The 144,179-nt window shown below is 38.1% G+C and overlaps 7 protein-coding genes across 9 annotated transcripts; 4 read left to right on the top strand and 3 right to left on the bottom strand.

The window, feature by feature from the left end:
• Positions 1-36,903: 36,903 nt before the first annotated feature.
• On the top strand, positions 36,904-39,226 carry ddx28 (DEAD (Asp-Glu-Ala-Asp) box polypeptide 28). Its single transcript, XM_058382308.1, has one exon. It carries the CDS (start codon positions 37,146-37,148, stop codon positions 38,844-38,846), a length of 1,701 nt encoding a protein of 566 aa, XP_058238291.1. The 5' UTR covers positions 36,904-37,145; the 3' UTR covers positions 38,847-39,226.
• Positions 39,227-39,237: 11 nt separating this feature from the next.
• galr1b (galanin receptor 1b) lies at positions 39,238-71,016 on the bottom strand. Its single transcript, XM_058382310.1, has 3 exons — positions 69,989-71,016; positions 66,454-66,519; positions 39,238-43,504 (listed from the first exon to the last, which is right to left on the bottom strand). The coding sequence occupies exons 1-3, from the start codon at positions 70,643-70,645 to the stop codon at positions 43,187-43,189; spliced, it is 1,041 nt and encodes a 346-aa protein (XP_058238293.1). The 5' UTR covers positions 70,646-71,016; the 3' UTR covers positions 39,238-43,186.
• Positions 71,017-82,591: 11,575 nt separating this feature from the next.
• Positions 82,592-86,438, top strand: LOC131347851 (chymotrypsin A-like). Its single transcript, XM_058382277.1, has 7 exons — positions 82,592-82,774; positions 83,020-83,123; positions 83,932-84,011; positions 84,220-84,298; positions 85,373-85,553; positions 85,634-85,767; positions 85,866-86,438. The coding sequence occupies exons 1-7, from the start codon at positions 82,723-82,725 to the stop codon at positions 86,025-86,027; spliced, it is 792 nt and encodes a 263-aa protein (XP_058238260.1). The 5' UTR covers positions 82,592-82,722; the 3' UTR covers positions 86,028-86,438.
• A 1,492-nt stretch (positions 86,439-87,930) lies between these two features.
• On the top strand, positions 87,931-90,596 carry LOC131347850 (chymotrypsin A-like). Its single transcript, XM_058382276.1, has 7 exons — positions 87,931-88,087; positions 88,180-88,283; positions 88,404-88,483; positions 88,823-88,901; positions 89,039-89,219; positions 90,179-90,312; positions 90,398-90,596. The coding sequence occupies exons 1-7, from the start codon at positions 88,036-88,038 to the stop codon at positions 90,557-90,559; spliced, it is 792 nt and encodes a 263-aa protein (XP_058238259.1). The 5' UTR covers positions 87,931-88,035; the 3' UTR covers positions 90,560-90,596.
• A 1,143-nt stretch (positions 90,597-91,739) lies between these two features.
• Positions 91,740-94,917, bottom strand: agrp (agouti related neuropeptide). 2 transcript variants are annotated; one of them, XM_058382278.1, is made up of 4 exons: positions 94,823-94,917; positions 94,212-94,404; positions 93,935-94,029; positions 91,740-92,643 (listed from the first exon to the last, which is right to left on the bottom strand). In XM_058382278.1, exons 2-4 carry the CDS (start codon positions 94,345-94,347, stop codon positions 92,443-92,445), a joined length of 432 nt encoding a protein of 143 aa, XP_058238261.1. In that variant the 5' UTR covers positions 94,348-94,404; positions 94,823-94,917; the 3' UTR covers positions 91,740-92,442. The 2 variants fall into 2 exon arrangements, with proteins under 2 accessions (XP_058238261.1, XP_058238263.1); XM_058382280.1 differs by having other exon boundaries at positions 91,744-92,634.
• A 3,889-nt stretch (positions 94,918-98,806) lies between these two features.
• On the top strand, positions 98,807-105,792 carry atp6v0d1 (ATPase H+ transporting V0 subunit d1). The gene is made up of 8 exons (XM_058382168.1): positions 98,807-99,045; positions 101,294-101,465; positions 102,438-102,616; positions 102,764-102,843; positions 102,944-103,021; positions 103,693-103,869; positions 104,249-104,326; positions 104,600-105,792. Exons 1-8 carry the CDS (start codon positions 98,919-98,921, stop codon positions 104,759-104,761), a joined length of 1,053 nt encoding a protein of 350 aa, XP_058238151.1. The 5' UTR covers positions 98,807-98,918; the 3' UTR covers positions 104,762-105,792.
• Positions 105,793-118,341: 12,549 nt separating this feature from the next.
• Positions 118,342-134,696, bottom strand: hsd11b2 (hydroxysteroid (11-beta) dehydrogenase 2). 2 transcript variants are annotated; one of them, XM_058382115.1, is made up of 5 exons: positions 134,129-134,694; positions 126,123-126,335; positions 122,942-123,127; positions 120,146-120,283; positions 118,342-118,772 (listed from the first exon to the last, which is right to left on the bottom strand). In XM_058382115.1, the coding sequence occupies exons 1-5, from the start codon at positions 134,400-134,402 to the stop codon at positions 118,360-118,362; spliced, it is 1,224 nt and encodes a 407-aa protein (XP_058238098.1). In that variant the 5' UTR covers positions 134,403-134,694; the 3' UTR covers positions 118,342-118,359. The 2 variants fall into 2 exon arrangements, with proteins under 2 accessions (XP_058238098.1, XP_058238099.1); XM_058382116.1 differs by lacking the exon at positions 120,146-120,283 and having other exon boundaries at positions 134,129-134,696.
• Positions 134,697-144,179: the final 9,483 nt, after the last annotated feature.

Raw genomic sequence — 144,179 nt, 5'->3', positions numbered from 1 at the left:
TGCACTCAGGTGCCATCTGTCCACACACATTGCCCCAAATTTCCCAAATGTTACTAGCAAAGGTTGTTGCCTTATTGTGTGAAAACTAGATTTTTGCATCACTACATGTTGATTAACAGAATATTAAAGTAAAATTCACTGCTGTTACTTTTAAGAAACAAAAATAAAGTGCATTGTGTGCAAGACAGCACAAGCAGACAATACAAAACAGCACAGGACACATACACAAAATAGCACTGAGCAGTAAACATTCTGTATATTATACAGTCCAAAAACAAGAAGACTGAAACAAGAGGGTTCTTGTAAACATACTGTATATACACTTATGTAATAGGCTTCAATACCCTTGTCTCAATGTACAGAACTGTACTTGCATTATGTCACACAGCATCACGTGGACATCAACCCACAAAAGTGGATTCACACAATTACCGCGATACAGACTTGTGAATTATCAAAACATGTGGCACAACGACGAGAACTGCATTATGAGTATTCTAATCACATCATGTGCTCAACACGTACACGTCATTTACACGTGTCCCCTAAAATTAAATCTGTAAAATTATCATTAAAATATGCTCAAAGTATGCTTTACAGTTGAACTTTCATTTCTCGCACCCCTTGGTGTTTCACACAGGTGAGACGAAGCGTGGTGTAACAAATTTGTGAGCATCCTGCTTAGAGAACACAGCAGATCTCAGTCAAGCTTCGAACATGACCTTTCATTTACACATCCAGCAAGACTGAAAGAATGAAGAGAAAATGTCCTAGTCTCTCTCTCTCTCTCTCACACACACACACACACAAACACACACTGTTCTAGTGAGAAATGGAACAAAGACACATAAATATATGTTGGAATACAATGCAGGAGTGTCACATTATTTGTTATGGCTCATCCATGAAGCCCTCTGAACCCCCCTGTCATGGTGCAGACCCACATTACGTAAACACAAGGTTAGACATTTGCAGGCATGTCCTATAATCCTAAAAGCAAGTTTTATTGTCCTGCGACAACGAGCTGTGTTTTTGTGTCTGGCTTCACATGTCTTTCAGGAAGAAGAAACATTACAACCAATAATCCTACCAGGTTAAAGTTGCCCACTAAAGGGAAATGAAACATAATCTAACGGGTTATACCACAGAACATAGAACATAGTGAGCATAGAACCTTGTAACGTACAGTATAATATACATTATTGTTTAGCACATCTGACAGGGTTTCATCAATGAGATAGAAGCCTTTATTTGTAACATATACATCACAGTGAAATTTTATTCTTTGCAAATATAAGCATGTTAGGCAGTTAGGGTCAAAGCACAGGGTCAGATAAGGGCTTTGATTAAGGACCCAGTGCTGGGGTTTGATTCCCTCACCTTCTGTTCAGCAACCCAGAGCCTTTCCTGTTGAAACACCACTGCCACAAAGGCATGGTTGTGCAGCAGGAATAATTTCTGCCTCAATGCTCCAGAGTCTCAGGACCTATCCTGACCACAGGTTACTATCTACCTGGAGCGTCTGTGCTGGTTTGCATCCATCTCCCAAAAACTAGGATCAGATTGTCTCTGCCAATAGATTGTCCCTGGTTGTGAATGAGTGTGTGAATGTGTGTGCGTTGTATCCTGCAGTGTTGTACTAGTGTACCATTCACAGTGTTCCCCAGGATCCACTACGATCCAAGCCAGGATAGAGTATTTACTGAAGACTTCACCCACACCACTTACTCCAACCAGGTAAGCACTTCTGTAGTCTGGTGGCTAAAACAGAGAGGCTCAAGAGGCTTCGTCCATCATACATATCCCTTAGGATGATATAAAGACTCATTTACTCCATTGTCATTGTGCACACTGCACTTTTACTGTTACTACATGTAACTCACCTGTGTGTTTAACACGCCATGTAGTACATATTGCATGTCATATTCTATTATTACTTCTTCTTATGTCTATTCATTTTTTGTATACTGTATATAACTGTGGATGTGACAAATAAAGTCTTGAATCTTGAGTGAATGAATGAATGTATGCAGGTTTCTAAGGTTAAAGTAAAGCGTTTTTATGTGAATATATAAAGTCAAGATTGATGAGTTTCAAAAGCATATTCAAGGCAAATGAATAGAAAAGTGTGTCACAGGCTGGTTATAATCTAAAATAATATATCAAAGGCTTAAACATTAGATTTTTTCCCTAGTAAACTGAAATATAGCACCGAAGAAAGAGGATGTCTGATACTCCATTGTCCAACAGGGGGCAGCCAAGAGCCAAGGAAACATATAGAAAAGCCTGTGAAAGCTCTGCTCATGGACACGTGAAGCTCAGACACATTTCACCAAAACCACAAATATAAACAGGCCATTTTCAGTGAATAACAAGATGTCATCAATGCACAATACAACCCAGCCAAGTATCTGTGGCTTTCCGGAATATAATAACGCCACATGAAAGAGTGCACAACAGACCTGGAGAGAGATCCACGCACAGATCAGTTCGGGGTTCTTCTTATAGTCAGCGTGATGCTAGGAAATGAGGGGTCATAATCACACAGGGGAAATGAAAAGGTAGTAATAGCTGCATGTGACAGTGGAGTGGGTGGACTAAAAAGGAAAAAAATAAAAAATAATATAAAATATATATACACACTGACCAGGCATAACATTATGACCGCCTGCTTAATATTGTGTTGGTCCCCCTTTTGCTGCCAAAACAGCCCTGACCCATCATGCATTGTGTATTCTGACCCCTTTCTATCAGAACCAGCATTAACTTCTGCAGCAATTTGAGCAACAGTAGGATCTGTCTGTTGGATCGGATCACACGGGCCAACCTTCACTCCCCACATGCATCACTGAGCCTTGGCTGCCCATGACCCTGTCGCCGGTTCACCACTGTTCCTTCCTTGGACCATGTTTGATAGATACTGACCACTGCAGACCGGGAACACCCCACAAGAGCTGCAGTTTTGGAGATGCTCTGATCCAGTGGTCTAGTCATCACAATTTGTCCCTTCGTCAAACTCGCTCAAATCCTTACGCTTGTCCATTTTTCCTGCTTCTAACACATCAACTTTAAGGACAAAATGTTCACTTGCTGCCTAATATATCCCACCCACTAACAGGTGCCATGATGAGGAGATAATCAGTCTTATTCACTTCACTTGTCAGTGCTCATAATGTTATGCCTGATCAGTGTGTATATTTGTTACACAGGACACTGAACTATACTTGGGGTATTTTATACACTCACAGTAGAAAATCTTTTATTTAAGGTAAGTATAAAACATTACTCTGTATTAAATATGCCATAGGAGCAAAAAACTACTCTTGAATATCAGAACTGAAGAGAAATATAATATAAAAGTGAAATAATAAAGAGTCATTATTTTATAATGGAATTGCTAGTACTATTGATTACGCTGGAAAGCTTAAGTAAACCCATTAAAATACAGACACGACGACGTATCATTTAAAGCTATGTATGTGCGTAGGTTTGTGTGTGTGTGTGAGAGAGAGAAGTGAGAGACAGAGAGAGAGTGAAATTAGAATTGGCTGCTAAATTATCTGAGCTCCACACAGGAATACACACGCTTCACACACCCACAGAGTGCAGAAGCCAGAGTTAATCAGGCAGCTCAAAGTCCCAGTGTGCTCCTGCTGAGAGCTAATGTAACATGGACAACACCATGGGCATGACTAGAGCCGTGTAAAATGTATTAATTATATGGGTATGGATCATGCTGAGTAAGCAGAAATAGTGTGATCAAGCAGAATATTTGATATTTGTTTATTCGGATGCTTCAGTGTGCAACACCTTTATTTCCCTTCAGTCTTATTCCACTCTTTAAGTGCTTAGTTTTTTGCCATAAACAGTGGCTCATTTTCAGGAAGGGGATCACAGCAAGCAAGCATATACCCTACCAGATGGGTGTAGTGCAATTTATTTATTTTTCTTACATATGAACCCTTCTACTTTGTACATTGAACCACTGGAAAATAGTGGAAATTAACTTCAGGTAGTTTTCCAACCTCAGTAACAGTTCATTTTGTCCATCATTTACAAGAGTGTTTTCTGGAAGTTGAGAAGTCTTCTTTCTAGTTAGATCGAAACGTTTCACTACTCACTACTTCTTCAGCTTCTTCTACAGCTTCTTCAGTCTGAGGGATGTTGGTAGGATTCCACAACTTTGTATCCTCCAGGAGCAAGGATCCTCCCTTCCCTGGATGAAGGATTTTCTATCTGGACATAGATAGCCTCCTTCAGGTCCAGGTGGAAAAGTTTACATTTACAGCACACCTTTATCCAGAGCAATTTACAATTTAGCTAATTTCCTTGCTCAGGGGCCCAGCAGTGGCAGCTTGGTGGAGCTGGGATTAAAACTCACCACCTTCCAATCAGTAAGCCAACACCTTAACCCTAAGCTACCACATCCCGATAATCCCTAAACGCATTCTCTCAACAGAGGTGGAGGTACCTTGTCTCCTATTTTTCTTTCATCCATCCCCAAGAAGATCAAGACCTCTTCACAGGTCCACCAGGAAAGCCATACCCTCACATTCTCTGATCGTGACCTCTAATACTCTCATTACATCCTAAAGACTCCCCCACTCTCATCTTCTCCTTGTTCCTGTAACAAGGCTATCCAGGGAGGGGTCTATCCTTAAAAAACTTGGAGGATACAAATTCGTGGAATCCTCCCAATGAGGATTAGTCTCAGATGAGTAGTGAAACGTTTCCATCTAACTCGAAAGAAGTCCAGTTGACATTACTCAACTACCAGATAACCAAACATAGATGAATGAGAATCTTCACAGACATAAGAGTGTTATGTTTAAATGTCCCTGTTGCTGCCTGAGAATTTTGTCAGATTGTGTACAATGACAATACCTTACCTTACCTTACCTTATCTCCCTAAGCAGTCCTCATGCATAGAAGAGCACACAGATGCCCATGATTGGCTCACAAATCAAATTTTCAGAAATTTCAGAATAAAAACGGTGTCAACTTCAAAATCAACAACTTCCGGTGTGTGAGAAAGAAGAAAAGATCTCACCCCTTTTTCTCCTGGGGTTATAGAGAATGTGTGAAAGAAGAGGAATATCGGAAGAAAAATCAAGCTATGATTCCAATCTATACTATAGTGCGTCTGGACCTGTCTCACCTGTCAGTGAGCTCCTCACTCACAATGTGTCTGTGTCACACTGGACTGGGTTATTATATTTTTAGTGATGTCCTGGAGCCACATCAATCAATCATTGGGCGAACAGATACAGCACATGAGCCTATTAGAGGATCACACACACACACAGAAAGAGTTTGAGACTGATTACAAGCTGTGGCCACAAAAAAAACCCCCAAAAACAACACAATGTGATGTGAGCTAGAAAGAAAGAGTTGCCTTTCACTGATAATTAGAAGAAGAGCACACAGTTTTCACTAATGATCCACCTAGAGCTAGAAGAGAGAATAAAGGAATGGAACAAATCCTTAACCTTAGGGCTGTTGTTCGAATCACACGTCCTTTGTGCATTCCAAAAAAATCAACCAATTTACCCAATTTTAATCATTAAGCTGTATTCAGTGACTCTGGGCTCTAACAAAACGTCTCCAGATGAGGCTTATTATATTAATAAATAAATAAATAAATAAATAAATAAATAAATAAATAAATAAATAAATAAATAAATAAACATACTAACTAATAGATGAAAAAGAAAAAAAAAAATACAAAAACACTTGATGGATGAGACGGAAAAAAGAAAACATGACAAAAGTGTGTTGTTGTAGGAAAAGTTTCTTCACAAAAAAACTTTATTTAACTTAAAACTTCTAAAAAATTGGCAATGATTACACATTTTACCTTCTTTTTACCCATTTGTGGAACAATTGTAATAAAAACCGCAATGTAACGACTACATGAACAAGCCTCAGTTAGAAAAAGAGTTGAAAATCCGGCCTTTCTTTCTTTCTTTCTTTCTTTCTTTCTTTCTTTCTTTCTTTCTTTCTTTCTTTCTTTCTTTCTTTCTTTCTTTCTTTCTTTCTTTCTTTCCTTTCCTTTCCTTTCCTTTTCTTGAAGTCAATAAGACGAAACCTGCCACAGGAAAGTCTTCAGGACAGAGGAATTAGTGCCATCCAGTTTCCCAGCAACATGAAACGCTGCTTTTTTTGATCAACTTCAAGAGAGAGGAAAATTTTACTACAGATATGTCAGCAGATGAAAAAGAAAGACGGGAGACCAATTCCACCGGATACTCCTCTAACAGGAATGTCAGATCGTCCGGCTGTGAGCTAGCTCGAGAGCTAGTTTGTATTATAACAAGCACATGAATATAAACCTATGATTTTTTCTTGTAGCTGGAACTTTTATCAAAGCTCCTGTTACTGGAAATGACTTCACATCTTCTGACCAGTCCTAATCCAGAATACAGCCAGTGGTATAAAGTTTAATATACAGTAAATGTAACAGTTAGCTCTTGAATAGTATTCTGCCTTGTTCTGCAAAAAACATTTCATACATAATACAAAAGTAGAAGCTTCTGTTTAAGCTCTGCTCATCTTAATGGGGTAGCTTAGTGGTTAATGCATTGGGCTACTGGTCAGAAGGTTGTGAGTGTGAATCCCAGGTCCACCAAGCTGCCATTGCTGGGCTTCTGAGCAAACCCACAGTTGTATAAAATGAGTTGCTCTGGATATTTTACCACGTAATAACCACAAATGATCATTTATAGGAATAGAACAATTAAACCCAGAGTTGTTGGACTAATCTGGTTCACGGTCCCACTACTCCCACAATCCAACACTAATTCTCCCCAATGTCATCTCCTGCTATTACTGCGCCAGCACATTACTGCTTCCTGCTTTATACTCTCTTTATACGGTCTTATGTCTTTCTGCTCCACCGGTAGTGAAAACATGCAGTCCAGTAATAGAAATTGGATCATCAATCATTCATTCTAAGGGTTCAATTCCACGGCCGGGTGCTAACCCAGCCACTGAAGGGTTAACTCTCAGAGCAGGCCCCAAGCCTGAATAAAAGGGGAGGGTTGCATCAGGAAGGGCATCCAGCTTTAAACCTGTGCTAAATCAGAATACGTGGACCAAATGATCCGCTGTGGAGACCCTGAACAGGGAGAAGCCGAAAGAACAACATACATATACACGAGCCGATTGGATAATTAGCATGCCTCTCGAATATCCTTTGCCTCTTTCTGTGTTCCTTTTCACTTTTCATATTCTTGGATTGTGTAGGTGAAATTAGAGAGTTTCAATTCCTTCCAAAAATTTAAATAACATCTAAAATAACACAGTAAATAGCTATTGAGCCTAAAAACAACATGAGTGCTTGGTTTCTTTGAATTATCATTCAGACTAACTGAATTTTACTTCCCTCGAAAGGAGCTCTAAGTCTTTCTTTCTTCCGCAGACTCTATCGATTTCTCCAAAAGACAAACAGAAGACGATTCGTCATCGAAATTCGTTATGCACTCGAGGCTTTACCGAAGCGATACGTGATAGCGCAATCCATTAACGATAATGATGACATATTATTGCTATTATGATGAATATTGAGTATTTTTTTAGGATAGAAGAATAGTAATAGTCTATGCTGGGCTCTGAGCTTCGGGACACTGGCTTTGAATTGGAAGTGTGTGCGCTAGCAATCGAAAGAAAGTAATCGAGGAGAAGACAAAGCCATGCAATCAAAGCATGAGAGGAACAAGAGCAGCTCCAGATGTTTAACATTGTAGATACATGAGAGAAAGAGATGACAAAAAGACAAGGAGTGTTAGAGAGGATGAGAAAAAGAGAGAGAGTGAGAGAAGAAGAAGCCAAACTCGAGTTTAGATTCACAAAAACAGAGCTTGTCTTATTGTCTACAATCTGTTTGGATCGAAGATCCTTGATTCTGATTTCAGGACTCCGTGCAACTTTGCTGTGGTTGTAATCACATTTTCTTTTCTTTTCTATTTTCTTTTCATTTTTTTATCACTGAAAGGCTTTGTTACAGACGTTAAAAGTAAAATGTCATGTGTAAAAAGTCATTTTTAGTAAAAAGTAGTCAATTTTCCCAAAATGGTGCCCTGATGCCTGTGTTCCTTCCTTTAAAGGCCAGGGATTCAAACCCACAACCTCCCAATCTGTAATCTAACATCTTAACCACTAAGCTACCACATCCCCCACATCCCCAAGCTGAAGTTCAGGGGTTCAATCCATCCTAAAAATAAAAAATTTCACAAAATGCATCAGATTAATGAACTAAATGGTATCTGTTTTAATTCTAATACAGGGGCAGGGGCACAGTGGCTTTGTTGCCTTGCATCCTTGTGGTTTAGGATTTAATTCAATGTGTGTGAGGAGTTCTCAGGTTCTCCCCACTGCTTTAGACATGACACTGACATTCCTAAATTGTGAATGTGTGTGTGGTTGTGCTGATACTCAGATCAGGCATAAGATTATGACAGGTGAAGTGAATAACACTGATGATCTCCTCATCATGGCTCCTGTTAGTGGGTGGGATATATTAGGCAGCAAGTCAACATTTTATCCTCAAAAGTTGATGTTAGAAGCAGGAAAAATGAGCAAGTGTAAGGATTTGAGCGAGTTTGACAAGGGCTAAATTGTGATGGCTAGACCACTGGATCAGAGCATCTCCAAAACTGCAGCTCTTGTGGGGTGTTCCCGGTCTGCTGTGGTCAGTATCTATCAGCGACAGGGTCATGGATCCAACAGACGAGCTACTGTTGCTCACATTCCTGAAGTAGTTAATGCTGGTTCTGATAGAAAAGTGACAGAATACACAGTGCATGACGAGTCAGGGCTGGTTTGGCAGGGACCAACACAATATTAGGCATGTGGTCATAATGTTATGCCTGATCGGTGTAGGTTGGCACCCTGTCCTTGGTGTACTCAGCCTTGAGTCCTGAGTCTCCTGAGATTTCTACTCTCTAGTCTTCCTGTGACCCTTGTGTACGATGCCACATGCTAGTCTTTTAATACTACTCCCATTAGTTATAAATACTTTCCACTGAAATTCCTTTTTAAAGTTAAAGTTGCAGAATCGTGTAAACCTCTGTCTTAGTTTAAAATGTATTTAATACTTTAATATATTTTTCAGTAATGCATGTTGCTCTGGGTGGTTATGGAAATCGCAGGAACACTGGACACAAGTCTGTATTGAATTTTCATGGTACTAATTAATTCCAGTGTATTGTATAGTGCTGTTTTCATGGTCAGAAGGTGTTTGTTCATTTTCTATAACTGCACAGCTGTGACTCTAATGCAACCGCAAGGCAAATTACAGGCTTTTATATACTGTATATATATATATAATATATTAGCATTTTTATAGTAACAGCCAACTCAAAGGGACAGACGTTCCACATGAACTGATTCAAAACATTAGAATTGTTGATACGGTGAAGTTTTCTGTGAGGACTCGTGTTTCTTCATGATAAAGAAGCTTTGCACTGTAGTTTCTTGGTAACCTGTCAAACTGCTTTCATTTTTTTTGTCTTATAAACTGCAAGAGAGAGAAAAAAGAAAGGTAACTAGCTCATTTTGTGGATTTTAATTATATCTCTAAACTGAATTTAGAATAAAATAAAAGCCTTTATATTGTCACATACACGTTACAGCAGATCCCAACTTTGGAGGTTGGGGTCAGAGCACAGGGTCGGCCGTGATATAGCACCCCTGGAACTGTGAGGATTGAAGGCCTTGCTCAAGGGTCGAACAGTGGCAGCTTGGCAGTGCTTGGGCTTGAACTCTGACCCTCCTATGTGGCTCTGCACTGACCAGAAAGTCAATGGCTTAATACTACATGTTACCTGTTACTTATCTTTGACTGTCTGTGCTGAAAAGTTATTCTCTCCGTCATCATTTCTGTCTTAAATTCTGGTAATAATTTTCATCAGCATTAAAATTATCATATTAACATATGCAAATGATGACATTAAGGGTCCTGCTGCTAGTTTAATACAGTCACGTCATAACGCGATATAAAAAGTTAAGCTGTGTTCTAATTAGGTTTGCTCTAATGTGGTGTTCTAATTAGGATTAGAAAGAGTATTACTGAGCGACAGAGGGATAAAATCTAGCGAGGAGAGAGAAAAAAAGGGAACAAATCGGCCTTCCTCATGGGACGTAGTGAGAGACTAACGTATTTTTAATGAGATTATCTGTTCTAATCGTGGCTTATGAAACAAGCGGCAAGGATGTTTCTTGAAATTTTAGACACAGTCCACAATCCAAAGACGTAATCCAAAATGGGCAGCGAGTCAGAAACACGCTGTTTTAGATATCCAGATTGCATAAATGGGAAAACAGGCCAAAAAATAAATAAAAAAAATCAATAATGACAGAGCAAACAAGCATAGAAAATGCTTTCTAGGCAAATTTCACACCTGGGAACGTAACAATGAATGCAGCTGTTAAATCCATTTAGGAAAGACAGGGAACAGGACCCAGCTGAAAAGAACCTGGAATGAACCAATAACAGAACAAGGACGGATATAAACAAAACAAAACGAGAGCTTAAAACCAAACTGAGACACAGGGCAGGTCCAGGGTAGTTATTTGTAAGGTTAATTATAAATAAGAGTGGGTGATTATGGCAGAAGAATCATATCTTAATGCTAGAAGACATCTTCACAATTTCTTGATCTATGCTGATCATGATTTTGCTGAGGTTTTGTGGATACACTACCGTTATGGTTTTGAGATTTGAGAAAAAGTATTTCATGAGGGAAAATTTGTAAAATTTTAAAATGTCTTTTATTCTCATTTATTGAACTAGATATTGAAAGAAAAATTGTTCACAGGAGCATTTACACAAGAAATGAGGTATTCATGACAATCCAAGTAGTTAAAAAATAAAATAAAATAAAAATAAAATAAAAACAAATAAAAAAATTCTAGCTCTTGACTTTTTATTATTTATATATTATATTTAATTTAAATTTAAAATGAGTTAAATATTGCTTTTGTTTCTATTGCTCTATTTGTGAAACTCAATTGTTTAATATTAGTGACTTGAAAGAAAGCAATCCAGAAGAAATCCATAAATAAGGACATATAAGGCTAGATATTCATTTAGGACAATAACAGCAGGAGGAGTTTGTTTGTGTATATGGATACTGACTTGCTGCTATGGCTGAGCTCATCCATCCATCCATCCATCCATCCATTTTCTGTAATGCTTATCCTACACAGACTCGTGGGTAGCCTGAAGCCTCTCCCAGTGGACTCAGGACACTAGATAGAGCACACCCTGGAAGGGTGCCAACCCATCACAGGGCACAATCACACACACACACACATTGACACACTACAGAGAATTTATAAATGTCAATCAGCCTACAGCGCATGTCTTTGGACTGCGGAAAGAAACCCAAGTACCCAGAGAAACTCCTAAAGCACAGGGAGGAAAAGGGAATCTAACAACCAAGCCACCATGGCCCCAGTGAACTTCACACAACTTATCAAAACCGCGAGGAACCCTCAGATGAACAGTTTGCATAGTTAGCTAATTAAAGTTTAATTTTCAGTCAACGTTTTATCCAGCTAGTGCTTAGTAAATAGGAAAGAATATTTATTCCGTAATTATGTTCAAGCCACACTACACAAGTAACCTTAATTATACGGGGTGAACTGTGCGAAAAATAAATTCCTATAGCAGTTCCATTTTAATTACACGGCTAAGCAGACAAGCTAATTCACAAAACTCCAAAATACTTGTGCTTCCCTTCTCAATGTTTTTTTTTTCTTTGGAGGGGTTAAGTCTTTTTTTCTGGGTCAGATACTACCAAACCCTTGTAATTTGCACCCTGCCATTTAAGTTCTCCTTTTGAAGGCTGAAACCTTTATAATGTGTGAAGCGAGTAGGGCATAGTCATTATCACTTCAGACCTTGTGTAGAGAGCAGTTTTTCCTCAGTTCTCAGTGGAAGAGGTTCCCATTTCTGAAACACAACCTCCGATTTTCTTTTGCGTGGCTTTCTACAGCTGCACGGGTGGCAAATCCTCGTCTGGTAAAAGCCTTACGGAGAAGTTGCTGAGACAAAATGAGCATCCAGAATCGAGAAGTCAGGTTTGGTATTGACTCCTGTGCAAAAAGGCATTGATTTATAATCCATCTATAGACTTTAGAGGCAAAAACGAGATAATAAGGCTGCTTCATCTGTTTCCAGCCAATACTAATTATGCAAATAAACAACCCTTCACTAAACAGAATCAGATTGACTCTCGAGAGGATTGACTCCAGTAAGCGAAAAATAGCACTGGTGTAATAAAATTCACCAAATAATAGCAACACACTTGTGGAATTTTTGCATGTGATATTGAAACACTCCATGGCTGATAATAGCAAAAACAAATGACAGAAATAATTAAAAATGGAGTTATTATACTTATTCATTATAAAAAAACCCACAATAGACAGGTTAGTTAAATGAATGTACATGACAATACAGTGTGTAATTGGTAAATTTTGACGTCCTGCTTGATAAACTGAGCGTTGGTGTTGATGAATAAAAACGAGCTAACCAACATAAATTGTTCTGCTTAACCAGTAAACATCATTTTAATCACATAAGCCCCCAAATAAAAAAATGCATTAATCCGTTCTATTAAAACTGGCCTGTTAAACTGAAAATGCAAGACTCAGGGCTAGCTGATATAAATAATTTTCTTTTTGTCCTGCACTGTTTGCACTAGGTTGCACCCGATGCACTTTATGTGGCTAAAACAACTTACTTTCAGTCCTCAGCTCTGTGTTTTATGTAGCTCTATGTAGCACCAGGGTCCTGGAGAAACGCTGTTTCATTCCTCTGTGTACTGCGTCAGCTATATATGGTTGAAATGACAATAAAAGCTTCCTGACTTGATTTGACTTGAATGGTGATATCTGAACAGGCTTTGGCTTTGGAAGTTGTATACCTACGTGATTTGATACGACTGGCTGTAAGATATCTGCATATCTATCTGATAGACATACATCAGAGTGACTGAGTGCTCGTTCCTTCTCTAGCAATGAACTTTGATTCCAAAAGCTGGATTCTTTTCATTAACAAAATCAACAATGTTGGTAATTATTATCAGTGTCTTTTCCAGTAGGTGGTCCTGCAGCTCATTCTTCGCAAATGTCACACACTAATACAGTCTGTAGAGCTGCATATATTAACTAGATTTCATAACAAGCTTATTATTACACCTATTACAAGACCTGCCATATGTACAATACATGAAAGCACGGTTGTTGGAAAGTGTTACGGACTACAACAAACAAGTGCAGCTTAATATAAAAATTAATAGACCTGAAAAAGTTGAAGTTGAACCAAATGGTTAAAGCTATTGGTTTTTGAATGGAAGGATGCAAGATTCAAGCTCTAGTGCTGCCAAGCTGAAACTGTTGGGCCCTTGAACAAGGCTCTCTGCCCCAGAGGTGCTGTATCATAGCTGCCCCTGTGCTCTGACACCGACTTCCTAAGCTGGGATATGTGAGAACAGAATTTCACTTTGCTGTAATATCATTTTGTAATGTGACAAATAAAGGCTATTTCTACTATTTTAGGTGCAGCTTTTATTTTGTCAGATTTATTGACTTGTCCGTTCATTCACTTAAATTTCACCTTCTAGCTTTGCTCTCATTAAGGGGAAAAGCAGAGAGCAGGTCGGGGGTGATATGGGTTTCGACACTGACATTTTTCTTCCTTCAATAAACTTTAAAGCACAGTGCCCTAACTGCCCCAGTCATTATCAATAAAAGTGACAGAGAAGCAAGACATTTGTTAAAAGAAATATTGACATGGGACACTTCAGTTTGCTGGAGAAACTGAATAGCAGATATGTAAGGAAATTTTTAACTGATAGTGAAGCTACTACTGTACATAATGAATAAACACATTGTAGGGCAAAAATCATTGAATCATTGAAAACAATTCAATGATTGTTGGTGTGACGTGAAGATAAAACTGTTTTAGTCCTCTTATAAAGGACAACAGTGTCTCTCTATGTTTCTTTGGATGTCTTAAATTCTTTTTAATCGCGACTCAAATATTTACACTCATTTTTAATTTAGGTTCCAGAAAAAGTCCATGAAATTACCAGAAGATAGCTGTATCTGAATCCAGCCAAATAGTAAAAACATTCTGTTCAATATGATTTGTGTTGTAGAGGAAGCCTTTTAGATCAAAAATGTCACCATGGGCCCATTGATTTGATAAAACGCATTTGTAGACATTTAGTCTGAAATTTATCTTAAATATAAAGGCACTCACCATGCCCGAAAAAGAGCATCTGTTCTATATCGCAAGCATCAACTATAGGACGTTGGAGGTAAGTGGAACTTTGTCTAGATTTTTAAAGAGAACGCATTTATCCACAGATCTTTGTCAGTTTAATTGCTCCCTATTGTAACACTGCCAGATGTTCAGCCACCAGTAGACTCTGTCACACTGACGGGACTGATGAACCACACAAAATATCTTAAAAAACATATTTATTCTATTTCACTAAAGTGAGTCATATTTCCCCCTCGGGTTAAAGACTTAGAAAAAGAAATTGTCCAAAAGTAACCTCTGCAGTAGACTAATTCAATTCGAATCAATTGCTTCACTTCACATCGCTTCCCAGCAGCTAGGCATTAGGCATGCATGCATGGTGATGATGGCCTAAATATCATTTTTAATAAGGTTCATCAGAAATTACACTGTAATTTTATTTACTAGCGATTGTACCCACTGGTGAATGATTAGCATTTAATTTCATTATCCTTAAGCTCATTTCTTGAGCCTGACTTTCCAATATTTGAGCTATCTAATTCCAGGCAATGTTTCTGCGGAATATTATTCTCAAAATTGCATTTGCAATGCAGAAATTTGATAACTGTTTTTATAATGGTTTAAATACAGCTTTGGTTCAAAAGAAATGATATACCCTCACCATCCACCTTATTAGGAAGTCTTGTATTCATGCAGTTCTCTAATCAGCCAATCGTGAATGCATAAAACGTCAGAATGGGGAAAAAGTATGATCCCAGTCACTTTAACCGTGGCATTGTTGTTGGTGCCTGATGCCAGACGAGTAGGTTTGACTCTTTCAAGAAGTGATGATCCCCAGGGATTTTCACTCACAATAGTTGCTCGGGTTTACACATTTGTGAGAAATGCAAAAATCATCCTTCAGGCTGAAACACCTTGTTGATGAGAGAGATCAGAGGAGAATGACAAGACTGGAAGCCTGTAGTAACTCCATTAATGACTCTTTACAACTGTGGTGAACGGAAAAAGCATCTCAGAATGGACAAAACATTAAAACTTGAGGTTTGATGTGATTATTTACAACAGCTGAAGACCACGTAAGGTTTCACTCCTGTCAGCCAAGGGCTAGAATCTGAGGATATCGGACTCGAACTGGAGAGTCGAAGACAAAAAAAATAGGTGAATTTTCCCTCTAATCTTCAGTTGGTCTTGTGTTGCTGTAGCTCATCCACTTTGATCTGTTTCTGATAATTTTATGCATTGCACTGCTGCCATGTGATTGGCTGATTCGATACCTGTATGAATGTGCATTCATTAGGAACACCTCTACCCATTACATTTACATTTCTGGCATTTGACAGACACCCATATCCAGAGCAACTTACATTTATTTCATTGATTGAGGGTTAAGGGCCTTGCTCTGGGGCCCAGCAGTGGCAGCTTGGTGTACTCGATACTTCTGATCAGTAGTCCAACACCTTAACCTCTAAGCAACCACATCCAGCCTCATCCCATGCTCATACATGTAGTTATCCAATCAGCCAGAACATGGCAATACAGGTCAAGAGACTGACTTAATATTCGCTTTAGACATCAGAATGCGATCTCAGTTACACTGACTGTGGCATGGCTGTCGGTGTCGGCCAGGCAAGCAACAGTCTCTATACAGAATGCTGCAGAAAAAACACTTCATCAATTCTGCAGGTTAGAGAAGAATGGTCAAGTGGTAGCTCAGTGGTTAAGATGTTGGACTACTGATCAAAAGATTCATAGACCAAGACTACCAAACTACCACTGCTGAGCCCTTGAGCAAGGGCCTTAACCCTCAGCTGCTCAATTGTATCAACGAGATAAATGTAAATCGCTCTGGATAAGAGCGTCTGTGAAATGCTGAAAGGTAAATGTCAACAGTCTGAGCTGACAGGAATGCAACGGTATCTCAAATAACAGCACTTCACAGCCATGGTGAGCAGCATCTTATGTAAAAGGTTTAAATTTGGCACATGCTGAGGCGAATGCTTCCACTGCTGTCACAGACTCACAGAAGGGGTTGAACTGTCCAGTTTTGTTTAGTCTGTGCCAGTCTTGGTCCAGTTTGATTTTAAACTGAACCATAATTAAAGCTTACCGGATGATTGGACTTGGTTAATGAATGTCTAAATAAGTAAATTACCAAAATTGTCATTAAATAAGCGGCAACACAAATAACATTGGGATGTAGTTTAACAGATAGTGTAGCCCCAAGAAGAATGACTTCTATGTGACCCTGTAGGAGGAAGAGCAGAAAAAAAATGGATGCATTGGATGTTTTTGGATTAACGAGTACAGGTCAGCAGATATATCTGTCATAACAAGCTCAAATCCATGCATGGACCCTCATTAGTGTAGTGCAGCAAGAGGCTGAGAGTGACCGGTTTAGGTTTGGCTCTATCACCTTGACAGACAAATTTGTGTAACATAAACAGCAGATGTTATAAAGATTCAGCCTGTCATATGCATTAGGTAGAGTATGCATCGAAATACATCCTAGGTTTTGCTGGAAGACATACTGGAGCATCACGACCCTGCATTTAAACTTCCGGTGACACTTCTGGTGTCCAAGGTTGTGTCCAATTAGTTACGACCTCCCAATGTGTGGATGACCCACAGACTGCTGAGATAAAGCCGTTACTCCTATGTTTAGTACACGGGTAAGTGGCAGGTTTAGTGAGTATTAGTTTTAGACCTGTTTCTTTCGTTTTGCCATTTTAGACTATTGACTAAATTCCTTCTAGACTCTTTTCTTCTTCAATTCTATGAAGCATAATATTAAGTCTTGATAACTACTACATTGAAAATTTTTACCTTTAATTCAGAGTAAAGTCACATTTTAAGTGCTCTCTGCTGCAGTGCTCTCACTCAGAGCTTCATCCTTCGTTCCCTATTCAGCTAAAGAGCTGAAAGAAAGCAAGGCAAGGAGGAAATAAAAGGGTGTGATGTTAGAGGAAATGGTGGCATGATTCTATCCTGAAATCAATTATTTTCCAATGAAAGTGTTTTATGTCTTTAATACCACAGCATTGATTACAATTATTAATATAACATTACATATGTTAATATATTAATAAAACAATTTATCAGTCGCTCCAATATTCCGTGGAATTTTTATTTGGGATTGTCATGGACCAAAAATGCCTGATTTTGCTTGATTTTTCCGAAGCTGTGATGCAACTTCACTGTAAGACAATTCAAAATGCTTTAACTCAAAAACGAAAGTTTACCTGCTGCCTTAAAATCAACTCAACTTAAATATAAACTTTGTTAACTTACAAGCAGTCAAGACACTGGAAATACTCGAAGTTTTCGTTTTGGAAATGTATAAATATCTTATAAATAAATATAGACTTAGATGTAAATATCCGAAACTTTTCATGACAAGAAATATGTTTGCATAACTTAATTGGGCTCTCAGTTTTGTGTTTTTCTTTGCGGAAAACTTCTTTAATTGGCAGAATTGCAAGCATAAGATTCTTCTTTTAAGCTCCAGCCAGTGAAAAAACATACATAATTACATTCTATGATCTGCCAAGATCTCTAAGATACTTGCTATTACTTTATATATAATATAATTACCCTATGATAATTATAATTACTTTCCATGATATCATGATCTCTAATAACGGATGTTGTGATGATGTCACATGACGAGCCAGCCCAAATCTGAAGACAACCTGTGGAAATTTGGAAAAAAATGCTCTAAATATTGCACAGTTTGTTTTATTTTGCGTTAAGTGATTGCAGAATCATGAAATCCTGGAATTAAGATTTGTCATCAGTAACGTTAGAACTGCTATGAACTGTCATTTGCGCACTAATAAGAGAAAACAAAGACAATAAAATTAAAATTACAACAACAGTGAAACCATCCATCCATCCATTTTCTGTAACCACTTTATTCCTAATTAGGGTCACAGGGATCTGCTGGAGCCTATCCCAGTGCACATTGGGCGAAAGGCAGGGGTACACCCTGGACAGGTCACCAGTCCATCACAGGTCCACATATAGACAGACAACCACACACTCACACTCACTCCTATGGGCAATTTAGAATTACCAATCAATCTAATGTGAATGTTTTTGGACTGTGGGAGGAAACCGGAGTACCCAGAGTAAACCCACAGGCACAGGGAGAACATGCAAACTCCACACAGAAAGGCCCCTGCCTGTTCAAACCCAGGATTCGAACCCAGGACCTTCTTGCTGTGAGACAACAGTGCTAACCACTGAGCTAAAAGAATGCAAAATGTTCTGTAATGAAGACTGTATTGTGCTGTTTAACTCCCTGTTAAAGAAAGCATCATATTAATAATCACTGTTAATTAGCAGATTTTTAATACGTTCATTATTAGCCTTAAGTCTCTGTCAAGTTGTTACTATAGAAACAATAACTTAATAGAGCGAATGCATTAATAATGCGATTTGAATAACAGCTGGAACACCTGCCTGAGCTGCTGATAGAGAAATTTAACCCGTGCCTTTTAACCAACGAGAATTCAACCATGCTGTGCTCTGACAAGCGCATCCCTACTCCTGTGCCTGTCATGTGTCAGGATCGGCAATAAAGGAGAGCTTGTGAAGAACCTGAACAAAGCTGCAGACACACACACACGGTTCGTGCCGAACTTAAAAGCATGTTTGGTCACGGAGATAGATCGATAAAGGCATTTTCAAGAGGCAGGAGACTGAGTGTCAGTGAGTGTGTAGGGGATGGGGGCTGATGAAGAGATGAAGAGATCTGGCAAATATTTATCTTTTTTTTCTCTCCAGCTTTTGAAGCGAAGGTTTTATGTAGTAATAGAGCAAGCATGATTGCTGAAAATCACACACACACACACACACACACACATAGGCTCTGTGTATCTAAAATGAAAGCTCTGAAACTAAAGCACAAATGAAAACACTAAAAGCACTATTGCCTAAGTATTAGATGTGTTGTGTCCATCAAATAGCGACTCCTGACATTAGCTCATATAGACCTGTTACAGCTTAATAGATCTCTTGGGCTTAAAAGGAAACAGCATTGGTTTAAGGGCACCACGGCATCGCCTTAGCCCTCACACTGCCTTTCTTTATTTTCAAATCACTTTGCTATAAAGGCTTACTGCTTTTCATTTGTTATAAGAAAGCAGACATAACTACTGTGTGCAAAAAAGAGCATTACAAAGTAAGTGATTTCATGTTTAGCAAAGCTGATTTTGACAAATATGCCTTCACAAGGCTTTTTTACTCCCTTACTTTAAGGTACCAGATATAAGTAAATGGGTCATAGTGTAATTTAAGCTGTTTTTACTTGCTGCTTGAAGAAATTGAGATTGTTGAAAACTGTGATTGTTCCTTCAAGCAGGAAGTTCAACCATCAGGAATTTTATACACAGTCTGGCTTTTTAGGGGATTAGTTTCTTGACTAGCTGTGCGTATTTTTTATGAAATGAGAGACATGCTGGCGAGCTGCAGATCCGCATTCATGCGGAGAACTGAATCTTTCTTTCCTTACTTTATGAATAATGTTATTTCACAACAGCCTTCTTTCTTCGGATTCAGATTTGTAAGCTGTCTAAAACACGAAGCAAAACAAAACGAATATATAGAGCTCCTCCCACCTGTATCTGTATTTGCAGACTTTTATCTTTTCAATCTGAATAATGTTATGATTATTATTTACATCCATAATACAATGATTTCCAGATTCGTTGCTTTGTTTGTCTTTAGTAACACCATTTCATCCTGGTGAGGGTTGCAGTGGCTCCAGAGATCCTCCCAGGCACAGAGAGCAGGGTTAAAATACACACACACACACACACACACACACATTCATTCACAGCTAGGGGCAATTTAAAGTCACCAGTTCATTATTTATGAATGACCGAATGACTGAAAAGTGCTATACACCTGGTGGAAGGTTTGTTAGAAGCAAGCGAGCAGCATTTCAGTATCTGAGCTATATTCAGGGGCAGTGGTTAAGCTGCTGGACTGCTGATCGGACAGTTATGAACTCAAACCCCAGGACCACCAAGCTGCCACTGTTGGGCCCCTGAGCAAAGCCCTTAACCCTCAATTGCTCAGTTGTATAGCAGAAATAAATGTAAGTGGCTCTAGATAAGGGTGCCTGCTAAATGCCAGAAATGTAAATATCTTTGTGCCAAAACATCAAGCTCTTTGCTCATCAGTAATGTTAGCAAAGATAACTTTCTGTCTAACTTAGCACTCAGTGCAAAGTGACAATTTCTGAATCAGCTTAGACTAAGAAAAACTTTAAAAAGCTTTCACTCAGGCTATACGGTGTGTATACTGTCTTTACAGACATACATCTATTGTATATATTCAGAATTAGCCTTTCAAGAGGAAATAACAACTTAAAACGCCTGTCTTTTGTTCAGTTTTGTACTTCACACTTTATTTTACATAACGTCTCTCATTAGAATGTCATATGTCTGATGTTTGGAGGGCTTTGTATGAAAAGGGCGGACATTTTGTACTCCGCAGTCATTATTTTCTCTCCAGTTCAATGTATTAGAGCCTAACCAACAAAATGTGTCACTCTCCAGTTACTTAGACATACTGTAATGGATCAAAATATTTTTGCCAGCAGCAGAAAAAGGACAAAATGCATCAAAATGTATTTTTAGCAGACCTGCCAAAACAAAAAAAGATGGGGAAAAAGAAGATATGGGTGATACAGAGCTTTCCAGATACAGAGGTGATACAGGTGATACAGAGCTTATTTTTTTTGTTATATATCTGAAGATACTGAAGATATTTATTCATTTTATTTAAATATTTCATTTAAGTATCAACTTTATAAACATCACAAATGTTTCTTCTAAAATTTCTTAGAGTGACAAAAATAATTAAGAACAAAAAGGGAGACATGATCTTTCTCATAAATAAATTAAAAAATAATAAATAAATAAAATCATACTTCAGCACAAAAAGGGAGACATGATTTTCCTCAATAAACAAACAAACAAGTAAATAAGTAAATAAAGAAAGAAATTAAAAAATAATAAAAATAAAATTAAATAAAATAATTAAATGGGAATTTATTTTTGCTTTCTTTTGTTATATATCTGAAGATATTTATTCATTTTATAATAAATAAATAAAATCAAATAACAAAATCAATAATAAAAAAAAAAAAAACTAAAAGGAAAGGCCAAACTTCAGAACAAAAAGGGAAAAGGGAGACATGATTTTCCTCAATAAACAAAGCAAACAAACAAACAAGTAAATAAGTAAATAATTAAATAAAGAAAGAAATAATAAAAATAAAATAACATTAAATAAAACCAGAAGGAAAAGCCACACTTCAGCACTAATATAACAAATTAATTTAACAAATTATTTTGCTTCATTTTTTCTCTATTATATCTGAAGAGATTTAATAGCGACAATCACTATTAAACAATTTAAATATTAATGTTATTAATATTTAATTTGGATATTAACTGAATAAACATCACAAATGTTTCTTAGACTGACAGAAAGAGAAAATGACAAAAGGGAAACGTGATTTTTCTGTAAATCAGTCAATCAATCAATCAGTCAATCAATCAATCATCATTGGGATTTGAACTTCTGAATCTCTGGACAACAGGACAGACTTCTGTCAGGAATGTCAAGACTCAGTAGGAGACGTTTGTGAGATTACTGGGGTCATTTCTCTCAGGAGAGAGAGAATGTAAGCAGACATCTCTCTTTTATTTCCCCTTGATCTCTTTGCTGTCTAGGGGGAAATTTTTGAGATAATAATAAGATCATTTTTGGATTTCTTTTCTCTAGGATTCGTTCCACACTGTTGCACAAACTGTCATTACTGGAAGTTTGCGATTTTATTCAAAGCATGCATTCAAGCTAAAGCCACTGAAATGCAAAGAGAAGAAATGAGAAGAGCTCAGCGTACGCCTGTGAGTCCCAGTGCATCTGCAGCAGTTTATAAACAGGCCACTCTGAAACCATGAACGTGTTCAGAAATAAGAGGCTGATTATTTATGAAGTGTATTCGGAGCCATTGAGGAACTCTTGAATTGAAGCGGCACAAGCTACCACATCTGCTGTGGAGTGATTGCTGGGAAGTCAGAAGGAGACAGATAATAACTGTTGACATTCATCGAGGTCAAAAATACACACTTCCAAAGATGCATACACATGCACGCAAATACCACAAGTGTGTCAAAAGCTTGAGATAATCCTGAGGCAATAAACAAGATTTTAAGTCTGTTACAGCTTTTCATACATTTGCATAATTGCACGCTCCTATGAAGCAAAGGTGTGTGTGTGTGTGAGACCTTGTCAAGTCAAACAGCCTCTTCACAATTGGACAGATTATTTCTTTAAATGCCATACTTTTATTCTTCTCTATGACAGGTAAGATTTTTTGAGCCGCGCAAATAATTATGATCTTCTCCGATTTGTGTCATCAAAGTTCTCCGATGTCGCAGCAGTTACAATAAAAATCACTGAAATAAAAGTCATCTTTTGACAGTATTCTAACAGCAGCTTGACAGTCACTGGTAAATTGTTTGACATAACATTTGAAACCTAGCAGCAGAACTGTGCAGAACTGCTAATCATGGGGCGAAGATGATTATTAAACCAATTGTATGTAAAATAAGAATTTGTGTAATCAAACTAAAACCTAGTGTCTGTATGGCTGTCAGTTCAGATCTGCAGACAGCCAGAGAGCCACTGTTCAGTGCCCCCAGAGCGAGGCCATTAACTCTCAGCTTCTCAGCTACTCTATATGCTCGATTGCATGTTGCCGAGGGCAAGCTGGTGGCGCAGTAGGTTAGTGTAGGTGACTTGCATATTTAGGTTTTTTCTTAACATATTTACACTTGCTCTCTTTGCAGGGATTGGCATGCTCTTAGTTGTCTATAAATGAATCAAACTGAATCAAATACAAAAAAGCCACGCTTTACGAAAAGCTGAATTTGATAAGAAATAAAGTGGGACCATCAACAGGATTTTTTTTAGACCACCCAGAGCGACCTCACAGCAGTCTTAGTCTCTCCATGTGGTGCAGCAGCAGTGATGGAGTCTCCAGTGTATGAAGCTTTAAGCAGAAGTAGAGCATTAGGATGAAACAAGCAGCTCTGGAGGGAAGAGGGAGGCAGGATCAGACACTATTATCCCAGTCAGTCAGTCGAGAGAGAGAGAGAGAGAGAGAGAGAGAGAGAGAGAGTGAAGTAGAGAGAGAGATGATTAAGTATCTTTTTGTCCTACAGTGGTTTAAAACGTTGTACATTGTGTCCAGAGTGTGAGCAGGACTACAGATGGTCCAGCCATGACAGCGGAACTAAAAGTGATAGTCAGAAGGTAATTCTGATATGAGGACACCTTGGCATCAAAGGCATCTTGCCCATTAATCCTTAATCCCCTCACATACCCCTCCTAACTAACTAACCCACACATACCTGTCTAACTTTTACCAAAGAGAAAGGCTAATTAACAAAAAGCCCGACTAATAGATTTTTAAGTCCCGAACTGAAAGCCAGTTCCGTATCTGAGGCACTTTATCGGAAAAATAGTTTCACAAGTATGTTTCTCACTGGCACAGTTTAACAAATCTGATTTTAATCAGATTATCCGTTGCAAATCTACATTTGTTTACTAGCTGTGGATGTATTAGACAAGAGTTTTTAAATGGCAAATGTATTACTTGTATATTGGAGTTGAAGGAGATGGAGGTCTGATATTTCACCAGATGGACTGGCGACCTGTCCAGGGTGTACCCCTGCCTTTCGCCCTATGTGCGCTGGGATAGGCTCCAGCAGACCCCCGTGACCCTAGGAGTCCTAGGAATAAGTGGGTATAAACAGTGAATGAATGAATGAATGATATTTCACCACTACTGATATTGATATTGTCATTAAAATGTTATTTTTTCCCCTCAGACCCTTGATTCATGCTCACTTCATTAATACTACAAATATTTCCAAAAACCAACTGTTTGTGTCCAATTTTAATCCTCTTAATGTACAAAACACCACACCACTCGAGTGGATCGAGTCGTCATGCTAAACGCTTAACATTACCAGTATTGGATCCAAATTTGCTGCTGGCACTGAACCAATTTTGCTGTCTGGAAACTCGTGCATGCAGCACGGTTCCAGATTAGACACAATTTCCTAAACAAGCACCAGGCCCTCGTTGGAAGTAATGCGCTGTCTCAGGATTTTGAAGGACCTAAGAGAGACCTGCTCATCTCTTCAGTGATTCTCTGCTCCCGCCTCAGTCTCATGCAGCCTAAAGGGCCATTCATATGGAGATCATCTTGTGCCAGATACAAGATGACGTATGATTCTCGCGTAAAATAAAATTTTCTTTGAAGAAAGGAGTCTGTTCATAACAACGTGTATGAATAACGTGTTTGTATTCGGTTACACCTGCACCCTAGTGTGCGTGATGCCCTGTGATGGACTGGCTTCTTGTCCAGGTTGTATTCCCACCTCCTGCTCAGTTCCTGGGACTATAGACAGACTACATATCCAGGTGTGAGTAAATTGGTTAATGAAGATGAATGAATACAATAAATACATAAATCCAAAAAAGAATCTTGTTATTTATTGCTTATTTTTGATTAAATATATCAGATGTATTCATACAGTGGTGACGGAATAGCAGGTAGGGAATGGGGGAAGAAATAAATGTTTAAATGTATAAACGATTTTGCATTGGACCACAGCATATTAATAAAAAATACAGAAACAGAGCAGTCTTTCTTATTTTCTATTAAAACAGATAAGCCAATTGACATATGACTCCACAATAGAAAGTTGCTCTGGCGCTCTTCTCTGTTTCATAGAGGTTCTCAGACAAACAAACAAACAAACAAACAAACAAACATTTCCGAATCTCTACCTCTGGATTCCCCAAAAAGATCTTTTCTTCTTTTTCAAGCTCACTCAGATATTTATCACCTACTAGGTGACCGATATCTGCTTTTGAAACTTTGTTTAAAGTGTAAAGCATCAGTCTGTTCTGTGTGTTCAGCATCTCTGACCTTCGTTCTGAATCCTCCAAGGAATTTGCCTAAAAGAAGAAAAACCCGATCCTTTTTACCATTACCTAGTGCCATGTATAAATTTATAGCTACATGCAGTCTCTCGTTCTGGTTCTTTGCACCGCTCTGTGAAAAAAAAAAGTATATCAGTACATTCTCTGTAAAATATAGCACAAATCTTTAACCTTATCTTATTCTGGATAGTTCCTATTTGTTTCTTCCAAATATATATCTTTTTCGGTCCTGACCGGTCTCTCCTGCTTCCTGACCCAAGGTTAAGCCTCGGTTTTCTCCTGAGAATGATTACATTCAGCTCACTCTTTCCTAAAGGCTTCTTAGCATGTGTCATTTCCCAAGATCCTGACATGTGCATCGACCCAACAACATTGCACTTCAGCATCCTTTAACATGGTGAACTTCCCTGTGATTACTGTAGGACAACAAGATCTTTAGGGCCAAGGAGAAACTTGAACCCAAGACAGTTTGGTTTAATCCATGTAGTCGTAGTAATAAAGGATGTTTATTCAGCAGTACATACAAACATATCAGCTGTCATGTCCAGGATCTACAGTTAATAAAATGACATGATTACTATTGTGAAACTTTATTTCATGCTGAAGAAAGAAAGAAAGACCTTTCAGACCTTTTTATTTTACATGTATTTCAGACATTTTTTTTTAGTATTTAAAGGTTATGAGCCATTTTTGTTTTAATGATAGTGTTACAGTCGAGCTGCCACAGACTCCACAAGTTTGGGGGAAACCTGATTATCCATGTTAAAACAAATTCATCAGTGTGGTTAAAACACATGCTACAATGGAAAGTTAAGTAGGAACATTTACATTTCTGACATTTGGCAGACACCATTATCTAGAGCCACTTACATTTGTCTCGTTGATACAGCTGAGGGTTATGGGCCTTGCTCAGGGTCTTAGCAGTAGCAGTTTGGTGGACTCGGGATTAAAACTCAACCTTCCGATCAGTAGTCCAACACCTTACCCACTAAGCTAGCACATCCTAAATTAGCCTTTATTTGTCACATACACAGTGAAATTCTTTCTCCGCATATCACATCCTTGGAGGGTTGGGGTCAAAGCAAAGGGTCAGCCATGATGCAGTGCCCCTGAAGCAGTAGGGTTGAGGGCCTTGCTCAAGGGCCCAGCACTGGTAGCTTGGCAGATCAACAACCCAGAGACTTAACCTCTTGAGCTACCACCAAGGTTATAACTCATGGAAATTTTGTACAACATCATCAATATCAGATATTTGTTCAAGTTTAGATAGTGATAGAATAAATTGAAGTTGAATAAGGAATTGTCAAAATATTGCACATTTCTGTTTATTCTGTTTAAATTAAATCTCTCTCTCTCTCTCTCTCTCTCTCTAGGTTGCCAGACTACCAATCTAATCACTTACATTTCTACTCACTTCAAATATATTTATAATAATTTACAAATCTAATTTTGAATTAAAGCCCTACAATCAAACATTTATCTCCAGTCAAGTCACCAAATTACGCAGGTGACTCTTTATAAATCAAAACGATTATTCTAAATAATTCTAATAATTATTTCACTAATAACAATTATTATTTCACTGATCGTCTGATAGTGAAAACTTTGCACAAACTCAAACGAAGGTGGGTGATGTGGAAAGATTCAATAAATTAATAAATAAATAAAACATTTATGGGTTTAGAGAGTTGAATAGTGAAGGAATTTTAAGAATTCATGGAAATTTACAGACTTTCCAAAGCACATTCCTTCTTCTGCAATACATCCAAGTAAAGATATTTCAGTGTGGGAATCAGTATGTAAGTTCTAGAGGACAATATTGTCAACGTACACTGAAGGGGACACCTATACATCAAGTCAAGTCAAGAAGCTTTTATTGTCATTTTAACCATATATAGCTGACCCACAGTGGAATGAAATAACGTTCCTTTAGGACCCTGGTGCTACATAAAACAACACAGAGCTACATGAAGTGCATCACGTGCACCCTAGGGCAAACAGTGTAAGATAAAGACAGTGCAAACAGACAATACTGAACAAAACAAAACAGGACATACATAATATACATGAAATAGCACCGCTCAGTATACATTCTGTATATTGTACAGTATATTGTGCAAATACGAGAATTGTAAACATATACACTTATGTAATAGTAGCAGCTGGTGGCAGTTTTGAGATGTGGTGTGCAAAAACTTTATTTCCATCTCCACAGATGTAATGACAGTTCACCTAATTCCACACCAGAGATATCACCTGCTGGATCGAGTTGCTTCAGGACCAATTCCTTTAGTCTGATCAATTAACTGATTAAAATTGATCAGAAAGCCTACGCTTGTTACTGAGAGCACTCAGCTCTCATCTGAAATATGAGTCCTACCAGAACATTTACCACAACCATCAAGCTAATTATCTAAAGACTAACTACTGCCAAAGACTGATAATACCACCTCATCCTTAAATAATCTTTTTAACATCCTAAGAAATCTCCCAGTTCTCATCAGCATATAAAGTCATTTCCATATCTAACTTTATTAAAGAGATAAATAATTATTTTTTAAAACAAGTGGGCTCTACCATCAGGAGTACCATTAACGAAAGCATAGACTACTGAAGCTGAAACCCAACCTCCCTGGATCCTGTGTTAAAGCTGAATGTTATCTCCTCTGTTATGACTGAAATTCAATTTGCTTCAATCCAGCTTTATTATTTTAAAATGCACTGTGTGGTCAAAAGTATGTGGACACCTGACTAATCACACACATACAGTATGTGCTTGTTGGTAGCATATATGGGTGTGATAAGTGATTAGCTTGTATCACTCCTCACACTGCACCTCACTCCCTCAGATCTACTAGCACTGCTCGACTGGCCCCACCATCTCTCAAGGTAAGAGGTAGGTATACATCTCTGTTCTGGCACCTACACTATATTGCCAAAAGTATTCGCTCACCTGCCTTGACTCGCATATGAACTTAAGTGACATCCCATTCCTAATCCATAGGGTTCAATATGACGTCGGTCCACCCTTTGCAGCTATAACAGCTTCAACTCTTCTGGGAAGGCTGTCCACAAGGTTTAGGAGTGTGTTTATGGGAATTTTTGACCATTCTTCCAGAAGCGCATTTGTGAGGTCACACACTGATGTTGGACGAGAAGGTCTGGCTCCACTCTAATTCATCCCAAAGGTGTTCTATTGGGTTGAGGTCAGGACTCTGTGCAGGCCAGTCAAGTTCATCCACACCAGACTCTGTCATCCATGTCTTTATGGACCTTGCTTTGTGCACTGGTGCACAGTCATGTTGGAAGAGGAAGGGGCCAGCTCCAAACTGTTCCCACAAAGTTGGGAGCATGGAATTGTCCAAAATGTCTTGGTATGCTGAAGCATTCAGAGTTCCTTTCACTGGAACTAAGGGGCCAAGCCCAACTCGTGAAAAACAACCCCACACCATAATCCCCCCTCCACCAAACTTTACACTTGGCACAATGCAGTCAGACAAGTACCGTTCTCCCGGCAACCGCCAAACCCAGACTCGTCCATCAGATTGCCAGATGGAGAAGCGCGATTCGTCACTCCAGAGAACGCGTCTCCACTGCTCTAGAGTCCAGTGGCGGCGTGCTTTACACCACTGCATCTGACACTTTGCATTGCACTTGGTGATGTATGGCTTGGATGCAGCTGCTCGGCCATGGAAACCCATTCCATGAAGCTCTCTGCGCACTGTTCTTGAGCTAATCTGAAGGCCACATGAAGTTTGGAGGTCTGTAGCGATTGACTCTGCAGAAAGTTGGCGACCTCTTCGCACTATGCGCCTCAGCATCCGCTGACCCCGCTCCGTCAGTTTACGTGGCCTACCACTTTGTGGCTGAGTTGCTGTCATTCCCAAACACTTCCACGTTCTTATAATACAGCTGACAGTTGACTGTGGAATATTTAGGAGCGAGGAAATTTCACGACTGGATTTGTTGCACAGGTGGCATCCTATCACAGTTCCACGCTGGAATTCACTGAGCTCCTGAGAGCGACCCATTCTTTCACAAATGTTTGTAAAAACAGTCTGGTGCTTGATTTTATACACCTGTGGCCATGGAAGTGATTGGAACACCTGATTCTGATTATTTGGATGGGTGAGCAAATACTTTTGGCAATATAGTGTAGGTGGTAGAATGAACTTCCCCTAGATGTCTGAACAGCTGAGTCACTGGTGGTCTTCAAACGAAGGGTAAAGGTCTACCTCTTCCTGAAACTAGCTCTTGTTTTTCCAGTTTGTTTTATGTATATTTCCTCCCAACAGATTTTTTTGACTAACGTCTCTGACCTATTGAACCAGTGTTGATGTACATTACAAATGTAAACGCTTGCTGAACATCCAATCTCTGAGTAATCCCCATTTCCTGTTATAATAACTCTTCCTCCTCCACTCTTCTGGAAAGGCTTTCAATTAGATGCTGGAACACGGCTGTAGGGATTTGTATTATGTACTATGTAATGTACTAATCATAGCTGCACATGTACTGTACAGTGAATGAAAGTAATGTTGATCCTAAAACAATTAGAAGTTTGGAGGTACGGCGGTACAAGCTAGTAGGCTACACAAAGTGAAAAAATAGACCTGTAACACTTTAAAGATGAATATGCATCTTCTACAACACTTAAGGATGATTATGTTGTCAGTTCCAAAGTAGTGTTCATTTACAGATTTCATTTTCATTCCTCAGACTACTTTGCAGAGGTGATGGGAAAGCAATTTCGCCTTCCTTTTTCGGACAAGTTACTCCTCGAATTCAGTCATTACACACTTTAAGGCTTGCCTTTTTACCTCCACTGTCACTTTTACATCATGTCCTCTATAAAGACACAAAGAAGGATATTTGTAATCAGATATTTCCTTTAATTCCCTTTCAATATCCAGAGATAATCTGGACATGTTGTTGATGATCCTTGTCCTGACTTACAGCAAATTCCATAGCCAAAATTTCCTTCTCTATTGCTCAGTCAAAACCCCTAACCGTCACTTTTATATTTCTATTTACTTTCAGCTCCAGTGAATCTGACGCAGATCCGTCACACAGACCTGTTCCCTTTTCCCAGCTTATTTAGTCCAAGCAATCTGAAGCCTTGCCATTCTTCCATCGAAACCATTAATTCCAGCCGATCTCTCAGCCATGATTGAAATGAATCACTGCACTGAAGAAGATTTACTGCGAATCTTAGCAATTTTATCCTGGAAAAAATACGGACGGTTTTAATAATAAAAGCCGTAAAAAAAAATATAGCTGCAAGCAGCAATGATGGGCCCTCGCACTTTCTTCTCCTGAAGTGTATATACATTTTTGGTTGACTCTGTATATATGAATTGTGAAAATGAAGCCATATTTTAAAGAAATTAAAGTAAAGGGGAAAGATCCTCTAGTGGACATAGTCTAGTACTGCAGGAGTCAGGCCAAAACCATGTCAATGGACTGATAAATGTAAAAATTTGTTGTGAGCCGTTTGAGCGTCACAAAATCATGAAACTAAGCAGAATTACTCACAACCTGTTGATCTTTCTATGTAAAAAGTTTTGAAACATTAGGGCTTTCCACTGTTAAGTTTTTTTTTTCTATTATGTCCTCACCATAGCAACATCATTCAAAATATCACAAATTCCTTCACAGTTTCACATCAGCCATGTCCTGACATTATTCTGACTGATTTTCAACCAAATCAGGTGAAAGTAAGGGAAAACATTAGAGATTTCTAAAAGTGACACACTTCCTGCTGCCAGTTGGTGGCGCTATGACTGAGACTCATGATTGTCATATTGCTGTGATAAGCTTTCTTCTCTTAACATTACGTTGTGGTTTGATGTACATCACTCAATATACACCGAGGTTATTAGCCACTTCCTGTTTCCTTTTATTCGCCATAAGTTTAAGGGCTCCTCACGACTGAACCGTTTGAGATATCACAAATCCCTTCGCAATTTTAGATCCTCAATGTCTTCAGATCATATTGGACCCTGTTTGGTCAAAATCATATAAATCCACTAGGAGGAGTACATCAAATTCCATTGGGTGCATTTTTCAAACATCCCAAAATAACTGACTTCCTGTTAAGCAGATCCCATGACAGGTGGATGAACGTCATTAAGCTCAATGAGAACTAAATGTATACCGGCTCTCATGCATATACATGCAAGTGAAGAGGAGCTGTGACGCTATATTTCTGACAAAGTTCCAGGGGGCGCTGTGACAGCCCTGTGCCACGCCCGGGGACCAGCCACACTGGCCTTTCTCATAAACATGTACACTCTCTATGGGAAATATTTTGGAACATTAGGCCTTTCCACTCGTAAGATATGAGAAGATTCATTTTCTTCTATTATGTTCTCATGTAAATCGTCGCCATAGTAACACGATTCAAGGTATCAAAAATTCCTTCACAGTTTCACATCAGCCATGTCTTGTCATTATCCTGACTGATTTTGAACCAGATCAGGTGAAAGTAAGGGAGAAAATATTAGAGATTTCAAAAAGTGACACACTTCCTGCTGACAGACTGGATATACAGTATGGCATGAGTTGATGTCATGTCTGAAGGTGAAGACAGATGGAACTGCAGTAAAAGCTTTAAGCAAACAACAACAACAACAACAACAACAGGGCAAAGATCGAAAAGTGTGGATGAGAAACAAGAAAAAAGATAGAAACTGGGCAAACTATGGTAAGTGAAAAGGCTTAGTATTGACAGATACAAAACATTGAGCATTACTTTTGCAAAGTTTGTGTGAATGAATGGTTTATTTAACCAGTGAGTGTTTGGGGTGAGATCTCTGGTAGTCTTGAGTAGCCAGACCTTAAGACTGACTGCTTAGTAGCCTAAGCTAAGTAACCAATCACAGTTCATTTTGTCAGCTCCATGCTTAGGCAAGTGAAAATGTAAAGTTTAGGTCCCAGCAAAAACATTCTGATGTGCAACCATTGATAACCATAGACTATACCATGAACTTCACATCTTTCAGAAAATCCAGTGTTCATCTGATCCTCATAAGTTGTAAACATGACAATATTATAGATAGATAATATTGATATAGATAGATAGATAGATAGATAGATAGATAGATAGATAGATAGATAGATAGATAGATAGATAACAGTAATAATAATAATAATAATAATTGCTATTATTATTATTATTATTATTATTATTATTATTATTATTATTATTATATTTTTTCCTTTCCAAAACCAGACCTCGGCCTGATTTCATCAGATTTTACATTTCTGGAATTTTTTTTTACTTGTGGAAAAAGAGGTCTGTGAGCAGCAACTTATTTAACTAAACAATTCTTATAATAAAATAATAATTAATCATTTTAAAAATAAATAATTATCAGTGGGTTATACACAGAGTGAATGTCTTTTCTCTGAAATCAGGCAGGTTGTTGTTGGAAAAAAATAAAAATATAAACACATCTCCATATGATTACATCAGACTCCAAATCCCTGGTTTGCAGTGAGCCATTTCCTGATGTTCAGAATAAAAATGTGCAAACTTGGTTTGGGTAGTTCTTTTCTGCTGCACACGAAAATGAGTGAATTATATCTTATTTCCCTAACCAAGCCAAACCTCTTGCTTGTCTGAGGACAAACTTTCATCATTTCCTATATGTGAGCAGCAAGCTGTTCTTTTTTCCTTTACAGTGAGCTGCTCCTTTTATACGTGTTGGGATTTTGACTCAAATCAAGCTGACATTTCCAGTCTAACTTTTCTGGGGAATCTGAAGCAGCACCTAATTACAGGAGAATAAATATTGAAATGGGTTTAGTCAGTGTGGTATTATCTTTGGGCTGAGTAAAAAAGCCACTCGCACTGCCTTGTTGCTTATGACCAGATTGTATCATATGTGAGATGAGAAAGAAGTAAGAAGGCACTATAATTGTGTTGTGAATAATTACAGGAGGCTGTTATACTATGTATAAGACCTGCGCAGGGTGTAATATCATCCTGTTAGTTCGATGTTATTATTTTACACATCATACAACATTCTAGATCATTTTTGACCACAATAGATAACCTACATCATCATTTTCTTTAAACACAGAAACACACATTTAATTTAATAGGACATCTGGGATACCATACCCCAGTGCTATTCTTTTTAAAATGACGTGTCCCTACTGTGTCTGCAAAAGAAAACAGCTGAGTCTCTTGGGTGAATATTGCAATTACTGGCACTGCAAAGACTTCAGTTGCATCATTTTGTCAGCGCTAGCAGATTTGCCAGGTAACACAGACGAGCAGAGGAACATCAACTCCTTCTTGTTGTTTCATTCATTCAGTAAATGGAATCGGGGGCACGGCGATGCTCACAGAGTCCCAGGTTCGGTTTCCTCCAGTTGATCATTACGTTTGTTGTACACGTCTGTGTATGCTAAACTGAATGATTAAAATATATGGAGTGATGAGCTGTGCTGAGCATGAATGACTGATCCATCTGCTGACATTCAGAATTTCTGCACCCAAGATATTCAACAATACTTCTGCCTGATTGGAGGAATAGTATTAAATGCAAACACAAAAAAATTGGACCTAAACTACAGCCTTGGGGATCCTCTAGACAGAGTATTTCCAATGTATATTTCAATTCAACTTTATACTATTCATGGCTGGGAGACAAGTGAAGGAAGTAGGGAGAAGTGGGAGACTCTCTCTGACCTGTCAATCACAGAGACACTAGATTAAATTCTTTGGTTGTTTGTGAGCTGATGTAGAGCATGTGGAAGAGTGCAGATTTCCTCTTAGTGTGATGTGATGCAGCATGAGCAATATTAGTTACTGTCTTAAAAGAAGCATATGCCCAGGTGGTAACTAGGGGTACGATGGGAAGAGCTGGCAGGTCTGTGGAATTGGACAAAAAAAAAAAAGTTTGCCAAAAAATTCTTCTATCCATCTTCTGTAGTGTATATCCTACAGAGTTGAAATCTCAGAGGAGTCTCAGAGACACAATTGCATACACACACTCTTTCTTTCAATCTCTCTCTCTCTCTCTCACACACACACACACACACACACACAAATGAGAGAGGCAGAACCCTGAAAATCCTCTTCAGTTTTCTTTTATTTCCGTTAACCCCTTCCTAATCAGATCAGTAAATTGAAAAGCTTGGTAGAATTAGGTGATCTGAATATCTGACTAAAATAAAGATTATTAACAGACAGTTATTTATCAAGCTTGTAAAAAAAAAACATTTAAAAAATTTTTTAAATAGCAATAATAAATATTTCCTTAGACAAACATTTGTAATGGAAACACGGTTTATATACAGTATGAGTGATCTTCTTCTTCTTCTTCTTCTTCTTCTTCTTTTCCCTTCAGGGGTGGCCACAGCGAATCATCACCTCTCCACCTATCCCTATCTTCTGTGTCCTCAACACTTACACCCACTAGCTTCATATCCTCATTTATTACATCCATATACCTCCTCTTTGGCCTTCCTCTTTGCCTCCTGCCTGGCAGCTCCATGTCCAACATTCTCCTACCAATATACTCACTCTCCCTCCTCTGGACAACCATCTTAATCTGTCCTCCCTAACTCTGTCCCCCAAAGTCCAACATGAGCTGTCCCTCTGATGTACTCGTTCCTAATCCTGTCCAACCGTGTCGCTCCCAAAGAGAACCTCAACATCTTCAGCTCTGCTACCTCCAGCTCTGTCTCCTGTCTCTTCCTCAGTGACACTGCCTCTAAACCATACAGCATGGCTGGTCTCACCACTGTCCTGTACACCTTCCCTTGATTCTACTGAAGTCCTGACACCTTTCTCCACCCATTCCAACCTGCCTGCACTCACATCTTTACCTCTTATATACAGTATGAGTGATAAGATGCCATAATCTTGGCTGTATTTCTATCAGAGCTGCTGATGAGAATAGTCTGGTTTTAAACCTGTTGTATCAAGCATACCAAGAAAACCCATTAATAAAAACTAATTAGTAAAATAATACAGCAGTTATTTAACAAATCATTTTAAATGTCAAATTTGTAGTTAATGAAATTTACTTTTAAGCCAGATTATAATTAAAAAAAAAAAATTGTTATTCTTCCTAATCTGGTCAATGAAGCTTCTGAGCAGTCAAGACCAATTTGTTTCACTCAGACAACACAGCAGTGTTCCACGTCCTTATTATTATAATATTTTAACAATTAAACACATTTTTCATTTTATTGCTTACACTAGCTAAATAATGTCGCTCAATAACAACCTGTTTATCTTTTTCCTCTTCATTTTATTCTTGATCTACTCTATAACCATGTATTATATGTAAAAACAACAATAATGATAATTTATACAATAATGTGAAAGTGTTTCTAAATGTTATTCTGAATATCAGGCTCTGACTGCATCATTAGGTACGTGTTTTATGGCATGATGTTATTATTTTGTTGGGTTTAATGTGAGGACATTATAAAACATTTTGCCATTATTGTAAAAAAAAAAAAAAAAAAAGAAGCTTCCAGGGACAGATACACTCTCAATATACTTATTATGGTCTCCCATTATTGCGTTAAATAGAGGACGGTACACAGAGAAATGTACACAGAAAAGTTTGCAGAAAAACAACGAAAGAAAATCCAATTTTATCCCTTTCAATATGTAAGTAATTCTATTGCTTTCAATTAATTGATTAATACTGCATAATTTCTTTTATTGGAGTGTTCAATCGAGCATTTATTTTATTAAAATATATATTACTTAATTTTGTGATAGACTATGTTTTATTGATTTATTTTTTTTAATTAAATAATATATTAATTAATTTTGCAATAGACTTTTATTTATTTATTTATTAAATAATAAATTCATGATTTTTGTAATAGACTACATCTTATTTATTTATTCTATTAAATAATATATTAATTAATTTTGTAATAGACTGTTTTGTTCATTTATTTTTTTAATTAAATAATATATCAATTAATTTTGTAATAGACTGTTTTATTTATTTATTTATTTTGTTATTAAACAATATATTAATTTATTTTGTAATATACTATGTTTAATTAATTAATTTATTAAATAATATATTCATAAATTTTGTAATTGACTGTTTTATTTATTTATTTATTTATTTATTTATTTATTTATATTAAATAATATTTTAATTCATTTTATTAAATAATATATTAATTAATTTTGTAATAGACTGTTTTGTTCATTCATTTATTTATTTTTTATTAAATAATATATTAATTAATTTTCGTAATAGGCTATGTTTATTTATTTATTTATTTTTTATTAAATAATATATTAATTAATTTTCGTAATAGGCTATGTTTATTTATTTATTTATTTTTTATTAAATAATATGTTAATTAATTTTCGTAATAGGCTATGTTTATTTATTTATTTATTTATTTATTTGTTTATAATAACTTCGCATATGCCCTTCTATATAGAAAAGTACTACAGTTGGATCTTTTATTTTCGCCTTGGCGTGACTTTTCTGCAGAAACGTTTTACGTCATAAAACAGCGACGCGACACACGGAGAACGGTTACATCCCAAATGTCTTCTTGTTCCCTGTATAAGTACACTACACGGGGTATAACGCTAACGCTGCTAAGAACAGAATGTAGGGCACTAGGAGGCAATTTGGGATTTAGTCAGAGATACATGTGCGAACATTGAGTGGACAAGGAAAGGTGAATATACCTGGTTATTTGTGAGACAGGATCCAAATCATTAAAGTGTGGCTCGTTGTTACTTTGTCGGAGCTGCCAATGCTAGATTTTACCATCTTTAGCTAGCCGAGTTAGCCGTCGCTAACGCTAACGCTAACGACTTGTCAGAATGCACGGCGTGAAGGTTGGGTGCTTTGGCTTGCTCGCTTCCAGACAGCTGCTAAGCCAAACCAATTTGCTATCCAGTTATATCCGTGGTGCAGGCTGTGCGCAAGACTTGTTTTATAATGTTGTTGGACGCCAAACATCAACGGCGACGTCTGAACCGGTGATAATCCGCGTCCCGAGGCGCATGCAAAACCGAATAGACAATGTGAAGCAGGTGAAACGCAAACACCTCGATAAAGTGGCCACAGTAAAAGCCGGTAGACTGCTGATCAAAAGCAAGAACCCACTACTGAATCAATATGTCAGTTACACTCTGGGTAAATTTGAAGAACCAGTCCTCACGTCGAAGGGGTGGAAGAATAACAAGTCATTTGGGGACTACTTTACCATCAACAGCACCCAGAGTGCTCCTCCGTTCCTCCCTGAGCCTAAAGAGGAGACGAAACAGGATGGACATGGTCCCAGAAAAACATTCAGCCACCTCCATCTATCGTCAGAGCTGGTCGAGACGCTGAGGAGTCACAATATCACTCATCCCACGATCGTGCAGTTGCAGACCATTCCCAAACTGCTCCGGGGTCACAACATCCTGTGTGCTGCTGAGACGGGCAGCGGAAAAACTCTCGCTTACCTCCTGCCCATTATCCACAGATTACATAAAGAGATGAGACAGATGGAGCTGGGGTCAGAGCAGAAGATACAAGCGCTGGTCCTTGTGCCGTCCAGAGAGCTGGCCGAGCAGGTGACGTCAGTTGCACGGGACATGAGCCAACCGTTTGGGTTAAAGGTTAAAGTTGTAGGTGGAGGAAGAGGAGTCGGGAGCATCAAAGCAGCTTTCAGCTATGGTCAGCCTGATCTTCTGGTTGCTACACCTGGCGCCTTGCTGAAGGCTCTCTGGAGACGCTTTGTTGATCTGAGCGAACTTCGTTTTATCGTTGTAGATGAAGCTGATACGATGTTTGACCCCAGTTTCGTCAACATGCTTGAGAAGATCCTCCGGCACACCCAGGTCGCTGCAAATCTCTCTGAGATAACCGGACCCACACCAAAAGCACAACTGGTGGTAGTGGGTGCCACTTTCCCTGGAGGAGTCGGCGAGCTGCTGGATAAAGTGACCGATCTGGGCAGCTTGGTGACTGTTAAGAGCCGGATGTTGCATTACTTGATGCCGCATGTCAAGCAGACCTTTGTGAAAGTGCGAGGCTCTGAGAAAATTCTGGAGCTTAACCAAGCCTTGAAGGAGGCGGAGTCTGATCGGAAAGGCGTTTTGGTGTTCTGCAACTCGGCTGCCACCGTCAACTGGCTTGGTTACACGCTGGAAGAGATGGACCTCCGTCACACACGTCTTCAGGGAGAAATGCCTGCCTCCATGAGGGAAGGAATCTTTCAGAGCTTCCAAAAAGGCCATGTTGATGTTTTGCTTTGTACCGATATTGCCTCACGAGGACTTGATACACAAAGAGTGGGGTTGGTGATTAACTATGACTTCCCAGAATCCCATACAGACTACATCCACCGTGCAGGCCGCGTAGGCAGGGCAGGAGCCTCAGGTGGAGGACACGTCCTAAGTTTTGTCACCCATCCATGGGATGTAGAGCTGGTGCAGAGCATCGAAACAGCAGCCAGGAGGAGAATGTGTTTACCAGGAATGGGGACAGAGATCCAGAAACCAAGCAAAACATTATCACAGGAGAGCAAATGATATTACACAAACTGATTCTTACTGCTGTTTTTATTTTTATTATTATTTTTTTCCAGAATACTCATAGAATATGTTTAGGAACACCTTATGTAATAGAGTTGAGTGCAAAAGTTTGCACCCCCCTTAATTGTTCAGTTAAAAGATTAATTTACTTCACATGCTTAACATTTAAATAAATAAATATTTATTCTAGGATGTTAAAAATGAAATCTTGTAACAAAGGCAACAACCAAAGGTACACAAAAATCCACTTAAAAAGGAGTCCATATATGGTTTTGATTTATGTAATTATTTTTATATTTGTCACTAATAAAATATCTGAATGTTATATTACTTATTCATTTTGTTACATATAAAAAATAAATACCAATGAAACCTCACACACTTGAATGTCTTGTGGTTAGAAATGAAATTCCTTGCCTGAGGCTGTGCAAACCTTTGCACTCTCTCTTGCTGTCTTTTTATGATTTGTAATAATAGGATTAATGAGAAAGGTGCTGATTTTTTCCACGTGTTGGTTTATTGAGTTGAAGAAAGGCGTGCCATCAGATAAAACGGTACAGTGTTCTGCATTTACAGTAAAAGAGTAAAAGGTGTTTATATTCAATGTGGTAAAAGGTTCCCAGGAGCAGTTCTCTTTGTAAGTGTTTGTATTGATTTTCTCAGTGTAGTACTTGTAGCTTGCAATACAGAAATCCTTCACAGCACTGTCTGATTCATTTTCATTAGTATGCTGCGTTTATTGGATAAAGGCTTGAAACAGGGTTACTGCTGATGCTTTTCTGGCCTGCAGGGTGTCTGGGAAAAGGAGAGGAAATAACCAAGAAATCGTTTGAATGACGCAAGAAAACATTTGTGCGGAAGGTTGACTAAGATAGAAAAACAAGGTTGTCTGCTCTGCAAAAAAACAAACAACAGCATAATGAGACACGTCTCGCTCTTTTTACATCTCGCTCTTCTTTTCGTATGCAAGTTATTTCACACTGTCTCACAGCTCCAGGGTCCCCCGAGCCCCGGTTAGTCTCTGTGTTTTGCAGACTTTTGCATGTTCTTCCTACAGATTAGTCTTAAAAGTCTTTATTTGTCATATATACATCACAGCACAGCACAGTGAAATCCTTTTCTTCACATATCCCAGCTTGATGGAAGTTGGGGTCAGATAACAGGGTCATCTGGAGTAGAAAGGGTTAAGCTTAAGGGCCCAACAGTGGCAGCTTGGTGACTGGATCCTTATAATCATTTGCCACCATGGCTCAGTTTCCTAAACAGAACCTGACAGTCACTGGATTTAAGTATCTACAATAGCTCTGTGTGTGTGTGTGTGTGGTGCTCCGGTATTGTCTGATATCATACCGAGGGTGTATTCTCCCATCTCTGGATCCACCATGACACTTTTCATAGCGTTTATAAATAGTTTGTTCAAATCAGAAAAAAATACTTTATAATAATTACAAAATACCAATGCTTTAATACTTCTACGATGCTTTGTATAAACAGTTAGGGTTATTTCCTGCTTTAGAGACTGTAAGGAACCTGTATATTAATATTAACAAATTTTATTTTCACTTTTTTCAATCAGAATAAATTCGAAAACCTATTTTTCAAGTTGTTTAAATGTGTGAAATAACTTTTGAAATTGTCCCATTTCCGTATTCCAGCCCGGTGTCCGAACTCTGAGCAGCTTCCTTTCACGTTTCCACTACATTTCACCCTCGATAAAAGTCATAACCATTTTTTTTTTTTTTTTAATAGATAGTAAATGCTGTTACTCTGCGCTATATAAACAGCTCTGGTTTGAGATGACGACTGTAGTGAAGAGCGAGGGATGAAGGATGAGTGCGCGGTCTGCCACCCACTGTTTATTATCACAGAATAACAGCAGGGTTGCCATGGTATAGGCCTATATTTAAAGTGAGGGTGCAGCGCGTTTCATAAACATCGATCCGGAGCAAAATAAACAGGGAAGAACACTGATGGACTTTCTCCCAGACCAGCACCGTGCTCGAATTACAGCTTCAAAACAAATCTTGTGGAGCAGCATCACAAGCTTTTCCTTTGAGAACGAAGCATCGTACTTTCATTTTCCTAATTATCAGACTAGAATTTTATCATTTCATGTTTTTTTTTTTTCCAAAGGGACTCAAAGAGTAAGTCTGCTTGCTGTCAATTTTCAGTCTCTTTGCTTCCAGGTCTGCTTTGTATCCGTTCCACATCAAAGCAGGAAATACCCAGAAGCCGGCTGAGTGGCAGGCTACGAAAGGCATATGGTGAAGGGATCTGCTTTATATGAGCACTCTAGCCTTCCTGTCTCACTGAATAGTCTCACAGCTGAACTTTGACCTCTGATGCTTTTACGTCTCCTCTCGTCTGAACGCTTAAAGATCACGAAACAATGAAGTGACAGTTTGCTATACAAGTTTATGCAAAACATCGTCCACAGTATAACTTCACAGACATAACATCAGTTTGTTTTAAGGAGAAACGGCTGGTTGTTCCAGGTCATGTCCACACCGGTACAGATACACTTTTCTACAGCGTTACAAATGAATTCAGTAAACTAGCCGTATTTAATACAGTGGAACCTCGGCATACGGAGAATTTTCGGCACATGAACGAACCGAGTTGAACGCCGGCTAAGTTGTGCATACGCTCGGGAGCCGTTCAGAACAGTGGAAAGCCAACTGAAGAGAGTTTTACAATTTTTTTCAGTCAGTGAAAGCTGTTTCAAAGGAGTCAACCCACGATCCCAACATTGCCTTCGGCATGCATTCAAAAGCTAGGTGATTTTCCGTGCGTTTTATTGTTGACAGATCGGTGGCGTGGGTGGTACGTCCAATTTTTAGCCCAAGCTTGGTGGCACGACTTCCTGTGAGGAGCCTTGACATGGAATCCTTGGCTTGGGTCAGTTCTTTGTAAGCAGCCATACAGTTTACAAACACTTCGCATATTGGTCATATTTTTGGGCGGCTGGAACGGATTATCTGCATTTACATTATCATTTATGGGAAAATTTGTCTTGCAATAAAAATATTCGCCTTAAGAACTCTCCTCCAGAACAAATAAAATTCGTATGCCGAGGTTCCACTGTAGATTGTGGGGTGATGTGAGACATAGTAATATAATATTAAGTCATTAAATCGAAACAACAACATAAGATCTCGAGGAATTATCATTGTGTTCGTATAAAGAGATCTAAAGTAAAAGTATTGATGTTGAAATATGGAGTTATATCAAAATAATAACATTTTATTGAAATTAGTAAGTTGATATAGTGAGATATTAAATTTAAAATTAACTTAATTTATTAGTTGTAAAGTCAGAATAATGATAGAATATGTTTTTCAAGGCTTATGATGCAAATAACATGCGTTAACTGAACACGGAAATATCACAGTTTCCATGGTTTGATGCAACTCACTGCAGCAAAAATGGAGAAACCACAAAATATTGTTTGTAGAATAGCTGCAGAGTCAGTATGTAGTGTTTAGGCGAGATAAGTGTAATTGAAAACGCAGATAAGTGTTTTCAATTAACAGATAAGTTTAACTAACCCCCCCCCCCCCAACACACACACACAAATTAACACGCCTTACGTTTTGTATGTGTTCTAAAATAAAAGGATCCCTCATGGATCTATCCTAAGATAAAGGTCATGAATGTTTCCGTTTCTTTCATGTAAGCTACTATATGTGTAACATATAGTAACTTGTATATTTATATATTCTATTCCTTTCATTTATCTACTATATATACACTAAAAAAAAAAGATTCCTTAAGGATGACAAAGCCCAAAAAAATCATTTCACACGTATCTGTATCTGGGAGTGGACATGGCCTGTGATGTGAGGAACGTTATTAAAGCTATTGTGATAATGTCCATGTGCGTGTTCATTCCTTTATTCTGAAGATCTGCACATTACACAACACATTTAACCATGTAAACAAGTCAGTTAGCAAATTATAGCACACAAATATGGCAGACTAGCAAAGTTTCACTGGAAAAAAAATACAAACTGAACACTATTTACTGAGCAACACCAGGATGGATGTTTTTCAGTTAGATGATCAGAGCGTCACCTTCTCTCAGCTGCTCTGGACATGAAAACGTGTCTGTCCGTGCTTCCATCTCTCAAGGCTACCCGTGAATAGGTAACTGTAGAACGTTCTTTTCCCAAAGCTAGCCACGCTATTGAATTTCCAGCCTGCATTTCCAGCAAGCTGTAGATACGCCGCTATATTATTAGTTTGAACAGCAGCGACGGGATTAATCTTCAGCGGAATACGGATTGTAAGTGGAATATTTTCAAGGTGGCTCAGTTTCAGAGCTTGTCAGTTCTCTCTCACACGTTAGTTGTGGAGTGCGTGGTGGAGAAATTCTCCATCCGGATCCGTGCTATTTTCTTCACAGGCGGGGGCGAGTAGAAGAGATGGCAGGTGAAGGCCTGCCGGCAGGCCTTCCGAAAGTTCTCAGAGAGGAAGGCGTAGAGAATGGGGTTGACGCAGGAGTTTCCGTAGGCCAAGCAGTGAGACATGATCCGGAACGCAAAGGAGGCATCGTTCAGGGGGAAGTCTCCAAATTCCACCCACATGGCAATGATATGGTGGGGCATCCAGCAGAAGAGGAATGCTGCCACAACCAGTAGCACGGTCTGCGCTGTCTAACAGAGAGACATACACACAGAATTAACTCACTGCAACACAATACAGTCACATATACAAGAAGGTTCTTTTGCATGACCAAAGGTTCTTGCTTTCTAAGTGGAAAATTAGCCTTTACTTTTGCTGTAGGGTTTTACATAAAACATGAATGGGTTCAATTCGATTTAGAATGATAGAATTAAATTGTAGGTACCAACACCGTCACTGCTGCAGTGATTAGATGTGAGGAATTCGCACACTAAGAGATTTGGTTTTTCAGATAAATTTTCATATACAGTAGCCACGCCCATTTACGTCCAAGATCTAACAACAAACAAAACACTCATGGATTCCTATGAGAAAGCCCAATGCCAAAGAGGGAATCTAAATCCCAACTAAAGTATTAATAGAAAGACTTGTGCCTAACAATAACAAACGACTCACTGGAAACTAAAGCTGTATTAGTTTAATTAGTGAAACAAATCAGTACTGGAGGTGACGAGCAATTTTTAATGGCGTTTTTGTCTCCAGTGTTTATTATACAAAGACAAACAAAGCCTTAATAGATTGGCAGCGTGTTTGTGAACACACTGTCACTACAACACGTATTCCAAACACTTTCTCATGCAAATCTGAATCTGAATGTGTTGGGTTTAAAAGATGTGACCGTATTGTGAACAGGATCGGAGAGAGAGAGAGAGAGAGAGAGAGAGAGAAATCCACTGCTTAGGAAACAAGTAAACAGCTTGAAGTTTGAGTTTCAGTCATAAACAATGAGAGACTTTTAAACAATTGGAATTTAAGCTATTGATATTATGATTTTTTTCTCAACAGAACTAGTTATTTCTATTCCTCTGTGCTGCCTATTGTCATATTGACTGAAAAAAGCTTTGTATGTCCCTCCAGATGATCAGATTCAAAATTCTTTAAAAATTAAAAGCAATTGAAAACAAATGTCCATAGAAGAAAAGAAGAAGCAAAAGCCTTCAGCAGGCGATTAATGCACAAAGCAAAGGAATATGACCAGGATGAAAGGATCCAGCCACTGAGCCCACGCAATCAATCTAATTCTGTATTTGTTAAAACCGATCTGCATTTAAACCTTTGTCTGTGTTCTATGCATCTGTACTTTCAGCTCTAGCTGTAAATTGGCAATGCTCTTAGTTCTATGAATAAGTAATAATGTTTATCATCCGAATACTAGTGACATTGATGGATTGTCAGCCTGAACACATGCCGTACTGACATACGCTGCTTTCTGGTATCTCCCATCTGAAGAATAATGAGGAATTTAGTCTGGAATAGGAATGGATTTATGGACATGCACAAGATTTACATCACTGGAGTCAGTTTCTGATACGCATGAACAGAACATCATGGAAATAGATGACTTTTTCCCTGAAGAAAAGTTGAGATAAAATCCCTGACACCAACCATAAATCAGGTGTGTAGCGTGTGATTTAAACATGCAAATATTCGAGTAGAGGTCCTAAAAAATGAGGGCAGACATCTCTGAAGGACATATGTTGGCTTACATAAATATATAGGAAATGTTCAGTAACAGAATGAATGAAACTGAAGCCAGTGGTGTTTAAAGAATAATATTAAAAACGATTCTAAGAGAGTGTGCATTTTCTCTTTGTTATTTAAGATAAATATCCTCCAAGCATGCTGCAAATAATCAGCATTAAACTCACATCTGCTGATTTAAGGCCCTAATATCCCGAGAGATTGAAAAGATATGCAGCAGCTGAAGGATTTAAGAGAAGCTGGTTATTTATAGAGCAAATAAAGAAATACGGTTTACATTTACTGTGAGGATTTACCATCAATGTCTACCCTGACTAATCATTTAGATCATATACTGAATGTAAATGTTATGTCAGGATCGAGATGCTAAGGCTCATGCAGATGCAGATGGAGGTAAGATGGCTTCAGTGCTCAAACAACAACAAATCCAAGATGGCTAAAATCCGAGTCCAGGCTCGAGAAAACAGGCACAGCAAAAACACAACATGGGCTTGACTGGAACTACAGTATAAGCTAGATGATGTAGAAGCGAGATCAAAACCAGGTTATTGATAAACAGTGTGCTTGGTAACATTGCAGTATATATGGTGGTGAACTGTGACTGAGAGTGTCTTATAAAGACTTAAAAAGTGGCTGATTGAACACAAGTGTCTTCAATCAGTAGCTTGGTGACTGAACAGTGACGTGAGTCTTTGTTCTGGAGAGTGTAGTCCATGGCGGCCATGCTTGTAGACCTTGGTGCATGCTGTAAAGTGGAGTTTGTGTAACGTGATGTGGCTTGCCCTGCCATGACACATTAACTCTTTAGAAGAAGAAGCCTTTTATTTCACCACACATATATTACAGCATAGTGGAATTCTTTTCTTCACATATCCCAGCTGAGGAAGTTGGGGTCAGAGCACAGGGGTGGCTATGCTACAGCGCTCCTGGAGCAGGGACGGTTAAGGGCCATGCTCAAGGACTCAGAAATGGCAGATTGGCAGTTTTGTGGCTGATCTTCTGATCAACAACCCAGAGCCTTAACCACTTGAGCCAGCACTACCCCAGGCACTATATATGTTAATCACAGTCTTAAATTGACTTCTAAATTTCCTGAAGTTATAAGCATGATTCTGTCTTATATCTAATTAACAATTCAAACCTAACAGGTATAAAACAGCTTTGGGGAATCTTCTGCCATTCTTCCATGCGCTTAGAACAAATGGAAACCATAAACAAAATGACCAACATCTTACTTAATATATGTATTAGGAAGAGCTCAAAAACAGGGTTAGAAAATAGCATGTGCTGTTACATTAAAATAAGCTACAAAGAAATGGTGTAATTGTTCAATAAATTATGACATGTCATGAATACTGTATCCACTCTTAGTTATTTTTAATGTTGCGGGACGTCTGCAAAAACATGTTAAACTTCACCGGCCTCACTTCCTGTCATGTTACTGAGTAACTCATCCGTCTTGAAGCCATTTCAGGATCAGCAAACTTCATGATACATAGTTACAAAGCCCAGACACTGGAGACTCCTTCCATAAACTTTAAATAAACATTATTCTCACTAAATTCTGAACCATGAACTAAATCATGGCTATACAGCTGTAAAAAACATTGTTAGTGTGGTCTTTATTCAGCAGAAATAGACCACTAAATAAATATTACTGATTAATTGAACAAACAGCTAAGTTGTGAAATACAGCATGAATCAGTTCAGTGCACTTAAACGGAACAAATTCATTACACGTGAACATCAGATAATTAATAAAAATGAATAAAAGGTCTAGAAACTAGTTATCTATTAGAATAGGCAGAAATCTGTGGCATTGTGGTGGACTTTTCTAAGCTGGTATAAATACTTTGTCCTAGAGTCTCACACAAGTGAAAAGTGAAGTGCAAAAGACAACAGATTTCTGCCACATGACCGATTAAATATCATAGCCAACCATTCCTCATGATTGATTTATTCATTCAAACACCATTTCTCTTTAACATTTACACCTCCTCAGGAAATTAGCACCTGCTCTGATGATCATAAAAATATATGATCCTACAATCAGAAGCAGTATTTTGGTGTTTGTTCCACAGACCCTTTTCTTCTCAGTCTCCAAAGCTTTAGATGTAGAAACATCTGAGATATGAATTAAAAAGATCACATTCAAGCATAATTCTTTATGGAATATAATTTTTTTTTAAAACATGATTATTCATTAAAAGAGTTATTTATAAATGGAATAGCAAATAGAGCATATTCACACAATGCTCACATAATCCCAAACACCACAAGGACTGCAAGGTCTCTCACAATACTTTAGATAAAAGGAGAATCTTGGATCATGCAAACTCCATACAGAAAGGCCTCTGCCTGTTCGAACCCGGGATTCGAACCCAGGACCTTCTTGCTGTGAGGCAACAGTGCTAGTCAAGTTTATTATTTGTTTATTTATTTATTTTTAATAGTATTGATGATCCTACTACTACTATTACTACTACTACTAATAAAAATAATATTTTTTTCTTATGCTGCTTGGTATAAATATATGAATTCCCAGAAACTCGTTTAATTATACAGATGGTACTCTTGGTTGATGTAGCTCTCAGATGTAGCTTTATTTAGCAAGCTTTAATTAGAAGACTCATTTCTTCTCCAGCAGAATTTTCATTTCAGTCCAAAAGCTTCTACAATGCCATATGCTAGGACTTCTTTTTTTTTTTGAAACCCCAAATAAAGAAAAATATCATTCCAAATGGAGGCTGGAGACTGTTTCCTCCACACAACTGGCACTAATAGACTGTGTGAATCTACAGTCTTGGCTAGAAAGATGTCTTCGTACCATTCAGTGTGTTTTCTTCCACTGTAATTGTTGGTGCTGTTATGATTGATTTCACAAAAAAGGAAGAATTAGAAGAAATGCAGCTCTCTAACAATCCCAGTTGTTTTACCTGTAACTAACCATTGTCTGGGTTGCATTTGTTGATATAATGTCTTCTATTTTCTCCATGGCTACCCTCGAGAATCATTTCTGAAATCTGTGATATGTTCCACATGTTTCTTTTGCACCTTTGACCATATTCCTTGATCATCCACAACTTCTATTATCTTGCTATTTCTCCACAGTTCTAGGCTGGGTTTGCATCCGTGTAACTTTCACCCCGATTTGTGTAGAACTGCAGATGCAATTTCAAGATGACAGACTCTCTACACTGTGAAAAAATGTGCAATGAGCTTTAATATAGTCTTGTTAGTGCCATCATTGTTTTGTTCGTTTCCTTGAGAAATTTTTGTTTCGGTCAGCGAGTTTTATTCAGAGGATTGCATAATGTATGTCTCGGAAGCACCTTGAGCTAACGTCAGGTTTCTGTCAGCAAGCTGTTTCTGTGGTAGACTAAACATTATGAAGTAATTCTAGATGCAGTTTGAGGTGCTGAACAGCTTACCAGACTACTGCATGGATTTATTATTAATCAGATAACTTAACCTTGTGAAAGTCAGGCCGTTTCTTAATTCAGGTCACAAACTGCTACAAGGAGATATGGAATTAAAGGCCTTGGCTTTTTCTGACTCAAGAGCTCTTCGTAAGAGCATTATCAAGCTGATAGATATATATGTCTATAGGGCAAACACTCTTTTTATTGCATTGATTGCTACTCTTCTCACTATGCTGATGACAGGAAATGTAGACACTCAAATGAGACAGCTTTTCCCCACAGGGGCACAAATGAGTGAGTGTCCTTTCAGCAGTGAACAAAAGCACCAGCACAGCCTGGTCATTTCAAAATGACTATTGAGATTGGCAGGATCCCCAGTGTGAAAAATACCATTAGCTGCTACCCTGGGCCACCTGTCAGCTCTTTCTTTACACGCTCTAAGGTAAGGTTATTGATGCATGTCACATACTGTGATATGATAAGACAAAGTTTGCTGAATCTGAATACTGTTACCACCATGAGCACGAAAATATTTAGTTCTTGACAAAACCACAGAAATCGCCTGGCTCAAGAGATCTCTAGCTAGCAATTTATGGAAATACATTCATTTACCACAGCACTGCTGCATTCTCAAATCAGAAGGTGGTGATCCAAGCCATTTTCATTAACAGCACCTCCGATGGCAATTCAACACAAGTGACAGGTTTATATATGAAAGTGCTTGCATTAATACGTTCTTGTTTCTATAGTAACAGTTCATGTTCATGGATTTGTATGGCCATTGCTGCACTTTAAACCAAATCTTATAATAGCTTGATTAAAAATGTGTTAAAAGAGAACATATAATTGTTAACAGACAATTTTGTCAAGTTTCTGCTAAGAAATGTATATTACAGATGCTTTAACTTAAGTAACTTGTTTTGCAGAGAATTAAATGTAATCACAATTGCTTACATGTATAAACGTGTTTATTAATAACATCAAATTTGTAATCATAGATTATATTATGTGGTATAATTGGAATAACACACAAAATAATTGAGTTATTCCTACAGTATATGACAAAACTATTATCAACAGTAATAGAACAGTAATAGAAATATTGACCATCCTGTTTAACACACATACACAGTGAACAAAAATAAAGTACAGCAAAGTAATACGTTAACTTACAATACATTTTAACAACACTTTCAGTGAATAACAATGTATTTCCTGTACCGCTTATCCTACACAGGGTCACGAAGAGCATAGTGTCTAACCCAGTGGACACAGGGCACAATGCAGGGGACAACCTGAACAGCAAACCCTTTGCAATTGCACACACATTCACTCACACCTATTTACACACTACAGACAATTTCGTGATGTCAATTAACCTATAACACAGGTCATTGAACTGGTGGAGGAAACAGGAGTACCCTGAGGAAATCCCCAAAGCACACACACAGAGCTGAATCGAACCCCCAACCCTAGAGGTTCTAAACACTAAGCCACCACCCCAATCCCCCCCCACATGACATGATCTTCATATGTCATATATCATTTCGTATTCCAAACTTCTGCAGAAACGACACACACACCACCTCTGACAATATTTAAGGGCATTCATGCAATTTTATGGAAATTGCCTATTGAAATTTTACATGTTGTTTGCCCTTGATGGCTGTCCTACTGTGAGAGTCTTTCATATGTTAATGTGTGGCAGAGATGGTGATGGGTGTTTGCTTTGTTCTCAGACCACAGGACGAAGATGACTAAAAGTTCAGTCCATTCTCCCTTTCTGTAGACAAAATATATACACGTCACAGTATAGCAAGTCACAAAGTCAGTAATTACTTTTATCCTTTACACTATAAATAGGAACACTTGGGCTATTGCTATAATCACCACTTAATTAAGGGTATTAGTTTTAGGCCCCTTGACTGCTAAGTGCACTGAGTCCCTTGCCACAGACATTTCTCTTCCTGCTCTGGTGTTCCATATTCAGGGCCCTTTGAAGCATCTTCTCCTCCATTACACCACTCAGGCTGCTAGTATGCTAGGCTTCAAGAGGGAAACTTCTACGTTTACAAAGAGGCAAAAGCACAAAACTCTTTGATCACATATATTAAAAAACTATTGGTATATTAAATGTCCAAAAATGTCAATACAGCTGTTTATTAGGGTTCTTGACGTGAACACTATATAAAATGACACCAGATTGAAATGAACACAGTTTCCTACACTGAAGGTATAACAAAGGAATATGTCAGTATGTCGGGCTGTTCGTGTTTTGTTCATCGTGTTTAGTTTTATTTTCTGTTTTGTTTTAATCTCGTCTTCAACTGTGAATAAAGCAGTGCTTTGTTTAATCCTGCGCATGGGTCTGTTTTACATGGCATGCACGCGGTTACCTTGGAGATCCAGGTTCGAGCCCCTCAAGGTGCGGGGGACCCGGATGGTACAGAATGACTGGCCGCTGTTGAAGACCCAGCAGGATTACCTAGCGAGTTCCTGTTTGGTGCGAAGTTCTGTAGTGTGCTGGTGAGGGCCTTGGACACCTGTGGCCGACATTCGAGGGCCCACCTGTGTCGTTCTGTGCAGGTGGACTTCCTTGGCCCATGCTACAGGGAGGTGCCTCCACTCCTGTTCCGGTCAAGGACGCCGCTCCACCATGATGGTCCTGCTTGACATCCTGTTTGGTGGAGGGCACTCCCTTTTTACCGGACCCGATGGAAGTGTGGTTCCATCATCTTGCCAGCCAAGGATGTTGCTCCATGAGGAAGTGCCATGGAGGACGCTGCTTGGCATCCCGGGTGGAAGACGCTCCCCACCTCATGCCCATGTCAGATGTCACTTGTCCCTGGCCCTGGGACATTGCCATGGACTTGTGTCATGGACTACAGTTCCTTGCGTCTTCCCTTTAGGTTGGACTACATCTCCCGATCACTCCTGGGGCTTCCCCTCAGTTTAGGTGGGGGCGCTTCAGGATCCGCACCTTAGAGGGGGGATTATATCAGGAATCACTGGGACAGTTCCCTGCCAGACCACTGGAGGGGGTGCTGGCAGGTGAATTGGCGGAGGCTGCTTTTTCTTTTGTCTTCCCTTGTACTTTATGCCACACCATCCCTATCGTTCTACCTTCCTGCCTTGTCACCTGTTTCCCATTTACCTTGATGTTTTGCCCTATATATATATATATATATATATATATATATATATATGTAGTAAATAGCAACATTTTATTCCACCAAAATCTAAAAAAAGTGTTAAATGTTTATGTATAAATCAGGTTTATTTTTTTTTGAAAATTAATAATTTGGTATTCTTTACTGAAGAATGGTATGAAGATTGGGCTGATTGTTTGCTATCCCAGACACCCAAAAATTTGAACTTCAATTTGGCTGAGATTTTCCCATAATGTCATTAACCGTGATTGAGAAAATTCATATGAAATACAGTTTGTGGATTATTTACCTTAACATCCTTATTTTTCACCCCAAATAATGCATTTGGAGAAAAAAATAGAAAGTATATAGACTAAGTAAATATTGTCTAATCAAAGTAGAGAAAGATCAATTATTTATACAGGGCTTTTAACAATGGACATTGTCTCAAAGCAGCTTTACAGGAGTATAGAAGCATATAATAAAAAAATATAAAGTTTAAAGTTACTATTTATTTCTAACATTTATCCCTGATAAGCAAGCCTGAGGTGACAGTAGCAAAGAAAAACTTCCTGAGATGACATGAGGAAGAAACCTTAAGAGGAACCAGGCTCAGAAGGGAACCTTAGCTTCATTGGGGTGACTCATTTGGAGAGAAAATAATGTAAATGTAAATAATGTTCTTTCTATAGTCACAAGGAATCGTGCAACCAAGAGCTCCTGAGGAACTAATAGGTCAGTGTACTTTATTAACTTTTTGTGTTTTTGATTTGAATGAAAGAAGTCTGATATTCAGAGGAAACATGATATCAACAAAGTAGTGCATTACAGACTTACAACTTAAGTGTGAGCAACAGTTTACATACGATTCTTATTAATCCATCAATCAAACCTCATCATATAAATCATTGCTAATCCCTAATAGTTTTAATGTTGTGCTATTGCTAGATATTAGCTTCCCTTCTAATATGACAGCTAGCCGTTACTGGCACTACCAGTAATGGTGACAGGAATGTTTTACAAACAGTGTAATGAATGCTAGTGAAACTTCCTCTGCTAGTCACTTTTCCTGAAACCTGTTAATAGCTTTAGAAAATCTGCCACTTAATGTACAAACAGAGAAGACAATGCTGACTTGTTATCTGATATTGAATCCGGTATGGAAATTATATTTGTATAGCATTTGTTTTTTAGATTAGATTAGATTCAGATTTACTGTCATTGCACATGGGCACAAGGAAACGAAATGCAGTGCATTGCATGCACTATTAAACATTTTCATTCTGAAGTAAAAGAAAGCAAGATTCCACTTATGTATATATTCCTCTAAAGGCCCACCTTACACTCTCAATTCACAGGTTCAGAGTAAAGAGGATTGGAAGGATAACACAAACCTCATCTGAAAATAAAAGAGCAAGCAACAGGGAAGAAACATGTGGCAACTGGAGTGAGTGGATGAAGCAGAAAATGCAGCACCCATGCTTAGACTATCTTCAAATCCTATTCAGGCTTTGCACCCAGAATTGAAAAGCGTCTTAAAAGGCAATGCTGTTTTTCACAGTCTGAATCGATTTCTCTTTACTCCTGCAACATGCAAATGTTAGCATGTAAATCTTAGTTTACTGTCTCAAAGTAACCTTTAAATAAACGTTTTCAGCTACCCGAAAACTGTTAGCTGGTTTGTTATACCGCAGGTTATCGTAAAGCTACATTAAACACAAAGCACAAACACAATACTTATCTTAATCATTTAACAATATCACAATCATTTAATAATCATCACACGCTTCGCCTTGATGAAATGCAGGCTAAACAATGAAGCCAAGATGTTTTGGAGTTGACAACAATTACTGTATCAAAGCCTTGAGTTTCACTTTATCACCAGGCGATATGGATAAGATGCAGCACATTTCTTTTGCAGGGCGAGATATAACAACACAATTCTGACATAATCCAGTGGCTTTTAACAGTGGCTCAGGGATGCAGAGTCTTGCCCCCTGGTTTCTTTCAACTGTCTCAAACAATGCGTCCAGCTCCGCAGACACAAAACACTTCCTCTTAGCAGGTGGGCCTTTAAGTGATAAATGCACAAACATATCACAATAAACAGACTGCCTGGTATACAATACACACACATGCAGAGAGAGAGAGAGAGAGAGAGAGAGATTACAGCTTTTAGTACAGCTGAAATACACTTTGGGAGTCACTTATGCACTTACTGTGTACTGTGTGCAAAGTGATACTGACTATGTCATGTTGTTTTTCTCTTTCTATCAATCTACACACACTTCCACACAAAGCTCTTTCCAGTTGCCTAGCAAGATGTCAAATTCAGTCTCTCGATAAATACAGTAGACTCTCCAAAAACTGTATGAAATTGCAGAATACAAACCTTTCTTTGTATTTGGTCATCAGATAAACACTACTTCAATATCAAGCCACTGTGAATGTCTGGGGGGAAAATAAAACAAATCTGAAAGAAAGACCTTGCTTTAATGAGCAAATCAAGAAGCACAAAGCTGTGTAGCTACTGATAAACTTCATAACTGCCTGTAGGAGCGGCCAACTTGTGCTGGAACATTCTATCTGGTCTGAATGACAGGGTTTTCATTTCTTTTTCAAAGTGACACACTTTCCACTACACTCGAGCTCTTACTGCCACAAGAGCCATAAGATATAACAAATTCAAAAGGAATTACTGAGATTGGTATAATGCATCACACAACCATGGAACAAAGGGTTCGTTAGTGCCATTGCATAACCCATCTCTTTTGTTTTAAAGTGTCTTGCACAAATTAACTTTCCCACATTTTGCTGTGTTTTGACCTGGAACTAGAATGGGTCGTAATTGGGATTATACATCATAGAGCTACATAAAATTGCCCATAGTATTGAAGTGGGCTGAAAACAAAGTAAAAAGACAAAGGTGTGATTGCATAAACGTAATTTCAACCCCACTGCTGTGAATCCTCTGGTACAACCAGAAGCCACTTAATTAGTTGAGCTGAGTTCCCCGGTGCGCAATAAATGACAAAGCACTGGAAAAAAGTCTCATTCAGAGTTCAGTTACTAAAAAATCCAACAAAACTTTTAACTTGCCAGTGCAGCATTAAATCCCTTATATATGTTTGGAAAGAAAATGCCATAACTCTTCTCTGCCCGGGTAAGGAGTGTATTATCTCTAGAGGCATCCAAGAGACCGGGGTGAATCTGGAGAGATCCACAGCTTAGATGGGAGGAATTGTTTACTGGACAAACACAGCCCACAAAACTGAGATTTATGAAAATGTGTGAACAAGAGTATAAAAAACATTGAACAAGTTGAACAAAACTATATTGGTAATGTAATAAATTACAGACTGCCTCAACTCAGATTCCACTCCAAGATACATGACAGAAAGCGCTCATTCCCCAAAGGCTTAAATATCATAGAGGAATTTGTTTAGGACACTAAATTATTAACCAATATTTAACCAATAGTATCACTCGGGCATTTGGGTGTTACACTCAATTACAGTCAATTTACAATTAAAGAAAAACCCTATTTAATTTAACAAACAGTAAAAGCATAGCAGGATTTTGTCACTGCTACTCTGCAATGAACTTCTTCATTAAGATCCTCGACGCTTTCATCCTTATATTTTCTTACACTACCCAAGCATGTGGAAAAGGTTCTGTCAACCTTGAAACTTGAAATTTGTGGCCTTGGCATAAGTTCTCATTTTGATGGAAACCCAATATTGCTCATCACCCTGACAACACCATCCCCACATTGATCATGTTATAGCATCACGTTATGGGGTTGTTTTTCATCAGTGGGGATTGGACAACTTGTCAGTTTTGAGGGCATTTTGCAGCCAACCCCAAGGCAATCCAAGAGAAAAAATCTGTTTCAGTCTGTAAGAGACTTTAGACTGAAGAAGAGCTTAAATTGGCCCAGTTACTGGCCTCAATCCAATTGAAAATCTGTGGCAAGACTTGAAAATTGCGGCGTACCAACAGACTTCATCCAGTCTGACAAAGCTGGAGCTATTTTGCCAAGAAAAATGGGCAAAAATGTTCAGGATCCATATGTGCAATCTGTTTCAATTCCAGTTTGTAACACTATACTTCATCAAGTATCAAAACTTCTTAACAAATATGCAGCTTGCATCGATGATAGTGTTGATGGCTTTGTCAAGAGAATCCTTCTGTAATATCAGCACTGTTGTTTATCACCTCCAAGCTTGCATGGCATCCAGCCAGAAGTGCCAATTTAATCTCATCAAAACACAAAAGCTTGTCTCACAGGAAATGGGATTTCACACACTGAAATTAAAACGCAGTACATTTGATGTGCATTATGTTTCAGAAGAGCAAAAAAACCTCTAAGGTCACCAATCCTCAAGCATCAAATGAGCTATGTCAAGCCAGTTAATAGACTTAAATTGAATGAAAGCTTTGATTGATTGAATGGATTTCTAGGGTGGTATATAATAAAAAAAACAATAGTCTTGGGTCACATTATTGGCTCTCAGTGCTCACTGTAAAGGGCTGAATCACTGAGTAAAGAGTCGATATGAAGAGCTGAAAGAATTGACTCAAATAGTCAAGGGAGCCAAATCAAAGGGTTTTGTATAATAACAAAGCAGAAACAATCATTTTGGCTCACATTGTTGGCTCTCTGTAAGTTACTGAATCACTGAGTAAAACCTCGACATAAAGAGCCAAAAGAGTTGACTCAAAGGAGCCAAATCGATTCAAGGACCTCACAAAGAGCTCACAAAGCTACATTTTCTCTACTAAGCTAAACACAAAACATGTTAGTCTAGATTAATGTCAACTAGTGTTAGAAAACAGAGAACATCATGCCATAGTCAGTAATCCCTGTTTTGCCGACTAACACTCTTAACGCCATTCTCGATATATTATCTGACAGGTCCTTCACAAGGAGTAAGCAAGAAGTTGGTGACCTAATTTCCAGCACTGTGAACACAAGTACGGTATCTGAAACGGTGCTTATTTTACACCACAGTTAAAAATAACAAAAGTTGTGAATCATAGGAACTAAAGCAGGATTAAAAAAACAACATATCCGCCTACGCTGATCACGGTAAGCTGGGAGAACTGCAATTTAAATGTCAAGTAAATAAAAAACAGTCAGTTAAATAGGAAAAAAAGCAAAAAAAGCATACTCACATAGTGATTCAGTTTAACTGGGTGACTGTAGAAATGTCAGCTGTTTCAGCCAAAATCCTACAATATAAATATGACCGTTTCTCCTGTAGCCTGAACATCGACAGGATTCTAATTCAGGATGCTGTGATGATTTTAATAGAATGTATTACACTTCTAAAATGTCACGCTGTCATGGCTGCTTATATACCTTGTCTTGACTTCTAGTCATTTAGTCCTTTTTTAATACTGGGATTGGATTGTGCGTGTTCATGTTAAATTTGCAGTTAAGCAAAAACCTTCGGCCAGAGGTGAGTTGTAACATCTGCATTGGTACAATACCGCTATTGCAAAAACACAGACAAACAACTACAACAAACACACACACATAAATGTTTCTGAATGAAATAAGAATTAAAGGAATAAGGAATAAAACCTTAGGGGGCCTTCGATTATAGGACAATAATCATCAAAATGCTGGTTTGACTGTTGATTTTAATACTGTTTATTATTTTTATGTTATTTATTATGTTTTATACGAACGCCTCACACCTCCAGCGTCCTGGGTTCGAGTCTCGCTCCCGCTCACCGTGTGTGTGGAGTTTGCATGTTCTCCCTGTGCTTGGTGGGTTTCCTCCAGGTGCTCTGGTTTCCTCCCACAGTCCAAAGACATGCTTCTAGACTGACTGGAGTCTCTAAATTGCCCGTAGTGTGTGATTGTGTGTGTGTGTGCTCTGCGATGGGTTGGCACTTTATCCAGGGTGTATCCTGCCTTGATGCCCGATGACGCCTGAGATCCCTGTGACCCACTGATAGATCGGATAAGCGGTACAGACAGACAATGTTTTATGCCACAGTAATTTACCACTGAATAAACTCTTTTCCATTTATAGATACAGTCAATGTTGTAGAACGTTTGCAAGACATTTTAGCTCTGTTATAACTTATTTTATAACAGCTGTAAACAGTCGTTCCCTCATTAACCTATTTGTTCTTTCTCTTTTAGTTTAGCATACAATAAAACATGAAATCATGTTTTCAAGCATGTCATGCTACTGAAAAATGTGAAGTCCTCTTTCCAAAAGACTTTGACCTAAACTGGTAACCTTTACCTTGAATTGTTTCAAAGTGCTGACACTCCTGACTCCTTCCATCAAACGCCTCCTTAGAGAAAACTGCACCCTAACAATGTTTATCTGCACATTAATATAAGTCTGTGATTTGCCTTTCCGCTGAAATCCTTTGACCAATCAGAATCGCGAATTTGTTGTGATGTAAAGAAAACCAAAAATATTAAGTATAGTTTTCACACTACCAACAGCGCAGATCTCTAAAGAGTGGAATTTGTAAGTGAATAAATACGGACACGCCTGTTCATCTGTACACTATTGTCGACTTTTACTGTACATTTGCAAGCTCTCTATTTTGTTCATCAATGAAAAACAACTAACATGAGTGAATGGTGAAAACTGTGAGCTTGCTATGCTTAATGCTGACTTCATTTTGAAGTGCTTTTTGTTTTGTTTTTGTTTTGTAGTGCACTTCATATGATCGCTTTCAACTAGCTCCATGGATCGGTTTGAATATTTTGTTGTGCAGAGAACAAATGAGTACTTCTCTGTCCAACTGCCTTTAAACATAAAATTTTTCACTGTCAGCTTTCTTTAATCCCAGTCCACTCTTTAGATGGCTGAACAGACCAGAGAGGATAAAGAACATGAAAAATTGATGAAAGTCTGAAATCTCTCCTCTTTCTAAGCTAATGTTTCTAAGCCTGTAGCTAGTCTTTGGTCCGCTAAATAATTTACTTAACTGCATGTGCTTGCAATAAAGAGTTTCAAAAACAACCTTTATTTTGTAAATGTACATTTATACATTTAATGTAAATGTATATTTCTAAGTAAATGTTGATATCAAACCCATTTCTGCTCTCTGAGATGCCCAAAGTGCTTGTTCAATAAGCAGCTAAAATGTGAAGGCATTATCTTCAACCACTGTGACTTTTATTGACTTAAAATAATTTCTTTGTTTATTCCGATCGAAAATGATTGATAAGTCGATTTTCATTCTGCAGCTGGAAAGAAACGCCAGTGTACTGGTAAAAAAGGGTTAAGTGCTAGATTGCTTGCATTGAATTAAATTAAGAGATGATGTAGAAAAGTGATACGCTTTTGTGACACCTTTTTGCATATTGAATTAAAGCATTGAAATCTAAAAATTTATTCCCTTGTTGGATTCACATTCAGGCTATATGGTCTATTTGTAATATAAAGTATAGTATATTAAACTAATGCATCATCATACATGTTGCCTATACACTATACTGCCAGAACTTCAACTTGACTTGTTATTTCCTCATTTAGAAACTAGATTTTTTTTCTTCTGGCATCATTTAAACACTGTCTTGCTAATGCACCATTTAAACCATGTCACTACTTGACCGGATTCTTCCTGTGTACAAGATTGTGTATTGAGTATGTGCTATAAAATTTTAGTCAACCCAGTGACCTCCTCTAAAAGCTTATGTATTTTAATATCCTCCATTTTTTTTTCTATCATAAAAACAGGTGAAGACTTTTACTAATTAATTCGGGAACATTTTTAGTCACAATATTTTAGAGAGTGAAGTAAGAGCAGTGAAATGGTCTGCTCTCTGAAGTACTGAACATTAGGACAGGTCACTGAATAATTAACCCTGTTTTTCTCGCAAGAAACTCACTATGACCAAAATATTTCACAGCATCAAACTCGATTCTAATTTCATGTGTAGGAAATCTGGTTTTCAGATGTTGCTACGAACTGGATAAAATGGCAGACAGGTCATGAAATCCATTGAACGTTAAAGCGTCTACAGATGAGCTTATACACTTTTGGCACCAAAATCTAGAATTATTTGGTTGTTAATGCTGATTATACAGTAATGGATCAGCAGTCTTGGGTCTGTATTATACACAGACATACAATATAGCCATTTTAACCATCTTTAATCTGATATACACTGTACTGCCAAAAGTTTTGGGACACCCCTTCAAATAATCGAATTCAGGTGTTGTTTTTCAGGGGTTGGGCTCGGCCCCTTAGTTCCGGTGAAAGGAACTCTTAATGCTTCAGCATACCAAGACATTTTGGACAATTTCATGCTCCCAACTTTGTGGGAACAGTTTGAGGATGACCCCTTCCTGTTCCAACATGACTACACACCAGTGCACAAAGCAAGGTCCATAAAGACATGGATGAGCGAGTTTGGTGTGGAACAACTTGACTGGCCTGCACAGAGTCCTGATCTTACCTGATAGAACACCTTTGGGATGAATTACAGTCAAGACTGCGAGCCAGGCCTTCTTTTCCAACATCTATGCCTGACCTCACTAATGCACTTCTAGAGGAGTGGTCAAAAACTCCTAAACGTTGTGGAAAGACTTCTCAGAAGAGTTGAAGCTGTTATAGCTGAAAAGGATGGGCCAACTCCATATTAAATTCATGTACACGTAAAGGCAGACGTCCCAGTTTTGTCCTGGCTCCCACATTGACTACCATGTAGTATGTACTGTACTAAAGAGAGCTGATTAATATAACTCTGTGATATATCTTCCATACTGAAGTAATGTGTAGGTATAGAATTAAAGACTGTTGCTTGTTGTTTTTGCTCTGTTCTATCTGATAGTTCCCAGGAGTAAAAGGGCACCAATGTAAGGCCTCTGGCAAGATATTGCACTGAAGCCAACATTTTTCTTCTGCAGTATGACATATTTATGAGTGAAAAACTACATCAGAGTGGGATTGACTTTTTTTTTTATTTTATCCATTGGCTGTTCCAACACAAACAAAATCTGAAGTCATATGTCAGGGCTAGTCTGCAGTCGATCATGGATAATATACTTGCCGCATGGGCATGCTCGTTAGAGGATGGAGAAAGAGGATGGAAATTAGTTTCAGGATTGAATCGGTATAGATTTAAGCCTGTAGATGTGGCGATTTGAATGCCATTTCTTCTTACCTTAAAGATCTCTTTAAAGATCTCAACAATTCCCACTGGTCCCAATTTTTATAGTGACATCTTGAATTTCTTCCAGGATCAATAGAGTATCTATCTATCTAATCTATCTATCTAGTAAAAAATCAGAAGCCTTATAGAACAGAGAAAAAAAATAAACATGCTTTTATAGACAATTACATACGAAGAGAAAAAGCCAGGAATGTGACAATGAGGGCATGATGGATCTTGTGAGCTTAATCAATACAGTTTTACTTCACCGATTCATTTGTGAGACTAAACAAAAGAATCGGTGAAGTCAAACAGTATTGACCGAACTCTCTGGACGACCAGCAGAAATACAAGAGCACCAAATTATCTCAGTATCCCTAAATCAACACACATTCTTTTTGTCTGTCTTTTACACCTTATCTGTATATAAGAGTTGCTACTATTCTGAACTGTTCTAATAAAGCTGTTAGTATTACTAGTTTTTAGTCTACTATGGTCTCTTCAAAATATTTAGATCTGGATTCGGAAACTATTTGACATATTTGAGCAAAAAGCTTTTAGCTACTTGTCTAACAACACAGGTGACTAAATGTTGTTGCAGGATGAATAATTGCATTAGCACCTAAGCTAACTAGCTACCAGCTTCCTGGAAATTAGCAGTGTTGGAAGCTGGACTTCAGTGTCATGAGTGCTCAATGATTAAGTCATTAACTTAATCAAGTTAATTGTGTATTTTACACATTCGTATACAGGCTTAATTTCCTCTCAAGAATCCTGTCAGGTTTGCGTGCTGAAGCTAGCTTCTAGCATGAGCTGCAACTGCAGTGGAGTGGCTGATATGTGCTAAAAGATTATTAACAATATAACATTTCAGAATCCTGTCCCTTTAAGCAGAAATTAAAACTGAAAAACATGATCTTATACCAATGTTAATACTCAAGCACTGAGTACAGATTAGCTAGACTAGCTGACAGGCTATCCTGGGTGTGACTAGCTTACTCTATTATCTCCAGTGGTGTTGTGAGTCCACACCAATTTATAGTAAAAAAACACACACACAGATCTCTCACTCTCGGCTAGTTTGTTGATTTATTTGACACCACAAGCTGCAGTGTTTACTTTTCACACACGTTAATTTTTGACAACTCTTTACAGTACTTAATATCCTAACGTGAACTCTTTTATTAACATTTATTAAATGATAATAAAACATAATGGCAGGTAAGAACCTCACAGGTTTATGACTAGAATGATTTATTATTCTGTCCTAGTAAGGCACATAGAATAATTGTAATTATTCCAGACTTGGAAAAAAACCCCATTGTATTATTGAAAAATGTCAGAGAAATGCAAGTATTTAATCATTAAAATAAATATGCTAGAACAAACACTTCAATTGTGTTATAACTATGACTAATCACTTGCTGTTTTCTGAAATAGAGAGAAGAAGAATGAATAATCGTTAATTAACAAACTCTTTAACCAAACATGAACAAATTTGTTAATTTGCTTTTCTTCCTGCATTCTGTAGCCTAACAGTCCTAAAGAGATCGCTCCATTTGGTTTAATATAACTGATGATAGTTGACAGGTTTAGACGCCTTTGAACGTTCATCTAAACGGACAAAAAACGACTTGTGACCTCGCTAAACATACTATTGACTAAGAGGTCGAAAAAGGTTAAATACACAGTCCACTTCAATGAACAGCAAAGCCAACAGATCAGGAACAATTAGGGAGAATAGTGTCAAGTTAGCTACTGATGTGGATTCAGGTAATAATTGCACTAAGACTGAAGAGAAACCAAAGGCAACGTATAGTATTGTATTTAAAATGGATGAATATTTTGTATTTGTATTAGTGAAAAATAATAGCCTTAATGGGTATGTCAGAAGAGGCATTGTTCTTGTGTGAGCGCTCTTCTAAACACTTTGAACACAACACAGGATAAGTAGACGAGTACTTAGAGCTCAAAATAATTATGAGCTTTCACACAGTTTGTTTCAATTTCTCTTTTCATTGCTAAATCCATGCTGTGCAACTGGAACAGTCCATATGTTGAGTCTGATAAACAAGAAACGGTGTACGTTATCTGCTGGGGACAGGTAATACTCTCTCTCTCTCTCTCTCTCTGTTTTTTTTTCCTAGTAGGCATGACCTCAAACTCTTAGTTATATCTAGTAATGCGACAGCATGCCCTAAAAAAAGCTCAGAAGAAGTGCTAATTTTAGTAAGAGCAATAACAGGCTATAACAACCTGAAGAGTCATCTTTATTCATCAAAATCATCATCCATAATTTGCTTCTGTTACAGTGAAACAGCTATAATGACTATAAGAACTGTAAATTGAGCCTTTACTACATTTACCTCGATTCCTTCAGATAACTCAGATATACACAGCTCTGGAAATAAACTCTTGAAAATGAACACTTGTACTGACAATTTGAGTCTGGATGGATTTGCAGTGCAAATGTTCTCACATGTAGTTCTTATTAAATTAACTAGAAATTTTGTGGATTTACAATACAGCAATCAAGCATAACATTATGACCACCTGTTTTAAAAATATTGTGTTGATCCCCCTTTTGCTGCCAAAACAGCCCTGACCCGTCCTGCACTGTGCATTCTGACACCTTTCTATCAGACCCAGCATTAACTTCTTCAGCAATTTGAGCAACAGTAGCTCGTCTGTTGGATCGAGTGCATCAATGAGCCTTGGCCGTCCATGACCCTGTCGCCGGTTCACCACTGTTCCTTCCTTGGAGCACTTTTGATAGATACTGACCACTGCAGACCAGGAACACCCAACAAAGGCTGCAGTTTTGGAGATGCTCTGATCCAGTGGTCTAGCCATCACAATTTGCCCCTTCATCAAACTCGCTCAAATCCTTACGCTTGCCCATTTTTCCTGCTTCTAACACATCAACTTTGAGGACAAAATATTCATTTGCTGCCTAATATATCCCACCCACTAACAGGTGCCATGATGAGGAGATCATCAGTGTTATTCACTTCACCTGTCAGTGCTTCTAATGTTATGCCTGATCGATGTATATGTGAATAGATATGAATCAGTTCTCATTCCAAATTTTTCCAGACTGATGATCTCTAAGATGACTTCTTGTTTTCACACCATGACCACAATACAACTCTCTGAATGATTGATAATTCCTTTCATAATGGTTCAACCATGACGATAAATTCTGTACAGAAAAGCAAAAGCTTTGCTTTGGAGTGAAATTCCTGGGAAAAATAATGTATCACAGAATCATCAATGCACAAACTGTATGCCACAGGCTTGACCAAGACAGAATACATGTACCGCTTGTACTTTATAAGAAACCCAGTTCCTTCCTGCAATTATCCACCCAGCTAATCGTGTTGCAGTGGCGCGATACATAAAATCATGCAGTAAAGAACATCATATATCTGAAGGCTTATGGTTGTTGGTGTCAGATGGCTGGTTTGAGTATTTCAGAAGCTGCCGATCTCCTGGGATTTTCACAATTTTCACAAACAGCAGTCTCTAGAGTTCACACAGCATGGTGTAAAAACAGGGAAGGAATATCTTGTTGATGACAGATGGCCTGAGAAGAAAGGCCAGACTAGTTCCAGCTGACAGGAAGGTAACTGAAAAAACTTAAATCACCACACTGTACATCAGTGTTGAGCAGAACAGCATCTCAAAACATTCCCAACAGCTGAAACTAGTGAAGCACACTAGTTTCCTAACAAGCTAATACTATATTTATGTATCCAGCATTCTCAGATTACCTTACAATCGAACCAAATTGTTTATAAAATTTTTTATGTGAGCACTGTATAAAAGCCCTTTATAAATCCAGTATACCAAATCATCTCAAACATTTTGCCACCAAAGACCACTCTATCTGTGAAAAATATTCTATCTAGCTCCTCATATTTAGAGATATTTATTTTATGAACAAAATCCGTCGTGCCAAAATATTAGACTCGTACTTTAAATGTGTAAAATAATATTTTGGCCATTGATTGGAACTTTTTAGTCCTTGCTCGTTTCGTTGAAATGACCCGTTTTAACAAACACATAATTACAAGAGCTCAATAATATTGATTATGTTTTCCACTGTGGTACAATAAATAAATAAATAAATAAATAAATAAATAAAGCACACCTTGGCTCTGCTTCATAAACACTTTGAGATAATGGAAAAAGTGAGGACATAACTATTTATTAAGCATTTTTAATTGGTTCCTGGACAAACGATTTCATTCACAGTTATGCTTTCTTAATTTTACTGTGCAGCTGCTGGCGTGCCTAATAAAACAACATTCAGAACTTGAAGAAAACAGCCTTAAACCTTAACAGATTGGTACCTTAATGTGACGACTGAAGAAAAGAGATTACAATAGAATAGAAATGATCTACTTGCCTTAGTAATTCAAAGTATTTTTGACTAAAAGTAAATAACTAGTATAAAAAGTAGTCGTATACCATGTAAGCATTCAGTATGTTCTAAAATAATGGAAGTGTATTAAATTTCCCCTTACTTTATTAGGTTCTGTTTTTTTGTTAAGTGTGTCTCACTCCTCAGATCAGCAGTGGCCTTGAACACTGACCCACTGTTCCCCAATTTCCTGTGTAGTGAATAATATAATTGGCACCTGTTGGACTTCAGACTGTATTTTCCGCCTGAAGACAATACAATAAATTCACCTTTTAGACATTCAGCAGGTAAAGTAAAATGTTTTCGTTTGCACAAATCCATTGACTAGGGGGGGGAAGCAGGTTTTTTTTATTCTGCACACACAAATGTCATGGAAGAAAGAAAACCGTTCAGCCCATAACATTCAGTGATTGCTGTCAGAGAATGCAACCTTTGCTGCAATGATTCAAGGCTGGTGATGTGTTGCTATAGATACAGCCTGCTGTACTGCCATTACTGCTCTAAAAGCTAGCTTTCTCTCATACATTAGATATCAATTTTACCTCATTATAATAATTGCAGTCCACTCCAAATCAGGTGTTTCTGAGCGACAAGTAATATCTTGCATACATGTACCCGATATCTTACTCTCGCCAACTGTTAAAAGCATTTTTTTACCCCCCCCCCCCCCAACTTCTTACGGTAAACAAGGTGACCTCATGGTGATTGCTAACAGACGCCACTCTTAAACATTTTCTATTAAAGCTCATTAGCTGTAGCACAGGCCTGAGGCCACAGATGGAAGGGTGTTAAATGGCCTCAGAGACGCATAGCCCACTTACAAATATAGCTACCTTGCATTTAAAGCATCTGGTTCGAATGCGTTTCAGACAGAGAAGAGAAGACGGAGTGATCAAGTAAAACTGAAGTATACAGCGGTCGTAAGTGCGTGAAGACTGTTAACGCGCCGATTGCTGCTTCAGGACGTTGAAGAATTTCTGAAATTAATCCACTCTTGTAGAAAGTCATGTAGAGATCCGGCACTATGTACATCGTTTTAGGCCAATTAAACTAACAGCATGCATTAAATGTGCAAACCTGACAGATTTTTAAACAGTGAAAGTGAATGAATTAGATTTCTTTTGGCTAAAGTGGTGAACAGTAAGTTATATGAGTCCATGATGCAATAATCTTAGCTTACATTATGACATAGACTCTTATATTTATTATCAGCATGTAACACCGGTTCTGCTTTATACTACGTTTTCTCGGGATGAGTACACACTGAACGAAAATCCATAAGAACAAACTGAAAAACTCTTACCTTTCTCTTTGAGCGCTCAGATTTCTTGGACATATTCTTTATTTTTTTATGAAGGTGATACAACACCTAGAAAAAGAAGAACAATTCAGCACTGAATGGTGAAAGAGGATATTTTTCGACATATCAAAAAATAGAAAACCAAATTTATCAGGCATTGTGAAGCAGCACTTCTCTGTATAATATGAGTTGGATATGTAGTATATAAGTATCCAGTATATTTATACCACAGTGTTGTTAGAGGCTTCTGATTGGTGCATTAATTTTTTGGATAGATTTTCTATAGTTTCGAAGAGTTACAGCTGAACAGTTTGTACTGTAATACTCATGCTCACATTACAAAAAGTTATTGTTTCTATAGTAATGATGTGTATATTTGACTATATATGAACTGATATATAACTATATTTATTTACATATATTTATATAACTATAAATTGATAAAAACGTAATGTTTGTGAATTATTTCAGGATCTGCTGTTATTTAAAAGCATCTGACTTACATGTCTCAAGACCCTTTCATTGAATATTTTCCCATAACAGCAGACCACTGTGTTTTTTTCCCCTTCTAACAAAGCAATTATGAGTGCAGTCCTGCTTTTGCCTTATTTAAGCATGCAACTAATAAAAGAAAGCACCACTAGACACAACTCAATGATGTGTACTGATTGTACGTTGTAAAAATAGTGTAAAAACACTGGATTCGCAAAGATGTCTTTGTACTCTTTTCCTTGTTATTGATGTGTGTCTGAAGTTTAAAGGCCTCCGGTAATGTATTTTTGTTAACCCTCAATGGGAATCTATTACAAATAACATTAGGGTTTTGTTTTTTTTTAGATAATGTGAGGAGTGTTTCTTTGGGGAAAAAAAAAAGAAAACTCCAGCATTTTTCTCCCATCATATTTTCCATATTACTCAAATTACACTTTATTAGGGACATCTGTGCTCCTACACATTTGTGTGATTATCCAATCATGTTACAAGCAGCGTGATTCATGAAATCAGGCAGAAACAGGTCAAGAGCTCCTGTTAATGTTCACGTCAAACACAAATCCAAACATTTTAACTGTCGGATTTTTCAGAAACTGCTGATCTCTTGGGATTGTCATGCACAACAGTCTCTAGAGATTCCACACAGAATGGTGCAAAAACAGCAACAACAACCACAACAAAAGGTGGAATCTGCAGGTGGAATTATGTCATTCATTAAGAGAGGTCAGAGGAGTATGGCTAGGCTTGGTGGAGCTGACAGAAAGGCTGTAGTAACTCAAGTATCCACTCTTTACACCTGTGGTGAACAGGAGAGCGTCTCAGAATGCAAACTACATCCAACCTCGTGAGCTACAACAGCAGAAGAGTACGTCAGGTTCCACTTTTGTCAGCTAAGAACAAGAACCTGAGGTTACCGTGGGAACGGGCTCATCGAAATTTGGATGAATGAAGATTAGAAAAAGACAAAGCTGACTGGAAAATTGAGCAGAATGAGCAGAGGGGTGTTCCTATTAAAGTTGCCACTGAGTGTACCTTTGAAAACGTAATGATTTCCTACGACTAAACTACAGAAAGATGTCAAACAAAGTTCCTCTGTGTTTTCTTGAGAGAGAAAGTCATTTACTGATGTCTAAAGAGCAGGGGTATGGAACCATATATGTATTTCTGTATGTATTTTTATATTCTGCTTCAGTGTCATTTTTTTTTTTGTAACTATTGTACTATACCCCCTTTCTCTCTCTCTCCCATTTTCATTTCATTGCCTTAATTCTGAATAGCTACCATGGCATTTTTACTGGCCTACATACATTCATTCATTTAAATGAAAAAAGTCTAAAGCTTTCCTCCCCCTTCCGAATAAACAAACAAACAAACAAACAAATAAATCAATCAATAAATAAATAAAAGTCATTTTTATCATCTAAATAAATGGTCTCAGGCATCGCAATTTTTTTTAGTACAAACATTGTTGCATATTTTTTATGTTCTGACTTCTGTTTTATTGGGGCTGTATTTATTTATTTTAGTTTTTTTATTTTTGTTAATTAAATAATCCAGTGTTACCGCACATGTTTATATCAGGAAAGAGAGCAACATATTATGTAACAAGACTACTTTTTTAGATGAAAATATAATGATATAATGGAGGCTGCTGGGTTTTGCATTCAACAAAACAAAACAAAACAAAAAAACAGCAATGCAACAGTCAGAGTCTCCAAAGATGCTCAGTAAAGCACATGAGCTTGCGAATATTCATCTAAAACTGTACAAATTGTCCCTTAGACTCACTGAGATTTGAATTCTTAACAAAGAAAAGGGTTGTCACTGCAAATGAAGACGACTGAATGAAATGTACAGTTTGCATTTCCATAGTTATTAAGATAAACATTGACTTTTCAATGCTTGATGTTAGTTTTAAACCCTGGGCATGGAAATTAGAGATATTAGACATATTAGAGAAACATTAAGTTGCAGTCTTGTATTTATGTATGCCTGCATGTGTAATTAGGTCTAGATGGGTTCAAATGAACACGATAAAGAGGTAGGTCAACAGTTAATTCAGAAACCGTGAGTATTTTTGATTTAGCTGTCTGTAGGACATAATGTCCTGTCTTAAATATTGATATGTTGTCTGAACATGTGTGGGATTGTTTTGCTGGAAAGCCCACCTCCAAAGTCCAACCTAAGTGTAAGGTGCAATTACAGCAAGTGCTCTACTGTATATTCAGGCGTTTGACAGTGTGGAGGAGGATTTTCTCTTCTCAGCTCATTTGCAGGTTAATTACCGCGTAATCACCTTTTAAATACATCGCCATCTCTCAGTGGGTGGACGAGGGAAATGGTTGGCTTTACAAACTCAGACAACAAGACGTCCATCAGACTCAGCTTCATGATTTTTTGTCACAAATAATCAGATCTGATCAGAATTAGATGAGACTGCGCTTTCCGTGCGTAATGCGCGCAATTTGGCATAAAATAAAATAAAAATAAAATAAAATAAAATACAACTGTACTTTTTGTTGTGGCTGTTGTGGTATAGGGTACATATTTAGAAACCTTTATTAAGTATCTTTACACACTTAAAATAAATTTACGTTTATCACTGGCCTTCAAAGAACACAATTCCTCTAAAAGCTGATTATAGGGGTATGACGCCAGAAAAGAGGCGCCTTATTAAGGCAAAAAAAGGCATACTCCTTGTGGTACAGCCTGGTACAGTTACTTCTAAGAATGTACAGTGCTTGTGAAAACTCTAAACTAAGACTAAATCGTGTTCAAACATATCGAGTGAACTCCTTTTATTCAAAATCCAGATGCGGCTGTCGGTCAGCTGAAGTCTCTCCACTCTGATAACAATATGGCTGGGAGAATTAACCTACTGCTGAGATAAGTTCAACCCCAATCACATCCTTCCAGCTAATCATTCAGTAGAACTTAAATATCAGAGCCAGGTGTGCAGGATGATGATTGCTCTCCAGCTGTGAGGTTATGTAATAAAGTTAACTGAACTACCGACAATGTGCTTCACACTAATAAGGTAACTTACCTTAGTGTAGCAGCATGTGATCAAAAGTAGCGGTAACAGATACCCAGTGACCAGAATGGTCACTTTGTATGTGCGCCTGGCCACAGGCTCAGGCCAGATCTCCCAGCAGAAGGAGCTGTTCGGGGCTTCCGGGTGATTAGTCAGAACCTGATGCTGCGCCACGGGCACGGCGAAGACGAACGACAAAGCCCAGATCACACACACCCCGGCGAGCGCGTTCCTGCGGTTCCGTATACACGGCGACTTCTTGGAGAGCACCACGGCCACGTACCTGTCCACCGACATGGCGACGAGCGTGAAGATGCTCACCAGCATGCTCAGAGTGAAGACGTAGTGCACGAACTTGCACAAGAAGGCGCCGAAAACCCACTCGGGGAGCGAGTAAATAGTGGCTTGGAAGGGCACGCAGAAGAGGAGGAAAGAAAGGTCCGCTATGCTGAGGTTCAGGATGAAAATATTAGTTGTGCTTCTCGAGCGTCTCGACTTGATCCTCCCGATGACCACCATGACCAAAGTGTTCCCGACAATTCCCAAAAAAAAGATGCATCCGAATATAACCGGGACGATCACCACCTCCGGACTGAGAGGCTCACTGTCCGTGCGGTTCGCGTCCAGCTGATCCTCAGACCACAGCGTTTCGTTTTTGAATAAACCCATGCTCCTTAGTGTAGTTTATTCATTCAACATAGGTCCGATGATGTCCTTAACATAAAGTGAAAAAAAAAAAAAAAAACAATCAAGAAAATACTTGCATTTTCCTTTTCTTGTGAACAACTCCAGCACTGGGGTACACTCAAGGATCTAGTAGTGGGAAAGGCGATCCACGTCTAATGCGCGTGCTAAAGACGGACTAAGTTAATGTGTATTATGTATCGGAAAGCATGACATATCTGTGCGTGTGTGCGAGCTGCTGCTGAAGTGTGTTCTGCATGCGTAAAATGCAGCCGTACCTGTCTCCAAAACGCACAGCGAGTCATCGAGGAGCGCGTTTGGGGTTAGGAGCTTTCCTGCGCTTCTCTCACATCACGTGGAGTTCACTAGTGACATCCATTTTAGCCCTGTTATTTAGATTCAAATGACTAATGTTGTAGTTCAGCCATTATTTATTTATTTATTTATTGTTTTTTTTACAAGCTTATGTTGAACTTTGACAGCGTTAGACGCCTTCAGATCCATAAAACGAGGAGGAGCTTTACACTTTTCTTGGATTGCCCTATACTGGGGCAAAGTACAGACTAAACAAGGTGTAAACAACTCGGTCAGGCATACTGTAAGCTCATGTCGGGAACATTTCAGACACATTGATCCAAGACATGGATGCAATTGCCGACAGAGAGTAACAAGACAGAGGGTTACAAAAAACAGTAATATATTCTGACGTCAGAATATATATTTAAATCTTTTACCCTAATGCTCTGTTCAGATTCTCCTTGAAGCACCAAAGACCTAAAATTTGCATGTATAACATTAAAAACAATAAAAAGAAACTTTTTTTTTCCCAGGACTGAATTATGGCAGAAGATCCTTCGTGCAAAATGAGCCATAAACATGCATGAGTGGAGCAAAGACAGTGGCTCAATAACAAAGGAATATTATTTACATATATCAAAGAATTTTCTAAATGGGAATTGATTATTTTGTGACTCTCTCTCTCTCTCCACACACACACACACACACACACACACACACACACACCAGAGAACGAGTACATTACATGAACAATATAAACCCCAAAAGTGAAGTTTGTCATCTCATGAGTTTATGAAGTTTTTATAAAATGAAGAAAAGTATTACAATGATAAAACAATGTTCATTACTGTTTTACTTGATCTTTTACCCACTTTTATATTGTAATGTGTGCTTCTGTTTTCATGTTAACAGGTTTCTCATAAAAGAGAGCCTGACCTCAATGAGACTAGTTGCATAAATAAAGGAAATTGAACACAATTAACAACTTTTAAATGAACAATCTTCTTATTTTCTCCCCTACTTTGCAGGTCAGGATGAGATTCAATTCAATTCAATTGTACAACAGAACCAGATTCATCGACACCAGCGATGGACTCCATCAACTTTTCCAATTGATTAACAATTGTTTGGTACAACACTGAGGATTTTTACATGATATTACATGCACATCTATGGGGACCATAAATTATTGGATGAATGGATTTTATTCATGCTCTGCTCCGGGACACGTGGTGTTTACAATCACTAGTCAAAGACTAAAATACTGGAACAGAAAGTGAATGAAGTTTCTGTTCTTCCCCCAGCAAGTCAAAATGTCATACCTGAGCGAATTCATTAAATGATAAAAATAATTGCATATTCTCAGAGGTCATATATTTGGCCGCATTATACCTAAGCAGCTCATTGTAAGACCTCTTTTTGCCAAATAATCATTCTAGGCTGACACTTTTATTATGAGATATGTTTTCCAAAATCAAAAGATAGCTTTAGTAGTTACTGGCAATTCGCTTATGATGAAATAGAAAACGTAACCAGGAAATTATTTGAATGTGACATGCAAGGCTGATCTTAAACCCAGGATCTGAATAATCTAGTCACTCCCAAATGCCGTGGGGTAACAAATCACGTAAAGAGACACCCTTTTGGGATCTCTTTTTTTTTTTTTTTTTTTTTTTAAAGGAATGTCTAATACAGCCAACAACAACAAGCAAGAAAAATGTGTAGTGGCCTGTGGAAACCTTTGTGAAAAAGTTTTGACATTTTTTTGTATTACAGATATTTTTGAAAAACTCTTTCTCTTTTCTATACATCTCAGCAGTAAGTCAAGTTCCTCCAAAGGTGAAAATAAAATTTACATTTCAAATGTGGCGTAGGAGCGTCTCAGACATTTTGACAGCTTGCTTGATTTATGTACATTTTGATATGGCGCATACTGTACGTAGCTATAAATAACTTATTTATTGCCTGACATTTACTGTGTGACGAAATCATACTCACCTAGCCAGGTTTTAGTCATCTATAGGCATGAAAGTTTTACCACTAAAAAAATCCACATGTATAATATAAGTGCACTCTGATTCTGTTCAACCGGCAGAATGGAAATAGACGTATGGGACAGATTTTAGTCAGTGTAAACAAATGAATTACTTTAGTCTGATATAAAATTAGTCAGGACTCTGTTGGCTTTCAGTGTGAGATGTTTTTACCTCTGGGTTGGGATAAACCTTCACATTTTGAGATGCTTATGAACAAGCAGTTGGAGCAGCTCGGAGAGCAGAAATGGGTTTGATATCACCATTTAGTTTAAAACAATATAGTGGGGAAAAAAAGTTTTGTTTTATTGGAACTTTTCTATAAATACATCACACATAGGCTAGGTGAAGACAGAAATACTAATAAAAAGCTACAAATTCAATACTTTTTATTCCAGACATCTAATCAGAAACGTTTTATTCCTGCCATTCCATCATCTGAGGTGTTTTCCTAAAGCACATATACATATATCCATTGAAATGACTATCAGCATGATTTTATTCCATGTCATGTGCAATCCATTTAATGACTTGTTTCTCTTCAAGTTGTTGTCATCTAGATGAAGGAACCATCCTCGCTATCATGTTAATAGTACGTTAAACTACAGAGGTGCATTAAACATGCAGGCAGAGGACCTGTGTGTCCCAATTTCATGCACCGCAGATGTTCTGTTTCACGAGCACTGACCAGATGACACTTCATTCCACGGCTGGAGGTCCTGTGACGTTGCCTTAAACTACTCTGCATCCACTATTGAGACTCGCTTCACAGGAAACAAATTCACAGCAGGCTCCTCATCTCGGTGGTGTGTTTTGTATTGCAGATGGTTAATCCACATTTCCAGGACAACTACAATGCTAATTATGACATGGCCTATTTATTAAAGTCACACATTTTTAAATACCCATCAGATGCTTATCAGGTAATAGACTATCAACGTGTTGACAGTTTGTGTATGGCCTAATGAAGTGTTTGGTGAAAATTGTTCGAAAATATTGAATATGCAGCCGGTCTTATTAGAGTAAACATTTTGTCAGCATGCGATAAAGCTGCAAACAGAGTTGAGGGAGAAGGTATGAAGCTTGCCTGAAGGAAAAAACAAGCTTCATAGCTGATACCCTGCTGGGATCTTCGTACTGTATGATGTGTGTTGGCTGTTTGAATGACCTTTTCAAAGGATCTTCATTGGAGATTTTTTTTTTTTACTTTGAGGAGCATTTTAACAACACAAACATCTGCTCCGAACTGCTTGCATCAGAATTAATCCCTAAAGGTGAGAATGAAGAATTGAAATTTTAGTGCATTTCTTAAAAAATAAATGCCTACAAACCTACGTTAGACGACAACAAATCCTATTAAAGCTGACAGCCAGTATGACTCTAGTCTAAATCCTAATTAGAGGTTTTTGTTGACAGCAGCAAGATTTCTTTCATTATCACCTGCTAAAACCCTTTCAGACACAGTGAAGTGTGCTTAGATACTGCTAAAACGTTTCTCATAACATTATTTGACTTATAATAGACTCTAAATGAGGGAATTCGCTGACAGCCAGTGAATAATGCTGAGGCAGATACGGCTGAAGTTGTAGGGATTTATATAGTGATGCGCTGATCTAATACCGGGACCAGTATCAGGATCAGTGATGATTTTGGTCTGAAATGCTGAACTGCTCTCAAACTGAACGTGACGTGATTGATTTTTTGTGCTATAAATATGTGCCATGTTCACTTAAACAACTATGGCATATAAACATAAAATGCTGATTGTTAGCATAACTTGGCTAGAGAGAGTCAGCTTGGTGATGGAGAGGATGTAAGAATTATCTCAGATCTTGGTATTGTATAGATCATTGAAAAAGAATTTAATCTTTATTTATTCGCTACACAAACCTGGGAAGTACGTTATTTGGAATGCAGTGATATGTTCTAAAATGATAGAAAATACAGACACGTATAGGAAGATTGTTTTGTTTTAGAAATCATAAGAAACCTCTACGACTAGAGCCGAGGATCTGTACCGGGATAAATAAAGCTCTTGTTCTCTTAACATGAATGCATGGTGCTGTTCAATGCATTTACAGCATTCCTTCCTTCATCCTTAGTAACTGGAGCCATTAAACTAAATCCCTCCTGGTTTAGACCACGCCCACTTTGGGTTTAATACAGATAAAGATACTTGGAGCTCTGGATGTATATAGAATATGATATAGCATTATGTACAGTGGACATACTGGACATAGCCCTTCAATTTTTTTTTTTTATTAAAAAGGCTAGAGAGTCAAACACTAAGAGGGAGATCTAAGCCTTTGAACTTAGCATTCAGACGTTCATGAGTAGCCCTTAAAGTCAGCAACTCACAATTCTCTAAAGTGGCTTCATTTCCTCCAAATTGTGTGTGTGTGTGTGCACACAGAATATCAAAGGTCTGCGTTTTTAAACCTATCTTCATCTTCTGGCAGAACTGAAGCCATCAGGGCATGGCCCATTTCCACCACACTATGCAATATATATTAGAGTGAGCTGATACGAACCGTCTGCCTCCGTCCATCATGTATTTACGCATGCATTATCAGCACCTTGCCATGTTGGATGTGCCATGTCTTTGCTCACACCTCCTCTGGGAGCACTTATTAGTGCTTGATGTTGCTGCTTTATTAACTACCAGCAGTGCTCATCTTCTCTGAAAGCACCTGTTTTTCATTATCAGGGATTCTTCATCCTTTTTGGGAAATTTTTTTTGCATTTCTTCACTTTTTGGTAATCAACGTTTGGTGTTCGTCATCGAAAATATTTTGTATCGTTAGTTCACAGCGAGAAATTGTTTAGAACCTTACCTCATGTGAAAGAGGTGTGATGTTTCTCCCTTCCCAGTGAACACAGAGGACACAGCTAGATCACGTCCTTTCTCACTTTGACTCACAAATAACAGGGAGATGTGCTGATTTTCTTTAGGCAGGTGGTAGATGTGGGTCATTATGCTCTACAGGTGAGCCTGACAAAGTGAGAAAAAAGAAAACTGTTTGGAAAACTGAATAGACTGGGTCCTACTTTGGCGTCTGGGGACAAACATCAACAACAAACACCTCCAATGATGAGAGAATAATTATTGAAGCACTATTCTCTCTCTCTCTCTCTCTCTCTCTCTCTCTCTCTCTCTCTCTCTTGCTTTCTCTCTCGCTCTCAATTTCACTCTGACTCTGTTTTTCTCTCCCTGTCTCTGACTCTTTCTCATTCTGCCTCTTTCTTTCATGCTCTCAATTTCACTCTGTCTCTGTCTCTCTATCTGTCTCTCTCTCTCTCTCTGACTTTCACATTCTGCCTCTATCTCTCTTGCTCTCAATTTCACTCTGTCTCTGTCACTCTCTCACTCTCTCTTTGAATTTCACTGTCACTCTCTCTCTCTCTCTCTCTCTCTCTCTCTCTCTCTCTCTCTCTGAATTTCACTCTGTCTCTGTTTCTCTCTCGCTCTCAATTTCTCCCTCTCTCTCTCTCTCTCTCTCTCTCTCTCTCTCTCTCTCACTCTCTTACTCACACTCCATTTCTCACTCTCTCTCTCTCTCTCTCTCTCTCTCTCTCTCTCTCTCTCTCTCTCACTCACTCTCTCTCTCTCTCTCTTACTCACTCACTCTCTCTCTCTCTCTCTCTCTCTTACTCACACTCCATTTCACTCTCTTTTCTGTCACTCTGCGTACGCATTGTTTCTGTCCTCAAATGCTTGGATTAGCTAATACTGGAGACTCTTGGGTGATTATTCCAAACAATAGTTCATTTTCCTTGACAGGATATTTTGAAATTTTCCAGGTCAAACTTAGCAAGAGACCTCCCAAGAGGAAGATGGATGATTAAAAGCATGAACACATTCAGGGTGCAGTCCAAGTCTAATATGCACTATAGGGACTGTTGGAAAAAAAAAAGAGAAAAACAAGGTATGTCTTTTAAAGGCAAGAGGAGAGCAATCAGGGAATGATATGGCCCTGTCTGTTTGGCCTGCATGCCATTTGCAAACAGATAACATTTGAGACAGACTATTATTCTTGGGACTCAAGGGTAATAAGCAAAGCAATAGATCAATGTAACAGAATTCTGGTCAAAAAAGCAAGATTAAGCAGCTCTGAAGGCAATAAGGGATTTTACACTCGTTCAGGTGATAGTTTGTTAACAAACAAACAATTCTGAATGACTTGCATATTAAGTCCAAGTCTCGAACCAAGTCTCTCTCTCTCTCTCTCTAACTCAGTGAGTCCAACGTTTGCCCTCTCCACTAATCGATATTGTACAGTATTTCTCATTAATATGATTGTCACCATGCCTGGAAAATGGAAAATGAGAAACTAAGCTCTTGCTCTGTTGTTTTTTTAGAAGCTAAACCTGATTGTTATCTCACAGATCATTGAAATTCGAAATTAGTTAGCAAAATACCCCCCTGTGATGCCAGCATATCAGACAACTGCTAACTTCTCATGGGAACAACAAAAATATTCAACTAGCCATCCAGCAAATTAGCACCAGACTCATCACAAACACATCACAAAGGTTTCTCCATGAACATACTTATGATACTCAGTATATCATTTATTGACTGCTTCTAGCCAGTGGTTCGTGTGTCATACACATCCATCAGTGCAAAGATATAATTTGGCTGATGGCTTATTCTCAGTACAGCAGCGACACTGATGTGGTCAGTGTGTGTGGTGAAGCAATGAACTGAAGCAGAAATCTTCAGATTTTTACACAACCCAGTGCTTCAGCTAAAAACATAGATGCAAAAATCAGTCATATGGTTAAAGAAACTGACACTGATGAAGGGCTTGGGAACAAACGATCCAAGTGATTCATCTCTCCTCATGCTTTACAGTAAAGATGTACATTTGCTGGTAACTTAAACCCCCCCCCCCCCACCGTGAATAATGAATAAATAATAAATGACCAATTCAACAAGATATTAATAAGGATAAACTTACAAAAATTCTCATCTTCAAGCAGCAGGTGTGTTACAGAGAGAGCCAGAGAGAGAGAAGAGAGAGTAAGTGAGAGAGAAAGAGCCAGAGACAGAGAGGGACAGAGAGAGAGGGAGAGAGAGAGACACACAGACACAGAGAGAGAGAGAGAGAGAGAGAGAGAGAGAGAGACGCCAACAGAGAGAGAGATAGTGAGTGAGAGAGACAGACAGAGAGAGAGACAGAGAGACAGAGACAGAGAGATTGTATACAATGTTGAGAAACTCTACTGTTTGTGATTGAAAAGCCTTGGCACACTTGCTCTCATAATCTGTATAATTAAAAAGGTGCAAGCAAGTGCGATGATGAGCGCTGATAACTCATGCTGCTCCATAATTTAATTAGAGGTTTCTTAAAGAACGTTTACTCTGGCACAACACACACAGTCAACGTGTGCATTACTCGCTCAATAAGTCAAACAGGAAATAAAGTCTCAGATCCAAAGAAATAAAAGCTTGTTTTGTTGACACTAATAAGGGTTTATTCATTAAAAAGCTGACTGCAGAGGGACTGCAGAAATGGTTTCGTCTAGACGTTTCGTGAGTTCTCTGGAATGATCATCAATAGCACCTGATCAGCAAGGCAAATGTGAACTAAATCCCAGCAAGCAGAAACACTTTAAATATGATTGTAGTCAATCAGTCTTGAACATTTAATTTCAGTCTGCTGGAGTCTGAGCATGAGCTTGTACACAATTTTACACAACATTTAAATGGAAGACAAATATTTTTTTATTTGGTGATCCACATTGAACAAAAGAGACAGAAGCTCAGGTGTTTTTGTAAAGAATAAAGTGTAATAATAAAATGCTGAGGATGGAAACATAATAGACAGTAGCAAAGAAGATGTAGATGGTGCTTACAGCATTTTGATTAATTAAATATAACGTAATAAACCTAGCAGAGTTTATATATATATATATATGTTTTATAAAACGTTTATAATATATATATATATATATATTTATATGTATATATATATATATATATATATATATATATATATATATATATATATATATATATATATATATATATATATATATATATAAGGTGTAGTTGGTCCGTTCAGCATTTTGATTAATTAAGTATAAACCTAATAAACCTAAAAAAGTCTGTTTTTATTTATTTATTTATTTATTTATTTATTTATTTATTTATTCAAATTTGCTTTAATTAAAAAAAAATTACAGTAGTGAAGAAGGTGTAGGTGGTCCATACAGTATTTTGATTAATTAAATATAAACCTAATAAACCTAACAAAGTCTTTTAAATTATTTTTTTAATTATTAATTTTTTACATTTTAATTTTTAAAAATGTTTAATATATTTTTTATAATTTTTTTAAATATAAACCTAATAAACCTAGCAAAGTCTTAAAACAATTTTTTATTATTATTTTTTTAATTTATGTGTATATATATATATATATATATATATATATATATATATCTTTACAGCAGCAAAGAAGATAAGCCTAACAAACCTAGCAGTCTGTTTTTTTTTTATTTAAAAAAAAAAGTATTTTTATTTTTCAGTAATTATTTACAGTAGCAAAGAAGATAAACCTAGCAAAGTTTTTTTTTACATTTATTTATTTATTTATATATTTATTTATATATTTCTTCTTTTATTCTTTAGCAATTATTTACAGTAGCACAGAAGATAAACCTAGAAAAGCGTTATTTATTTATTTACTTGTTTTTGTTTATTTATTTTTTCAGATCAGTCAAATACGAAACCTTTGTATTCCACAGGTGAAAACACATAAATGAACGCTCTAACACTTTTAGTATATAAACACTACAGTACATGCATTTTGCTTTACACTAAAATAAGCCTTAAAGTTTGTGATGTAACCTTTAATATCTTGCAGCTGAACAGAATAAAGGCACACTGCCATGCACAGCTTGAAGTTTACTCCGATGCACCTGATCCAACTTATGAAGGGCTTGACAAATAACTATTCTGCTGGGTCAGGTTATACCAGATGCAGAAAAAAATGCCAAGCTCTACAATACAGGGTGTCCAGCGGAGTGAAGAGAAAAATATCCTTGTAATAAATATATAATTCTATAAAATAAATGAAGCTGGCACACCGGTATTGTTGTTATGTTGGTCTGTAATCCTCATTCAGGGGCATTAAACACACAGAAACTGACTTCTGTTCATCTGGTGTGTGATGAGAGGATTGAATAGGATGACACAAGAAATTAAAGTGCTGCTTGATTTGTATCATGTGCATCAAACCATCTCTTCTCATCCTCGGCCTACTTCAGACTTCATTCGGAGCAACAAGTGACCACTCAGAGCTGTACACCTTTAAATGAGGCCGAGGCTGTTGTCATGGAAATCCCTGATTCGGTTTTCTATCTTGTTTAGAGGACTCGAGGACCCCAGGGCTTAGAATTACTCGAGTGAAACCGGTTGATTTAGTGCTGGTGACACTTATGTATGCCGATGACAACGCATTTCACAAACAGCCTGATGGCCTCTTAATGCCAACTAAGCAGAGAGACTCATCATTCTCTTCTTCGCTTTGTCGCAGCATCTCACCGAGAAGGTTTATAGGCACCATTTGCTGCGGGCCTGTAGGTTGGGATATTCAGATTTGCTTTATGATGTGTGGGTATTAAATGTACAAGAGGCCTGGGGCTGAATGTTTTACCAGATCTGTAATGAAATCTCACATCTTGACTTTAATACATCGATTTAATTTAACCTCACGTCTGAACTGATATGGCTTAACATAAATGGCAATTAGAGATTACACATACCCAGAAAACATTCACATGTACAAGACATTAAAACAGCTATAAATCATAGCACAGGGGACGCATTCAAATCCTGTGCATCATGACTAGCGATACGGACAACTAGTGCCTCCATCTGGGATGAGTGTGACATTGCAGGCATGGTTTTTAGGATTAGGAGCAGATTAAAACATTTTTTTTCCCCAGTGTCCAAAAAACTGTCCTGTTTTGGGGTTCCCATGATCAGCATTAAATGTCTTTGCCATGTCATACTCCACAGTTCTGGTTAATGGCTTATATAAAATTCCAGTTCCAGTTCCAGAAAAACCAAACATGTTAATTGACACAAATGTTCTAACTAAATGTTGATATCAAACCCATTTCTACCCTCTGAGATGCCCCAAGTGCTTGTTCATAAGCAGCTAAAATATAAGGGTGTTATTTTCAACCACTAAAGGTTATCCAACAAAGAGAAAAGTAAATAATAAGTAAAAATTTACCTAAATTAAAACATAAAAGGATAGATAATATTTTTTTGAAATTGTAACATACAACATATCAAACAGGAAATCTAAAACTATCAGATATAAATAACAGTGATGACTTTAGTCTTATTTCCATGAGGTGTTAATTTTTAACGTGATGTGACAATTTGCTCTGTTGTGGCTTGGTATAGTGCTGTAATGTGCCTGCTGCAGTATTTATATATTCAGTGTGTCGGAAAGTGTAAGAAGAAGACGGAGGTGGATGTGGGGGGGATGAGAAAGGTGCTAATGAAACTTTTTCTGTATTTTCTGAATGCACAGTGGATATGAAAAGTCTACAGACTGGTTTTTAAATGTCATGAAGTAAAATAAATGGCACCAGGCTAAATTATGTCAGATCTCTTTTCACCTTTAATGTTATTATGGCACCCTACATAGACAGACAGACAGACAGACAGACAGACAGACCAACCGACCGACAGACAGATATAGATAGACAGATAGATAACCAGGTTGCAAAAGTATTCGCACCTCCTCACTAATACTTTGTTAAAGCACCTTTTGCTCCAAATAAATCAGTCATTTTAGGTAAGACTTAAGAACATAGTACATCTTGATTTGACTCCACAAAAACGCTCCAGATCTGTCAAATTACGAGCAGATCTCCTGTGCTCTTCTCTCTTCAAGTCATTCCCCAGGATTTTAGGCCTGGCCAGGATCTAACCCCTATCAAATGCAATAAGCCCTAGCATGCATTTCTTTAATTACATGAACAAAACATGGATTGCATGGACAGCTGCAATACAAAGCAAACAGGCAAATGAAATAAGACATGAAAAGTCTCCTAAAAGCGACTACTAAAGCTTTTATGAGACTTCTCATGTCTTATTCCATTTATAAAGCTGTATATAAAACTGACTATTGAGCGCTATTTTATCAGTATAACATTAAAGATGCTAACACTTCTGGAATATTGTCCTCTTTAAAACAAACTGCTATTATTTTACAGTCTAAAATGTGTATATATAAAATTTTGTGCATTTTTGTCAGTCTCAGACCATGGCATGATCTGATGTTGGCTCTTCCTGCTAATCTCTTCTGTTTGCTAAGTTACAGGGATAATTTTGAGGAATGCTATGTCAGGTGAGGGAAATGATAAAGACCGTAGTGCACACGGTACTGATTGTCACAAAAACAAAGCACACAATCGTACCTGAACTTTTACCATTGGTTTTTATCTTGGATTCCAAGTCAAACCAGACAGATATTTTGTTAATATTTGACATTTTATAAAGCCCTACTCATAGGTAGAGAGAAAAAAATGTACCTCAGTCTCATTTAAAGTGTCTAGAGTAAAAAAAACATTTTCAGACAGAGAGAGAGAGAGAGAGAGAGAGAGAGAGAGAGAGAGAGACTGAGTGAAATATGTAAATGAATGTGGTTTGTTATATTTGTGTATTAGAGACTCAGACCTGGAGCAATTCTGCGAGCTGCAAATATGACTTCTCTCTGGATTCTGTCCTTCCTTGCCTTCATTAACACAGTCCTTGGTAAGATAACTCCCTTCAAGAAATATTATTTTAAGTATATATTTCTTTTCACAAATTTAGTCATAAAATATCAAGCTGAAATTAATTTGGAACCGAATTACGTACACTGTGCCACAGGTCATAGTCAAAGGGAAGAGCTGACGGGTTTTGTCCCAAATTATGTGAAGTCTTCGATGGAAACTTGAAAGATAGAACAATCAAGATAGAAAGTGTGAAGTGATTTGTGAAGTATTTTTCATCCTCAGGCTGTGGGGTTCCTGCCATTCCTCCAGTCATCAGCAGCTATTCCATGATTGTGAATGGTGAGGAAGCAGTGCCTCATTCCTGGCCCTGGCAAGTGTCACTGCAGGTAGAACAAGTGCTTCTTCAAGAAAAAAAGGCAATTTCTGAAAGAATTGTTATGCACAGAATGGATGTGCTTTGTTATACTAGGTCAATAAAACCGATGAAATATCTCAAAGTAATAACAATAAACCCTTGCACTCCAAAATGAATTAAAATCCAAAATATATGTATTATTAAATTCAATATTTGACTGTTTTGGATTTTATTTGTCAGGATTTCATCACAAAAACTTGTGACACTAAGACTTCTGAAATGTGTGCATAAAAGAGATGGCACTCATCCGACATCCAGGATTGGTTTCAGGGCCAATGACAGCAAAAAGAATTGTGGATCAGATAGAATAAAAAAAGGAGAAATAAATGAAAAAAAAAATTGATCTGATACCATTCTGGAGCAGAAAATATTGGAATTATTTTTAATCTGGAAATGTTTATATACCGCACACTCTATAAAGATATTTGAATATTTACACTAGTTGCATTTTTGTTATATTCATATTTTATAATTTTTTAGTATTATAACAACGTTTCAGTTGAAATAAATAATTAAAGTGTTTTTTTAAATAATAATAATAATAATAATAATAATAATAATAATAATAATAATAATTGCATGGATATTGGCATCGGCTGAGTCAATATTTGTTTTTTAAAAATAATGTTTTTTTAAAAACATTTTTTGTTCTATTATTATTATTATTATTATTATTATTATCATTATTTATTATTATTATTATTATTATTATTATCATTATTATCATCACCATGTTGTGTGTGATCACCTCTGAGAAAAATATTTACTGTGTAATGCAGGATGTGAAAGGCTTCCACTTCTGCAGTGGCTCTCTGATTAATGATTGGTGGGTTCTATCTGCTGCCCACTGCAATGTCCGGTAAGTTTACAGTATGTATGTATGTAGCTCATGACTACTATATTGAAAGCTTAAATCAGATAGTGTTATTCCTGCTGTGATTCTGATACTAAATCTGCTACGAACTAATGAAAGTAATGTTCCAGCATGTGAGTAACTCTGTATTGAAATGTAAAACAAGTTTGACCTTGAATCTAGGAGCTTTAATTAAATTTCATTTGCAATGCAGAACTTCCCATCATGTGGTGCTGGGAGAGCACAATCGTTCTGCTGATATCGAGGACATCCAGGTCTTAAGAATTGACAAGGTGTGAATTTTAAATACATAATTCAAATACATTTTCCAAACAATGTATGCAAATATCATTCTTAATCAAAATTATTCTAAATTCTAAAAAAAAAAATAATTATCTTAGGATTATTCTAAAATAAATAAATTAAACTCTATATTATGAGTCCATATATAATATACACTGATCAGCCATAACATTATGAACACTGACAGGTGAAGTGAATAACACTGATTATCTCCTCATCATGGCACCTGTTAGTGGGTGGGATATATTAGGCAGCAAGTGAACATTTTGTCTTCAGAGTTGATGTGTTAGAAGCAGGAAAAATGGACAAGCGTAAGGATTTGAGCGAGTTTGACGAAGGGCCAAATTGTGATGGCTTGACCACTGGATCAGAGCATCTCCAAAACTGCAGCTCTTGTGGGGTGTTCCTGGTCTGCAGTGGTCAGTGTCTATCAAAAGTGCTCCAAGGAAGGAAGAGTGGTGAACCGGTGACAGGGTCATGGACGACCAAGGCTCAGTGATGCACGTGGGGAGAGAACGCTGGTCCGTGTGATCCGATCCAACAGACGAGCTACTGTTGATCAAATTGCTGAAGAAGTTAATGCTGGTTCTAATAAAAAGGTGTTTGAATGATGATTTTAAAATAAAATTCTTAATTCTAAACATGTAGAATTATTTAAAATATTTTTAAAAACCCTACAAATCTACAATAATCCTAAAATAGATGTATTTATTTTAAAATGTTGAATAAAAACCAATAAAAATATAAAATGATTCTAAAATAATTTAATTCTTTAAAAATATATGGAATTAAAAAAATTCTAAAAAAAGATTTAAAATATATATATTAAAAAAATAGAATAAAATTAAAAAATAGAATAAAGATTTTTCTTGATATATATTATACTGATCTTTATTTTTACATACCCTGATATTATGAACATAATAAACATCTAAAAAAAATCTGAAAGAAGTTTGAAATTTTGAACATTTTGTCTTGTGGTGCCAGGACTTTACTTTACCGTACTTTTTTCCTTTCATGTTTGACTTTTATCCATGTTCACTGAACTTCCAATCCTGGATCAGGTTATTAAACACCCCAGGTTTAATTCCTTCACCCTCGACAACGACATCCTTCTGATAAAACTGGCCTCCTCTGCCCAGTTCACTGCTCATGTGTCTCCTGTGTGTGTGGCTGACACCAGTGATCAATTCCTGGGTGAAATACAGTGTGTGACCACAGGATGGGGTCTGACCAGTCACAACTGTAAGTTCTTTACATTATTTTTTTCACAGATTGTGCTAATCCTGTTATAAACGTTATAAATGTTCTATTTCCTCTTCCAGCTTCTGAGTCTTCTCCTGCTCTCCAGCAAGCATCTCTGTCTCTACTGACCAATGATGAATGCCAGTGTTACTGGGGTGGTGTGATTACCAAAGCAATGATTTGTGCCGGAGCTTCTGGCATCTCCACCTGCATGGTACAGTCCTCTGGGCTGTTGTTCTGCATTTTTGCAATGCATTTTTCCATTTTTCCATTTGATAACAGTAGATTTATTTGCGTATGTGTGAGTTTCAGGGTGATTCTGGTGGCCCTCTGGTGTGTAAAATCTCTGGAGCCTGGATCCTGGTTGGTATCGTCTCTTGGGGAAGCAGTACGTGTAACACCTCCGCCCCTGGAGTCTACACCCATATCACTGAGCTGCGTTCCTGGATAGACCAGACCATCACTGATAACTAAAACATTTATAAAGTGACTCTTTGAGTAAGACACATGCATGGGGTTTATATTGCCATATTAAATGGTGTCAAGCAATTATTATATAAACACACCACTTTAAAAAACTTTACACATTTTTATTTCTCCTATTTTGTACAATGCTTAATTTCATATTCATATAATGAAAACCTTAAAATTGTGCAGTGTGATATATTAGAGTTGAACTCTAGAGGAATCTATACACTTGTCCAGGTAGTTCTGACTTTAAACCGAATCACTGGTCTATATTAATTTCCTTATTTTATTATCAATTCTATAGTAATAGATCCTTCATAGCAACTTATACCAATCAGGCATAACATTATGAGCACTGCCAGGTGAAGTGAATAACACTGATGATCTCCTCATCATGGCACCTGTTAGTGGGTGGGATATATTAGGCAGCAAGTAAACATTTTGTCCTCAAAGTTGATGTGTTAGAAGCAGGAAAAATGGACAAGCGTAAGGATTTGAGCGAGTTTGACAAGGGCCAAATTGTGATGGCTAGACGACTGGATCAGAGCATCTCCAAAACTGCAGCTCTTGTGGGGTGTTCCCGGTCTGCAGTGGTCAGTATCTGTCAAAAGTGGTCCAAGGAATGAACAGTAGTGAACTGGAGACAGGGTCATGGACAGTCAAGGCTCATTGATGCCCATGGGGAGCGAAGGCTGGCCTGTGTGATCTGATCTAACAGATGAGCTACTGTTGATCAAATTGCTGAAGCAGTTAATGCTGGTTCTGATAGAAAGGTGTCAGAGTACACAGTGCATGACCGGTAAGGGCTGTTTAGGCAGCAAAAGGGGGACCAACACAATATAAGACACACATTGTGGTGGTCACAATGTTATGCCTGATCGGTGTATAGCTGACACTCAGCATAAAATAAGTCTTAAAAATACACACACTTTATGGGTAAATGTTTATGGAAAACCTCACCATCACACCAATATATGTGTCTTTGTCAAACTGCTGCCACAAAGAAGAAAAAAAGGCTTGTAATGTGACCACAAGGTCACAAAAATATGGTAAATTTATATCCACATACTTATCTACATCAGTATGAAAGAATCCTCATTAGATGTTTTCATGCGGTTCAACAATTATGCATATAGAGACTTAATATATAAAAGTGTACTGAAAAGCAGGAAAAAGTAGATCAAGAGACAAAAGTATGTATATTTGTACACATGGACTGTACAGAGATTTCAGTGGCATGCTTGTAAAACATATTTTGTGGGAAATGTGCAGATGGTTCATAGGAAACTCAAATACTCCACCAGCAACCTCAGGGATTTGGTAACATGTTATTTGAATAGTCTGATAGATACACTGTCTACAGACTCCATAGTCACAAAGCAGCCTATTTACTGATTCTCAACTATGTCATTTATTATTTAATATTTTCCAAAAAGTCCACATGAACAGAATTGAAGTTGGTGATAGTATAAGCTACAGTATATCATGAGCTATAAACTTGACCATTTAAATGAAGTAAAAGTAAAGTGCTGACAGGTTAGCTAGTGCTGACCAAATAGTCTACAGAATGTGTGTCTACTGAATATTAACAACCTTTAACTTTTGAAATACTGATTAAAAACTACTACTGCTTAAACATACCCGTGAATTACACTGTCATCGAAATTGTTCCAGGTAAAATCCAAAATTTCTCACAAATCAAACCTTATTAGACTAAGAAAAGTTCTGAACAGCATTCGCGACGTGTCTCCTATTAATTAATCATGACACACTCATTTATCAATCACAATATTAAGATGAATCTCATCTCATTGATAATTACATGGAGAGTCTGTGTCATGTCATTCTGCCACATCTGTGGAAAGATCTATTTCAAGGTCGATAGAATGATGCAAACTTTCCCTCTCCCAAAAGCTGTACGTTATCCCACAGGTTTAAGATAAGATATCAGGATTACGGTGTGGTTTGAGGTATATAATGCCCTCCGAGTGAAGCACATGAACAAGCTTAAACCATGGCTCTTCTCTGGATCCTCTCCTGCCTTGCTTTTGTCAGTGCAGCTTATGGTAAGGTCTAAGAGAATCTCTCTGATCATGTAGCTTTTGAAATTTTGTGAAAAAGTACTGCAGATATTGATGTATTTATCTGACTGTTTCAGGCTGTGGAGTTCCTGCGGTTTCTCCAGTCATCACTGGTTATTCCAGGATTGTGAATGGTGAGGAGGCAGTGCCTCATTCCTGGCCCTGGCAAGTGTCTCTGCAGGTACAGTTCACATCTTTTCTTATTTTTCCACGATCAACTAATTATGCATATTATTACAATAGTATAAAATCGAAGGTTGCATGTATTGAATGGTGTTTAAGATATCTGTGGTTATGACAGGACCAAACTGGCTTCCACTTCTGCGGAGGCTCCCTGATCAATGAGTGGTGGGTTGTTTCTGCTGCCCACTGCAATGTGATGTAAGTTTGCAATAGTTCCATAAATATTTATGCCTGTGTAACACTCGTTAAATACTGTCCTAAGAGCTGCTGCTCATCATAATCGTTAAGCCTATGAGGCTCACGCTGAATATGTGTCAAGTATTGTTTTACTTTATAGTACACACATTACAATAGAGTAATTTAAAGTTTCTTCCTCATGATGTCTCAGGGAACTTTTTCTTCCTTGTCTCCTTTGGCTTTACCATTAGGAATTTAAATATAACTTCACATTCCGTAAAGCTGCTTTAACTATTATTAAAACACCATAGAAATAGAACTAAATTGAATTAATCTGACTGTAACTCCGATTTATACCAGGACTTACCATCGTGTGGTGCTGGGAGAGCATGATCGCTCTTCCAACGCTGAGCCCATCCAGATCATGAAGGTTGCCAAGGTGCGTGTCTAAGTAACAACATGACCCACTGAATCATTCCAATCACAAAATTATTCAGTGTAGCAATCACAAATGTTTAATCAAATACCCTGCTGTATGCTGTTTTACACTAACCGTGGCTTCTCACTCCTGACCAGGTTTTTAAGCATGAACAGTATAGCCCCCTCACCATCAACAACGATATCCTACTGATCAAGCTGGCTTCTCCTGCCCAGCTCGATGCTCGCGTGTCTCCTGTGTGTGTGGCTGAGAGCAGCGACAATTTCTCTGGTGGCATGAGATGTGTGACCTCAGGATGGGGACTGACCAAATACAATGGTACCTTCATTATATCACTTATATCACTACCTTGACTGCTATGACTTTTATTGTTTCATCAAGACTAGAATAACTGCAAGTGACTGAAAATATAGTTAAGTGTCCCACAAAAGAAATCTTATTCTGTCTAAACTAATTCTTTGGAAAAAAAAAAGTGTTCTTATTTGTACATTACATAGGATGAGATTCATTATAGCATTATTGGGCCTAAAACACAACCTTGTGGAACACTGCACTACTATGCAGTAGTTTACTGTAGTAAAGGATTCTATAGAATTACATGATGGCGTAGCAGTTAGTTTTGTCACCTCATAGCACACTAAATTGCTATATTAAGCTACACTAAATTGCCCCTAGGTGTGAATGAGTGTGTGCGAATGTGTGCATATGCCCACACTGGTTTCCTATCCATGGAATAAGGTGTATTCTGGCCACATGAACAGTGTTCCCAGGATAGACTATAGATTCACTGTGACCCTGATAAAGGATAAAGGAGTCAGTGCGGTCAGGGAATGAAGAATGGCTGAATGGTTGTGTTGTACGTCATTTTAATGAACTTGATTCACAAAGTAATGGCAGGGCAAATACAAAGAATGTTCAGAAAACATAGAAATTGAAGTCATAGGATGCAAGGCACCAAACATAGCAAAATAAATTACATTTATTAAATTTTTTAATTTAATAAACTTTAAATAGTCTATAAATAGGAAGCATTCGTGAAATAGTTGGTGTAGAAGAGGTGAAGAAGTACTCAGAGAGAGAAACCTTCAGATGTGTAACACTCACTGGATGTAACACACACCTATTTGCCATATTTTTCCTCTTTTTCCTTATAATTGTGTTACACCTGTGCTTTAGTTTATAAGTATATACTAAAGTATACAAATATATTAAATATGATCTTATATTACAATACTAGTAGTATTCACTTGCATCATTTAACATTTTCTGTGTTACAGCTCCCGATACCCCTGCTCTTCTTCAGCAGGCCTCTCTGCCTCTTCTGACCAACGATGACTGCAAGCGTTTCTGGGGCAGTAAAATCACTGACATAATGATTTGTGCTGGAGCCAGTGGTGTCTCTTCCTGCATGGTAAGGCATAATATCCTAAAAACCACCAATAAAAACCTGCTGAAACTGAAGATTGACTACAAACATCTACATGTGTTTTTTTTAGGGTGACTCTGGTGGCCCTCTGGTGTGTCAGAAGGATAATGCTTGGACCCTGGTGGGTATCGTGTCTTGGGGAAGTGGAATGTGTAGCACCTCTACTCCTGCAGTATATGCCCGTGTCACTGCACTCCGTTCCTGGATGGATGGGATCATAGCAGCTAACTAAAGAATTAACATTAATAAAGATAATTTAAAGATCCTAATCTAGTCTTTCTGGTGGTGTTTTACAGATAAAGTGGATATGTTTTGTGCTGGCAGCAAACATCAATACAGTTCATTTAAAGCTCTAAATTAATTTGCAGATGAGGCTATACAGTACATCACTGAGGTGATATCTTGTTAGCTGTCAAAAAGTTGGCTTATTTTGGCTCAATTTCCATATCTGGTTGTAACCTCTCCCTGACTACTACCATGCCAACTGATTTCATGGTTGAAGAAAAATAAACAAGAGAAATCAATTAAAATTAATTTTAAAACATCCACGCAAAATTATTTCACCTATTCTAACTCCATCACCAGCCTATTTTTTAGGGTCTTAGGTTCTTTTAACAAAATCACTGTTAATTGAATAAGTTATGAGACTATAAGACAACAGTAAACACAATAATAAATGATTGGCAAGACTAATTAAGTGTAATGTCTTTCCAGGACTCTTTGCAGACTCATTCACACATTTTAGGGGAGAGATTTAATATAGTGATGTTTTTAGAGAAACCAGGTTATCTGGGGAAAATCACATGGATGTGGGAAGAATGGTGGTAGTGGTAGCTCAAGCGTTTAAGTCTCAAGGTTGTTGATCAGGGCTCAAGCTCCAACACTGCCAAGCTGCCACTGTTGTGCCCTTGAGCAAGAACCTTAACCTTCACTGCTCCAGGGGTGCTGTATCATGGCTGACCCTGTGCTCTGACTCCAGTTGGTATATACTGTCCTGTAATGTACAGTATATGTGACAAATAACGACTTCAATTATTAGAACATGCAAAACTCTATTCAAAACTTGGGCAGACCTCAGACCTTTGAGCTGTGAGAGATCATTACCCGTTGCATTACTGCACCACATATTCATACCAGCAGTATTGCACCTCAAATTTAACCAAGCACCACATCACCTCCACACAGGCAGTGTCACCAAACTCCATGGCTGGAAGAACAGAATCACTGCGGCTAATAAAATAAAAAAAATTGACATTCAATTCAACTTCTGTTCTGACAGGTAATGTAAAAATCTATCAAATTCATTGACTGGCCCAAGATGAAATATACTTAATCATAACCTTAGAAACATGGTGAAAAATTCCACAAGGAACATAAATGACATCAACAACAACAACAGAAACACAGCCATGTGCTTTGCCTATTATTTATTAATGACACACAATTCCATAGGTTTTATAACACTATAAATAATATAACACATTTCTGCATACCGGTTTGCTATAGTTTCAATAAAATAAAAAAAACAACACCATTTTTCGCATATATTTGTACACGTATAAACAATTACAACAATACACGGTCATTGTTGTCTGCTCTGAGTTTATGCCTGTGAGGTTTTATAAATTTGTATCTCTGCAACAGTAAACACAATAATAAACGATTGGCGAGACTAATTAAGTGTGAAGAAAAAAATAATGTCTTTGCAGGACTCTTTGCAGAATGAATGAATGAATTTTTATCATGAATGTTACGATTCATATCATGGTTTCTTTTACATTATAATAAATCATTCACTTTAATGAACACTAACGAACGAACTAATTAACATAATGTACAAACGAATGCAACTGGCTGTCTAAATGTTGGTTATCACCTGGTAATTAATAATTTATAATTAATAACTTTGGGTGTGTAGGTGCACACGCTGGTTCATAATAATATGAGAGTGTTGAGTTTATGGTTTGTTTATGGTTAGTTCAGGGCACTTTAATGTAAAGCAGTACCATCATGGATTCTTGTGCATACTGATAAATGTGCATTGGTTTAAGGTTTTATTTTCACTCTCGTGTATCATCTTTAACCCAACCTGCTGCAGGGGCGGTGCTGCGGGTGCTAGGCGCGTCTGTGTTTGCAGGTGTGGTCCATGCTGCGGCAGTAACAGAAGGCTTTGAAAAAGCGGCAGTAGCATGTATCGCATGAATCGCAGCAGGGCAGCTGGTGGCCCAGGCATGACTGTTGGTGTGGGATACAGCGGCCTGGTGAACGTGTGCCTCTCCTCTGGAGCTGTACTGCGTCTGCCATGTCCTGTGGAAACTAAAATGTCAGCCGTTTAACCCAACCCTTATTACTTACCCAAGGTTGCACAACTGACCCTGGTCATCTTTTTGTTTTAATAAATTTACCTCATAAATCAACCCCAATACAACATAAAAGACATTTAATATGTGTAAATAACTAATTATTACGTTATTATAAATTCTATGTCCTAATATTTATAGGAGTAGACATGCCAAGCCTTATCTTAATATACCATGCCTCAAATACACAGATTAAGTTGAAAGCACAGACACAACCTTTCACAGAATACAGTGCAGTGAGCAGATCTGATCAGCTTGTTCTCTACATTGTATTATATTATTATCTATGGTCTGGTTCAAGTCTTTTAGCGTCAGACTCAGTTGTATAGACTCAGTTCTGAAGCAGACAGACAAGCATACTACTTCATGTCTGTTTTGTGGTTTGGGATGCAGCCCTGAGATTATGCACACATTCCCTGCATCCCTAATATTACTTTTGAAAGATTTAAGTCAAGCACCTCAAGTTATTTAACCTTATCAAAACATAAGAGTTGAGTCTAATTTTATTTCTTACCCTGACGCTACATTATGAAATGCCTGCTAATACATCTAAATTCGGCATTAAATCCCAGTAAGCAGTCATCATTCCTGAAAGCTAATTAGTATTACGGCTGACTACAGTACATGCATATGGTATATTTGCTGTGTAGTTAAGTGTACAGACAGGCTCAGTTACTTCAGCAGGCATTAGTTTGTAATTGTTTTTAACATTAACTGTAACGCATCTTACCACATGACAACAACAAGCTCCTTTATTTTCTGTATCACTGCCACTATCAACTGAACACAAGCTTTCCTTGACACACACACACACATTTAAAATGCTCTAAGGTGTTTGTCTTACTTGGATGGGATATATATGGGATATATATTAAAGATATATTTTAAGGGGTGATGTTATATATATATATATATATATATATATATATATATATATATATAAAGGGGTAAAAAAGGGGTAGTTTTATATATATTAATAACTATTAGTTATTAGTTACTAGACTAATAACTTAGATCATAAGAACTTGATTTAAACTGAATCATTACTAGCTGTTGAAATATATAATAATATCAATACAGAAAAGAAGCCAGGAATTTAAAAATAGCCGATCTGATGAAATTGCAGATATGAAGCATCAGTACCATCTATATTATGGGTTCTGCGTACCTGTTAAAATGCACAGTACTGCTAATGCAGCGGTTCAACTATTGCAAGTCAGTGAAGGCTACATGAGGACTAAGCCTACCTCATCGTAGGAAGCAGGATCCACCATCAGCTGTTCCTCGACTGAATCGATTCGAAGTTGTACTGCGTCCACTGCGGGACCTGAATCTTGCACGGCTATAAAACAGGAGTCATGAGTGTCGACTGGATATATCACTTCAATAGTATTGTATTTAGAACATGAGAGATGTTACATCATTTCGACCTGAAACTTGCATCTTGAATATGTTTCCTATTAAGCTGACATGTTTTGAGATTTCTCCTCGGGTAGATAATACATATTGAGGCATGTCACTTACCGATGTCAGGGAAAAACGAGGTATCTGTCCTCCTCAGGCTCGGATGCGAGACTTCCATGCGGTTAGTGCGGACGAGACCTGATGCCACCCGGACGGCGCTGAGACTCAACCAGCAGAAGATCACGACACTCAACATGACCACTGAGTCACAAATATTTCCTGCACTCTGTCAGCAAGCCGGTTATCCTCTGGACTGAAAAGAGGATTTAGAGATAAATGACAGTAATAAGACTCAGGATACTAGTTTGCTCAATGAAAATCTGCAGACTTTTAACTTGAGGTTACTTCTTATCAGACAACATGCAACACATTTAGTCTGAAACCACTATTCTAACCACTACTGTTGTTTCAATTGATTCCTAGCAGAATAAACCACCTAATCATAAATCCCAGCACTAACTGGTAAACTGCCTTTAAGGTTCTAACTAAGAAGTATATATAATAAGCTGGGTAATTAAACCCAGGACTCTTCTTCTGCTTCAAGGGATATTTTTCATGTATAACAGCTGACAGTGTTCTTTTTATGCATACCTATATATACAAATATATATTTACACTATAAATGTATATAAAAGTACATGTATTAGCGTGCATGTGGTCATCTTTCCTACCTGCAGTGTTCCTCACCCCTGGTTAAGGGTGTGTACCCAACTCTTGTTTTTAAGCCTCTATGAAGTAGGAGGAGTGGGCCCACATGATCCTAATCAGTGGGAGGGGGAGTAATCTCTTACGTCGCGCTCTTTTCAGTCACACACATACACATGCTAGTGATGGGAATTCCAGCTTTTTTTTAGTGAGTCAGAGCACTCGGCACTCAGCTCAGCAATAACAGCCAACCTAAAAGGCTTATTAAAATTCTCCTCTAAAAAACGTACGTGGTTTAATAAAATACTTGTTTTTGTGATAATCCGCAAAAGATTCTCAGAAACGCTGTGTTTCTTTAAAACTCTTTTTTCACTAACAAATACAGTACGTATTCCTGTAATGTAATATTATTATACCCGTGGCACATATATGCAAAGTAAATTCCATAAAAGAATAGATGACTGACACAAAGACTGATTATTCTTTAAAAAAAAAGAGAGAGAGAGTTGTCATAATCACAGAGAAATTCTTCATTATATCGATTTTTTAGCTTCACCCTTAAAATGAGGCATTGAACCCTAAGGAATAACATTATGAGCACTGACAGGTGAACTGATTATCTCTTCATCATGGCACCTGTTAGTGGGTGAGATATATTAGACAGCATGCGAACATTTTGTCCTCAAAGTTGATGTGTTAGAAGGAGGAAAAATGGGCAAGCGTAAGGATGTGAGTGAGTTTGACAAAGGGCCAAATTGTGATGGCTAGACGACTGGATCAGAGCATCTCCAGCTCTTGTGGGGTGTTCCCGGTCTGCAGTGGTCAGTATCTATCAAAAGTGGTCCAAGGAAGGAACAGTGGTGAACCGGAGACAGGGTCATGGGCGGCCAAGGCTCACTGATGCACGTGGGGAACGAGGGCTGGCCCGTGTGATCTGATCCAACAGACGAGCTACTGTTGCTCAAATTGCTGAAGAAGTTAATGCTGGTTCTGATAGAAAGGTGTCAGAATGTTATTAATGTTATTAAATGATATAAAGCAATTGCAGTCTCTTAATCATTCTGCTGTGCTAAACGACTCACACAGTGAGTTTCTACCAAGTCTTCCTGTTCAAAGATAAAAAGACATTTCTGGCACCCAGATCAGATTATTTGATCGGATGAGAACTGAGCACATATTAAACATATTAGACAAATATACACCTGACATAAGCACATGTTTAGTGGGGTTTTTTTCCCACATGATTCTTTTTCCCAGAGGCAAAAAAAGGAATTTGCCCCTATTCGGTTGTGTTCATGTTCAGAATTGAATTTCTTTGTCATGTCACAATCCACAGTGTGACATGAGTTAATAGCTAATATGAAAGGGAACACTCAGGGCTTAAGGCACTTTTTTTGTAGTTTTTATGTTTTTCCCTAGCCTACTAGGGACAATATATTTATAGAAAAGTTCCAAAAAACCAAAAAGAGTCATTTTTGTTCACATAAATGTTTCTTGAAAAAATCTTCAATGCTGATATCAAACCTATTTCTGGTCTCTGAGATGCCTCTAGTGCTTGTTCACAAGAGTCTAAAATTTGAAGGCGTTATCTTTAACCACTAAATTTCTGTGAAAGGATATCCAACAGAGCCTCACTCTGAAGAGTCCTGACTCATTTTATATCAGAAAATAATTTATTTGTTTACACTGAGTGAAAATGTCCAATAAGTCAATTTCAGTACAACAGTACATTGGTAAAAAGGGTTAAAGACTTCACAAATGCAACTGTATATGTGCGTTGCTCAATGCTAATATTTTCTTTAATGAGTTGTTAATAAGTATTAGATTTACATCGAACATCATGAAAAGCCTTCTTTGTTAATTGTGTTTGTTTCCCAGCAATCCCTTCATCACCTCCCGGTGTATTTATCTAGCAAAAGAGAACATTTCTGCAGAAACGTTGGCTCGGGTCATTCATCGCAACGAGAGAAAAAGCCAGCTGAGAGAGTTGAATCGTTTGTGAGTGACACATAACTAACACACACATGAACACTTACACAGACATGAGTGTTTTATTAGCACACAGGAAGCACACAGACATGTCTTGACCAGCATGTGGATTTTCCATTACGGTGCTTTCCTATTGCCGCTGTGTACGTGTGAGACAGCATGCACAACTAAATCAGAGTACAAGGTGACCATTTAATTTTTCTTCTTTCATTAGTTGTTTATTACAGCTTGGTAAACAGTGCATTACATTCACTTTAAAGCATCAAAATCTATCCTACATGAACTGGTCACTTCTGGTCTTTTTAATGAATGACGCAATAAAATAGGCAGGGAAATAGGCAGTGAATTTGTTCAAGGGTCTGCACATCAACGTCAGTCATCTCAGCAGCACAATTTTTTTTTGCTTTTTGTCAGAATTCGAGCGACTCTGAAAATTTGCGGAAATGGATAGTAATGTGCTAGCAATATTTTTAGGATGTTGATCATGAACATCAAGTGAAATTAAATTACTTGCCAATACAAAGCAGGTTGCTTGCTTTGATTTTGTTTTTGATAAACATGAAATTACGTAGAAGTGATACAGGAACACTGATAACAGTAAATGTGTGCACAAACACATACAGGAGAGGTCAGTGTGTGTTATGTGTCTTTATTTAAAAAAATAGCACAAGGGTGGTGGTAAAGGAAAAAAGAAAGATCAGCAGCCCATTAATGAAGACATTCTATAAACCCATCAAATTACAAAACCCTACATTCTGTTGTACTGAACACATTGTAAGTTCCATCTACTTTTCCCTGAACAATTTTTTAAATATGTTTCCTCCTAAAATGGAATAAAAGCTTGACAACTATCTTAAACAATCATCAGCCACGAGCCGGATAAAATATTTAACCCTAGCCGGCTTTTAGTGAGACTACATTAAGTGATAAACTTAATGTGATAAACAACTGAAGTTGTTTAAACTTTCATTGTGATAAACAACTGAAGGCCAAGTGTGACTGCCTTTACTAGTATACGTTCCATGCTGGTGCTAGTGCGTTTATGCTAGTATGTGTTTTATGCTATTTAATTCCGTCCTCTTTCCATTTTGATCACTGCTATTTTAAAAAGTGTATATTTTACTTAACATACTTTACTTAACTTATTTTTCCTGTCTAGTCAAACACTCTGGCTGTCAGGTGTTTCCACTCACAGAAATGGATGTTTTTTGGTTTGTTTTCCCAAGTCAATTTTCCATCATCTGGAACCAGCATTCATGCCACGTTTAAAACCCACAGAGATAATGTGTTATATATTTTTTGCTCATTCTGATGTTTGATGTGAATATTAACTGAATCTCGTGATCTGTATCTGCACGCTTGTATGAATAGACCTGATGTGTAACTGCATGAACCAATATGTGTACAGGGGATCCTATTAAAGTGGTCCAAATATTTCCTGAATATTCACTACAGCAATAAAACTACAGCAATAAAACGCTCCTCGTTGTTTATCATGTTATTGTACATACGCCGATCAGGTATAGCATTATGAGCACTGAGAGTTGAAGTGAATAAAACTGATTATCTCCTTATCATGGCATTTGTTAGCTGGCGGAACATTTTGTCCTCAAATTTGATGTGTTAGAAGCAGGAAAAATGGGCAAGCGTAAGGATTTGAGCGAGTTTGACAAGGGCCAAATTGTGACGGCTAGACCACTGGATCTGAGCATCTCCAAAACTGCAGCTGTTGTGGGGTGATCAGTATCTATCAACAGGGTCATGGGCGGCCAAGGGTCATTGATGCACGTGGGGAGCGAAGGCTGGCCCGTGTGATACGATCCAACAGACGAGCTACTGTTGCTCAAATTGCTGAAGAAGTTAATGCTGGCTCTGATAGAAAGGTGTCAGAATACACAGTGCATGACGGGTCAGGGCTGTTTTGATAGCAAACACAATATTAGGCGTGTGGTCATAATGTTATGCCTGGTCGGTGTATGAGTGACTAGAACGCGCACCGCTAGGTCACGTGAACTGTCACATGAACAGCTCTGTTCCTCTGCAGTCCGGCCCGCACACATTCACACACTAACCCCAGTGAGGATTCAATATCCTGTATCCTGTAGATAGATCATAAAAAAAAAACATCTCAACATGCCATTTTCGGAATTATATTTTAACGTGGATAATGGCTATTTGGAAGGGCTGGTGAGAGGTTTTAAGGCTGGAATCCTCACTCAGGGCGATTATCTGAACCTGGTTCAGTGTGAAACGCTGGAAGGTGAGCCTGGATGTTCATGATTTCATTGCTAGCTGACAGACCTTCATAGAAATTCATGTCTTTTAGCCTAATTTTTTAATTTAGTCTCTTTATTGCGGGAGGTTAAGACGGATACTTAGTTGTTTTACTTAAAGTATGTCGCGAGCTAGCTAGCTAGCTAGCTAGCTTCCCGGCGATTCGACGGGCTAGCATTAAACGGTTTTAAAAACTAGCAAATGTCATCCTGCTGTCAAACATGCCAGGCTTTTAGATTGAAGATTTTTGGAGGTATATGAATGAAGAAACAAACCAAGAACACTTCTGCATTCAGCACTACAGAGTCGCTAGATAGCTAGCTAGCAAACCGATGCTAGGTCTGACAGTCAGCTGGCTAGTATGCTAGCGCTTCTTGATTTCGTTCATTTGACATAAAATACATCTTTTTTAATAAATATTAAGCCTGGCTATTTTATGACAAGTGTTCACACGCAAGCCCATGTGTAAAATATTGCACTTTGTCTTGTGACTAGTATTGCGGAAATACATCCCTGACATCTACTTCTTTACTAGCTGGTCATGTGATATAGCTATGCTAAGTGTTACAGCTTACACATAGCTTGAAATCCTCACCAGTACATTTATATATGTTATATATATATATATATAACATATATAAAAGATAAAAGAAGATCAAAGATGTCTTCAGGGTGAGGTTGTTATTTTAATTTTAATTAAACACGTGTAAACATGATTTATAGCCATCGTGATGCACTACAGACAGGATTTATATTTTGCCATAACTCATTTTTCTGCATTGCTCTGAGTCACAGGGATTTTCAGCTTTGAGGAACTGGAAAGAGTTCTGTCACAATCTTGGAAAAAATAAAAAGAAGCAAGTCAAGTTGTCCGTCCGTTCCTGGTCAGACTGGAAACAAGTTTTACACCATTGCCTATAAACCAACAAGATGTCTAAAGTTGGGCTGAATTGATATCAGTATTCATACTGGTGTTGGATACTGGTCCAGTGCTGTGCTCAGTGTTTTTGCTCAGATACCAACATGAAGTGATACTTTTTGATACAGTGTGATGTAAATCAAGTTCTCAGTGAACAATATGACTGAGATCTGGATATTTTTTATCATTAAAACTGGCTGCAAACTCTATAAAAATTTCTTCCTACAGCACAAGTGAAACCATTTTAACAGTGTCTTTAATGGAGAGCATGAAGGCAGGCACCCTGAGAGTTCACAGCAATATCAGCAAGCATGGTCACTAAAAATGAGAGCGAGATGCCGTGAATTGGACAAACAGGTAGCTATTTGTGAGCGTGGTGCTTGCAGAGACCCTGGCACGTGTGTGAGCATTTGTATTAACATCCATCTCGAATGAGCCGCATCGCTGTTCAACTTGTGTTGGGATTTCGTAAATCATTTCCACAGGAGGAAGAGTGTAGCGTACGTTTATAACGTCAGGCATCTGCTGCAGATGAGGCAACGAAAGAAGCTACAAAAATGAGCTACTTTAATTTCAATTCTATATACTTTAGTTTCAATTTTATATTATATTTTATATTTTTCTAAAAGTTTTGGGACACCCCTCCAAATCATTGAATTCATGTGTTGTTTTTCAGGGGTTGGGGTCAGCCCCTTAGTTCCATTGATAGGAACTCCTAATGCTTCAGCATACCAGCTCCCAACTTTGTGGGAACAGTTTGGGGATGACCCCTTCCTGTTCCAACATGACTGCACACCAAAGCACAAAGCAAGGTCCATAAAGACATGGATGAGCGAGTTTGGTATGGAGGAGCTTACCTGAAATTGTCCAAAATATCTTGGTTTGCTGAAGCATTAAGAGTTCCTTTCACTGGAACTAAGGAGCCAAGTCCAACACCTGAATTCAATGATTAAATGGGGTGTCCCAAAACTTTTGGCAATATAGTGTATCTACAAGACCCTGGAGAATGCTATGACTGCACACTAGAAGTGCAACGGGGGGTTATCAGTTCAGCACAATTTTCCCCCGCACTTAATTTTGCGCTCATTTTTATTAAGCACACTGAGTGATACTGTTCTGTTCTTAAACATGAGGGGTTCATGGCTAGCAGCATATTCCATCAACCAACATGAAAGAGCTGAATAATATGTTCTGGTGACATATCTGGTTGCTTATATACTTAATAGGGTGCACATCACATTTCACACTTGTAATTGGTCTGAAAATATTTTTTAATTTGTGCTGCTTTAGCTTGTGGCTTTTGTCTTCTTCTCAGATCTGAAGCTTCACTTGCAGAGCACGGATTATGGAAGCTTCCTGGCCAACGAAGCCTCTCCTCTCACCGTATCGGTCATCGATGACAAGCTGAAGGAGAAGATGGTGGTGGAGTTCCGCCACATGAGGAACCAGTCCTACGAGCCTTTGGCCAGCTTCATGGATTTCATCACGTAAATAATTCACAACATTCGTTTTTAATCAATTAATTTAATCAGTTTAGACTGATTTTGTTAGAACCTCTTAACACACAAAGAGCTGGGCAATATCAGCACCTTCACCTGTGAGATTTAAGATTTGACTTTAATTATGCAGCTTGTATCTTAGGACTTATTTTTAAATACACAATGTTGCCTATGCATAAACGTTTTAGGACGTCTGTCTTTGCATGCACATGAATGTAATATGGAGTTGGCCCACCCTTTGCAGCTATAACAGCTTCAACTCTTCTGAGAAGGCTTTCCGCAATGTTTAGGAGTGTGTTTCTGGGAATTTTTGACCATTCCTTTAGAAGCGCATTTGTGAGGTCAGGCACTGATGTTGGGAAAGAAGATCTGGCTCATTGTCTCCGCTCTAATTCATCTCAAATGTGTTCTATTATCTGGAGGTCAGGACTCTGTTCAGGCCAGTCAAGTTTCTCCACACCAAATTTGCCCATCTATGTCTTTATGGACCTTGCTTTGTGCACTGGTGCACAGTCATGTTAGAACAGGAAGGGGTCATCCCCAAACTGTTCCCACAAAGTTGGGAGTATGAAATTGTCCAAAATATCTTGGTATGCTGAAGCATTAAGAGTTCCTTTCACTGGAACTAAGGAGCCAAGTCCAACCCCTGAAAAACAACACCTGTATTCAGTGATTTGGAGGGGTGTTTTTTTGGCAATATAGCGTATTATGAATAGGAGAATTTTACATTTGAACATTTGTTCATCACAAGTGTGACTTCACTAATTTCCAGTCTCTTCTGCTGTTGTTGTTGTGAGCCAGCATTAGATTTCTCGCTCTTGTTGCAACTATGCCAAAATTGTGTTAATATCAAGAAGTGGCGTTTCATGCAAAGGCTTTTTGGTGGTCAGTTATAAGACAAGCTCTAATGTCCTCCTGACAAACCTGTGTTAAAGCTGTGTCCTGCTCTTGTTATTGTAGTTACAGCTACATGATTGATAACGTCATCCTGCTGATCACGGGCACGCTGCACCAGAGGGCTATCTCAGAGCTGGTGCCTAAATGCCACCCACTAGGCAGCTTTGAGCAGATGGAGGCCGTCAACATTGCCCAGACCCCTGCTGAGCTCTACAACGCCATCCTGGTTGATACACCATTGGGTAAGAAATGAACTTGATGGGCTTGTTCAAGCAGTTCAAGCAGTTTTAGTGCTAACTCATAGCAGCATATGTTAATATTAAATTTACAACCAAGGCTTTGGCAATATCTGAATGAATTACATTACTTACTCATCCGTCTTCTTTCAGCTGCTTTCTTCCAGGATTGCATCTCGGAGCAGGATCTGGATGAGATGAACATAGAGATCATACGTAACACTCTGTACAAGGTAACAACTCACCTCTCAAGCAGAATCTTTAAATGTGATTAATGAGCACGAAATAACGAGAAGTATTACAGCGAATGTTTTTCCTTTTGTGCTTTTCCAGGCTTATCTTGAAGCCTTTTATAAGTTCTGCACCAATCTCGGTGGGACCACAGCAGACACAATGTGCCCGATTCTGGAAGTGAGTAAGCCTTTGCAGTGCAGTGAAAACATGTCATAAGGTTTTGATTCATTTTCTGTATCAGCAGCTCTGACAATGGTGACAGCTGCAAAACAAATCCCATGGTTTATTCCAGCTTTCATTTTTTAATTTGCTTTAATATTCTATCATTTCTGATAGTCACAGCTTAGACCGAGAGGGGACTTTACAAAAAAATTGTTGATTGTGAGCAATTATAGAAAAGATTCTTACATGTCAGTGCTTTGTAACTGTAAGTTCTAGTAGATTAAGTTCTCTGTCACAGGAAAGTCTACAGGAGAAAGGGTACTGCAGTTTCTCTGTAACCTGAGTTTGTTTTTAATTATTATTATTATTATTATTATTATTATTATTATTATTATTATTGTTATTATTATTGTTATTATTATTTTAAACTTTCCTATCTTAAAAAAGCGAGTTTGGTGAGGGAATTATAGCAGTAGGTGATAATTCCTGTTTTCTTGGTTTAGAGACAAAAATACAGCTGAATTTTTCATGTGTATGTCCTGACTTCTTAATAATTTAAAAAATTGTTTTTGTTGAGAATAGATGGGTAATGGAAAATGGAAAAAACAACATTGCATTTTCATCTGTTACAATGATGCTGCTTTACCATTATACATATTCTAAGTACATTTTTTCCCTCCATTCAGTTTGAGGCAGACCGGAGGGCCTTTATAATCACCATCAACTCATTTGGGACAGAGTTGTCTAAAGAGGACCGAGCTAAACTCTTCCCTCACTGTGGAAAGCTTTACCCAGAAGGCCTAGCACAGCTGGCACGGGCTGACGACTACGAGCAGGTCAAAGCTGTTGCTGACTACTACCCTGTAAGTTCCCACAGAACACTGGAGCAAACATAGCTTATAACTAATGATTCATTTTAACTTGAATCTAAGTGAATTGAGGTTAAATTGATCAAAAACGAATGCTTGTCATTTCAGCGATAAATGTAGCCAAAATGTTCCCAGTAATAAATATTTAAATATTATTTTGATAAATGAAATTTTGTTAAATAAATGAGTGTTTTCTGTTCCATTTCTCATTTTGAAGCAGTTTGTGTGATAAATCTAGAAACTTCTCAGTGACTCTTTTCCCTCCTCTTTTCTAAAAGCTTTTTTTAAAGCTGCAAGAAATCCTTTGATGTGTTTTAAAGAAATATGTGACATCAACCACGTCTTCTTTGTTTTATTTATTTTTTCTTCCCAGGAATACAAGCTTCTGTTTGAGGGTGCTGGGAGTAACCCAGGCGATAAAACGCTGGAGGATCGCTTCTTTGAGCACGAGGTGAGCATGATCATGAGAAAGGACAGCGAGAGACAATGAGCTTAGTGAGGTTAGAGAGGACCAAAAGGACCACAGTGTTTGCTTCTGGCGCTGCGTTATGTAACACAACTGACCTTAGTAATTGGAAGATACACTGTCGTGGAACTACATGGCAGCCGTCTAATAAATCATCATAAACTGCTCGAATAGTGTTGCATGGCCAGCAGCAGGTTGGAAAGAAATCCTCTGTTTTCCCCTCTACTAATGAAGCCTACGTGTGTGTAATTTGTGCAGGTGAAGCTGAACAAACTGGCCTTCCTTAACCAGTTCCACTTCAGTGTGTTCTACGCTTACGTGAAGCTGAAGGAGCAGGAATGCCGTAACATCGTGTGGATCGCAGAGTGTATCGCTCAGAGGCACCGCGCTAAGATAGACAACTATATCCCTATTTTCTAATGTTAGACCCTTTCCTTAACTCCTGTCTGAAATTGTTCTTCCCACCCTGTTATTTATAAGTTCTGTATATTTTGAATCATTTCTATAATATCTAATGATCTGTGTTTGTGTTGAAGTCCAAGCTTTCAGGCAGCAGCTTTCTCTGGTTGAGATTTAACACGTTTACAGCCTGCCTCAAAGAAAATCATCCTGGGTGATTCTCGGTTCAGTTAAAGTGTTGGAAACTTTAATGTACTTTAAGGATCGAAGCAGCATTAATCATGCGACACAACATTTCGTTGTAGCTGGCGTGTTCTAATCTCTACACCTACACTCTGACATCCTGGTCTCGCGCTCATATTTCTCCTTGTAAATCTCCTGATCCATTGTCTTTACCGTAATGCATTATTATACAGATGGCTTGAAGGTGTTTAGTGCTGAGATGTGGAAAAAAAAAACAAGAAGAAGATCACAGGAACATCACTCTGAATAAAGCAAAAGTGTAATTGGACATTTTCCAGACTTTAGGGCTGCACAATTGAGTCAAACATTCCATAAGTTTAACATGTCTGTATATCCTTATCTTATTATAGTAAATCTTAATTTCTGAATCTTCCCAAATGAAACCTTGCTGTATAGACATGTCATTTTTCCCCTTGTAAAGTGAATCCCATCACAATCATTTCTCAAACTCATCCAGATGATGTAATGAGTATTACAAATGCATTAGTGGGGTGGGGGGGTGAAGCGAATTTTATGATAGAAACATGCCTAAGTGGACCGGTGTTGCGTTTTCTTGTGTATGGATGCATTACTCCGATTAAGCTGATGTGAATTGTGCTGTTCTCTTTTTTGTAAATTAGTCTTGACTAACTTATGGTGTAGATCAAATTTTATCAACGAGAGCCAGATGTGAAAGGTCGGACCTATATACGAAGATGATTTAAATGTGACCTCACGTTCAGGTATCCCGTGCTGTATAAACGATACTGTATTTCTGTAATCTTGCTTGTGTTCTGTGTCGGAGAGAATATACGGAATCTGTGTCTAAAGCTCAGTGGATGTCGTTATTGAACACGTGTATTGTGGTAAATATTTATTTAGTAGAACTACAAACCCACGTTATAGATTTCTGTTCAAAAAAATTCCATGCATAGATGAAATATTTCAAGCAGGCTCCAGCAGGTGGCGCTAATGGTTTAGTCTAGTTTCTCAGATGCAGATGCAACTATCCAGGTACAGTATAGGAAGACAAATTTTATTTAATATATATTTTATTTATTTATTTATTTTTACACCTGGCAGATAAAAAATGATTTACACTTGAGATTATTGAGGTCATGGGTCATGCTGAAGGGCCAGCATTGGCAACTCTCAATATTCTGATCTTAATCCCTGTGCCATGTAAGAAAAATAAAACGATGAGGGCTTCGAAGATCTTAATGTAGAAGTTTATTGCAACGTCGCAGTGACAAAATACATAAAGTACTTCATCGGAGTCAAAAAGAACGCAGGGAAAATCCTGCTCAAACCTTTTATGCAGTGTTTTCCGTGTGTAATTTAAATGAGTTTCACTAAATGTAAATTAGTGTAAGAACTGTGTATTCCCAAAGGGCTGGATGATACTGTCGTCTAGCCAGATGTCTTTCAATGGTAATCACGTTCACGTACACCTTGGCTAGGTATTGTTCTAGGTGTTCTCACCCAAACGGTCAGGTGCCACTAAATGCTAATCACGGTCCCCTTTGTTCCGGGATGGTTCTTGATGTCCTGCTGCCGCTCCCAGACTAATAATTAATTGGATTAAGTGTTCTAAATGTTTGGTAATGTTGCTTTTAATCCAAGGTAAAAATACCCAAAAATAGATAAACTGGTTTGAATTAAAAATATTTCTATATGATATGTAAGCCTTTTTGGGAATGAGCTCTTTCAGATGTGTACTGTGGAGTGGAATCTGGCTTGAGGCAGTCTGTAGTTTCTTACAGCCACTACTGCAGTAGCTCTAGACTGATTATTAAGGATGAACAATATAATATTTTATAATAATGCAGGTTTACTTTGAGCTTAACCTGCAGCCCACCACTGATTTCTTATTGTATACAACAGTAGGACTTGAACAAAAAGCTGTCTCTCACTTTCAGGGGTGAAATTTCAGAATTCCCTCATTGCATTTGCAAGCAGTGGGTTTGATATTACTGATGTGGGCATGTTTTACAGTCCATAAGTACTAATAAATGGTGGTTGGAGCTTAGTGGTTAAGACGTTGGATGACATCAGAAGGTCAGGAGTTCAAATCCCAGCACTGCTTAAGGCCCTTAAGCCTAAAATGCTTAGTTGTATAAATTAGAAAAATACAATTCACTCTAGATAAGGGTGTCTGCCAAATGCCATAATTCAAATAATGAATGCTGTCTCATTTTGTTAAAAAATGTTCTCACAAACTATATTCTCAAGTATTGTGTTGTTCCTTGAAGGCAGCATTGTCCACCCCCTACTGGTCATAGTATGTAAAAACAGACAGAATTTTCCGCCCAATCCTCTGTACTCACTATAACAAACTTATTTAGTAAATAAAAATTTTAGAGAAGGGGAAAAAACACATCAGACTTAGCACATGAGTTGAATCAGATGGTAGAAAGTTCTTGAATCTTAGTGTCAGTGCTAAAATATTTAAATATTATGCTTTCTGAAAAAGCATTACAGTTTCTGAAGCCTAACATTGCTCTGGGTTTATGAGTTACTTGCAGGCAAACTAAATAACAACACCAAACTGTGTCACCTAGTAATAACTGACCTGCCGGGAAAACAGGACAATCTCAAAGTTAACCTAAGTTCGTTCACCTCAAGCATGCATACAAATACACACACACACACACATTGACGTTCCTCGAAGGTGTTTCCATCCTTTGCCTCTGCATATGACATTTATGACTTTTTAAAGATTTATGTCATCATAGCTGGTAAATGGAAATTTTTGGCATTAGTGCATGCTCTTATCACAGAATTGCATGCTTTAAAAAGATAATCTCTATGTTGGATGGGGACCTGTTCATAAACATGTAAGATTACTATTTTATTGCCCTGATGTGGAGGAACAATTTTTTGAAACATGTTTTGAGATTTTTTGCGCAGGATGTTGCTTAGAAAACATAAGTCAACACAGAACAGCAATGAAACCTAATCTTGTAAGTGACAGAATCTCTCAGAACTGCAAGCTTTCAGTTGTGGGAAGAACAGGAAAGAAGTGAACACGTTGTGCTCTTTTCCTCTGAGTGTGGGATCAAAAGCTTATCAAGCAAGTCAGCAAGCCAAAGCCTGTGTCACACAAGACATTTCCTAGAGCATATAATTTTAGACAGAAGTAAATTAAAGCTTTGAATACACAGTCTTAACACTGGATTATTTGTAAATTGTGTTTCCATTGCATTCACTCTTCTTTAATTCGAGGCAGTATGTTTTTTTTTGCAGTTCAGCACAATGGCTTTTATTTTCTCCTGGATTACAAATCCCCATAATTACTGGTGTGGGGAAAAAAAGTGAAGATGACTCACAGAGACTTCTCTTTAGTGTTTCTGCTGATGTCAGGAAAGATTGTTCCTAGCTTCCCATACGAGGATCTAAATCCTCAGGGCCACATGTAGTACATGAGAGAAACTCTCTAATTAGGTATGTGTGTAAAGTATGGGTGGCTGAGACACTGGAAATCATTAAAAATCCATTCTAAGGTGGTTAGTAAGCACGTGCAGCAGACTGAAGTCGGGGATTAGTCAACTCTGAATCCAGAGAAACCTACATATGAACAGATTTAGGTTTTAAAAAAATGTACATCCATCCATTTCCTATACCCGGTTTATTCCTAATTAGGGTCAGCCAGCACACATTGGGCGAAAGGCAGGGATACACCCTGGACAGGTCACCAGTCCATCATAGGGCTACTCATATAGACAGACAACCACAGGCAATTTAGAATTACCAATCAACCTAATGTACACATTTTTGGACTGTGGGAGGAAACTGGAGTAGCCTGAGTGAACCCACGCAGGCAAGGGGAGAACATGCAAACTCCACACAGAAAGGCCCCTGCCTGTTCGAACCCAGGACCTTCTTGCTGTGAGGCAAGAGTGCCAACCACTAAGCCACCATGCTGCCCTGCAATTTTGACATAAAGGACAATAGAGAAAATGATCCACTTTGTTCACAATAATTATCGCAAATCTTTCGCATCCTTATGAAATGTGTCGGCAAAGCCTGAATCTAGGGGGCGTGTCAATCTGTTTAATCACCTGACTTGTCACTGCATTCTACACTCTGGTATAGAAAGAAATCAGCCCCAGCTTCACTTCTTCATATAGCTCTATGTATTTTTTTTTTTTTTTTTTTTTACAATACATTTTGGTGCTGTTGTGCATTTGTGAATCTATAAAAAAAAAAAAATCCAAAATAACCTTAAATTATCTGTGAAATGCGTGAGTGTTTTAACCTTGCTGGCACGACTGCACCAGCTGCCCCTCTTTTGCACATCTGTAGACCTTCTCTGTGTTAAATGGTTCTTACTGGACCTTAGAGATTTAACCGGTATTTAAAAGGAGTATTGAAGTTCAGTTCACCCTTCACCTCAGTGGAATTTATAGCTCACCTGATACTAAGTTGTAAAATAGGAACACACTAACCATGTGTAAAAGAAAAAAGCTTATTTGGCAGCTAGGTCATTAATAAATGTGAGGCCCATGAAATGCTCTGTGCTTGGAGTACACTACAGTCGATTCCTCACATTTAGTATACATTTTACTTCACAATTGTTTTACAGTTTTGATTTTTTTTAGCGCTTGTGTCAAATATTTATTAACAATGTTTTTTTGTTTATTCCTCAAACTTTTTGTACACTGATGCAATGGAAATATGCTGTTGCTGTATTTGTTTAGTAACTAGCATAAAACCTACTGTATGACTACATTCAGTTAAGAATTAACAAACCTTAGAGGAAATACTTAATATTAAATGTCTCAATGTGTGAATAATTGACAGAGGAACATTCATTCGCTAGTTCACTAATCCAATACATAAGCTAGGGTACATATATTTTGGGTTACACTGGGTATAAAATTTCTACACAAACAGGCTGTAAACAAGGGATGTCCTTGCAGTTTGATGGATCTTAATGTTTTTCCAAATAAGAGTGGGGAAATGTTGCCAAGTCAGGATGGTAGATTCTTACCTCAAAAGCAAGAGTGGTACAATAAAATCAAACAGTGCTTCAACAACGTATTTGCTTAGGGGTGTGCAAAATTATGCAACAAGTTTATTGCAAGTTTTTTGTTTTTTAATATTTTCTTGTTTAAAAATGTTTTTTTTTCTTTTTTCATTTTTTAAATGAAAAAGGACCACAGGATTTCATTTCTGCTTTTTGCAGATGATGATGCCCTGTTGGCTCCTTTGAGCCAGGACCTACAGCGTGCCCTGGGGCGATTTGCAGCTGAGTGCGAAGCGGCTGGGATGAGGATCAGCACCTCCAAATCCATGGCCATGGTTCTCGAATGGAAAAAGGTGGCTTGTTCCCTCCACATTGGAGGGGTGGTCCTCCCTCAAGTGGAGGAGTTTAAGTATCTCGGGGTCTTGTTTACGAGTGAGGGAAAGATGGAGCGTGAGATTGACAGACTGATCGGTGCAGTGACGCAGTCTATGTACCGGTCTGTTGTGGTAAAGAAGGGGCTGAGCCGAAAGGCAAAGCTCTCAATTTACCAGTCAATCTGCATGCCTCCTGGATGTCTCTTTGGGGAGGTGTTTCGGGCATGCCCCACCGGGGACAGAAGACCCAGGACATGCTGGAGGGACTATGTCTCTCGGCTGACCTAGGAATGCATCGGAATCCCCCTGGAAGTGTTGGAGGGAGTGTCTAGGGAGAGGGAAATCTGGGCATTCCTTCTTAGACTGCTGCCCCCACAACCCGGCTCCAGATAAGCAGGAGACAATGACATGACATGACAAAAAACCTACCCTTTAAACAGGGGTGTGTAAACTTTTATAACCCTAGTCTTTACATGCATGCGCTGCCTTTGCAGCAGTTTTCAGATTTTATTTTTCAAAATGAAATGACTGCATTGTATTTTGAGATGCAGTCAAGAAGATACACTATACACTGTGCACAAAAATGTACACCCCAACCATCACGCCCATTTGGGGTTTTTCTGCAAATTATTGCCACAAATTTGGAAGCACACGATTATCTAAAATGGTTTTGTGTGTTTCAAACCTGTTTTCTGTGCTTAGTTTATTACATTTTATTACACATTTCTCCCATTCTTATATCCAATGGATGATTTTTTTTTGTATTGGTCATCATTACTGATCTAGGTTTCACAAAGGCACCTAGATTTCAGGCTCTATTGACCTTTCTATGTCTCCTTTCCTCATCTCATAGCTCGATAAATTCAGCATTAATTTCACTCAGCTTTGGTAAGATCCCTCTCTGCGGTCTGACTTTCAACAAGCCCAGACAACCCAGGCTGAGTCAACCATGTGCTATGAACTTAACCAGCAAACCGAGAGGACATTATGTTTTCATAACATGCATCTGAACGTTAATCAGAGACCAGAAGTTTGCATTGAGCAGAAATACTTGGCTTCATCATCACAAGCCTTACTGATGGATGGGTAAACAAAGCAGCATCCACATTCTCTTAGTGAGCGCAGAATATTGAAGATGTGGTGAAAAGACAAAGAGTACAAGAATAATCAATCTGACCACGTAGTGTGGAAAACATAACATGACTTTTCATAGAGTCATCAGTGTGGTCTTCAGAGGAACACAGCCAACAGGCAATTTGTCTAAAACCTGATATTAAAAACTGCTCTAAGTGAAACAAATCGTCTGTGTGGCTTTGTGTAACTGTGCTTAATGCAGCTAAAAGGAGCTAAAATTATTAACCAAGGTTTCCAGGTTTCAGGAAGCCCATTTAAATCTTAAAAAATACACAAAAGATTTGAAACTAGCCCCAAAGATTTAGAACTTGAAATGGCGAAAGTTCACCTTGGTGCACAGATAATTCTTATATACGGATGTGATCCACTACATAATCCCCCAGTTCCTTCTCCCAGTCTTTAAATACAAATACCTTACTACAGAAACAACTTTGTACCTCACTATATTCAGTAGACACACTATATTCACTTACACATTGCATACGTTAGTCCAGTTATATGCTATATAACAAGATTTTGGAGGCCACAGAGAATTTTGGTATAACAGCTAATAACCATGTCATTAACTGCCATATGTTTCCATTGAAAACTTTATAAGCAAGTAAAGGGCAGCATGATTCTCTGGATTACAGCTTGCTGTAGTTCCTTCAATTTCGAACACTAGTTGAGGTTTGTCAATCCGTCTATCAGGTTTCTGTACCGATAATACCACACAGGGTCATGAAGAGCCTGGAGCCCATTCAAGGGACACTTGAGACAGGGTGGTAACCCATCTCAGGGCACAATTTCACACATGCTTGCAGACTACGGACAATTAGAGATGCTGTTCAACCTACAATGCATGTATTTGACTGGGGGAGGAAACCCCCAAAGCACAGGGAGGACATGAATACTCCATGCATACAGGGCAAAGGCAGGAATCCATCCTCCACCATTCTTTTATAACCAATAAATCTTATTTCTGGAACAGGCCAATTTTTTAGCAATGTACAAGTTACATGAACAACAATCATCATTATCATCTAGTATTTAAAAAGCACTCATTCATAAAGCTGGGAAACTGCCCATCTATTTTCATCTTCCCTTCAAACTGTTCCCTTGATCACAGATATAACGCTCTCAAATCGCAATATGGAAATACACGACTTGACAGTTCTTGGTTTTCCTGGAAAGCTGTCCTACTGTGGTCTTGGATCTATCGTAATAAAACGAGCATGACAGGTGGTCAAATAATTTTCCATCAGCTCAGCTTCTCGACTTGTTTTGAGAAGTCACAGGTTTAGATTACTCTAAGTGTCTTAGTGTAGCAGAAGGCCTTGTACAGGATTCCAAGCATCTGTTGAGCTGTGACAGTGTGCAGACCTGCTCTGTGTGAAGCCTCAGACAAAGTGTTCTTGCAAGTGTTTGGCAATGAGAAGTACTAAACATGATCTCATGAGAAATTTGCATTAGTTTGGACATGTGGATACATTTCAGAACATTTTGTATGAATGAAGTCGTAAAAAGGGGTACTAACGCTGTAGCCCTGATTATAATCTTATTGTAAACTTAAATTAGAAAACTCTCAATTTGGGTTAATCAAATTGGGTTGTTATGAATTGTTACTTCACTCTTGGAGTAGGTGGTACCACTGATTTTCTTTTAGAACAAACAAATCCTGAAGCCAATATTGAATATCCACTGTGACAATTTGTAAAAAATGGCTTATAAGAATTAAATCGATAACATTCTTAACTTCACCATGGTTTAACGAATGGTTATTTCAGCCATGCTGTCAGTTCAGTTCAAATTGGCCATTCTACTCTCAGATCAAGTGTTATTTCACCTGCTCATCATTCTGTGTGAGAAACCAAAAGACCGTTGTGTTTGTCATCAGATCAACAGTTTCTGATATACTCAAACCAGCCTATCTGGCATCAACACCCGTGCCAAGACTTGCTGCCCATGACTGCGTACATGATAGTGCCATTATCTTTTCATTTTTCCCAGCATTAACCTACCGAGGTGTGTTAAATCAGGTATGACATGAACAATCATGACATTATTTTCGAAATAATTTGATGTAAAGACTTACTGTAAATTATGTTTTGTTGTTCAACGTGTTAGAGTTTAGCAGTGGAAAGCATATTTTGGAACAAGCACTATGCTGAGGTATTATATTTTTATTTATCTTTTGAAAGTTGCTAGAAAAATATATAGACCTTTCAACTAATCAGAGAATTTATGACACCAGTCAGGTTACTTAGCAACAGTTGTATAGATGGTCAAATTTCCAATGCTTTTAGTTAATAGACATACAGTATATACTGATCTTATACAGTATATACTGACATACACTGTATACTAATCTTATGGTTAAGATCAGTAAGGGTGAATATGTCAATTTCAGGTTATTTCAGTGAGTTTTTCTTTCTTTAATGGACGTGTACCAACAATTTTGTCCATGTGTGCATATTTCTAATGGTTAGGATCAGTACGGCTGAAGATGATGGGTCTGACGGCATGATGAATAATAAACTATAAAACAGAGCCTGCAGAGGCCCATTGTTAGCTGTGTAACCCCTGCTTTAAGGAGAAGCTGGAACACACTGCGATGTGTCATTATTTTATTTCTACCACAGTTATCATGCTTCTGGACATATTCTACAGTTCCAACAGAAATGATGTGACTAATAAAACAGACTGATTTTCTGGAGCAGGTGTATTGGATTATGCTTAGAGGTGACTTATATAAAAGAGACATTTCCCAGTAACAGGCTTGATGACAACTGGTCTTCATTGCTACATGGTGCAATCTGTTGCCCTTTACTCTATTTTATTTTTATTTTTTTACTTTATACATCCTTGATTTGGTTCCACCTTTTTCTTTTCTTAACCTTTGTGGTTTGGCTCAAGATTTACGTCCTTGTTCTCAGTCCTGCACAGCTGGTCTGAAATTACAAATCTTGGAAAGACATCCTGGAAACATTTGTACTTTCTGAGCGGGTGATTTGGATTCGAGCTAACCAACGTGTCCTCTATTGTCCTTCAGTTCATCACGGTAATTTTGTAAGGCTAGGCTGAAAAAAGGAAAATCGTGATTGATTTTTGAACATACATTATAATCTCCCACTGTTTACAGTAGGGGTCCCAGTTTGTGAGCAGTCACATGCTTATAAACTCCTCTTGTATACTCAGCTCACACCATGCAGAGGTGCTCGGGTACAGCTGTGGCCTGCTGTTGATTGGATGTAAACTGGCGTGGGATTGATCAAAGAAACAGGCCTCACAAGGGTGCACTGATTCAGAAAGACTGGGCAAGCACATGTGGTCTATGTTCAGATCAGTCATGTTTAGAGAAGTTCCCTCAAACAAAATCCTGGTATAGCATTTTCTTAAATTGATTAAGATGAAATATAACAGGCGAGAAAAAAATCTTTGATCCCAAAACATATTCAGTTATACCAAGACGTATGTCACTTGGACTGCATGTTTGTTAACTAACAGTGTTAAATTAAAATCTTTAACTGAGTCTTGAGACAAAGGCCATGCCTGAAACCCCATGCCTGTTTCACATTCATTAATCCAGCCCAAAATATTCTCTTTCACAGTTTTCTCTTCGCTTCCTTCCTAAAGACATGTAATTGTCCATGTTTGTCTTTACTTGCAAATTACAAATGGGACTGGATGGATATTGGCCTGCATTTTACATTGTGAAGGCCAAATCATATGTTTTTTATTCAGCGTAAGTTTGAAAAAAGTCTATCCGTGGTTTTAGGCAGCACAGAAACTCTATAAAAGCCATCACTCCACTATTTATTCTAAGCTCTTAAGAACAAAATGTATTGCCTAGTGGAAATAATGGAACTGATCGCAGATTTCAAGGCGTCTGTAATTTTTTTAATTGAAGGTCTACATTTCCCTGGAGGATCAGGCATAAAAATACCTCTGCGGAAAGCTCTGATTTAGTATAATTCTGAATTATTCTGTTAATATTACACAAGCACTTGTTCACCCTTTCACTGTTTACATGTTGGCATCGTTTGAGAGCAAAGTGCTCATCAAATACATGCCCAGATCTTCCAGTGTGCAGTAACACAGTCTCTGCTCTCAAAGAAACTCAACACTGTCCAAAACCAATGTGCAATTAATGAGGTAAACATGCATGACAGCAGCGAAATGTCTGGCACTGTAACCCCACTCCAGTGGCCAAAGTTCCCATTTGAGAGGGAAAATCGCGGTCCCCCTGTTCCCCCCATGGTTCTGTTCTCATCCTCGCTTCCAGGTAATTTAAGGCCATTTCCAAGAATCACTGACACTGTGTGTACTCCTGCCAAGCACAGGAATGGAACAGGATGCTATTTCCTGAGTGGACAAGGAGACATATCTAAATCTGTGCTATTCATCAGCTGCTGACCATTCAGTAATCAGATTCAGAATTATCAGCACCCTCCAAGAGGGGGAAAAAATGACATTTAAAATGAACCTTACACACAATCATTCCAATTCTTTTCCCCTAATTCAGTAATTCTTGGGGTTAGGGTTAGTTAGGGTTAGTTAGTACCTCCAGAGGCTAAGTAGGCTAAGTACCTCCAGAGGTTCCTCCAGAGGTTCCTCAATTATCAAAGTTATATGTATTATAAAGTTCTTATAGTTATAAGGCTGCATTATGGGTCATGTTAATTGACCAGGTGCAATCCAAACCTCAATAACTCAAAAACAGTTAATCCAATCAGTGATGACAATATAGGCTGTTCTGTTACTGGAAAGTTCAGGGGAAAAAGCTCTAGGGCTCAAACAAATAGCAAGAATATTACTGTACACATTTGAATCTAAATTTTCTTACTCAGATGTACAAGTAATCTATCTATCTATCTATCTATCTATCTATCTATCTATCTATCTATCTATCTATCTATCTATCTATCTATCTATCTATCTACGTGTTCTTACTCAGATGTACAAGTAATCTATCTATCTATCTATCTATCTATCTATCTATCTATCTATCTATCTATCTATCTATCTATCTATCTATCTATCTATCTATCTAAATGTTCTTACTCACATGTACAAGTAATCTATCTATCTATCTATCTATCTATCTATCTATCTATCTATCTATCTATCTATCTATCTATCTATCTATCTATCTATCTATCTATCTATCTATCTATCTACCTATCTATCTATCTATCTATCTATCTATCTATCTATCTATCTATCTATCTATCTATCTATGAATGTGTACAGCAAGTTCTGCTGCACTGTTTGTTCTGACACCTTCCTATGATATCCAGCATTAACTTTTGCTATATGCCAAAATGAAATCTTATCACAGTCAGTAGGGTAGAGTAACTGTAGAGTATGTCAGTTTCATAAGCTACTAAAAAGGCCATCTGCTTACACATGGATACAGATACAGATATAACCGGTATATTCGTTACTAAGAGCCGTAATCAGATAAGTCAATAGATACAATAATAATTTCTCACTATTCAGACTTGTGAGATGGTATGTAAGATGAGTTCAGTTATTTCAATTACATGAAACACTTCATGTCACTTATTTTTAATGAGAACATTTTTTAGGCCAATCACAATTTAATCAATATGGATTGGGTGTTCTGACACCTTTCTATCATAGGCAGCATTCATTTTGTCAGCAATTTGTTGCAGGTGATCTTATGTTGGATAGGAACAGATGGACTAACCTGTTACATCAGTGAGCCTTGGGTGCCAATGACCTCGTCGCTGGTTCAGTAATTGACCCGGAACACCTCACAATACCTTACACCTTACAATACTTTCTTTTGGTGATGCTCTGATGTGTTCCAGTCATCTAGCCATCATAATTCATTTAACTCAGAAGTCACTCACATCCATACACTTGCCCATTTTTCCTGCTTCCAACACATCAACTTCTTGAACTCACTGTTCACTTGCTGATAAACCTGATCCATCCTTTTTGGTGGACTGGGTTTTGGGTACCTGGGTCAGAGGAGGATATCGTTGCTCATCTCTGTGAAAAAGAATACAAGACACGGCAAACAGACTTCTTTAAAAAGTCAACTTTATTTTGCTTGAACAAGTGGACAATTTACATTTCTTTCTTTCTTTTCATTTTTTGTATAAAAAAATTCACAGTTTAAGTGATTCATAAAGAAAGCGGAATAAATATTTTGATTTGTAGCAATAATGGTGGTGTGAAAAATAACAAACCAAACAAACAGGGAAATAAAACTAGAAGAAAATAGGAGAGTTCTGCTTGATCTTTTCAACAAAAATTGAATTATTTACAGGAGATTACAGGGGACTGTGCATGGACATTATATTGCTTGTAGCCGGCTAAATAAGCTGGAATTGTTAATAAATAACTGGAAACTGGAAAAGTTTCAGCTCACCCTATAAAAAAGATGAAGTAGATGAATGTATTTAATGAACTGGCGCTAGAACCGTGAACGGATTTTGCACTGAGTAGCAGCAATGGTGTGTGCTTTATGAACCTGAGGTGAGATTGAGGCTCAGTGGTGTATGTCATTGAGCCAAAGTCTTGCGAAGGACTTTTGTGAACAAAATAAAAGTCTGTGTTTTGTGGAGGAACCGAAGGTGAAATACAGAAAATTGGAAGGTGTGTGAACTATACACATCTATCACATAGTGTTATCACATAGTGCAATTTAAAATGACCAAAAAATATTTGTAGGGAATGCATCAGCTGATATTGAGGTGAAGCCAAATTTGAATTTCTATTAAAATAGTTACTCAGAAAGCAAACCTATTCAACAATCCCTTCAAAATGATGACAAAAAAACCCCATAAAACATTATACATTATATAAAACAGCACAAAAACATATACACATATTGGCATTGGGTCACTATGAATGGATTACATCAGTGGTCCTCTAGCATCTTTTATATACATGGAGTTACAACAGATTCACTCTATCCTGGAGATGTTATTGTTGTTGCTGATGATGTCATTGTTGTTGTCGTTGATGCGGTTCAGCTCGTTCTGTTTCCCGAGTGCACGTGGCACCACTTTCTTTTTCAGAAAGATTTTTTGCAGGAACTTGTCACTGATGCTCAGGGGGAAGTAGCTGTAGATGAAGTACATGAGGCCGACACCAGGCCCGGCATAGTAGCGTACCCGAGGCTGCGGCGCGAGCAGTGACTCCACGATAGTGTTTACGACCGGGCTCAAGTCTTCAGAGGCTGATTTGGCAAACTTCTGGAAGAGGTCCTTGGTCTCCGTGACGTAGTCTTCGCCATACTCTTCTAAAAGGCTTGGTGACAGGTTCTGAAGGAGGCACTGGTGCTGTTTCTCCCAGTACTCTGTGTTACTGCTCTGTCCTAGGAACAATAATAAAGATGTGCTTTAAAAATGGCGCTCTTATTCTAGCTAAAATCTTAACGCTAACAGGCGTATGTCGTATTTCAGTAGCACACTTAAACACTTGTGAATATTTAACCACGCTTTTGTTCCTGTAAAACCAGGACATCTTGTGATACACACAAACACTACTGCATCATACAATGAAAGTACTGGCTTCCAGGATTAGTGAGTATTTCATCATAATAGGAAGAAGCTTGACTGAGAGATTAGAGATGAATGAATTGAGCGGAATGTAAACACAACTCTGGGTACAATTTATCCTGCTGTTCCTCTACCAATCCCCTATAACTGCTTTTGGCTGTGCAGCCTGTTAAATTGAGAAAAGTAAAGTGAGAAAAGAATTTGAGCAAGAAATGGTTTCAGTTAAAAGAGCTGAAATGGGGGTTTGTTTTAAAATGTTGCACAATTTCTTAGTCTTTCCATTGGTTTCCCGGTAGTAATGGAAATGTAGTTAAATGTTTAACGCTGTATATATTAGACTTTAAATTGGTAATGCTGGAATCTATTGACGTCAGTACTTCACTGTAGCTCATTATGTCAAGGAATAAGGTCGTCTGTGAGCAGTGACGCTTACTGGTGCTAATAGAGGCTGTTCGGGCAGGAAGCATGCTGCCTCTTGCTTCTTTTCCAAATATTCATTAGAGGAAGGTTGGAATTTTTTATACCAAAATTAAAAGAAAAAGACAACAATACGTTTTAAAGCAAATCAGGATGAAATCTAATACATGTTCTGAAACAAAGGTTTAGTGGACAGTGTGTCAGTGACTCACAAATATGTTTCCATTATAAGATGTTTTGCAAAGTTTAGGTGAAGAATAGAGTTATTATGAAGAAAATGTCTGCAGGTTACATCTGTAAATTGGAAATGTATGTGCTTCATGGTGGCCTTTGCTGACTTTGTTTTTCTCATACAAAGTCCTTCAAAACAAAAAGAAGTAAAACGTGACTCCTTTTTTTTTCAGTAGCCCAACATTTTGGGTTATTTTGTGTGTTTTTGAGATGAAGAGATGGGCTGGACTGGAATTTTTGCTGAGACCTGGCAACCCTGGTTGATAATATTCACTCTTATGTTTGTGTTTAATTGTGCATGTGTGTGTGTGTGTGTGCCTCACTGTTGCCGGAAACCACACCTGCTGCATCAAGTTGAACAAAGGTACATTTAAAACCACTTAAAAGAATCTGCTCATACTGGATTATACGTTCTCAGAGCTCAACTGTTTATTACCTCTTAGGAGAAATCAACTGTGATAGTCTCATGCACATCCATGTTAGTGAAGAGGATTCACTTCAGAAAAGTAATCCGAACTCATGAATGAAAGTGTTTTCTCACCTGTTTTAAAGGCAGAAGGAAATATAGTGGACACTTTGACCCCCCATGGCTCTAACTCATGACGGAGAGTGTTAATGAAGAGGTTTAGTGCTGCCTTTGAGGCCCCGTAGGATGCCAGACATGGGAAGGGTTGTTCACCTACACAGACACACACACACACACACACACACACACACATACTAAATCAGTCTACCCCAAGAACTCAACATGACTTAAGTGTTTAAAGCCATTTGCTTATCATCCCCTTTATTAACACCACATGTGTTAGATTTCATAAAACACACAATAAAAACCACTTTGATTTAATGTCCAGCCTTTTAACGTGTACTTTTATTAGTGCCGTGTTCTTCAGGTAAATGTAGATAAGCTAAAAAAGAAATAATGCATCAATTCCATGTACAGCACAGAACTCTCCATACTTAGTAGGCGGTGTTTCAGATACACCATGACAGCTCCTGATCCCCACAAAGAATTGCGCTATTGTTTAGTGAAGTGTTTGCTCCTGAGAGCAAGAACGACTCGACGAATCAGCACTGTGCCAGGAACTAACTATTCACAAGTGCAGGAGGAGCACAGCTTGCTGGGGGTTAATTGCACATCGCGCTGTTTTATATAAACATGTGGTTTGGCCTTGGGTGATGAGAAGTAAAATAAAGGGGGGTTTTGTGTTTCATACAGTGCCAGCTTAACTGTTGACAGGATCTGAAGACCGTTTGAAAACACAGCCCACCTGTGAGGAGGCTTACTGGAACATGGCAGGGAGACATTCACATGGTAGCGTCTGTTGTGCTTAAGTGCCAAAAAAAAACCTCCTACTCTGCCCCCATTGCCTAGTGAGATCCCTCTGATGGAGACATCTTTGTTTAACAGGGCCGGATGCCAGTACTTTAGCCAGGACTCAGGCCATAGCTTGAATTGGCATGAAGGCAGTAAACAAGGGGCGATAAAAATCGGGAGCATGGAAGGAAGGAAAGTAATGGCACTTGCACCGTGCTTGTGTTATCCTGTAATCTGAGGTCGAAACATAAGCTGTTCTCAGTGGAGGTAAACACTGAGCCCACATGAGTCAAAGACACATCAGGGAGATACGAATCTGGGATCTATTTTTACTATGTTTAGACATTTTTGGACATTTGGAAGAACTCCAGGTCTTTAAATGGGTTGAGATAAAGTCTTACACTAGATTAAGGAATGTGTGTGTGTGTGTGTGTGTGTGTGTGTGATGTGTGCTGTGTTTTTGAGTGCGTTATGTGTGTGTATCAGGTTGTTACAGGTTTATTTTGCCTCCTTGTGGTTGTGCAATTATTTGTAATGAGATTTAAAATGTAAATTTTATTGGTAAATGGTCTTTAAAGGTTTAACAGGTGAACACTGACTAATTCCAGATAGTGGAATAAGTGGATAAGTGTCTGCTGCAGTCTGATGGAAATTGAATGGACCCAGTGGACCCAGTGAACCTGTGGTGTTCACATGTATACACATCTGCACTTCAGGCTTTCTAATTTGCAAGTATGTGGACACTAACCCATCATACTCATACATGATAATGCCCCTGTGCACAATGGAATGTTTGCTGAGGTCGGAGTGGAAGAACTCAATTGTCTCAGACTGCACAGATCCCTGACCTCAACTCCACTGAACACCTTCGGGAAGAACTGGAATGCTGACTACGTGTCAGACATGCTTGCCCGACATCACAGCCTGACCTCACTAATGCTCTTGTAGTGGAATGAACCCAAATCCCTCGAGCCATGCTCTAAAATCTAGTGAAAAGCCTTCCTAGAAACATGGAGGTTATTATAATAGCAAATTGGGACTAAATCAGGAACAAGATGTTCAAAAAGCACACATGGTCTAGAGTCCACATGCTTTTGCCCGTGGAGTATACAGAGGCATTCAGGGTTATTTACATGTTGATGAACTGTATGGAGTATTTAATTTTGTGCCAAAATTGTAAAACAAAATGTACCATCCATAATTAATCAATTAATTAATTAATTAATTAATTAATTAATTAATTAATTAATTAATTAATTAATTAATTAATTAAATAATTAAATAAAATGTTTACTATTCAAATGATCTTATTTGCTGTTAAAAAAAGTGAATTATTTTTTCAGGAAGAAAGAACAATAGCACCACCAATGGTCAAGTAAACAAACACAGGGATAGGGCTGATTTCTTTCTAGCCCAGACTGTAGTATCAGTGTATCAGTGACAGTGGTGTCAAGAGACATGCCTTCATTACGAAACACAAAATGGTGTTACTTCCCTCTCTTTACATGAGCAGTGTGTATGCATAATAGTTTTATGGCCATGATGAGACCAGATACTATAATGGTCTTTAAATTGCCACTCGAGTTACTTAGAGGTCAGAATTTTTTTCAGCCCTGCCATTCAATTTTATGATCAACACCTTCATCTCTTTTTCCCATTTCTTTTGTGAATTTTTCAGCTTCCTGCTTGTGTTATAGGGTGTTACTGTGAAAATAAATTCAAAAACTATTGTATAATATAAATATGACATTAAAGCATGCATTTCATATCCAGATTGGGAGTTGCCTTCGTTTTTGATAAAATGGCATATGGCTTTGCTATGAGGATGTTTCACTCCAGAAAAATAAGATGTACAAAGTGTAGTAAAGGGATAGAGTGTTATATCCCGGATCTGCAGGAACTCATTACAGAACTATCAATGGAAAACTTCAGGCCAAATCCTATAAGGAAGAACAATGAGATTTACTGTGTGTGTGTGTGTGTATGTGAATTGATGTATGTTGAAGTGTGTATATATACCAGATGGACTGGAGATGGTCACTATTCGGCCTTTGTTCTGTCTCAGCAGAGGGAGGAAGGTCTTGGTAACGCAGAGGGTTCCGAAGAAATTCACCTCCATGCAGCCTCTGTAGCATGACATGAGGGACAGCTCAGCATCTCCGAAGTTCACACACACTCCTGCGTTATTTACCAGAGCCCACAGTCCTAAAAGACACCCAATGACACATTTCAAAAACTGTGGGTGTGCAACTGTCAAAGGGTGAAGCATTTCAACATGCAGCTTAATTATCAGTTATTGTTATAAGAATGATATGAATGATCATGAGGATTGTATTAGGGAGTGTATTAAGAGGTTAAAGGAGATGTACTGGATGTGTTGTTTTCTCATCCTCCTGTGAACTACATTATTGTGGATATGCAGAGAATGAGCAGAACAAGTGCCAGAAATGACACTTTCTCTTTGATTTTATTCTGAACAGATCGAGGGATTGTACTTGAGTTGCACAAGAGTTTCAGCTGTAACAGCCCAGCTGTTGTGTTTGTAGGCTTGGTCTCAGGTTCCACCGTCTCCCTCACACATTCATACACTCCATCTCCCTGCACTCATGCTTCCTGCATGTCTGCTTTGACCGCAATTTTTACAGACATCTGGAGAAGGATTTGATCCGAGCGATGGACAAAACAAAGAAATAAACACTTATCTGTAATTCATTAGTAGTGATGCAAATGAAGAACATGCATAAATGGGTTTGATGGCTTGTGGCTCTGGAAGGGAAAAATCAGATGACTATGTGATTTGTAGTGAACACTGGGAGTCTCTGAATTCACCCCAGAGCAGTGTTTCTTTGCCAAATGTATTACTAGATTATTCAGTGTTTTATGATGATATGTTTATCCAGGGTAATAACACATTTATAGACTTTCAGAGAAAGCATAATATAAAAAACAGAGTTAGACTGAATATCTAAGAAATAAAATATGGCATGACCTGCTCTTTATAGGGAAAACTATAAAGAGCTGGGTGGTATAATGCGGCCTGATTATAAAGAAAAAAAGTTTTATTCCTCTTATAAAACAGATTTAGCAGTTTATTGATGAATGATACATCATGTTTTTAAGCATTTATCATTTTATGCTGCAGAACATAAACGGTGGACAAACATCAAAAGCCACTTGTCATGGCAAGAAGAACTCGAAAGCAAGAAAGCCACCAGTCTTTCCTTTAATTGGTCACCTATCTAAATCAACAGCCACCTGAACTTCAGATAAAATCCACATTAAACTTCAGTAACTTTGACAGAGGCATGGTTGTTGATGCTGGGTGGGCTGGTTTAAATAGTTAATTGCACTTTACCGATAAGAAACGTTCATGGGCGGACTTATTCAAGCTGAGTGGAAGGCTACAGTAACTCAAATAACCACAAACCATGTTGAGCTGAAAAAAATGCACAACATGACATGAGCTACAACAGCAAAAAACCATATGACTCTACTGCTACTGAGTCTGCCAAGAGCAGGACCTGGAGGCTACATCTGGCAAGGAAATGAGTTGAAGATCGTAAAATGACCAGGTGATGGTTTTCTGATTTTCAGCTTGTATGTTATACACAGACAAACTGGTCAGGGTTGTAGGGGAACCAGAGCCTCTCTTAGGAGCAAGGAGGGAGAATAGAGTTTAATTCAATTCACGGGACCACACCCACATCCACACACACAGAAACTTTCACACAGCCTTTCACACCTCGGGACAATCTACCTGACCATATCTGCCTACCTGCATGTTTTTTGGAATATAAAAATTGACAAATTTCCACAGAAAAGCAGCTACGGCACACCATATACTTACGCAATTATGCTCATCAATCAGTGGAAAGTGCATTAAGGACACAAAAGACATGTACCTTCTTGTAGCAGAAACAATACTGTGCTGTGAGAGATGAACACTCATATACTTATATATACATTGTGCAAGATAACAAGAGGACACAAGAGGTCCGTTGTTGTAATGTGGTATGGTTCCTTATTTTTCTCTTATGACCTGATACAACACTGCATTTCCTTGTGCACAAGTCATTTAGTGGAATTTCTTTTATCATTGTCAGATTATGGTCAGTGTCTGAAATAAGAGGAAAATGACTCTTATGTTGGAAATGGGGCAGCGGTAGCTAAAGAGGTTAAGGCTCTATTTTGTTGATTGGTGTTTAAGCCTCGGCACTGACAAGCTCCCAGTGTTTGAACAAGGCCCTTAACCCTCCATGCTCCAGAGGTGCTGCATCATGGCTGATGCTGTGCTCTGACCTCAAATTCCACAGCTGGCATATGCGAAGAAAGAATTTCATTGTGCTGTAATGTATATGTGAAAAAAAGGATTCGTCTTCTATTAGGCAGCTTGCACTTTGCTCTAGTTTGAAAATAAAGTGCACCAAATGAAACGCTGCCAAGTCATACACATGGCTCAGCGAGAAGGCCATGCATTATTGAGCGCCAGTGACTTTTTTCCAAACTCGACGATTACCAACATGCAAATGCACCCACCCAATGTTTTACCTCAAGTGACTCCTGTAATGTAAACAATAGTAGAGGAAGTCATCCAAAAGGGAGTAAATTTGTACTTGCCTTAAAAAGGTCATTGCTACTCTATGGTGCGTTTGAAGTTTTATTTATAACACGTTGCTCCTGCCAAGAAATGAGAAGGAACAGAGAGAGAAAAAAAACAAAGAGGAGGACATTCCAGCAAGAAGGTGCTAAAAGGAAAGTTCCCCCCACCCCCGTTTTGAGGTTCTGAAATAATTTGTTCTTTGTTCATAGATTGTTTTGTTTTTTTGTGAGATATGTGAGTATGCCAATCTGACATCACCGGGTGAACATTGCTAGTACTGTTTCATGTCAGTGATCTCAAACAGATCAAAAAGAGAAACGCCCTGATTCCAATCTAAGTAATACTCTTAAGGATAATAGGAATAACTCAATTTCAGGTTTCAACAAACTACAAAGTTGATGTTTTTAGACCGCATTCCAACTATATGATGCAACTGCACTGAAGTACAGCACTTAGCTTGGCTAGTTAGTTATTTACGAGGTGATGAGTGTCACGTGTTGATGGTGATACCATGAGGGAAGCTGAAGCTTGTGAGAATGTAATGCAATATCCAGAAGTGTTGTGTCATGTGTTTGGAAATACACTTGTGTGAGTTCTTACCTTTGATGCCCAGCTTGGCCTTGGTGTTGAGCAGAGCCTGTTGAACCTGCTGTGGCTGAGTGATGTCCACCTGGAGCAAGGTCAAGCGAGAAGAGCAGCTACTCCTAAGGCGCTTTGCCCCCTCACCATCTGCGTCCAATACCGTGGCAAACACTTGGAAACCCATTGCGTCCAGACGCCTTGCTGTGGCATGCCCAAACCCTGAGTCACACCCTTCAGATGGAGAGAGAGAAAGAGAGAGAGAGAGAGAGAGAGAGAGAGAAATCTTCATTTTTTTTTAAAATGCTGCACAATATGGAAATAATATGGAAACTGGCAATACAACACTATTCAACTTAGTAGTAGTAGTTGTTGTATTATGGAGCAGCTGTTTAGATGTTAAAAATTTTCCACTAGTTTCTGTAGAAGCGGTTTATTTGCATAATACATTCCATTAAACATACTGTATATACAACAGTCTGTTTTATCACATTTATTTTTCATATTTTCTTCACAGCTCGGAACTTTTGATTGTGTTAAGAACAGAAATCAGAAACCTGAACGCATTTTTCTTTCAAGGTGACATTTACTTTTGCTCGACCGATGTTACTGTTTAACATGGAAGGTAATCATTTTTTTAATTATTAATAGACTTTATTATAGACATAATAGACTTTACCCTGTCAAAATTCTTAAAATATTTAAAGACAGAAGAAAGTTATTCCAGTATAAAAGATTTCTTTCCCGAATATTAGTTTTGTAAGTGGTTTCATTTCATGTGTCTGTCTTTATCAGTAGGAAAAAAAGAATTAGCTGATAAATATATTGTATTGCATCATGTATTTAGGGATTATTGTCCCAGTAATAAGGATTATTGTCTCAATAATCTTTCTCCATTGTTCTAAAAAGTCATCTTACGCAGAGGAAAGAACATTCTTGACATGATTTCTTTCTTTCTGCTTATCCTTCACTGTTTATTCCAGGGGACTCGTGGCAGGGGAGACTCTGGACCCGGTGGCAACCCATCACATGACACAATCACACACACTACGGACGATTTAGAGATGCCAATCAGCTTACAATGGGACATGGAATCACAAAAAAAAGTTATATGTCATATAAAAAGAAGTTATATCCACTAGGTATGAAATATTTTGGAAGTCATTTTGTTGTTTAAAGGAATTTCTTATATGTATGAAGACACCCTGTAGAAAGATATTTAACTAACATACGTCTCTCACTCTTATAACTACACATCTCTCACTAGTTAGTGTTTGCTTTCGCAGTTAATGAAGTGCTTTTAGATGAATAACTGGATAACTAAAACAAAACGCCAAGACTTTAAGTGACTAGGTTTACAATACTTTTGTCATTTCGCTCACCTCTAACACCAAGATAGTCCCCATAACACATACAGGAAGCTATTTAACTGCTTAAACAATGCTTTATGGAATGATAAAAAACTATAAAACGTTACAGCCTCTGCAAATGTAAAGGAGGAAGCTGGTGGTAAATGTGGAGTTTATACGGTAAGAAGAGAATCATTTCCTTTCGAATCAGTTCCTCAGAACAGTATATGTCTAAGTTTCACCTTTGTCTCATTGGATAATCTCAACCGGAACCTGAAGATTAGAACCGCTGCCACTTCAGCCAAAAATAAACACCTGTTTCTTCTTCACCTGTACACCCTGAAGAGGATGGATTCCTTTTTGAGTGTGTTTTTAATTCTGCATTTCTTCCCCAGGGAGTTTTTCCTTGCGGCAGTTGTAAAGCCGCTTTGTGTCTATGTGACGATTGTTAAACATGCTATATGAATAAATTTGAATTTAATTCAGTTCAATTGAATCTCAGACACATAATAAACAGGTTAAACCCACCTGTGTGGCTTCCTACAGGTAGTGACCATAGTGCTTTAATATATAGCAGACAATCAATTGGTCAAATCAAGCAAATTTGTGTGGAAAAAAAATCCCTATTATGACATCTATAAAATCAGCATTTTGAAGACTTGATAGGTATGGAAAGTATTCAAAAAAAAAAAAAATCAAAATTACTGTAGAATCTGTATGGGCTTCATAATGTTTGACAAATAAAATATTGTTAAGAATCTCTAATTTGTTTGGTTAGACCAGCTCAATTTCCAGAACTGCACAGACAGAGCTGGAGATCATTAAAAGAAAGCAAGGTGAATGAACTCCAACAGGCTACAGTGCCCGAGTGATGGCATAAACCATGGCAGCCCTGTGATCATCAACCCAAGCTTGTAAATAATATTTTAAAAAAACATGCCCACATACACACACACACACACACACACACACACACACTAGGCTCAGTGTGTGACTGGTCACATGCTGGCAACAGGCGTATTATAACACATTCATGAGAAATCAAACACTCTATTGCCATAAGCAGATAAATGTGTAAACCTTGCTGGACTTTTAACCCCAGCAGACAGATTGGAGTTGAAGATGGAAAAACAAAGCTGGAAGAAATTTCCCACCTTTTCTGACCTCTGATCTTTTCTATGTTTACTCTTATGAACACTGCGTCATAAATACAATGGATCGATTTTTATCACAAGTGTTCCGCAAGAGATTACGGAGCGGGTCATAATAAAAAAAGGTTGGAAGCTCATGATCCTAAGGAAAATCCATAAATTTTGGATTTTACAACACACTTCACGGTGCCATCACCTTTCCTCTGGTGATGAATGTGTTGGGGTGTAAAAGTGCTAAATACTAAACGCGTGTTACGGTTTTTGTTATCATAAAAATCACGCACTTGATTTCAAACACACGTTTATCTCAAGGTCTTCTGAGGACATGGTACAATCTGGCAGCTCTTTCACCCGTGCATTCCACTCCCTACTGTATCGGGTAAATGTACACACCAGTTCTTTAGACAGGTTCCAAGGCTGTGTGTGTGTATGTGTGTGTGTGTGTTTATATTGGGAGTACAACTGGTTTTACAAAGATTAACTGCCTAAACGCTACTTTTCCAAATCTAACATTCACTGTGGGATTAATGAATAATAACTATTGATTTATTTCTCAAAACCAAAGAAAAGAACAAAAGTCTGATGTTCTTCTCTGATCCTCTGTCCTTTTTATTGCATATATAAAAGAACCATAACCTTTTTACATAGCCACATATTCTGGTAATTTGTAAGTTTTTAAGTTTAATAGTAAAGTAAAATAATAATACACACACTGTGTCAGCAATTTGCCAGGGATTGCTTTTTATACTTACTTAAAGTATAAGACAGTTAAAACTGTTTACGGTTATAAAGCACTGACAGTGGAGACTCCTTCTGTAAATGTTATCCATAATGTCAAGAACTGGGTGTACTTGGCTAACATAAGGTAGCATAAAGGTAACTAAATATATGACATAACTTGAAATCTATTTCAGAATGAGAAGAAAGATTAGATTAACTAGAAAAAGCTTCAGGCGTTTGAGATAAGAAATGTAAAAAAGACAACAAACAAGTTTGTTATCTAGCTATTCATTCATTCATTCATTCATTCATTCATTTCTGCTTTGTCCTGAACACAAGGCAAAAAACATGTATCTTTATTACTTCTGGTCAGATAAAACAGTGTTTGTTGTTTGTTGTTCTGTTCAACTGAAAGATTTTTAGATTGCTTTTTTGCCATTCTGGTGATTTCCATACAGATTTCTAATAATAAGCTCATGCTCACATTCCCCTTGTCATTAAGTGGCAACATTCTAGTGTTCATCTTCAAGTTAAAGCTGCAATCAGTCATTTGTGTACCAAAATTTGTTTGTCTAGCCCGTATACCCTCAGTGATTTCCCCAAAACCTTCCTTCCAGTACACACACACACACACCCACACCCACACATGCACATTACCAGGAATAAAGCACCTAAACATGACTGACAAATGACCAGACACACCCACATCTCTGGCCCACATCACTCACTGTTTTTCCTGTTTGCTGAGCCTGAGAGATTTTTTATCTGCTAAGAAACTACTATAGATTTGATTGAAGATACCGGAACGTGAACAATATAGTTTCCGGACAAAAAAAAAAATCACTTACGGCACCTTTAATGTTGACGAATAACTGGATATGGTATTTGTTATTTTTACTTCATCCTTTCTTATTTGATTATATCTGTTTACTTTGTTGGGAAGGTGACTGCAATGTTCTGGTGAGCTCAAAGCCATGGCAGTGTCTGGGGGCAGCGGTGGCTCAGTGGTTAAACCTCTGAGCTACTGACCCCTAGCTTATAAAGTTCAACTCCAAATACCAAGCTAATACTGTCGGTCCCTTAACATTCAGATCAATCGTAAGTCACTTTGAACGAACAGGGTCAGCCAAAATAATTATATTGTAACGTGTAGAAAGATGGATGATGTGAAAGCGGTATTTATATTTCAGGAAAACGGTTCGGTGTATCGCTGGACTCGAAGATGAACTGCGTTCTGGAGCTTCTCCAGGGACATTGAGTAAAGGAAAGGCATGCCAAAAACTCTGAAGGAGTAGCAGCTATGCACATACACACACGCTCACACTCACGTACATCTCATCTAATCGTTTTCACACTCTCGGGCTCTCCCTCCTCGGTCGATATGGATTTGTTACAAATTGCGCGTTTGCTACCATGTTATTCTCAGTGTACACCGAAACACTATCATAGCAGCACAAGCTCCAACAAGGGGATTGGCACTGAACAGCTCGCACTTATGCAACAGATTTATAGTAGTCTCATTAGTCATAGAGTTGAGGGTTCCAGTACACCTACACTGAAGAAAATGCTGCATTGGAGTTAGTTCAGTAAATAACATGGTCATAGCTAAAGAGTTCCACTTTCGCATCAAACATGTCATACGATGCGGGACTGAAATACATAATGTACGATTTCAGATAATAACAATAGCATCCACCTGCAAGAATCTGGTCTTGCAGGTAGCAGAAACTATTCCGTCTCCCTGACTACGACGAACAAATATGCTCACAAACTTTTCATTTTGCACGTTAAAGATTATTCATTATTCTCCAGCTGCTGGATTTGTTCATTTTGTTATTAGCCACTCCTAAAAATTTCAATGCTTGCATACGTCCTAAGAACTAGGCTTAAAATCTTATGCTAGCTATTACTTTTCTTGCTAGAAGACAAGCAAAATATTAGCATAAGCGCTGCGTAAAATCTCGGGTCACTGGGAGCCTATCTCAGGCGTCAAGGCAGGATACACCCTGGACGGAGTGCCAACCCATCACAGGGCACACGCACACTACGGGCAATTTTTATAGACTTCAAACAGCCTAGAAGTATGTCTTTGGATTGTGGGAGGGAACCCACCAAGCACGGGGAGAACATGCAAACTCAACACACACAGTGAGCAGGAACGAGACTCGAACTCAGGATGCTGGAGGTGTGAGGCAAACGTGCTAACCACTAAGCCAGCATAAAATCTGATGCATAAAATCAAATTAGATGCAAGAGAGAGAGATAAGCAAAGTCATGTTCCTAGACAGCACTGGACGAATGCGTAGCTAATTCGACATGCATCCAATTCAACCAGCTCTGTGACTGAGTCTCTGTGGAATGCAAGCTCTATTCAACTCTTGCTGCTTCAGCAAGGTTAACAGAATTTTTAGAAGTGGTGAGTGTCCTACAACCAATATTAGACACATTAACACTGTTTATGTGTGGAATAAACCAAGGCAGCAGGCACCACATGTTTTGGGTTTTGTGTAGAAAACCCTCGGTTTTGAAGTATCTACAGTTTTCATTTGTGTCCATGCTAAAATTAAATGATTCCATTGTAGGTGTTAAATCAGCAGTGGGGATTTTGCTGGGAGTGACTCCGTCCAGCGCAGCAGTTTGTGTGCCAAGTCTTGGCGGATTGCTTGCTTGCTTGCTGGCGAGCATGTGCATGTGTGTGTGTACGTGTGTATGTGTGTGTGTGCTGAAAAATGTATATGCAATGAGGAATTGCACTGCACATGTTTGCATATTTGGCATGGGATCCAGGAACCCACTGAACTTTTCTACACTGAAGATAAAATTTAAAAGAAAAGGGGGGAAAAAAACATGTATAAAAGCAGGGATTTGGTCTTGTTGCCATGCCAGTAGACAGCCTTTTGGGGATTTAAGGAACCCAAATGTGATCCTGCTCCTAACCCAGGGTTTTAATCTCTCTCAGTTCCTAACAGGTTTGTTAGATTAAAAAAATGGCGAGAAAGCTCGGAAACAAGAATGTTATTCTAAGATAATATTGTTTTGTTTTTTTTGTTTTTTTGATACAGCAGTTTTGGCTTCACAATGTAGGTCACCTACATCTCACAGCTCTTTCATTCTCCATCACTGCATGACGCCCTCCCTCCTTATAGTGTAGCCTAATTTACCTACAAAGGAAATGTAGAGAGAAAGTTCAAAGCTTCATTTGGCGTGTGTGTGTGTGTGTGTTTGTGTGTGTTTGTGTGTGTGAGACTCAGGAAGAAAGGAAGAGATAAGCAGCAAAATGAGGCTGGAAAAACAAACATTTCTTTCCTGGCACAGACCGAGTAACCTACATTTAGTGCATCAAGTGTAGAGTTGTGTGTTTGTTTCTTGATGTGTAACAGCAGACATGGACTTTATACCACAGGACTGCGAGTGCCAGGTGGCACTTACTTTGCGTTCTTGATGCTGCTCTGTGTATCACCTCGAAGCAGAGAGAAGCTGATTCAGAAATGGTGAAACTTAATTACATGTCAATCAAACGAGTATTTTCCAGGAACCATATAGAACTGACAGTGTTCACTTCACAAGCAAATATTTTAATCATATTTTACACACGTTACAGCTCGGTTGTGTTTCCTTGCCTATGCATCAAATGTCTAATGAGGTGTTTGCAGGAACACGAAAGTGAACAGTAAGTGTAGAAAGCAAATGCAGGAGTCAGGGGAATAGGATTATTCTGACACACACACACACACAAATTATTAACTTAACCTTAACTTTTGCATCAAAATTTTCATTATTAAAGATAAGTCAAATGTCCCTATAAGGGCAGAATTGCCAAGTAACCCTATTATTATGTTAGAAAAAGGCACTAAACACTTGCCTGCCCACACACACACACACACACACATTATAAGCTTTCTGAAGCTTAGTGTTTGGACAAAATGTGCAGAAAACATTCTGGATTTTGTGACCCCAAGGATTTCCCAAAACATCCCCGAGTGTAATTACACAATCTGAGAAACCTGATATGTGTTATAATAACCTCCTCCAACCAGCCAGCCAGCAAAGCTCCAACCAACTGAGTCATCCTGAGAGATCCTGAGGGAGCTGACAATATGATATAATTCAATCAGACAAGAAAACGCTTCAAAAGTGTTAAAGGAGACGAAAAAACAAAAAACACACACCTGCTGAGTTTCAGTTTGCTCCCTGAATTAGGGACAACTTTAGACCGAGCGTCACCGCGTGCACAGCAAATTCCTCTTGTGTTTAGCATCCAGATGAACTTAAATGAACTCTGTGAACACTTGTTGTTGGGGCCGGGGGGGTGGGGTTGGTTTGAGGGGGCAGTTTTATGGTGGCGGTGGTGGTGGGGGGTTCGGTTGAGGGGGCTCTTTGTGCATGCTGTCTCATGTTAGACCTCAGATTCAATCGCACTGTTCATTTGTCTTCACTGAAGCACACAGTGGGGGTGTTTAATGAGCACTTTTACAAGTGTTTTGTGGGCCATGTCTAATCTATTCTGATCTAATCAAATATAATGTGAACCCACCGCATTTTAACAGCACTTTAGTTTGGAGTTAGTTATACAGATCATTCATTCTTTATATCTTTGAAACATACCCTTTTTTTATGTGAGTTTCAAGCATACAATTTGTTTTTGATGCAGATTTGTGAAGGAGCTTGGAGTCAATAAATAATACAGATTTTTTAATTATTACTACTAGTTCTACTACTAATAATAATGCTGCACAACATTAGGTCACTCTAGAAAAGATTTGTGTGTTGATTTTTCCTTTTTTTCACACATATTTATCATTCTTACCTGTGATGAAAACTGCTTTGCCTTCGACAGGCAGGACCGGTGGCGGGGCAGACCATAGCGAGTAGAGCCAACAGGTGGCACAGAAGACGGCAAGTGCCAGCACAGCGGGCATGCACATAGCACACAGTCTCTCCACCAGCAGCGTGGCACCCAGCCATGCCACGAGCGAGGGCACGGCACTGACGTGGGATGCCAGGAACTTCTTCAGCGTGCCTCCGACGAACACAGACAACACTCCCATGTAAATCCAAAAGGACAGGGCACAGGCATCCATTGTACTCTATATCTATGTCTCTATTTCTTTTGCTCTTGTCTCTTTTTCTTTCTGCTTTCTAACTTGCCCTGTGCTTCTTGCAGCTCTATCTTCTGTATTCTCTCACTCACTCACTCTATCTATCTCTTATAGAAGTGTGCACCCACGTGCTTGCTTGCTCTTGCAGTTCCTTTCACCTACACGCTCTCTCTCTTACACACACACATACACACACACCACTGACATGCACACGCAGGAGAGTGCACGCTGACTTTACACACTCTGCAACACCGAGTCAGGCCGGTGAATTGGCTGAGCAGAGTGCGTGCATATATATACACATCCCCACACGGGCAGGGAGGGGAGGGGCTTACCGGAGACGGATCTAATCATAGCACAATGACCAAAGTTTTATTACACTTATTATTATTATAACCAAACCCCTCTTTCTTGGTCTATCTTTCTCACTCTCCCTACCTCCCTCCCTCCCTCTCTACCTCTCTCTCACTCACTCACTCTCATACACACACACTTTTCTTTCTATCCAAGAAAGCATGTCCTCTCCTAGCCTTTTTTGTACCCCCTTTCCCTCTTGTTGAGTGCCAGATTTTGTCTAGGCTTTTAAAGGAGAACGCGTGTGTGTGTGTGTGTGTGTATGTGTGTGTGTGTTTCATAGGCTGATGTAACTTTGAAACTAAACTAATCTGAAACTCTTTGTCTGTTAAAGGCACATAATGTTTCTCTGGAGTGTGCGTGATAGGCAGGTGTCACTAAATGGTGGGTTTCTACTTGTTTCTTAGTATTTAGCACTCTGTCTCATATTACCAAAGATATGATAATTAGGGCTTTTCTCTCTCTCTCTCTCTCTCTCTCTCTCTCTCTCTCTCTCTCTTCAGTGCTTGAACACTTTCTTTAAGAGTTTTGTCTTTTGCTACCTTCATTCTTGTAAACCACGACAAAAACCTTTATCCCAAAACAATTCCCAATCACACGTGTGTGTCAGCAACAGGCTTCTTTTCTTTTTCTTTTTTTATTCCAAATGAATTGTCTAGCCTCCACCAAGACGATGATAAAACCCAAGTAGTTGAACAAACAAAATGTCTGATTACTGTGTCATTAATGAACTCCTCTATCAACCTGAATCATTTCCTTCTCTTTTATAAACGGCTCACTCAGTCAGCCAGAAAAGTTATTCCTATTAATCCTGGTTCAGTTAAATAAACAGTGATCTTTCAGTGTAATTTTGTGGCTCCTGAAAGTACACAAGTCTTGCCAATATGATTTAAAAGTGTGACTACATAAAGAATTGCCCGTGGCTCTTCCTTCCTGTGCTGTACACCGATATCAAAGCACACAGTAAATCTGATTGGAGTAATCACTTTGTCATGTAAAGATATACAGATGTTAATACACTGGATATACAACACTAACTGCACTGTAAATCCTGATGAGTTATCCTGCAACCTTGATTGCTTTGAGTAACTTATAAAGATTTGAGTTTACTCGTCTTTTTTCCAAAATTCCTTTTACTTATGACAATAAAGACATTCAGGCATTCTTTGCTACACATACTTAAATTACGTTAAAAAGTTAAAACCATCCTAAAAGAAAGCACTCAGGGGCATTTTATCTTCAGGTAAATCTACAGGTGTGGACGCAGGGAGAGTGAGTGAAACTCCACACAGACTGTTAACAGAAACCAGGTTAGAACCTAGGATTCTGTTGAGCTGTGTGAAGCAGCAGTGCTGCTATTTTATTAGCTAGGTAGCCATGAACTGTTATGGGTGTCACTTATCTAGACTTTTATAAGAGAGGGAATTTATGAAAGTGGACCTTTATGGCCTAGATTATTTGCTTTTTCTACTATTATTAGCTTCTTCTTCTTCTTCTTCTTATTGAATGTCACTGTATTCATTTAACCCTTGCGTGTAAGGTAGCAGAGTCTCGGCCCCAAGCCACCCAGAGCAACAGCGGGACTAGAAGAGAAATGGATAGAGAATTACGTAAAACAGGTTGTTTTGGAGTCCGTTATTAGTATGTCTTTTTACGTTCGTTAAGGAAGATCAATGTAAAGTATGAAAGTAATCCCATATGCGCTATCCAGTGATGTTTGTGTACTCAGATGCATATGATATAAACAATTTTAAAAGATGCACGTTTATACCTAGGTGTACATTAACTAACAAACGCTTATACATACAACTTCAATGTATCTTAAATGTTTTTACTTCAACTCAATCAGACCAGGTTCTTTATCTAAAACTTCATTCAAAACCTGACATGTAAACACTTAAGTAATTTATTCGTTCCACTGTTATGAGGTGGTACACCTACACTTCTGTTGAAAGTTTCGTTTTTTTTGGCTTATTGTTGTTTCAACATAGTGACACAGAAAAAATGGAGGATGGAAACTTTCTCAACCTGTTTCTCAACTTGAACTATGATTATGGCAAAAATGATGCCTGATAGCGTGAACTTTCTGTAACGTTGCGTACATCAACCGTCAGTTCTGTTAGTAATCTTTTCTGCATGTGTGTGTATGCATGTGACGTGTGTCTTTGAGAAAGAACACTGATCCCTTTTTCCACAGAAGAGCTTTAATGTTGGCTATTATCTTTGTCATGTACTAGGGAAACAGTTTTGACAACCCTCTGCACTTTGAGCTCAGAATTTTTTCAATCGCTGTGACACAACCATGTCAACCAGATACACAAACACTTATTTTCTTTATTCCTTTATTGTCAAAGGGAAAGGTCCATGAATTAAGGCTGGCCGCCAAGGAGATGAAGTAAAGCAAGTCAATAAATTTGCATCTAGAAAGAAGCAAGCATGGTAAAAGGAATGATTGTTACCAATTATACCAATTAACTCCTTAATCTTCCAACAATGTCAGCGAGCGAAGATTTAGATTTAGTATCTCTTATGGTTTGGAATGGAAAAAAGAAAAAATTTCAATCAATCAATTAATCAGTCAATCAATACCACACAAACTAGGATAAAAATGGCTGCTAATAATAAATGAATGGGAAAAAAATTGAATAAGACAAGAATCCACAGCACAGGGCAAAATCTACCAAAAAAAAAAAAGGAAAAGGTATCACTCAGTCTCCAAGCCCAATGGCTTGGTCTTGTGCTACTCGAACATCTCTGGTACATGCTGTTCCCTGACTTTGTGACCTCCAAGGTACACAGCTGCCAGTCACACACACTCTTCCCCCACCCAAACATGTTAAAGCCTTCATCTAGACGAAGCATACGCCAGACATATGTCCTTCGGTATGCGAGCTCTGTAGTGAAGGAGCGATTGAGGACAGAGCTCGTAGCCATCCAGTGGCACAACGCCTGGGGGCAGTGTGTAGATTGTCTACTTGAAGAATGCATGCAATTTGGGCTTAGTCAAAAAAAAAAAAATCACTGAAACTCCCTGAAGGGAAGAAAGTGAGGACAGAAACCTACTTAACATGCGTTGATAATGATCGACAATTTCTTAAATGTTCTCCTGATAACATTACTAAGTGGAATGTAAGTGTGGTGAAAAACGGGACAAAACCAGTAAAATGATGGAAGAAAAAAGCAAACGTAGAATAAAGCATAAATAAATAGGAGAATAATAGATTTTTAAATCTATAAGAATATATTACAGGTAGGCTCGTTCTCTAGTGCAGATGTTTTTCTTTGAACAGACTGTGCTTGGATGATGTGCGCTATCCTTTCTACCACCTCTAGAGGGTGACATAGAATTAAAACTGACAAGATGATCGTATACACGTACTAAATATTGACTAAAACTCAAATACAAGCTCATTAGTCAGTAGCACAGATCACAGGATAGAGTCTGGATTCTCCGTAACCCTAACCACAGGAAGTGCCACATTTTGGTATAAAAAGAGAGAAATGGAAAGATTTTCAACACTGACAGGATGCTGAAAGCACGGCAGCCTGCTGAATACATCATGTCATAGAAAGCTTAGCTTGCTAACCCAGTGTGAAATTCCAATTGTGCTGCTTAGCTTCTTTTGGCTGCAGGAAACCACAGAACACCAACCTTGGCCTACACTGTGCATGAACCCAAGCCACTTAAAGCTCTGGGTTCATTTTGGTAGAACTCTTGCCTTGATTTACCCTTAGTCATAGTTTCCCAGACCAACACCCCCCTTCTTATAAACACACAGGCGTTTGATCATTTTATGTGTTGAGTGTCTCTTTTGGCAAACCTGACACACTGTTAGTCAGCTAAATCTGAACAGTTGCAGGCAAAACTTCAAAGATGTGTCATTTATTAATTTATCTTTGTGAATTTGCTTTATTATGGGCAGGGTCGTGGTACAGCTAGAATCTTTCCCACTGGGAAGCGGGAAAACACCCTGGATGTGACCACAGTCCATCACAAGACACACACATATTCACACACTTATCCACAACCATCTGAATGAACTTTAGCCAGTTCATTTCTATGCAGGTTTCTGTAAGAGGAAACCCATATGGACAGGATTAGAAGATGAGAAACTCTCACATATTGTGGCTAGGAAGAACTAGGATTCATGAATCAATACAAGCAGGTTTGGCTGTCATTTGGCTTTCCTAAACCTTTGGACAAATTTACTCTAGTAAGCACGTTTATTATGTTACATAAACTTGATTAAAATGAACACAAACGTGTGAGTGTCAATACATAGGCTAGTTCTAATTGACTAGCATAGCAAAACATGTGGAATAGAATTTATCTCATTTTATACAACTGAGCAGTTAGAGTTAAGGGTCTTGCTCAGGGGCCCAGCAGTGGCAGCTTGGGCTGCAAACTCACAACTGTCTAGTCAGTAGTCCAGCACTTTAACCACTAAGCTACCACAGCCCTTAAATTAAATCACTTAAATCATCAGGAAATGGTTTAGATTTTGCATTAATTAGCGTGTAGTTTTAAATCCAATGTTGTCTCAGAACGTATAGTTTTGCTTCCAGGTTGTTGTTGATTGGCTGAATTTATAGAAAAAAAATAATACAGGTCTCATCTTTCTTCATTTAAAGTGTAGTGTAGAGGCAAGATCTTATCTGCATATATGTCTTTTAGATGTTTATACAGTTTATTAGGTCTTTATTGTCCGTAGCAGGGTTCAAAAACCCTGGAAACCATGGAAATAGGAAACCCTTTCACAAACAAGACGTAGATAAAAGGCATAAGGAAACTAAATTCAAGATACGATTTGGTGGTGCTACAAAGGGAAAGCAGGCAAAACATGGACAAAATAACCAAACAAAGAACAGGTGAACACAGTTAGGCAACAAACCAAGAGCTAGGGCAGGAAACAAATGACAAGAGCTAGGGCAGGAAAAGAGATGAGAGCAAAGTATTTGCATGGTTTGCAAAAAAGGGTGTGTAGAATTTGTGTGGTATAGGTTTCAAAACCAAAAAAAGCACGTAACTGATTGTTTAACTGGTTAAAGACAATTAATTACATTTTGGTGTAGATTTAGAATAGGATGAACCTTTTTTTTGTCTTTAACAATATCTACAATCCCCAAATCTAAGTTCTTTAATAAAGTGCTTCATACAATTATACAGCCCATCATGCTGAGATCTATCACCATAACCTCACTTGCCTGCAGCTCACCATGACAGCACACATCTTTCATCATTACTTCTTTGATCATCGTATCCCACAGCTGTTAAACTTGTCTTCTGTATCCATAACTTTCTTTAAATATGACAGTAACAGGATGGCAGCCAACATACAGTCACCCATCCATTATTTTTGTACAGGACCAGTATCCAGTGTCATTGTCATCCTCCAGCCACTTGAACAATCTGTAATCTGAAATGGCAGGAGTTAATGGAGTTTCAATTTTATAGTGAACTTCAAACTCATCCTCTACTTTCACTGTTCCAGACTCCAGAGAGAAAGAGAGAGCTCAGGCACATTTATAAAACCTCCACTGATTCTTAAATGTTCAGCGATGTTCAGTCCAGTTGTAAATCACAGAGTTTAAGAGTTGATTTGTGTATAACTGCCAGCTATTTATCTTTAGAGCTCAAATGGGAGAGCAGAGGTTTCTAGTAAAAGCTTGGCAAATGTGATTATGTTGTCTTTGTACGCTTATTTTATTATTTAGATTTAGATTTTGATGTAGAATGGACAGAGAATGGAAAGTCTAAAATGGGATCAAAGTAACAGCTGCATAAAATAAAATAAAATAATAATAATAATAAAAAAAAGATTCTAAAGAAAGATTTGAGAATATTTTTATTTTCCAGTCTGCAATCTCACTATTTCCTACACGTCAAACAATGCAGCTTCACTCTCACCGTATGGATGGTTTTTACGGCAAGCAACGCTAACATTCCAAATGCCAAGGACTACTAGGGCTACAAGCACTGTAAGAGAAGACTTGAATGATAAACCACATCTACGATCCACAGAGCAGAGGCTGTGCATCTCCAGAAATTGCCTCAGGTTCAGGTTCTTTTTACGGTTCAGAGAAGAGAAATATAACACGCTATTAAAATCCTGTTAAGGATTGCGATATTAAAACTGGAGGAACTCTTCTGAAGAGATGCTTCCCTAATGTCTGGAACATGCTCAAGCAGATTTGAGGACATGCAGTCAAAGTTGCCAAAATCTGAGTTCAGATCTGTTTTTCGTTGTTTTTTTTTTTTTGCATCAGCTCTGCCCCCTCTTGGTGGCTACATGCAAACTCAAGCCATTAAAAAGTTGTATTTTTTCATTTGTATTGTTTCTATCTTCAAAGTAAATGTTGATATCAAACCCATTTCTGATCTTTGAGATGCCCCAAGTGCTTGATCATAAGCAGCTAAAAACTGAAGGCATTATTTTTAACCACTAAAATTTTGTGCAAGGTTATCCAACAGAGGGGAAAACACACATCTCTCACTGAAAACCAACAAAGTCCCGATTCGTTATATATCAGACTCGTGTCAATAAGATAATTCATTTGTTTATACTGATTGAAAATGGCAGCTAAGTTGGATTTACGTTCCACTGGCAAAATGGAATGCCTGGTTAAAAGGGGAACATCATTCTAAAAGATTTTGTGCACTGTATTGTAATCTTAACACAAACATGCCACATTTAAATTAAGTGTTAATTGTTTTAGTCTTCCTACTCTCCTGGAACTAGCACAGATGTAACGCAATAAAAACGTACAGCTATCTTTGTCAAACAAACTGTTGTACTAATCCCTCCTTCACTCTCTTCCAATCAAGTCGATCTTAACTTTAGAAAGCTTTTTGGACCGAACCTCATCATGTGGTGTAGCGTCTTGTAACTATGGACCAATTTTGACTAACAAGCTTTAGAAAAGCTCTGAACATATTCAAAATAATTACTACCATTAGGCTTTCAAGATTTGATGAAGTGCTTTAGACTGTGTATTGTATGCAGGGATTAACACAAGCCCTGTGTGTCAAGTGTGATAAATAGAGCTGGGTATTTCTCTTTCTACTTGTATGTCTGTGTAGGAGTGTGTAGGTGTGTTTGTGTATACTGTAGAAGAAGAAGAAAAAGAAGGGTGACAGTATGATTGGGCTTGTGTTTATGACGGGAACTAGGAAGTTTAAAAATCTCAAATCTATTTAACAACCTTCCATATCCCTGACTTGAAATGCTCCAATGCCCACCACCACTTTGAATTTATTTTAATTATAATTTTAATGTTAAACAGACACATATTTTTAAGTGTGTAAGCTTGTCACATCACACCATTCAAATGTGCAATACTGTTAATAACTAGCTGCAATTTTTTTATATCTCAACTGAACAGTCCCATCTGATCAGGAAGCCAATATTTATTTATTTATTTATTTATTTAATGTATTAATATATTATTATTTTTATTCACTTTCTATCCTTCATTTTTTGTTATTCTATTTTTTAAACCATAAGGAGAGACACTTAATTTTGTACTCGTTGTACTCTGCACAATAACAAAGAATCTATCTGTTGGACGTTTTCAAAATTTCTGAGCTAGACTATATTGCCAAAAGTTTTGGGACACCTGCTTTTACATGCACGCAAACTTTAATGACATCCCATTCTTAATCCGTAGGGTTTTATATGGAGTTGGCCCACCCTTTGCAGCTATAACAGCTTCAGCTCTTCTGGGAAGGCTTTCCACAAGGTTTAGGAGTGTGTTCATGGGAATTTTTGACCATTCCTCTAGAAGCACATTTGTGAGGTCAGGCACTGATGTTCGGACAAGAAGGCCTGGCTCTTGATCTACGCTCTAATTTCTCCCAAAGGTGTTCTATGGGGTTGAGGTCAGGACTCTGTGCAGGCCAGTCAAGTTCCTCCACACCAAACTCACTCATCCATGTCTTTATGGACCTTGCTTCAGATTCATCCATCAGATTGCCAGACAGAGAAGCGTGATTGGTCACTCCAGAGAACATGTCTCCACTGCTCTAGAGTCCAGTGGAGGTGTGCTTTACACCACTGCATCCGACGGTTTGCATTGCACTTGGTTATGTAAGGCATGGATGCAGCTGCTAAGCCATGAAAACCCATTCCACTCCATGTTCTAGAGCTAATCTGAAGGCCACATGAAGTTTGGAGGTCCATTCTTTCACAAATATTTTTAGAAGCATTCTGCATGCCTAGGTCCTTGATTTTATACACCTGGAACACCTGAATTCAATGATTTGGAAGGGGTTGGCAATAAAGTATAGGTCGCGATCAGATCACCATGACAGCTTTGAGAAAAAAAAGAAAAAGTAGCTTGTTTTAAAGCTTAACAGATTAAGACTTAATAGATTCTAATCCTCCTAAACCATTTGTACCAGTGCACTGGCGTTTAGTGTAAATGGAATTATGGGACACTTTCAGTCAGGGAAAAAAAAAAATTTATTAGTGCAAGTCTGATATATAATGAGTCAGGACTCTGTTGGCTTTCAGTGAGAGATGTGTGTTTTTTTCCTCTGTTGGATAACCTTTCACAGAATTTTAGTGGTTGAAGATAAATTTTAAGATGCTTATAAACAAGCATTAGGGGCATCTCAGAGAGCAGAAATGGGTTTGATATCAACATTTACTTTGAAGGACATGCGTATGGCCTTTGTAAAGTTTTTGGAACCTAGTAGGCTAGGTAAAAACAAAAATATTCACAAAACACTACACATTTTTGAAGCCCTGACTGTCTACCTTCATATGAGCTTCATATTAACCACCACTGTGAAGTGGGACATGACTAAGACTTTCAGTTCTGGATACAACAAAACATTCCATTTTTTTGGCCTCTGGTATATGTTCTCAAGTATGAAACTAGAAGCTAAAAACCTACATCACAAATACATGATGGAATTTGCTCAGATCAGTTAATCTAGGTGTGCACAAATGCTTCCATCCACAGTATAGCAGCATCAGTGTCACTTTCTGCTGTAAGTAAAGCACAGCGCCACCCAGTGGTGCTCCTCTATTGCTATATAGAGCTGGCATGTCCACTATTTTGCTGGCTTTTATAGAATTTTCTACTACATGCATTCAAAGTGTAAAGCTAGAGCTCTAAATTTTCATGGACACGGTATTGGAGCTACTGCTTTTGTTTCCACAACCTACCTCAAAACTGTAACACTTCCATGGTTGCATATGATTAGTGCAACAGATTAAGGATCGGTCTTGAAAGAATGCATAGATGATTGAATAGACAGACTCCTTCCTGAACTGACTGCATACAAAATATCCCCAGATGAATTCATAAGAAATGTTAAAAGACACTACATGATTTCCTTTGAAAGGTCTACAACCACAAACTCGTGTACTTATAGTGAGTAACTGGCTGAAAGGCATG

This window comes from Hemibagrus wyckioides, linkage group LG27 (assembly GCF_019097595.1).
Source record: "Hemibagrus wyckioides isolate EC202008001 linkage group LG27, SWU_Hwy_1.0, whole genome shotgun sequence".
In the NCBI taxonomy this organism is placed as follows: Eukaryota; Metazoa; Chordata; class Actinopteri; order Siluriformes; family Bagridae; genus Hemibagrus; species Hemibagrus wyckioides.
This window is presented reverse-complemented; position numbering and strand designations above follow the sequence as displayed.

What these genes read in the sequence shown, in the direction of transcription:
- ddx28 (XM_058382308.1), top strand. Translation starts at nt 37,146, where the DNA reads ATGCACGGCGTGAAGGTTGGGTGCTTTGGCTTGCTCGCTTCCAGACAG.
- galr1b (XM_058382310.1), bottom strand. Translation starts at nt 70,645, where the DNA reads ATGGGTTTATTCAAAAACGAAACGCTGTGGTCTGAGGATCAGCTGGAC. An exon ending in TCACATGCTGCTACACTAAG is followed by an intron (nt 66,520 to 69,988) that starts GTAAGTTACCTT and finishes TTCTTTTTCTAG; the next exon opens with GTGTTGTATCACCTTCATAA. An exon ending in CTGAGCGCTCAAAGAGAAAG is followed by an intron (nt 43,505 to 66,453) that starts GTAAGAGTTTTT and finishes TCTCTCTGTTAG; the next exon opens with ACAGCGCAGACCGTGCTACT.
- LOC131347851 (XM_058382277.1), top strand. Translation starts at nt 82,723, where the DNA reads ATGACTTCTCTCTGGATTCTGTCCTTCCTTGCCTTCATTAACACAGTC. An exon ending in CTTCATTAACACAGTCCTTG is followed by an intron (nt 82,775 to 83,019) that starts GTAAGATAACTC and finishes TTTCATCCTCAG; the next exon opens with GCTGTGGGGTTCCTGCCATT. An exon ending in AGGTCTTAAGAATTGACAAG is followed by an intron (nt 84,299 to 85,372) that starts GTGTGAATTTTA and finishes ATCCTGGATCAG; the next exon opens with GTTATTAAACACCCCAGGTT.
- LOC131347850 (XM_058382276.1), top strand. Translation starts at nt 88,036, where the DNA reads ATGGCTCTTCTCTGGATCCTCTCCTGCCTTGCTTTTGTCAGTGCAGCT. An exon ending in AGATCATGAAGGTTGCCAAG is followed by an intron (nt 88,902 to 89,038) that starts GTGCGTGTCTAA and finishes ACTCCTGACCAG; the next exon opens with GTTTTTAAGCATGAACAGTA. An exon ending in GGGACTGACCAAATACAATG is followed by an intron (nt 89,220 to 90,178) that starts GTACCTTCATTA and finishes TCTGTGTTACAG; the next exon opens with CTCCCGATACCCCTGCTCTT.
- agrp (XM_058382278.1), bottom strand. Translation starts at nt 94,347, where the DNA reads ATGTTGAGTGTCGTGATCTTCTGCTGGTTGAGTCTCAGCGCCGTCCGG. An exon ending in CTCGTTTTTCCCTGACATCG is followed by an intron (nt 94,030 to 94,211) that starts GTAAGTGACATG and finishes CCTGTTTTATAG; the next exon opens with CCGTGCAAGATTCAGGTCCC. An exon ending in ATCCTGCTTCCTACGATGAG is followed by an intron (nt 92,644 to 93,934) that starts GTAGGCTTAGTC and finishes CTGACATTTTAG; the next exon opens with TTTCCACAGGACATGGCAGA.
- atp6v0d1 (XM_058382168.1), top strand. Translation starts at nt 98,919, where the DNA reads ATGCCATTTTCGGAATTATATTTTAACGTGGATAATGGCTATTTGGAA. An exon ending in CCTGGTTGATACACCATTGG is followed by an intron (nt 102,617 to 102,763) that starts GTAAGAAATGAA and finishes GTCTTCTTTCAG; the next exon opens with CTGCTTTCTTCCAGGATTGC. An exon ending in ATCGCTTCTTTGAGCACGAG is followed by an intron (nt 104,327 to 104,599) that starts GTGAGCATGATC and finishes TAATTTGTGCAG; the next exon opens with GTGAAGCTGAACAAACTGGC.
- hsd11b2 (XM_058382115.1), bottom strand. Translation starts at nt 134,402, where the DNA reads ATGGATGCCTGTGCCCTGTCCTTTTGGATTTACATGGGAGTGTTGTCT. An exon ending in GGCCAAGCTGGGCATCAAAG is followed by an intron (nt 123,128 to 126,122) that starts GTAAGAACTCAC and finishes GGTGTCTTTTAG; the next exon opens with GACTGTGGGCTCTGGTAAAT. An exon ending in GACCATCTCCAGTCCATCTG is followed by an intron (nt 120,284 to 122,941) that starts GTATATATACAC and finishes GTGTCTGTGTAG; the next exon opens with GTGAACAACCCTTCCCATGT.